Source organism: Pyrgilauda ruficollis, unplaced genomic scaffold (genome assembly GCF_017590135.1).
Source record: "Pyrgilauda ruficollis isolate IOZ18807 unplaced genomic scaffold, ASM1759013v1 scaffold9, whole genome shotgun sequence".
Lineage (NCBI taxonomy): Eukaryota > Metazoa > Chordata > Aves > Passeriformes > Passeridae > Pyrgilauda > Pyrgilauda ruficollis.
Genome location: NW_024531043.1, coordinates 3288971 through 3408277, shown reverse-complemented (window position 1 = coordinate 3408277; position 119307 = coordinate 3288971). Strand labels below are relative to the sequence as shown.

The 119307-nt window shown below is 45.4% G+C and overlaps 8 protein-coding genes across 13 annotated transcripts in view; 4 read left to right on the top strand and 4 right to left on the bottom strand.

Moving 5' to 3' along the window:
* MSI1 (musashi RNA binding protein 1) overlaps window positions 1–238 on the bottom strand; it is a 31846-nt gene extending 31608 nt beyond the window's left edge. For both annotated transcript variants that reach the window (XM_041488795.1, XM_041488796.1), the window contains exon 1: window positions 43–238. In XM_041488795.1, coding sequence (XP_041344729.1) covers window positions 43–101 — 59 coding nt within the window. In that variant the 5' untranslated portion in view covers window positions 102–238. The remainder of the gene's footprint in view (window positions 1–42) is intronic.
* A 44536-nt stretch (window positions 239–44774) lies between these two features.
* On the top strand, window positions 44775–46406 carry LOC121365132 (cytochrome c oxidase subunit 6A1, mitochondrial). Its single transcript, XM_041489105.1, has 3 exons — window positions 44775–44940; window positions 45204–45343; window positions 46142–46406. Exons 1-3 carry the CDS (start codon window positions 44835–44837, stop codon window positions 46220–46222), a joined length of 327 nt encoding a protein of 108 aa, XP_041345039.1. The 5' UTR covers window positions 44775–44834; the 3' UTR covers window positions 46223–46406.
* Window positions 46407–48062: 1656 nt separating this feature from the next.
* On the bottom strand, window positions 48063–49591 carry TRIAP1 (TP53 regulated inhibitor of apoptosis 1). The gene is made up of 2 exons (XM_041489106.1): window positions 49375–49591; window positions 48063–48707 (listed from the first exon to the last, which is right to left on the bottom strand). The coding sequence occupies exons 1-2, from the start codon at window positions 49519–49521 to the stop codon at window positions 48624–48626; spliced, it is 231 nt and encodes a 76-aa protein (XP_041345040.1). The 5' UTR covers window positions 49522–49591; the 3' UTR covers window positions 48063–48623.
* On the top strand, window positions 49585–51506 carry GATC (glutamyl-tRNA amidotransferase subunit C). 3 transcript variants are annotated; one of them, XM_041489099.1, is made up of 4 exons: window positions 49585–49745; window positions 50021–50187; window positions 50576–50679; window positions 51058–51506. In XM_041489099.1, exons 1-4 carry the CDS (start codon window positions 49626–49628, stop codon window positions 51114–51116), a joined length of 450 nt encoding a protein of 149 aa, XP_041345033.1. In that variant the 5' UTR covers window positions 49585–49625; the 3' UTR covers window positions 51117–51506. The 3 variants fall into 3 exon arrangements, with proteins under 3 accessions (XP_041345033.1, XP_041345034.1, XP_041345035.1); XM_041489100.1 differs by having other exon boundaries at window positions 49594–49745; window positions 50024–50187; XM_041489101.1 differs by lacking the exon at window positions 49585–49745 and adding an exon at window positions 49855–49881 and having other exon boundaries at window positions 50024–50187.
* Window positions 51507–54771: 3265 nt separating this feature from the next.
* Window positions 54772–65587, top strand: DYNLL1 (dynein light chain LC8-type 1). 3 transcript variants are annotated; one of them, XM_041489104.1, is made up of 4 exons: window positions 54772–54907; window positions 61999–62003; window positions 63065–63205; window positions 64977–65587. In XM_041489104.1, the coding sequence occupies exons 1-4, from the start codon at window positions 54772–54774 to the stop codon at window positions 65112–65114; spliced, it is 420 nt and encodes a 139-aa protein (XP_041345038.1). In that variant the 3' UTR covers window positions 65115–65587. The 3 variants fall into 3 exon arrangements, with proteins under 3 accessions (XP_041345038.1, XP_041345036.1, XP_041345037.1); XM_041489102.1 differs by lacking the exon at window positions 61999–62003 and having other exon boundaries at window positions 54832–54914; window positions 63068–63205; XM_041489103.1 differs by lacking the exons at window positions 54772–54907; window positions 61999–62003 and adding an exon at window positions 62405–62561 and having other exon boundaries at window positions 63068–63205.
* COQ5 (coenzyme Q5, methyltransferase) lies at window positions 55386–60352 on the bottom strand. The gene is made up of 7 exons (XM_041489098.1): window positions 60163–60352; window positions 59641–59790; window positions 58928–59152; window positions 58120–58226; window positions 56423–56511; window positions 56105–56216; window positions 55386–55988 (listed from the first exon to the last, which is right to left on the bottom strand). The coding sequence occupies exons 1-7, from the start codon at window positions 60308–60310 to the stop codon at window positions 55887–55889; spliced, it is 933 nt and encodes a 310-aa protein (XP_041345032.1). The 5' UTR covers window positions 60311–60352; the 3' UTR covers window positions 55386–55886.
* A 2559-nt stretch (window positions 65588–68146) lies between the features above and the next one.
* Window positions 68147–88992, top strand: RNF10 (ring finger protein 10). The gene is made up of 17 exons (XM_041488364.1): window positions 68147–68723; window positions 74464–74666; window positions 77128–77327; window positions 78331–78421; window positions 79449–79633; window positions 79710–79846; window positions 81306–81466; window positions 81794–81922; window positions 82078–82336; window positions 82570–82703; window positions 83231–83348; window positions 83650–83751; window positions 84238–84372; window positions 85185–85282; window positions 85509–85569; window positions 85721–85879; window positions 86771–88992. Exons 1-17 carry the CDS (start codon window positions 68564–68566, stop codon window positions 86845–86847), a joined length of 2409 nt encoding a protein of 802 aa, XP_041344298.1. The 5' UTR covers window positions 68147–68563; the 3' UTR covers window positions 86848–88992.
* A 326-nt stretch (window positions 88993–89318) lies between these two features.
* POP5 (POP5 homolog, ribonuclease P/MRP subunit) lies at window positions 89319–90855 on the bottom strand. Its single transcript, XM_041488365.1, has 5 exons — window positions 90809–90855; window positions 90597–90739; window positions 90373–90522; window positions 89783–89866; window positions 89319–89604 (listed from the first exon to the last, which is right to left on the bottom strand). Exons 1-5 carry the CDS (start codon window positions 90826–90828, stop codon window positions 89498–89500), a joined length of 504 nt encoding a protein of 167 aa, XP_041344299.1. The 5' UTR covers window positions 90829–90855; the 3' UTR covers window positions 89319–89497.
* Window positions 90856–119307: the final 28452 nt, after the last annotated feature.

Below are 119307 nucleotides of genomic sequence, written 5' to 3'. Positions count from 1 at the left end.
GGGGGCGGTGGGGGTGGCCAGTGGCAGCCGCTGCGGAGGTACCAGGGGTCGTGCGGGGAGTCCGGGGAGGCGAGGCCGGGCTGGCTGCCGTCTGTCTCCATTCGGACCTCTTCTCCCTGCGAGGAGCGGCGCCGCACTCCCGGGGCAGATGAGCGCTGGAAAAGGGGCCGGACGGACAGGCCATGCTGCCCCCTCCCCCGACCCCTCTCCGCCGGGCGGGGAGGGAGCGAGGGAGGAGGGCCCGGCGGGCACAACCTGCCCGGCTCCTCCCACCCCCGCCGGCCCGCCGGCCGCCCTGCGCATAAAACCCGCCGGCGGCACCGGGGCCGAGTGCCGGCAGCCGCGCCCGCACCGCGCTGGGGGAGAGCGCCCGACCCCGGGCTCGGCGGCGGCAGGAGCTGCCCCGGAGCTCGCAGCCGCTTTGTCCCTGGTCGCGCCGCCCGCACCTGCCCCGGGGCAGTGGACAAAGGGCGACGGAGCCAGGCCCGGCCCGGTGCGCTCGGGCTCGCTGCGGCGGACCCCGGAGACGCCGGCCCTGTTCCTCCCGGTGTTTCGCCGCCGTCGAGGGCGCTTCCAGGTCGGGACCAGGACTGCCCTGCTCACCCCGGGATCCCGACCGGGCAGCGGGGAGTCGAGGCGCCTTCTCGGAGCCCTGGTATCTCCGTGTCCCCTGGCAGCCCACGGGGACCCTGCAGGGGTTAGGGGCTTCCCGGCCTCGCCGCTTGCTGCCCCACACGGCAGTGCCCAGGCTGCAGGACCCGGGGCAGAGCTGCTGCTGGGCACCGCGGAGCCCCGTAGAGCCCCGCAGCACCAGGTACGCAGAGCCCAGCCGCTCTTTGCCCGCGGCTCACTGGGAAGGGGGTAGGCTGGTCCCCAAGGCACCGCGCAGTTTCTTACTCGTTCAGGCTGACAGACTCGTGCCGAGCTCCACTGGAGTTCCACTGCCACACAAGTTCATTCACATGCTGCTTCTTGAGCAGGTCTGTGCACTCCGCCTCTGCTCTTGGGCAACCTAGCCCGGGTGGCTGGAGGAGCTCAGCAAGAAACAAATGAAAGACCTGTAAAGTTGGAGTCAAGAGGAGAGCTGAAACTTTGCCTGACTGTACCAAGCAACTCTCTGGGAGAAGGCACTTCTTTGCATCTGTGGCATATCAGAACAGAGCAGTGCTCAAAACCTCTGATCACAGTGCTGTGACCCCTTCTCATGTCAAGAGGGTATCACTAGATTCCAGGCATATGCTACTGTGATGCCAAATACTTCCCACAGGCATCCCTGGCTCTGCTCCCTCCAGCATGGGTTCCCCCCTGTACCCTCTCACTGCCTAAAGCAAGGTATTGACAGCTCAGGTCAGTGCCATCCTCATTTGACCTTTCTTCCCCCTCTCTCATGACTGTTCTTCCACATCCCAATACACATCCTCTCCTTCCTGGAGAGGAACCACTACACCTTTGTTATAGCAATACTTTGCAACATGTCTTTTGTTACATGGGCTGCAACTCTGAGTTAAATTCATCCTCTGCCCACTGGCTCTGCCAAACCACCACTCACCCACCCCATTTCCTGAGCTGGTTCAGGATCCTATCCTGTGTCCTAGCCCTGTGCTTGGGCACAGCAACACACTCAACACCAGAGCTTTAGAAGCTGCCCCTGGGAACTGAGCTATGCAGCATCCTAGCTCCTGCTGCCACTGGTCCAGGCTGAGCTGCTTCTCCAGAATAACCCACTCTTCATTCCACAGGGCTGAAGTCATCACTTTGGGTGGAGGTGCCCTGAGAGGCAGCAGGGCTGGTGCAGCAGGGAAATATAAATAATGACATGCAGAGGTGGTACTGCAGCTGGCAGTGACGGGCAGGAGTGCAGAGCCAGTGGAAGCAGCGGTGCTGGGGCAGCACCCCAGCCATCTCCCCTTGCATGTCCTGAGAAACCTGGACAAAGCTGGGCTACCAGAGCCACCACAGCTTCCTGCCACACTGCCCAAACTCTGTGAGGTTTTGCTTCTTCCCAGCACCTGCTCTCTCCCATTTGGAGGGCAAATACTTTAAAGGGGGGACTAACAATTTCAAGTCACCTGGCACAAGGTTTGTGTTCCATAATTGTAAAACCTAGGCACACTACTAATGCTAATTAAAAACAAGAGTTAAAAAAAAGAAACAAGAGCTCAGTGTTGGACTCACTAAAGGATAACATCTCTTGGTTTGCTATCAATGCATTACTATAATTTTGAATGTGTTATTTTTAAGACAGTACAAGTTGAACACTCTGAAGGACACTGTTAAAATGCTTCATTGTCTTTTTTAAATGTTTATTATTTTATTCACTTTTTCTCCACCAAAATAATATTGGAGAGGGGAGAACAGGATCAATGTAAGTTAACACCTGTGAAGACCACAGGAAAAAAAAAAAAAAGAGCCTTCAGGAAGATTTGGAGGATGTGGTTGGACTTGCATCACTGGTAATGACACAGTAACCTACCATGTAACTTATTCCAAGGTTGTTTCCAAAACATACACATGATATTTTGTATTTCCACCTTAGGACCCCGAAGTGCTTTGAAAGTATCAATTCATTTATCTCTGTAATGCACAGGACAGTGGGTCTTGAAAAATCTACTGATTAGTGACAGTAGGAAGCTTTCTTCATAGAGAAGTAAACATATAAAACATTCCAGACCTTATGATTGGAAAGATGATCTGCCGAATATAAAATAATGCAGCATTGTATTCCTGGGGCTGCAGACAGACAGCTGTAGTGCCTCTGTGGCTGCTGCTGAGAAGTTGCCAAACACCAGCGAGATTAACAAAACTGCTCAGTTTTCTTGCTGCTATTCAGTGTCTCATGTGTGGTAGAGTGACACTATCAAAATCATGTCCACTTCCTGCTGAGGAGGATGATTGGCAAAGCTCTGCCCAGCACCAGTGGCAGACACTGGAGTTATTCATGGTGAGAGGGAGGTTCCAAAAAGTGGAGGTTAGGGGAGGGTCAGGGAGAGCAGCCGCCTCTTTTCCTCCCTCATCATATAAAGCTTAAGGAGAGATTGTCTTGGAGACCTGTCTGTTGCTGGGAGGTTTTGACAGTCAGGGACCATGAAAAGTTTCACTTTTCATTTAGTTTGGACAGTGAATAAACAAATTTGAACTGGAATTGAAATAATTTTTCTAACACTTGCATTACAGTGCTGAAGATGCAAACCTAGAAGGTATTAACTGCGGCTCCATGGGCAGCCTGGGGGCATTGCCTGGCTCTGGCAGTGGCTTCTGGTGGTTCTCACGCCTGCTTTAGGAAGGATGCTGACCCTCTGGAAAGGCTGATGGCAAAACCCTGCTAGCCCATGCATGAGGCAACCAGGGGTGTCTGCCTCTAAGGAACCCACTGCTCCAGCGACTACCTGCCTGGCAGGAGCTGGCTTGGGGCAAGAGTCAGGCACACAGGCAGAGGAGCTATTTAGGGAAATTAAATTATTCAGATTCCACTCAGGTGGGAGGAGGGACAGAGTCAGCAATAGGAAGAGACAAATTACTGCAAATGCACCAAGGACTTCTTTAATTCATATAAGAAACCTCAGGGAGCAAGATTCATGGGGGTTTACATGGTGCAGAGCACTGAAGAACAGGATGGGTGGGAATACAGAAGAGGAATAGGGTGGCATGCAAGAGAAACGTAGGTGTTAATAAAAAGCATGAGAAAGAGGACAGCAAGAGTAAATAGAGACAACTGGGATAACTGGAAAAGGAGTGAGGAAGGAAGGAGATCACCCCAATTACCACAAAGCAGCAAGAGGAACTGGAGCCTCACGGGGAAAAAAAAGGGAAAGAAGTCTGCAGGGGATGAAAAATAAAGCATCAAGAGAACTTGCAGCGTAGTAAATTTGGTGTAGGGATTCAGCATAAAACAGCAAAACCAGAGAGGTCTCTGAAGGACAGTAGGAGATTGCAGGCTTCCACCCGCTGTCCTGGAAATGATGGCTAAGGGAAAAATCAGAGAGCCCTGCCTGCTATTCTCCCTCTCTACAAACTCTAAAAACTACTACGTGGCGTCTAGTCTCCATGATCCTATCTAAATCAGTCCAGCAAATGAGAGAGGAAGCCCTGACTGCTGAGCTCTAACAGGAGCTGTTCCATGCATGGAGTGTGCCCAGCACGGCAGCAGCCAGGTGCCGCCTCTCTGCAGCAGCCTGCAAAGGACCCCCCTCCCCAAGGAACAGATGGAAACATTTTCATTTCCCATTAATTAATTTTTTTTAATACTCCAAAGACTGCATATAAAGTGACAGAAAGCAATAATAGATTTAAAAAATGAGACCCCTCTCCTTGAAAGTGCCCTGAGCTCCACCTTCCCTCTAACCTCTTAGAGTTTGTCCCAGCCTTCCATCAGTCACTGCTTTCTGCTCTGTCCTTTCTCCTACCTAACCCCTCCCCAATCTTCAATTCCTATGGAAAAGGAACCTATCGTAGGGCATCCACTGTTAGGAAGCTCTTCCCCAGCTGAGAAGCAGAGCATTGCCTCCCATTCTTCCCCTCCTCCCATGGAAGCTCAGAGCTTCCCATGGTGGGATACACAGGGACTCATTTCCCCACCATTAGAAAAGAGAGATGAGGATGGATGCAAGCAAAATCCACCAGATGTGCTGGACTCTTTTAAAGAAGATTGATTAAATTGTTTCTAATGATCACTGAAGGTAAGGCAATAGGTTTAGTTGACATAGAAAGAGATAAATGTGTCAGGAGAAACCAGCAACTATAAGGATGGCTAAAGATGGGAGAGGGGAGCCAGGAAGGCCAGGGAATTCCCATTCATGAAAATTTTGAAGAATAAATTAAACAAATGTCAGTTTGGTGATTATATCCTGTTTTGTTCCTGCAGATTACATGCATAGATGGAGCCTACAGAAGAGGAATAACAGAGAAATTTAAGGGCTTTGATCCATGGGTTCATATCAGGGCAAGTGACAGTGCAGCATAGGACCAGGCTGACCAAATACAACCAGACTGAAAAGACATTTGGGAAAGAGCTGGGTGAAGAGGAGTAACAGAAAAAGTTCTGAGTCAGGTTTGAGAGCTGCCAGACACCTTATACAAAAGGAATTTCCTTATTAACATTTTAATGAAGTATTAAAGTTCTGAATTTAAAATAAAATCCTGTATCCCAGTGGAAGAGGTGCAGGGTGAGCCCCAAACACACCACCACAGCCAACACAGCATTTCCAATGTCTCCTTGCAGAGACACTGCTGGTGCCTGGCTGCCCGCTGCGCTCGGCTCAGCACCGGCTCCTCAGGCAGTGATGCTGCACAATCCGTGCACCTGCACATCCTCTGCAGGTCTGACGTGTGTGTGAATTATTAATCTGGGGATGAAGTCAGCACCAAGGCAAGGACCTCTAAAATCTACCTTAAAGAAGGTCGAGTCCAAGAGAAGAGAAGAACAAGGGGAGAACAGGACTCAAGGGAAGGACTGGATTCCCTGCTGAGATGCTTGCAGGAGGCAGAAATCTGGGTCCTGGCACTGTCCCAGAGCAGCACCAGAAGGAAGCACTCAGAGGAGCAAACAGAGAACTTTTGGCTCAACACATGAACAGGAGCTGAGCAAGCAGAAGCTGTTTCTTCATCCCCTCTCTTTCAGGATATAATCGATTTCATACTCTGCTATAGCACTTGCACTGGCTTTTAACTCTCCCATTTCTTCAAGACTTATTTCCTAATCTAAGATGATGGGATCTCTGCTCCACAAATCCCAATGGCACTTCTCAGAGGACAACATTATAGCATTCAGGTACTATGACGGTGTAAAGTAATGGGGACTAAGTAACTGTTAAACTTAACAGCACAACATTCAGAAGGTTTGCAGATTATTTGGAGGAAAGAACAGAAAAAAGTATCTTTAAAATCCAGGGTGCATGCTGGAGCTCCTGAGATGAGAAAGGTTCAGACCAAGGCAAGTATACAGGACAGAAATACACACTGTAAGTCTTCCTAAGCAGCTCAGCCTGTCCTGGTTCCTCAAGGTTTTGCCAAGGTATTTTGTTTGTACTTGTCACATGACTTACATCAGGCATCACATCCTAATCAAGACGGACACCAGTGTCTTCCCAGGCAAAGCTCCCATCCTCAGATTGCAGGAGAGGCTTAGCTGCTCTGTACACGTCACTGCTGCCTGAGCCTCCTCCCTGCTGAAGGGGAAAGGAGGCGAGAGGCTGCCAGGGTCCAGGTGCACCTGCGGTCACTCTCCTCTGGTCATTCTCCTGTTTGCTGCAGAACAGGCTACTTCAGGGCACACACTCACCCAGTGTGTGTTATACTCAGAACTGTTTTTCTACAGCAGTGCACCCAGCACAGATACTCTGGAGCAGGAGTGGTGTCCCCCAGAGAGGAAGGGCTTCCCTCACCACAGGGCACATCTTTACTCAGGCTCCCAATCCTTCCAGGCTAGGGAATGTGAAATGAGATGGCTGTTACCAAATACTCTAGTTTCAGCAACCCTCACCAGCTTTTAAATGTGTTTGGGACTAGAAAAGGTTCAAAATCTGTTCTTTGGTCCCAAGACACAGCGATTCCCCTGCCCACACACCCTGCGAGCTGACCTCTAACTGAAGAGAAGCTCTCATTCTGCACTACTCAAAGTCTAGTGGGAAATACTTTGCTCATGCTGCTACTTGTCCATCCTTGCCCATCTTTTTCTCACTTTTCACAGCCTTAAAGCATTTATCTTTTCACGCCTTTGCCTGCTGTGGATTTCCCTCAAGGCTGATTTTGCTACCTTAGGGTCCTTATGCCATTTTCTTTTATCTGGGGTTTTTTGTTCTGCTTTGGTTTGGTTTTTGTTTTGTTTTGGTGGGGATTTTTTGTGTTTTTTGGGTTTTTGTTTGTTTGTTTGGGGTTTTTTTGTTTTGTTTTGTTATTTTTTTGGGGGGGGGTTGGGTTTTTTGTTTGTTGGGGTTTTTTCAGCTCCAGGCAGAAATTTCCCCACCTACCTCATGCCCATGCAGTTCCATGAGCTGAAGTAAACTGAGTCACTGAGCCTTTTCCCACCAGGAGTAAGTAGTGATTCACAAACTGTATTCCTCAGCTGGCTGGTGGCCAAGGCAGTGCAACAGCTAAGGACCAGCCCCCTCCAAAGTAGCTGGCCAAGGCATTATTTAGCACAAGGCTAAGACAGACAACATGGAGATACTCCTTGAAAAGCAGGGTCACAAAGGAGCAGCACAAAACCTCTCTCACAGAGGAGGTGTGAAATGTGTACTGAAACTATCCCTTTAGTAAAATTATGAATGAAACAGTAACCTCTACAATTGAAAGTTTCTGTCAGATACATTAATTAAAATGGAGATTAGTAACATTAAACATTTAAGTAATATTAGTATAGTAAATTAAAAAATGCTTAAGGCTCAGACAAAAATGTGTTCAAGATTTTAGTTCCATCTCCATGCCATATTCCCAATTATTCAATGAGCAATTCTGCACTCCTTTTTGCAGGAATGATCCGTGCCTTTTTAGAGACATCAGAAGAAAGGACTCTGATGAGTTACACGTGAAATAGAGGGATCATACTCTGGTTTAAGACATCTTGACTCACTGGACTTGTAATCTGATTATACGGGTGTTTTTGGAATCCCTGTGCAGTGTGTCCTGCCCTGCTCTAGCCTTTCCCTTCTGGAGGTAACCACGTGTACTGCTTCACAGACACCCTTGGGGTTTGGAACCTGCCCACTTGTGATGGATGGAAATAGTGAGGTGTCTTCCAAAACTTCCCACTGATTTTAAATGTTTGAAAGAAGCTGGAGAAAAGTAAACATTCCTCTTCCAAAGAAGGCCTGGGAAAGCTCTCAGCACAAAGCATTTTCTGCAAAACAAGCTCATGGTGTCCCATAGTGCACACACAAGGTCTGGGATTGTTAGTGGCACAGGTGACCAGGTCGAAAGCATAAGGCTCTGTAATTTATACCTTCTCTAGGGTTTTAACTGCCATGCATCCTGGCCTCGGTTTACTGGCACTCTGCTGGACACCCAGGAAACCAGTAGGAGTGCTTTGCTCTCTCAAATGCTACAATGTTCCTGTAACAGAAAGTGTTTTTTAATCACATTTTCAAGGGTGAATCTAAAAGGGCCTCTCTGGTGTTTGAAGAAACCTGGGAATAGAACAGACAGCTGCTAGCAGAGCAGCTCTGGAGTAAAACAAGTTTTTGAAGTAGGAAAGCTGCTCTTACACACTCCTGCTGTCAGGCAAAGCATGCTCAAGTGTGTTGGTCATGCTGGAACCTTGAAAGCAATGCAGTGTCTGGCAAGTTCACTCCCAGATGCTGGGAGAACAAGGGATTGTGGGAGACAGTGTAAGATGGGGAGGGATTTACAGAGAAAAAACAAATCACTGGAAGTTTGTTGAGCCTTACTTCCCTTTTGGTTTGTTTTTAGTGAGGCTGCAGTAGGAAAAATTTTAAGATTTTATGTCTGTGTTGCTTTAAAGACAGGAATGCGGGAAACAGAGGTATTTGATACCTTTGCTGCTAATTACAGTGCAAGCTCCCAGTGTCCTGACAATGCCCTTGTCCCTGACCTGGAGGGGCCTCACTGTCTCAGGGTCAGCTGTAATTTAGTTTCAGGTCAGACCTGGGACTCTCCTGCCAAACCAACTGCACTTTGTTTTGAAGTAGAGACCATTTACTAGTAAGTCTGAGACCATCAAACTCATTTCACTAACAAGAAACAGGAACAAAGTGCAGGGCCCCTGAGATGAAGGTCAGTGTTTGACACAGGGAGAGTTCAGCTGCATCATGAAGGAAGGGGCTGTTCTGCCCACTGAGCCTCACAACCATAGGAGCTCAGATCTCCTGCTCTCTTCAATTAAGTGAGTTTATTACAGACAGGCCTAGGCACCAACCAAGCCATGCCAGGCCCTGAGCAGGCAACAGCACTGTCAGGCCCCACCTTAGAGCACTGCTCACTGCTGCAGGGTCGCTCCATTTCACAGGAGGCTCCAGAGGAGCAAGCTCCTCAGTGAAGTCATAAGTTGTTTGTGCTGCTCCTACCTCTTTCTCACAAATTGACCAGGTGATTTGGGCCAAGAAAATTCTCTTTTATTACTTGAAAACCAAGGAGTTTTCTCCCTACCTAAAAAAAAAAGTTTCAAGATCTTCAGAGAGAACATGCTGCAGAAAATAACTCAAAGCTGTAAAGGGAAAAACTTTTTATCTTCCCCAAATAATCAGCCCTCTAGAACTCAAGGGAAAGTAGTATTTTTTCAACAGAAAACCAGCTTTTGATTCTGATCTTCTTCCCCTTCACCATACTGATGGAGAGATTCTACTGTCATGATACCACATGGCATTACCTGTAATTAACTTGTCACTTAATGAACAGTTCTTTACAATTTATGTCTTAGTCTGAGCACCCCAAGCATTTTGCATATTGTCACAGTCCCTGTTCTTTTGCTTTTATGTAGACATAGGGCTGGGTTTGCTAAGGGATAACCCATCCACAGCACATTTTTTTTACTTTTAACTCTGCACATCATTGCAACAAGACACCAACTCAAAGAAAAAAACAAATTGATGAAAAATTGGTGCCAATTTACAAAATAGTAAGAGGTTTTTGACATCAAAGGAAGGTTCTATGTCCAAATCAATAAACACATGAGTGAGACAGACAAGTATAGACCCAAACATACCTTTTGGAAACAGTAAAATATATTCAGCTCTAGCTGATGGCCAGAGTTGGGGTTGTTGGTAACATGTGAGAAACCACAGCTATAGCCAGGAACAGGACTTCTAAGGAGTGTTCAAATCTTTGTTTCATAAAAGTTGACTAGAAGATGGCAACACGCCCTAAGGTGTGTTGACACTTGTTCCCTGCCATGCTGGACAGCTGCAAAGCAGTGTGGCAGGAAGAATTACCAGCACCACAAAGTACAGATGAGTTCAAAATGCAATATTTCTGTTTTCAGATGTCACGGTTCCCTAACTGCCTGTACACCCAAACCATTCCTCTAAGCACTGGTGCCTTTAGAAATATGAAACCAGCTTCTGAGAGCTCATCTCAATTGCCAGAGCTCTTTGTGGGACAGGTCCCAACTACCCAAGAGCTGGCTATGTCCTTCCTGACTCCCTGAGAAAACCACGTGTTTCAGGAGCAATGGAATTGCCATACACCAGAACAAGGCCCTGGAGCAGAGCAGATAGCTTCCTTGGCAGCTGGCCTGCAATGTAGGAGCTCACTCCCAGGAGAGATTAGAGGGAGTAAAAACCTCATTGCAATCACAGCAAAGCGCTCAACCTGCTTCTACCAGACATTTCTCACAAGAGAAAAAAAAATCCAAGAGTATCTCTACAAATAGGAGGCTGCAGGAACAGAGAAAAGATAACCTAGTTAATGTCATGCACACAGCTTTGCTACCAGCTCAGGCAATACTGATCAGTAAAGGACAGGCAGAAGCTCTGAGCAGAGCCTGTTTTACACCTGGAAGATTACCTGGCTAACATCTGGACAGAGAATTACATCCCTACTTAAAGCCACCCAAGCTCCAGATCTGCAGCTACAAAGCTTTCGAGTGAGATTGTTAAATTTGGAAGTTGAATAGCATGAAATGTATTTTATCCCCCAGATGACCTTATCCAAGCTCATTTTCAGGGCACAATAAAGGAGAAAAGTTACCCTCAGGTTCCCAGGTAGTGCAATTTATACCCTGAGGAAGAAGAAAGCACAAACTACTTGGACTCACATAGACTTTGTGTGCTTTTGGACTTCCCTGCTACTTCAGGTGTCACTACATTGGCACGACCCCCACAGTGACAGAAAAAAAGAGAGGGTTTCCACTCATTTCAAGGAAGGCTGAGGTCTGACCATACACAAGGTAATTTTCTGTCTACACACAGAGCACTCTGCACATAGGAGCTGTTTCTCAAGAGCACAGCAAGAGATCCTTTTCAGACAGCTCCCAGGGCAGGAGCTCCTGCAGGGCACCACGTGGGCTCATCCCCAGCCTAGGAGGCTCCTGGGAACAGGGACACAATGAGCATGGACTGCCCAGTTAACCATATGGAGGCCATCTCCCATCCTCTGCTTCACTACCACTGAAGTAGGAGTCTGCAAGGTGAAGCATGAAGCTCTGGGCAGGGCTGTGCGGGTGGCAGCCCAGCCTGGGAACTCAGGAGCAGCAAGGAAGGAGAGGATGCTGGAGTGGAAGTGATTTGAATTAGAACAAACTGGCTGCTGAATAGAAGCTTTTATTCCAGCATGGAGAAGGCTTTGTTAGTCAAGCACATGTGATGCACAAAAGCCTCCACTTGAATTCATTGAGTTTTAATTGGTTCTCAGGTGGGGGAGGAGATGGGTGTTAGGAATTAGGGATTCCTTAAAGAGGCAATATCATTAAATCTTAACGCCTCTTCCCTCTCACCCCCAGCTTCGGCTTAGGAGTCTGGCCTCATTCAATTGTCTCATGTTAGAGAATCAGAAAAACTGAGGGAAAGAAAGGGTGGGAGGGAGAGTCACTAATAAAGCCTAAAGGGAGATCAATGAATGAGGAGGGTGAGGGGCAGGAGGAAGACTGAAAAAAGAAAGAGCCTGGTTGGAAGAGGAGGGAGGTCACACGAAGGCAGGGAAGACAGGAGAACCTCAAAGGGATTCGGGAAAGAGAATGATGCCATTCCAGTCGGTGCTTTCTTTTCTCCCCGCATTCCTTCTTTTATTGAACACTTAAAACTTCCCTTGGAGATCCTCTATCTTGGCTCTGTAAGCCTGTGCTTCAAAATAACAGAGTCAATCACCAGAAAGAAGCAAGCAAATGCTGGGATGGGTATGGGGTGCATGGTGCATGTGCAACGGGAATGACAGCAGTGAGAGAAACCTGCTTGGAAGGACCTCACAAGAGCTGCTGCTTGTTTTGCCAGACATAGCACTTTTCAAACACAAGTTTTGTTACTAAGAGCCTGACACAGACATAGCTGACCCAAGGTCCTTGTGAATAATCAAAAAAGAGAGTAATCAGGAGCTAAGGAGATTGCATAGCCAATGCTGCAGGAAGCTCAGGACTCTGCCTAGTGTACAGAAGGGACCCTGGGTACCTGCAAGACAGACCCTGATGGACAACTGCTATGCTGTGATTTCCATCAGTCCAATACATAATAGGAGAATGAATTAATGTTGATTTAACTACTACACTTGGAATTTAGATAGGTAAGTGAATGTCATATCAAATGCACTGCCAGCAAACACCAACTCAAATGCATTTTCTTTTAGAGTTCCTGACAGAACACTGTTTCTATATTTAAGCCAGACAGTTTATCCTGTAAAAAGCCACACGCAGGAGATATTTTTTGCAGGAAGCACTGCCTACTGTTTTATTATAATACTTCATTACAAAATTAGACTGCACCATCTCTGCTTGTAGACAGCATGGCACTAAAACAGTGGCACTGCAACCAATTACTATACAAACTCAAATAGGAGGTCTCTGACTTCTGTTCGAGAACAGTGTGGGATGCTGAAAACAGCATTCTCATGGTGGCTTCTCTCTGAGAAACTGTCTGATCCAAGTAACTCACTGTGTTGTGAAATCTGAAGGAAACACAAGATCCTCCACTGACATAGCTGTGGTAGAGGGTAGCTCTCATACACTTAGGTTATTCATGTATTTCAGAGCACAGGGAGATTGGTGAATTCCCCCATTGAAAGTGTCAAAGGATTCAATTTTCTAAACCTCCTACCTGAAAGAGGAGCCTAAGTATCATTTAGAAGTGACACAGAAAACAAAGTCTCATTTGGTCCTTAACTCCAACTAAAAGCAGACATGGTCTCCACCTGGCAAAGGCATTTGTGAGCAGTGGGCCGCGACAGTGCCTGGCACCAGCTACAGAGAAAGCATTTAACCACACATGGAGAAGAGCTAACACCACTTGCCTGGATTTTTAGTACTCCAGAGTCTACATGCAGACTCTGCCAAGCTGCCTACTGTCACCACTTGACCAGTGACAACCCACGAGAGCCCTGCCCTTGAGCAGCAGCAGGGCTTTCCTCCAACAAGGAAGTCTCCTTTGGACAGCTCACATAGAAAAATACAAACAAACAAAAAAATCCTATTACAGAGACATTTTTCCTTTTCAATAAATGTTTCCTGTGTGCTTCAGCTTGTCTCTTCTCAGAGTACACCTGCATTACAGGTAACAGATTTATTTCAGTTTTTATCTTAGGGGTTTTAAATACTTCATATAATTACAAATTATGTCTGACTCACTTGAAGCAACCAGCTGCTCCCAATCAACAACAGCAACATGGGTGAGTCCATCTCATTGTGCATAGTTCTAAACACGATCCCTGCCCTGTTGGGAAGCCACATCACTCTACACAGGATGAGCAATTGTACTGTTTTCCTACAACCCTGCAGTCCACACTACAGATAGAACAACTCCTGTTACTATCTTCCCAGCAGCAAAATGTAGGAAAAGGCTGTTGTAGTAAGGATGAGCAAGGTCATGCCTCCAAGACTGTTCCTTATATTTATCCTAGACTTGTTGCTCTGGATGCATTTGCCCTCCTTCCAGCAGTTTGCTAGTAACAGCCTTTCCTGTAATTGTTTTCTCTTTCAGATATGTTCCGTTTATACTTCAGTGCTGGAGTATTAGTTTTCATGATTTCAGCTTGTTTCTAAAGAATCCCCTATTTTGTAGCTCTCAATAGAATCAGACCATTTATGCCTTTGGAAAGAAAAATAACAGGGGAAAAAAAATCTCCCCGTACTCTCAAATATCTCATTGCTCTCCTATGGCTTTCAGAAGATGCCTTTGGTAGTTGGGATCCTCTTGCAACATATTTCCTAGCAAGTACCATTTCCACAACCTCTTGGTATGCGACAGCAGGCACTTCTGAACTGCTTCACTACACAAGCCACAGATTTGTCTGTCACAAACAGTGTCAGTTATCACAGCATCAAATTTGCTGTGTGCAGCAGGTCTCCAAGACTGCCACGAATTGAAAATTGTTTTGCTACCTCTTCTCAATGCCTGATGGGACAGGCATCTCAACAATCAGCAGTGGCTTTGGGGCAAAGTGTGACTGACACATCTGTATCAGCTATCCAGTTAATTTTATTCCTGGCCTGATTCATTACATTAAGCCTCACGATGCCCACCATATTTCCTCCTTTCCAGGCAGGAGAGATAGCAAAACCATCCTTTCAGCTCCAGAAGCAGTTTAGCTACGGCTGCTCCACCGATTAGACTGGCTTCACCTCACAGGTCCTCCTGCAACCAGGAGATTGCCTCTTTCTTTTTGAGTACTAAAACCACAAAATGAAGCCTATCCTAAGCAAAACTTAGCCTTAACAAGGTATCACTGACAATTTCAACAGAACCACAACAGAAATATCCTGTGCCAAGCTACTGGTCAAGTACAAACTTTTACTTTCTGTTATCCTCTGGGGAGGGGCTGATTTCTGTGGCTGCTGTTTCAAGAATATGAAGGCCACCTACAGCACAGGTCTTTACAAAGCTTCTCAGAATTTTCAAACAAAAAGCTTCTCAGCTTTTCAAACAAAAACAAGCCCTGCCATCCTTGGAAATCACTTGTTTCTGCTCCAGTGGACAAGCCCTTGGAAGGACACTGGGAGCACCCATCCTTTGCTCTGTCAAGGGCCACATCAGCATCAGGCGCTGAGCCCAAGGATTTCCTGCAGACTGCAGCTTCTCATGCTGCTTCATTTGAAGCTCCAGCCCCCAGGCAGGCTCCATAGGAAGGCTCCTGCTCCAGCCCATGCCAGGGCTGTAGTACCTGCAGGACGAACCACCAGAGCACTCACAGCTTCTCTGGGCCCTCAGACCACATCCAAGTTTGTGCAGGAGGAAGCCAGAGCTGCACTGGAGCCAGGCACTGTGTTACAGACAGAATGAGGCTAGGATGACTAATGAGAGAAGCCAGCACTGCAGAAGCTTTCCAGTCCAGTGCCCTCACAGGTTTCTGTATGAGATGATAGCATTTGCACATTTATCAGTGTAACAGTGCACACTTACTCTTCTTCAAATTTGAACAAACCTGCACCCTGCACTTCCATTGCTCAGCTGGTCAGCAGACCTTGCTTGGAAAGAGCTTTACAAATGCACATCACTACTGGTAACAACACATAAGTTTCCACTGGGAACTTCAGGGAAGAGCTCTGCACTTCGGTACATTCACTCATTGTATCTAAGCATGTTATTCCTCTGAATGATAGCAGTGCTCTGTCTCCTGTGTTTTGACAGGCAGGTAGATGAGGGGCACTGTGACTTTAAGAAGGTCATTTCCACTGTCCTGCCGCTGTAATTAGCCTGCTAAAGAAAGGGCAGAGGCTGGAAATTGGATTGAGCAAACCAGGCTTTAGCCGCAGGATGAAGGCAGAGCTCCGGGATTGTTATGTTAATCACCTGAGCTCAGCAGTCCCTGCCCTTCAAACAAGCACAAACCCGGTGCAAACCCAGGACCTCTCTGCAAAGCAAACCCAGCCTGGCTCAGGCTTCAGCTGCCCCAGGACATCTCCCTCCAACTCCTGGGATGCAGGGGCCACCCCTGTGGACAGGCCTGGTGGCACCTGCCTGGCGACAGCCTCAGCCCGTGGTCATACAGCTCCTCTGATCCAGAGCACCGGGACATTACTGCCAGCGGTGGGACCATTAAATGGGAGTCACAGGTGATGCTGTGAGCTGATGGGCCAGGGCTGCTTTACACCATCGGAGGAACCAACCCCAGCCGTGCTGAGTCAAAAGCATGTCTGAAAACACAGATTGCTTACTGCTACTTCACCGATGAAAAATGGCTTTAAGAACAATAGGCCAGATTCGTATTCGGCATAATAATGGCTGTAGGCAGCAGGACTGCAGGTGGATGTTAGCCCCTCTGCAACAACAGCTCAAGCCCCTCAGGTCCCTGGGCCACTGGTTAGGTGCTCCAGTCCAGTGTCTTCAGCACCAGAACTATCCCAGGTTAATCCCTGGAACAATTCCTGGGAGTACAGCCCCCAGCCTGCCCCTCTCTCCAGGAATGCAGCCACTGTGTGCCAGAGCTGTCACCTGCACCAGACAGTGGTGTCACCTCAACAAGAGGTGCTGCACAAGCCAGCAGCAGTGGCAAGCTTGGCCCAAGGTGCCCCGTGTGCTGTAAGGACATGTTTGTGGCACAGCCAGTGAGAGTTGGCCATGAATGGCTCCCAGCCGGCTGCCTGCTGCCTCCTGTTTTGTCCCTTCCACCTCTCCCCTCCACGGGGAGGGTTTACCTCACTGCACTTTACTAGCTTGTATCCCTGGGAAACGTACCATTTTGTCTCCTCTCTGCTCAGAAACTTTGGGCTAACAGCCCTCACCACCACCACCCACCTTCTTTTTGAGGCAGCAGCCCAGGCTGGCCATTGTCCCCTCCTTTTGCCCCTATTTTCTTAGGGCAAGCTTGTGCTTCTCCCCCGCATCGGGACAGCTGGGGCTCCGCGTTACCTCCCTTGTTCTTTGGCACATTTTCTCACTGCACCCCTGCGCTGCTGGGGAGGGGGGAGGGAGGGAGGAGGATGGGAGGGCAGTGTCTGGCTCCGCATCCAGCTCGCCGGATGGCACGGTTTTGGAGAGGCCTGGCTTAGTGAAGTTATTCAAGCCAACGGCAGCCTGGCAACCGGGCGGCCACAATGGGAGTGCAGGAGGAGGAATGTTTCCACATGCCTGATCAATGGGAGCAAGGGAGACAGCAAAGCAAACAGAAGCTGGGAAAGAGACACAAAGAGAAAGCAGCCTTTTCTCTGCTCAGTTCCTTTCATTTGTCACAGCTCTTTGTGCGGCTGATGACAACGGAGGCCCTACGGAGGCTAGTTTTAGGGAGTTTGGTTTTTCTAATTAAATAAAATGCCGTGTCCTTCTTATTCACTTGTCACCTTCCCACTCGCCAAAAATCCCCCAAGAGCAGCCCCATCAGCACCTCAGCCTCCAGCTCCATGCACCTCCCAGGAGCCCCAGGCACCACTTTCTCCCTGGGAAGGTAGAAAGGCACAACCACCCCCTCACCCACTCGAGAGCAGCTCCGTGCTGGACACGCTGCCCTGCCCAAGGGCTGCAGCACAGGCCACCCGTGACCCCCTGCCTGCTCATTACTGGAATAAAGAGTCCAGAGAAGGACAACTTCTCTGGAGGCGGCGTGCTCCTGCAGCAGCTGCTGACGAGACTAACGGGCAACTTTCTGTGGGAACGAGGCAGCTCAAAACAGGGTGAGGGGACAGTTGCCTTGGAAACTGGGGCCATTTCTGCTGCAGAGCTACAATTTCCCTCAAAATGTCCCAGACAGGATTTACCTGGGAGCTGACTGTGGGACAGAAACTCCTGCAATCTGCAAAGCAGATGCTGAGAGAACAGATAGAAGTAAATGAAGGGTGTCAGAAAAGAGGCACCAGCGTGTTGGTGCTGGGTTGTGTGGTGACAAACAATCCAGTCCTGTTGCATAACCAGTGGTGAGAGCCCAAAGTTGTTTCCTCTAATTACTATGCAAGAGTTCACAGCAACAGGCCTCCTCTTGTGCAGGAGTTTACAGGAAAGGTCCTCCCTGGCTCGAAGGCATCACGAAGCAAACTAACAGGAGAGAGAGTTTGGGGGTAAGCTTTCCTCCACTGAGGCGAGAGGAGAGGTTATTAGGTTCCTTCTTTAAAAAGAAGTCTAGCTGAATGTATGTAGCCCTGAAGAACAGAGAAACCTCCTGGTTGCTGAGGAACAGGAGGCAGAACATCTGCCTCCTCCACACCCCCACAAAAAAATATGCTTCCCCCTCCCGTAAACAACTCCATCCCCAAGCAGACAGGGCTGTAGCAGTTCAGCTCCAGCCCCCTGAGCATCATGAGTGCAGGAAAAGGACTAGTGTCTTAGGAAAAGTCTTAGGAGGAGGGAACTTTAATGATCATGGCAACATTTGGGATCTCACCAGGCTTTTGCTCAGAGTTAGCGTCAAGCTGCAACCAGACCATGAAAATGAGTTCCAGCAGTATAAGTCAGTGAATGACAGCATGAGCTCAAGGAAATAGAATGAGCCTTGGTCCTAATCATGGATGTAGCCTTAGTTCAACAGCACAAGAAAATTCCTGCCCATTTTCAACATCCAAAGACACAAATAGCTAAATACAGTCATGAGGCTTCTCAGTCCTCACGGGCAGATGCTCCAGACTGTCCAGGAGGACAGCACGTTCTTCTGTCAACACCTCTTTCTATTCCCAGGATTTACATTGAGCTCAGGACCTCTTGGATCTTTAGTAGTCTTGTGTCTCAGTCAATCAGTGAGACCAATATTGCACCAGTCATTTTGGCAGTCAGGATCTGAAGTGAGAAAGATAGGATGTGTAACCTTATCTGCTTCCATCATCACACCACCTGAATTGCACCTCACACCCTGCTTCTCTACCCAGACCTCTCCTTTGGGGGTTCAGGCACATCTGTGTAGGCAGGTTAAAGAGAATCCCATAAACAATTTTTCACAAAAGCTGAATTTCAGCAGTGCTGGGGTTTCTTCTGCCTCATTCTGGAGGTATCAAGGGGGTGTTACGTCTCAGTTTCACTGTTTTCCCCACCTTCCCACAGCATCACATGTAATGCCTCAATGGCTAATAATGTTCATGGGTTCATTTAACAATGTAATTGCCTCTAAATAATAATAATTACAATTACTTTAAAAGAGGATTCTACCCTACCCCTTAACACCAAGTTATTTGCTGCCATATAATCAGCAAACTTGCTTTTGGGAAGCGTCTCAATTTCCATAGCGACTACATCATTGTTGTCCCTGTCCCCCCTGGCTCTTCCACTGTCCCAAACATGTGCTAAGTGCCAATCTGCAGATGAATGAATGGGAGCCTCCCCTCCACAACTTCAGGGAGAAAACTAACTCCACAGACATCACCTACCCCTTCAAACTTATTCTGGTGTTCCTTGAGCATTTTTGTAAGGACGGAGAAATCCACCTTCACTTCTGCTCAATGGATTGCTTTCATTAAGGCCTCTGTAGATTTGCAATGGCAACTATTTGACCTGCTTCAAAAATATTCATGAGACTCACATGCATTCAGTAAGAGCAGACAAGCAAAATCCTCAGCTCATGTTCTCCTGTGGTCTCAGGGTGCTGATGGCAATATGCATCCTAATTACAATATATAATATATTGAGAATGAGACCTTGTCAGCTCTGGTGAGGCTTTCTTCAAGTCAAAGAATCTGGAAGTGATTGTGATTATTTCTCAGTAGATCAGAAAAAAGTCTAACCACATGCAAATATTTTAAGTAATTACCCTTTTCCCTGGCCTCAGTGAGACTCTTTCAAGACAGACCACAGGTAATATTTGAACTGTACAAGAAAACTTAGACAAGTCATAACTGGGGTTGTGCAGAACAGCAAACTGGGCTGCTACTATGCAGAAAAAAAAAAAAAAAAGAAACCCTCAGGTATGCCAAGACAGTCAATTATAGCATTCATTAAGCTCTGAAACAGAGATTGCTCTTCTTTACACACAGTGCATGGTGTAGTGTGTATGGACAAAACAAGAAGGAAAAGCAGCATTCCCCACAGAATTCCAAGCAGTTACTGCAGACTTCCAGAAATATTGCAAAGCAGTGCAAAACACAATGCAAGTGATCCCTTGTGTGGAAGAAAAGCAAAGTGTACTCCCTCTTAACACAATCACTGCAACGCAGAGCAGGTCTCGCAGAGCTGGTGCTGCTCTTTCACTCCTGCACCTGCTGTGAAGACACCATCCCAATAAGTAGCAGCACTCTACAGCTCCCTGCTCTGCCTCTCTCAACAAGATCCTTCTGTGCTGCCTATGGATTCATCTCAAGATAACATTCTTTGATAGAAGGACAACCTGCTGATGGACACATGCAATTAGTAGCCTGCTGACAGGAGCCCTTTCAACCTGTCTGTCGCCCATTTCACTCAGGTAAAGCTGGCACAGTGATCCAGCCACTCATCCTTTGTTACAGCTCTATAAAGCAGAGGAAATAATTCAAAAAGTCTTAAAGGGAATCTCAGGGTGGAAAGAGAAAACCTGACAGGTGTTCTATAACTGAGGGAGAGGCACCATTTTATCACTGTTGACACAGCTCCCACTACTGAATCAATAAGTGTTGGAGCTTTTATGATCCTCCTTAGCTCAGGTAATACCACAACAAGGCAAGAGCTACCTCCTGCAACCACATAAACTAGCAAATCTCAGAGGGGAGAAGGAGTGGGACGGACAGAGACCATTTCCCTCACAAAATACTGTGATCATCCCAACTGAAAGGGGAATACTTCCTCTAATAGTCCTTCTTTCAGTTTTGTGACAATGTGACCCTGATGCAGACAGTGCACAGGTGATGGAGAGAGTGCACACAGGACACCTGGGATGATGGGACAGCCCCACCAACCTGCTGGCCTCCTGCAAGTTACAGAGTACACACCATACCCAGAGACCAGATCTCCCAGCAGTCTAATTACACAGCCTTGCCACAGGGGCAACCCCCAGGAAAGGAAATTCCTTCGGGCATATCGCATCAGATCTTCTTGAGATCCTTCCCACTTATTTAAGTCTCAGTCCCACTGGCACACATGTGCCACAGCCTTGCATAGTTGTTTTCTGAACAAAACTGGAAGCAAAATTATTCCAACTCATTTTGGTGTGGAGCAAGAAAAACAACTTCACGTGGCTACAGGACAAACTGCAAATGTTTACTATAACACCCTCTTCCACCCACAGCCCCACATCCTGCTGAAAATCAGAGAAACCCATGCCTTGGGTACAGCCTGTTCTTGGCCACAGCACATGTGGGTGCCAGAGACAAAGCACAGGGCAGATCCAGCCCTGTTTACTTCACCACTTGAGACCCTGACCTTGATCATTCACTTGGCAGAGAATGTATGTGGTGTTCAGAGGTTGCTCTTTGCAGTGTTCAGGCTTTTCTCTTTGCTCACAAATATGTTACACAAAACACAGCCTAAAGTTACCACAGATTTTCATAGTTGTGAAAACCAAACATCCTCTCTATGAAAATTCACCAGTTTCCCTTTAGCCTACCACAGCCCGCTCAGACATTCCTACAAATCCAAGGTAAGTGGCTTTTAACCTGTTCTCATCTGCAGACCCTTACAGGATTTTCACTAGAAATCTGGACCTATAGACAGTGACTTCCAGCCTGCTGCAAATACACCACACTTCTGTTGTCAAACATGTAGCAAGAATCCTTACAAGCCGGAGAAGCAGATATTAAGCTGGGTCAGCCAGGACAACAGGAAAATATTACAATTCATCGTCTTTACCTAGGGAAGAAGTGCTCCTTAGTTCCAGTAAAAAAAGCTGAGAGTTGCAGAGAGTTTAGGCACACTGACTTATGTAGCCCATTCCTCATTTTGCAGTGATCAGCCAGGCTGTGCAGTGCAAGAGAGGAATCTCTTCCAGAGATGGTTTGCTCTCTGTCTCAGAACAGGGGACCAAAGAGCAGACATGTGAGTGCTATCCATAAACACTGAACTGAAAAAGCCATTCATACAAAGTCCTCAGTACCCTCCTATACCCTGCTAAGGTCTATGACCAGGCACAGAAGTGCCTTCCTAATGGCTCTGCAAATTCCCTTTCAGAAAGGCTCTGACAGCTGGTCTCTGTTACAGCACTTAGCACCTGATGAGCAGCAACCCGGAAGGGGATGCTTACAGGGCCACCCTGATGTGTGATATGTGATGTGCATCTCAATACTGGGGCCCTGCCAGAGGAAAAGTTCTGCCCAGATCTGGGGGGAACTGGATTTCATCACTCCAAAACTGTGTCAGTGCAGCAGGTCAGCCTTCTTCTGCATTGTCACTCTGTCCAGCTGCTTACAGACAGTTGGCTTGAACTCCAGGAGCAGAAAAGCCACTGTCTCATTTCCTCTGTCATCTGTATTATCTTAGCTCTAAAAGCCATGTGAACCCACAGAGACAAATCCACCCACCTCTGCAATTCCAGAACTGTTTGCATCCTTCTATCATACTAAAACTGCCACACTAATGGTGCCTAGCAGCAATTCCCCATCCTGCCTCTTGGCCAATGTGAAAATAACTCTGTCATGCTAGAGGAGTTTGTCAGCTTGTCTCACACCCAGTTCTGGGGATGCTGGTGTATGGAAAAGGCATCTCTCAACAGCCCATCATAAAAACAACCACAGGCCTGAGTACCGAAACTGGCCATGGGACGTCTGCCCACAGCTTCAAGGAGCTAATTTGAACCAGGCCGAGCTGTATGGACTCAATAATTAAGAAAGAATGTACATGAAGTCAGTATATTAAGGGGTGAGAATGCATTTCAGGTCTAGAGAATTAAACCATTGTAATCAGAGAAGAAAAAAATATGAAGTCAAATCCTTGCATAGACCTTGACTATTCCCTCGGCAGGACAAACCTGATGACTAGTTGTTGTTTACAACGATAAGGTCAGAGGAAAGGCCATTTCCTCTCAACAATTGTCAGAAAGGATTAAAACCTGCATTCAGGCTCGCTTTGAACTAGCAGGTACTCCATTCCCCGATGGTATCAGGATCCATTCAGCGAGGTCTCCGGCAGCCTCCGGGGCATGTCTCCATAATGCCCCCATTGTGGAAGTATGCGCAGCACCGCTTCCTGCAGTCACTCCATCTTTATGAAGCTTCGCCCTTGTGGTCTGATACCCAGGGCAGGAAGCAATCCTGCAATCATTGTTTAATTAGTCATTTCCCAAGTCTGCCTCAGTTGAGAGTTGCTGCTGCTTGTCAGCTTCTGGAGAGGGAGGCGGGGAGACAGAAACATCACTACCAGATTGTGAAAGAAGGGTTGCTCGTAGAGTTTGAGGCACATTATCCTGCAGCTCGACAGGCCACATTCTCCATTTCCACTATTTTTTTTTCCAAGTCGAAGGATTTGAGCAGATGAAGGGGCCATTGCACCTTCTGCAAGTCAAGACAAAAACTGATTTATAACAAAAGTGGCTTTATTTTTGTTGATTTGTTATGGGCTGGGCTTTGGTTGGCTTGGGTTTTGTTTTGGTTTATTTTTTCCTTGAGAAATAGCGTCTTTGATACAAAGCACATACTACAAGAGAGGTCTGTTCCAGGAATTCCAGTTGCATACTTTCCTTTGTGGAAGTCAGTACTGACCTGAGAGGTTGGATACACGAAGCCTCGGCTTTTCCAAGTGAGATCACTAGAAGAGGAACTTCTCAGCACACAGTCACCAATTTTAAAAGAATGAGAGTTACATAGTATTAAAATATTTGTCTAGATAATGAGTGTTTGTGTGTGGATGAACGCTAAAGGAAAAAATATGTTTGTTGACGCTCAACTGTTTTGAAAAAAACTTTATGATTTCTCTGTTTAACAAAATTAATGTGGTATTTAAATAATGTCAAAAAGGCCTATTTTGGCATTTTTGATGTACTGCACATAGTTGAGAAAAGCTTTCCAAAACAACAACAACAACAAAAAATTATATAAAAAGCTAGATGAAGTTATATAAAATAAGGATTTTTTTTTCAGTTTAAAGACACTGAAATCAGAGGAACTGCTGTGACTAAAAGAAGACGACATTTTCAGAGCTTAATTTTGTAAGAAAGCTTGATCTAAAATGTGATACACTCTGGAATGGTTTTGAAATCTCAAAATTTCCCAATAAAATGAGAACTTCTCTGTCTCTAGTCCCAGTTTCCTTTACTGCAAAGAAATAAGTGGAAAAGTTGTGTATGCAAAAAACTTCCTTATGAGAGTAGGACAATCCTACTTTTGACAAGTGTGTTGTGAAGCAGGAAAAAGAAAATCAGAAGAAGAAAAACCCCAGATCAGTAATCCCACTGAAAAATTTACATAAATTTCAAGAAACTGGAATTCTCAGAAGACACTGGAAACTGACTCCAGTGGGGAGTAGAACTGGTGAGGGAATTATGAATTTTTGTTGTTATCATATGAAAAGTTCCCACTCTCTGCACAGATCTAGCATGTAACTTCTTATAACCTTGTTCAAATCGCATCCTGTAATATGCTGGATCAGTCTCTGTACAGGGCTAATGCACACAGCTTCCAGTAGCTCAGAGTGCAGGCAGAAAAAAAACTTATTTGCTACAAAGAAATGGTGCAAGTATGTCCTCAGAAGGGGTTCCCCCCCCTTCTTTTTCCCACTAAGGCTATACTAACCTTGGCAACAAAACTGAGAAGATATGGGGATGAGACAATTTCACATGAGCATCCTCTCTCCTTAGCCACTCAAGGAGACAAGTGGCATCTTCTCCATGCTCCTTTGCTCTGATTCCATGAGAGTTTCCCTTTCTGCAGTGATGTTTCATGCTCCTCTGTAATGTGATCTCCCTCTTAAGCTGAGGTTTCTTGCAAAGCACCAAAGCACAATAAGAAAAATTATTGTTAAGACTGACATGGATGAGAGAAGGGTGCACAAAAGAGCTGTGAGAGAGCCCAGGAACACCTGTGAGGTTGTGGGCTCCATCCCCTCACCTGGGGGAACAAAGGCTCAGCACCCAGCATTGCTGTAGCACCAGCAGCCATCGATAAATTGCTCTTCTAAGAAAAGAACAGATGTGGCAAAGATTGTTCCACGGTCTCTTGCAGACCACAGCCAAAGCAGAAGAGGGCTGGGCTGGGATGGCAAGGGAAGTCACAACTGGGTTCAATCTAGGGGGAATTATTCTTACACTCAATTCATCAATTTATGGGCAAGCAATTCCACAGGCAACGTTGACTTGATTAAACAGAGCCATAATGACAGTGAGTGTAGGGAAGCATCCAGCCAAGTATGCAAACTAGCCTTCTCAACCTAGAATAAAAGCTTTCCAACCAATAATTTCATGCTTTTATCTATACGATCATTAATACAGATACCAAACAATGCCAGCTCAACGCGGTGTCAAAGGCTCTGACAACCTCTAATTGATAATAAATAATTCAATTTCTGTCCCAGTCCAAAACTGCTGAATCTTGGGACATGTTCCAAATAAATGATTAAAAAGAACTTTGAATGTAATTATATCTAACACAATTGGGGATATTGCCCAGATGAAATTTACAGCAACTATTCAGAGCTACAAAATTTCAATGACACTGACAACTCCTCATGCCCACTAGAAAATGAAATGTTCTTTACCCAGGCAATGGTACAGAGTGCATTTTTTATCAACAGCTTTATGCCAGCAATTCACCAGGCCAACAGTGCTTCCCACAGCAGTGCAGTCTTTCCCAAAAACACCAGAGAAAATTTGGGAACAGGATTTTGACACAGCCAAATCTTCATTATTCTGTACAAGCAGAACTGGATCTTCTTTCTGATACAGCTGAGTTTACCCCTCTCCCCAGACTGCTTACGTTACAATTAGCAGAAGTTTCTTAAGAAATTAACACTCTTAGTTCTTGGGGAAACTAGGGCGAGGTGTTTCAGCAAGAACAGTGACCATCAGCACAGTCCTGAAGGGATGAATGCGGTATCTCAGAGGCACACTGATTGTTCTCAGTAATTCCCAAACTCCAAAGCCAGAAGGATCTCTGAACACTTACTGAAAACACAGGACACATATTTACAGAAACATCCTCATATAACATTTGACTCCTAAATTTCTCTCATATGTATAAATCCCTGCTGAAATTTTACTTTCTGAATCTGTAAACAAGGGATGATATTCACTTTGAGTTATTTGAATGCAATTTTTTTTAATGCCAATTTTTAATTTTCTTAGAAGGGAGTATGTAACTGACGTGAAGAAGTAATGACTCCTAAGAACTTTGTAGGTTCATCATAGATTATAAGTTATATAAATTATATAAAAGTGTATATATATACATATATATATACACACACACACATACAGGTAAGATACAAAAAGGAGTGACTAACAGAATATTTAAGTATCAGAAAAAACAAGGATACTTTTCTTATGCAATCTCAGTTGTACACACAAACTAGACAAAGATCTCATGTGTCTTCAGAGCCTGGGTGAGATGGTTGTTATTTTCTAAGATAATGGAACAGTGGAACCCAAAAACAAAATACTGTAATGTCAGAAATCACTCTGGAAATTGCTGAGAGAACTGGATTGAGCTCTGTGACCCTGTAACATTTTCACTGCAAGGTCACAGGTACAGAATGTTTGTTCACAAAGTAACTTTTAATACTTTGTGGTTAAGCCATATATCTATAGGAAAAGTGTTCCTAGCACTTTGTTATGCAAAGTTCATTAAAAGGGAGTTTGCAGCAGTTCATTCACAAATTCCACATGGTCAAGTCCTTTTTGAAAGCCCAGAAACCAGTGGCAATAACAGAGGATTCAAATTAATATTCTGATTTCTCATTGCACACCTGCAGTTGGAAAGGGCATGGGATAATACAACAGCTGTGTGCTTCCCCTCTAGCGAACCAGGCAACACATCCCTGCTGGCAGCTTTTCTGCAGAACAGAAGGGACAGCACAGGAAGACTCGATCTAACATCTCTAATGTTAACAGAATTTCTCTACTAAAATGCCCATAAAAACAAAACAAGAAGGAAAAGCATTTCAGAGCTCCAAAAGGGGCCAGAAATGGGATAAGAGAGAAATAGAAATACAGATGATGTATTAAAAAGATGTCATCACCTCTTTAATGTGTTTTGTCTTGTCAGCTGTTAACATCCTTAGCTGCTCCATTTGTAGTGGTACAGAAGATGGGGAAAGGCAGAGCTTGGAGCAGCAGCTGTACTCTGAGGGCTAGGTAACTGGATTCAGCCTTCTCAAGCAGACACAGGACGAGGAGTGCTGCTGAGGTGAACTCAGTTTAATAGGTTGCTACTTACAGGCTTAGACCGATTTACAGGTGTTTGCTCTGAAATATGACCATCCATGTCACCACTGCTAATCCTCTCCCCTTCTGAAATACTCCCACTTCAACAGGTAGCTATTTTGGGGGAAGAAAACCCACATACATACCAAAAAGCAGCAGTGCTCTCTAAATCTCCTCCCACAGGCAGAGCAGCCTGACTATCACACATGGGACAAGTTGTCTTTGGTGTACAGCACAACACCAAACCCTTGGTTGTCTCTTTCATGGTGGGTGTCAGCCACCTGCAAGTGACAGTAATAACAGGGATGTCACAGGGAGAGCACACACAGAACCTCACATCCTCCTCCTTGGCAGCCTGGTAGAAAACCTCCTGTTGGCAATGCAAAGCCTGGGAAGCATAGCTGGCTGCTCCCACTGTGTCCAGGGGAACAGTGTTTTCATCTTTCTCTGCTGAACCCTTCCCGTTTGCCTGCTCTGTCAGGCTTCTGACCTCTTTTCTGCAACTGAGTTTCCATCCAGCCTGCAGCCCATCCAAGAGTTTTGGATCCTGACACACTGCTGGAGACATACTCTGAGAGATTCAATGGCCAGGGCGCTGTGATGCTCTAGACCTGGTGAATCAGTTCCTATTCCCTGCACACACTGCTCCAGCACTGTGGTAATGATTTGCAGACATACATGAGGACAGGGTTCACAGTCTAAGTATACCAAACAAAAAATTATCTTGGGAGTGAATGTAAATTTACATAAGTAGATAACCTTTTTTTCCCAAAGTAATATATCATATAGGTACTGACTGTGTTGCATACATCTGTCTCTTAGCTAAGCTTAGAGACTGCTGGGTACAGTTTCTAGGAATCTACCACTCACAGCAAAATGCAGCTTCTAGGAGTTCAAGGCCATGCCAAGTCTCACATACTGAGCATAAGATCTGGTATCCTTGCTGCTGTTCTCAGCTCCATATCCACAGAACCTGCATTTTAGCTATTTCGAAGCATAGCAACCCTCCCTCTCTGTCACTTTGGGATTTTTATATGGCAGATATTTTTGTATTGCAGGGCATGCTGTGGGAGAGGTGCCCCACAGGCATCACAGGTGAACCACAACCAAAACTGCTCCTGGAAGGAAAAGCCTGGTGTTGAGGACCCCCTTGCTCATCATGTGCCCCAACACAACTGCCAAATGGGAGATACAGAAACCTGTCTCAGAGCCCAAACAATGCCAGTCAGGATCTCAGTCAACTCAGTGTATTCCACAACTTAAAGAATCAGATGCATAGGCACAGGAGCCCAACTTTTTGCCCTGAAAACATCGTCCAGAAAGCCGCTACAAATGTCGTGGACTTTCTCAGCAGAAACCAAGCAGGAAGCCAAAATATACAAGTTAGATACAGGGATAAAGCTGGATGAAAGTGCACAGTGATTGTGAGTTTTATATCCAAACCAGCAGGGAAAATGGATCTCTGTGCTGCTTTAAAACAGTCACATCGGAGCTCCCAGCACAGCATGAACAATTCTGTCTGGGATTCCCCACTTCTGGGATTCCCCACTTCTTTCCAGTACTACCAAACAAATACCTTCAGCAAAAGCTGATGGTGGCTGTTAAGTGTTGAGGGGGTAGGGATCCCATTCCCTGCAACAGGGACTCCTCACATGCTTCACCTCCATCTCTCCTATTCTTGGTCCTAAAAGTACCATAATATCTAAGTATATCTAAGTGTGTGCCAAGAGACTGACATTGCCCTTCAATTTCTGTGGATGCCACAGCTCTCCAAAAGTTTTCCTTAAGGTAGACAATTGCATATGTGCATTTCTGCCCTTTAGTTTTCCCAATGGCTTCCTCTTTCCATTCCAATACAGCTTTTCCCAATGCATCCTGCTTCTGTTGTTCCTCTGCTATGTAAGCAGTTCTCTGTCTATTCTTGCTTTTTTTTCCCCCTAGCTCTGCACAGCAGCTACTTGCTAGTTACTCAGAATCTCAATAATTTAGGTCAAAAAGCTCAGTGAATCTGATGTGGTTTGTTTCACATAAAAAGAGTGAAATTGAAAACCACCTTATTCTTCTCAACTGAAATGCTGCATCCCTATTAATTCAGGTGTATAAATAACACTCTCTAATGCTGCATCAAGGGCTCTGCTGTGTGATTAAACCTGCCTCCCTGACCTGTAATTAGAAACTTTGGTTTTGAAAGGCAGTTTGCAGAGAGAAAAGGAGAAAGAAAAAGAGAAAGGAACCAGCTCTCAGACCCAACAATTTTGTTCTTAATAAATTATTCAGAGTTTTTGAAAGTTGAGCTGGATTTCCATCTGCTAGCATTAAAGACCCAAAGGGAAGAAGAACTGAAGGATTCTCTCTCACAGCAGAACACAACAGCACAGAGCATGGGGCTGGAAACCAAAACCCAGTGGAGAAGTTCACTGTGTCCTCTGCCTGTCCCTGCTGCCTGTGCACACCTGGACTTCCAGCAGGTCTCAGAGTAATGCAGAGTGATCCTCCACCAGAGTCCCTCTGAGCTAGCCATGTACAGTTTGGGACACAACATTAGAAGAAAACCCCCACATTTCATTAATGTTTTACAAATGTCAGTGCAATCAGGCAACAAACAAGTAAAATAATGATGGGGATGAGTACAGAAACAACACAGACACCAGATTGCACGGTCATACAGCAGTAATATATAGCCTTTTCAAGACAAGTAATTTAAAGATGAATTATAAATGATTGAACTGATTTTTTGCTCCAGGGGCAGTCAGACAGTACAGACCATTGTACTATTAGAGATGCTAATCACTGTTAGTTGCAACTCCAAGGTACATCTGCTGTTATAAGGTGAACTTCTCACTTGGAAGTGGGGAGACAGTAAATAATTTTTTCTCCCGGAGTCATAGTAAAAAAATTACTGTTCCTTCAGCCAAATGTTGACTCATTTTAACATTAAAAAAAAAAAACAAAACCCAACAGACCAACAAACCAAAAACAAAATGAAAAAACCCACCAAACACAACCCACAAAATAAAACATTTCAATTTTTGCAAAGGATGTCAGTAAGCTTTCCTCCTTCCACAAACTGGGGATAGAACAGGCTTTTGAGCCCCGGATAATACAGGTGATGAACTGTCCCTGGGATGAGAGGTCTCTGGCCTTAGGTATTTGGCAGCTGTTTCCAGAGCTCTGCTTGACTTCAGAGAGATTTTGTGATGAATTCCTCCTCTGGTTACACCTATAATCTTTGTGTTGAGGGTGTGACTGCCATCAGTTTCAGTCTTTTATGTTTTCAGGCCCAAGTTTGCAAGGCCTCACACCAGGGGAATCAAGAGTTCGCTAATTTTCTGCATAACTGTTTTTCCCTAGGAACTTTACCAGGTTGATCCAAAGTTTCAGGGCAGCTTTATGAATTGAGACATCAGGTTTAAGGAGACTTTAAGTGAGAGAGGGAAAACCTGAGTTTCACATCTCAAGGACCCTTTGGGTCAAAATACCCAACCTCACTGTATTCTCCAATACTTTATATTTCCTACTGTGTTTTTAAAATGCATAACTTTAACAAAAAGAACAGGCTAAATCTACCAAAATAATAAACTGCCACTTGTGGAAATGTCTTCATTCCAGTTTGCCTAAGCTCGTAAATGTATAAGGTACAGAGCCATTGGGAACCACAGGCTTGGTATGAGGGTGTGGATCCATGAAACAAAAGAGTCCTTCAAATTCAATAACAACAAGTTTAAGTAATCTTTTGTGTTTGCAGTGTGGTAGAGTCCAAGTTTATCACAGAGCTGCCAGAACATAAATCTGATACAAACTACTTTGGATTAGATAGCACAGCAGAAAGAGCTTTACTAGGGTACTGTGGCAAGTTTTACGAACTTTTTAAAGAAACAGGACTTGGAAATACTCACTGTTGTTATGTTATTGTCTTGAAGGCTTGAATACTCAGCACTAAGAAGGGAAGAAGAAAAAAGCTAAAAAATTCAGAAAAAAAGAGCAGTACTTGAAACTCATATTAAGACACATTTGTTTTTCAACTGGAATTTTATGTCAGTTGTATTTAAAGCTGAGTCCTGTAAATTCAGCATGCCCTGCCTTCCTTGGATGCAACTATGGGGTCTCCTCCCCCCGTTTTTACAAATCCTCAGTGAGTACTGTATCACTTCTCTACCTTTGCCTTTGAGGGTCTCTCTCATCTTTGAACATTGGTATGCAAGTACACAAGCCAAAAGAGGTAAAGAATTAGGAATACATCAACTTCCAGGGGCTACCTCTCTCTGCACAGTACCCTCAGGCACAGGGAGTGCCCAGTAGCCCCTGAGATGCACCAGCACAGAGGGGAGCAGTCCCGGCTCTCTGCAGGGACCGTGACTGACGTGTGGCTCTCCTCGGAGCTCTGTCCAGCCCTGGCCTCCATGTTGGCCTGCTTGAGTTACTGACCAGTTTCTCTGGTTTCCAGCAAGTCATACACGGCCAGAACCAGCCCACATGGCTTGAAACCTCTTTCCCATCCGCTGCCATGGTCCTCCTCACTCTCCACAGCCATCAGCAGATTTGCTCAGGGTGAGGTGGCTGCCTGCCCTCTATTTCTCATTTCTTGTGGGCAGTTTATTATGTACAGCCATTCCTTTGAAGATTTTGCTCTCCCATACAGGGATTTATTCCATAAGCCTCACACCCTCCTGTACATGTGCCTCCAATGCCACCTTCCCAAGCTTCTCAGCTCCCCTGGCAGTGTCCGGGCCACGTGCTTGCCCTCAAGCAGGCTGTGTATGTGTTGCTGTGATAGCAGCATTTTCCTCTTCAGGAATCCCTTATTCTTTCTTACAATAGCATTTTAATGCCCCATCTACCTCCACTCCCTGAGTAAATGGGTTCTCTAAACGTCAGTGTCAGTGTTTCTGTGCATGCCTACATTACTCCTCTAGTAGAGCACCCTTAACTCCCTCATATCAGGGATTCTTTTTTCCTTCGAACTTCGGGTACAAGGCCTGTATTTATCTGGTGACAGATCTTTCTGTGTGCTCACATAACTTTTCTACAACAATAGACAGAGATAAGATAAAGGTATTGGTATGCAAGAGCTATCACCCAGTTGCTTCACACCTTCAAGTGCAGTGGTACTTAAATCACTGCCCCTTCACAATTCTCCCTTTTTGATTTCCTAGTATTTCCACAAATGAGTGGTGTTCTCTCTCACAGTAATGACAGTCACTAAAATTTTTGTAACTGATCAGATGAAGCATTTAGAAGTCATCCTACACCATGAAGTCAGAGAGAAGCAATGACCAGATGAGCATACAGCCTCACAAGTTTAGCCTTAGACATAACGAAAATCAAAGGCAAACTTTCATCATTCAAACACTGAGCTGAATCACAGTGCAATAATGTTCAGTTGGTCTTGGGAAAAAGAAGGTTTATGTGAGGTTTTCTTGGTGACATCCCAAGTGATTTCCAAATCTCAAAATAAAAGGAAAGATGGATCCATGGTTTGTATTATTCCCAACCTCCAGGCTGAAATATGGTACTACACAGAAAAAAAAAAAAAAAAAAAAGAAAAAGAAAAAAGGAGGAATTGTTCAGCATCTATTAAACTCCAGTGACTCTGAAGAACACCTTCACCTTCCCTGTTCCTTAGTACAAATGTTTTTCTAGCTTTCAGAATTCAGAGAGGGTTCTAAAAATCAAGCTGGGTTTCTGAGCATCAACAGAGGTGCCATTTCTACACTGCAGCTTTGAAAATATGATTAAAGCCTGAAGCACAATGCTGTGCTCCATGGGACATATCTGACCCACACGCTGCCTTTTCAACTCTCTGCGTTTTCTAAATCATGTACATTATGAGTGAATAGGAAGAAAACGTGTAAACAAGAACAGAAAAGGTCACTGCGAGTTCATTAATTCTGATCACTTAATAAGCTGTAAATTGAAGTGCATGAATTCCATTCTTTTGAACACCAGGATAAATTTGAAGAATCTCTATTGACTTAATTTACGCTGATATGCATTAGAATAGTTTCTGGCACATTCAGAATCAAAATAATTATTACAGCAACATTCAGGACCAGAAGGCACCCAGCTCCCATTTAGTAACTAAATGAGGGGCAGACTTACAAAAGCAAAGAATTCACCAACTTAAAAACCAAAAAATCTTAATTACTTTTAAAGGTGGTGCAGAGGCACGACCACGGGGGTTGTGAAATTTAGGGCTGCAGAACTGGCCCTAAGAAGCAGAGTGACACTTTGCACCTAACTAACGAGAACACTGTATTGTGCAAAAGAGCTACTACTGTCCTCTGTATCCCCTTCTCACAGAAGACAAAGGTGAACTGTATACAAGGAGGCAGAAATGCTTGAATAACTTTGTCAAGCCAATAATCAGAGTGGTACTGATACATTTCAGAGCTTTTTGCTTGCAGATCCTCAGAGGTCATGAGGACTCCAGGAGGATATCTTCCTATGCTAAGACAAACATTGTTTTTGAATTCTTTACTCCGTGGTTAGGATGCAGTCCAAGAAATCTTACACTAGCTTTCTTGGAAAATAAAACACTTGGCTGCTTCTAGGGACTAAAAGGCATCCTCAGTATCTTCCTGAACACCTTAAATATCTAAAATAATGACAGGTAAAAGCATGATGGTGGGAGAAACAAGCTGAGAAAAGTCTAAAACACGTTTAACATAAATCACTGGGGCTGCTCCGCTGCAATACCACGAAGTTTCCTCTGCCTTCTGCTGTTGGTGGTTTGGCTGCAAGAAAGTCCCACGAAGGCAGATCTAAAGCGATGCCCTTGAAACATGCGTCTGTGACTGCCTGGGAGCGATCCAGCGGCGCGTCCAGCGAGCTCCTCCTGCCGGCTGCTCTCCCGGCATCCGGCCTCGTGCTGACAGACCTGAATTTCGCTTTGGCTTTTCAGGTAGCTGAAGGGAGGCAAAGCTAATGCCACATCTTCCTTATTGTCATAGCAATAATGTCTCTCATATCACTGCCCATCCCCTCCAGGAATCTCAGACACACAGAGGTGCTGTGGACCGTGGCAGGGGCCGGGCAGAGCAGCAGCTGCAGAGGAGCCTGGGGAGCCTGAGGAGCAAAGGTGAGCAGGGCTGGCAGCGAGGACAGCAGGGACCTCGGGTAAAGGGGCACACAGACACAGTGACCAAGCAAGAGCAGAGCAGGTCTGCTGCCAGTGACCACATATAGCCAGGAGATCAGTGAGCCCACAGGGATGTGTCAGGTCTGAAGAGAAGCCAGGAAGTCAAGTCAGGATCAGCCACAGCCAGGTCCACAGTCAGGCAAAAACAGCCTTATAGCCCACCCCAAATGAGGACTGAGGACAAGGGCAGCTCTGTGCCATGGCTCCCAACGGAACTGGGAGGCCCCAGCTGGCTTCTTCCAGCTCTTTGGCAGACAACTCTTCTCACAGCACTCTGATCCCAGATTACATTCTACTATACCATGACAGACCTCAAATCCAAGCAGCCAAACCTGTAGGACAGGGGTAGGAAGTTGCAGAATCAGCTGGTGCACTCAGGGCCCTGTCAGCACACTGCCCAGCACAGCCAGGGGAGTACATAAAAATTATTCTAGGTGCAGACAAAGGAACCTGGGTACAAATATGTCACAGAGGTTAGCAGTGTGCAAGACAGACAATCTGTATTTCAACTGTTTCAGGGTCTGGTAAGGAATTGCTTTGCAGGGCACTGTACGTGTGCTTGTGTTTTGCCAGTCTGTTGGAAAACCTTTCTTTCTAGGCCAAAATAAAGAAAACTGCCACTGAGATGTACTGACAAAGCCCTTCCACATTTTTAGCTTATAACTTAAACCAGAAGAAATGCAAATGTAAACTAATCCTGGCTTCCCATTAAAAAAAGCCAGTCACACCATATATTTCTCTGTGAAATTTCAGTTTTTCAGCTCTTTGGTGAAACTGTGTCCCAAAAGAAGAACACAGACAAGACATACTGGTACCCCATTTCCTGTCTCCTCACAGGTGACATCTGCCATGGCCCTGTACTGGCAGGTCTTGTAGGTATCTGCATCAGTCCAAACTCCCAACCCTGCCTGCATGGAGATGAAACTTCCTGAGGCAACAAAACCCAAGTGGCAGATAACAAAGTCTTGTTCAGTCTTGAAAAAGGCAACTTCTTGAATCAATAAGGGAAGACTAATCCTTTGGAAAAGGGTGTCCATGATTATCTTATTGAGTTACACTGGGAAAAATCAAAGACAGAGAGGCGAAGGGAAAAAATGTGAGGTGAGCATCCCAAAAGTGTTCCCAGCTGCCCTGACACTGATACACTGCTCAGATAAAGGCAGTCTGCCCCGTAAAGTTTACGTGGATACAGCAGAGAGCAATGATCTACTGAAAAAAGAACATTTTTTATCAATATTGATTAAAAAAACCTTCCAAATGATGTAAAATATTTGGGGAAAAAGCCACATTTATGAAGAGAAAACCATAATTTTGCTGAGGTGGCCACAGATATATTATGTCTCCTTCCATACAGAGCACTGAAAGTATACAGGACTGTTACTAAATGTGGCTTCTCTGCCAAGTAATTGTATTCTCGTACTTTTTATTTCCAGTGTGAAAACTCTAATGAAATATTTTAAACCAAAGCCGTTTCCTTGGAGCTGCCTTTGACCTTCTTTTCCTTCTCTCTCAGCCAAATCTCCCTGCCAGGATGAATTCAGACCTAATGTCTGCTCCTCCCACCAGGCTTTTGGATATGTGACAATATCCTAGTCACTGGGAGCTGTGCCTGCTGGTGTCCATTGTCTTGTGTCCAGTTTGGGAGAGGGCTTTTAAGGAAAAGCCCAGAATTAAATTTATGAAGAGTCCAATGATTTGCAGGAATGACCAACCCTGTACCTATTTACTGCACACATCTACCAAAAAACTTGTGAATCCTTACTAACTCACAAGGCACCAGCATAGGAATGGTTCAGGGTCCAATAAAAAGCTTTTGAAAGTTTAAAAAACAAAACAAATAAACAACACCAGATTTGAAATGAGAGTCCAATCTAAAAATACTACAAGCCTGTGCATCAGCTAGAGGTGTGGTAGTGGGACTGCTTACCAAGCTGCTGTGCAGAGCCTGTTACATTCCTGACAGGCACCAGAAAGGGGTTACACACAGCCTAGACAGAGCTGCTGGCTGTGCTCTGTGGAATGCATCTGTCCCAGCAGTTTCGTGACAGGCACAGCACAGACATGCAGCCTGATCACAGCCACTGCTGAGTACAGCCAAGGCACTACATGATGATACTGAGGTCCCAGGGCAGTGACAGGACATAGTGAAGGGTCCAAGAAAGGCGTTGCTCAGAATGGAAATGCCAGGTGCATTGCCCAGGTAAAAGAGGAGTGGCTGTGTGGCACAGGGGACACAGACCAGCAGCCAGGTGTAGCAAAGGGCAGCTGATGCAAGGCCCTGATAATTCACCAGTGCTGTTGATGGCACGGTCGGACACTAGCAGAAGGAAACCACGTTACATGCCATCTTTACAATCAGTCCAAATCTGTACAAACATTATATGTATCATCTGTGCCTCACTTTGTGTGCTGTCATCTATACTGACAGCCCTATATAGTTTTGGTACATGAACAAATCCATACCTTGGGAGAAAGTAAAACTGCTTTTTCTGTTAAATCTCCTGTAATCACACCAATAACCACAAAACCTTTGATATCTATCCAATTTCCACATTAAGTCAGTATGTTACTTGACAAACATTTTCTTTTAAAGACCAAGTACCTGCTAGGAATTCACAAGTAGGCTTGAGCCCTTTGTCTACGAACTCTTAACTTTTCTTCTTCAGCCCCCTGTTCCCCTTTCCATCTCTGTTCTGCAATTTGCCAGCCTCCTTTATGGCTGAGTTATGTCTGCACAATGTGAGGCAGGCAGACCCATGTGCCCACAAACAGAAAAGCTCCTCCAGCTCACAATAACTCAGCAGGCTTCTGCGATTTTCAGAGCCTGCACTACTGTGTGCCCATATCTGCTGTAAAATTACTGCCTGGACACAGGCTCCACAGCTAGCCTCAGCCTTACCCCAAACATGAAATTGTCTCTGAGACCTCAGGAACATTCATCTTGTCCTGCAGCTCTTCCTACATAAAGTGGTGTAAACCTGGCTGATGCTTCTAGGAAATAAAGAACAAGCTTAGCCCTCCAAAGATGTGTTATGATTTTATGGTCCCTTTCTGCAACCTGCTGAGAGAGGATGTGCTCCGTATCATACATTTAAAACACATCAATACAGATTTGAAGGGTGTACAGTTCTTCTGAGGTTTCTAAAGGAAAATAGAGACAAAAGCCATAAAAAACAATGCTTCACGCACAGCAGAGGTTGAGAAGTAAAATTTAAACATAAGTTCATGTTCCCCTTTATTGTAAGTTCTGGCAGTCCCAAGACTGTTCTAACTTCTGGCTGCTTGTCATGGCTGTAACATGACAGCAGTGAGGGAAAACCCTGAGTACATTGACTCCAACCTTAGCTGCCTTCCCTTAAAACACTCATCTTGCCCTGCTCTATTTGAAGCTGTGAAAAGACAATGATAATAATAGGAAGCTGCTCCTAGAGCTCCTACAAAGGAGACAGTTATTTTCATGTCTTGCCTCACTGCAAATACCTGTACATAGGAAAGATGGCATGCACAGATCACACACAAACCTGTAATCGAGGCAAGTCAGGATGTTATTGACTGTAATTGCTGTTGTCTGTCTCGACCTTCTCCTCGAGGTGTCTCCACCTGACATTACAATGTCACAGCTAAAAGAGTTCCCTGGTGGTCTGCAAAGAAGCAAAACAGCAAATGGCAAGAGGGAATTGACATAGTTTATATAACATTAAAATTAATTCTAAATCAACAATTTAGAGAAAGTAACGCTGCATAAAAGTAGACTAAAAGAGATTTCACTGACAGACAGCGCTAACAGGGATATTTTGTATATATAAAGCATCCTGTACCCCAAATCCTCATGATCTTGCAAAAAAAAAAAAAAAAAAAAAAAAACCCCAAAAAAAAAAACCCAACAAACCAAAACACTACCTTTCTTCAGTGTTTTGCAGAAAAAGTGAGGCATAGGCATTCATAGGGCTTTGCAGAGTAACTGAAAATTCACAACCAGAATGAAGAACAGAACCCAGGCTTTTTAATCCATTAGTCAGTTATGTGCATTATTTTAAAGCAGCTCTTGGATTTACTCATTTTAGTGTAGGTTGGGTAAAAAGGAGCACTAAAGCAGAAATATACATGTGTTCTACATCTTAAACCAAGACTTTCCTCTTGGAAAGGCAATAAGGATACCCTGCAGCCCAAGGTTTTCTATGCAGCCATAAAACCTTCATCCTCTTGAGTGTGCTGGTAGCCAGGATAACCCCCAATCCATGTTCTATACCCAGTGCATGCTGCAGGAGGGAAAGATAACAAAGGCTGTTTAATAGAGACAGAACTCCATCAGGGAAGTCCTTTTGGGTAGGTCATAAAAGGAACAGCCTGGACCCACATGCTGGGCTCTGCTAAGGCTGCTCCAGGCTGCAGCTCTTCATTTGCAAAAGAAATGACCCATTCATTTCCCTCTGACCTCTGCAGATACTTCAGACTGCTGACCTCATTCTACCAATGGCTCCCACCACTATGAGCCAGCATCTTCAAACAGGTGCTCCCAGACAAACCCCTCCACCTTCCCAGGCAAGCTGAACTAAGACAGCTCCAAGAATCCTGACTCAAGGCTCCAGGAGGCTATTTGTGCATGGGCTGGGAATGTTCAGCCCTCAATGCATTTATTGCCTGTTCAGAAAATCAGAGGCCATATATGAAAAGGAGGTACAGATGAGAAGGTGTAAATTTTGACAAGTGAAGTTAAAACATGTAAGTGCACACTCACTTGCTTGTATGAGTATGCACTTGACAACACAGATTTCTTCCCTGCAACTGTTGACAGCTACACTTTCTGTTAGTATGTGGTGGCCCAAGCAGGTCCTGAAGTTCCTCTAGACAACTCAGTTTCTTGTGACTGGGAGTTCTCACCTCTGCAATAGATTTCCAGACTCAGTTTTATGACCAGAGATGAAAGGTGACAAATCTACTTCAGCAGAGGAATCCCTGTGCTTGTATTGCATCCCAGAAAAAAGACACATCTCATCTCTTCAGACACACCCATTTACCTTGGCAATCACAGTCTTATTACCAAGATTATCACAATACATATTGACTTTTGTTCTTAGCCCCATTCCAAAGAGATTACTCCACTCCACAGCTAAGGATACAAAGGCATTCGGTGGCTTAACTGGGAATTCAGTGCTGGTTTCAAGTTCAAATTCAGAGTCCTGCTCACTGGACTAATCTGGACAGCATTTTTCTACTTCGCAGAGAACTGTGAGTTTTCAGGTCTGGAAGAATACTGAAGATGGAGTCACAGATACATGTATCACAGACTAATATCTTTGTCAATAAAAGCAGCATAAAAACAAAGCAAGCTAGGTCAGCTCTTCGGTTGGTCTCCAAAGGGCACCCAATTATTAGAGTGAGCATAACCATCTTTAATAAGTAAGCTGTTTTGGAAGCTGAAGTGTTTGTTCCGAGTGCCACATAGACAGCTCTTGCTACTGGCAGAAGAGGCCTGTGAATCAGAGCCCGAAGTCTGATGCAAGAGAAATTTGGGCATCTCAAGCTGATTTCCCCAGCAGAGAACAACCCTATTAGTTTGAGAAAGTCCCCTGCCTGCTTTCTCTCTGAGTAATTAAGAGTGAAATCCTCCTCTCAGTGACCCCAATGCTCTCAGCCTAGGCTGATTTACACATGAAAGGAACCCTCTGAGGGGCTTTCTCTCTTTCACATTCACAACCAGGCAGGACCTATAAATAAAACCTTTCTGAAAACAGGAGCTTTCAAAAAGGTCTGTGTATGTGCACAAACGTGTATGAGAGAAAGGGAATGGCTGTGTGCACTCGAGGATGTGTGTTTGCATGCGTATGTGAGGCGTGGGTGAGAAGAATGTGCATTCACACACCAGCCCTCATGCAAACAAGTGTACTCAGAAAAGCATCTGCATGGATGCGGGAGCGTGCACAGGTGCTGGGGGCGCTTACAGGAGCCAGAGGGCATGTCCAGGCTGGCTTCCAGCTAGCACAATTCCAGGGGCTCACCCCAGCCAGCTGAGTCACGCTAGAGTTACACACGCAAAACGAGAGCAGATTCAGACCCAGTTGTGCGTATGAGCTTGTGGAGCACAAAGCAGTAAAGTACTTGCTGGACAAACACCAGTGGTTTACACTGCTTTGGCTTTCACATGGGAGGTAACACAGGATCAGGGCTCAGGGCTGGTGTTCCTACGGTTTTGACAGAAGATAAGATTTTTAAGTGGTCACATCTTCTCAGCTGTCCGGGAGAGAGTGAGTAATGTTCCATTTTCCAGGGCTGTCATTGTTCAAAAGTAAATTTTAGTTTTCTGGAGCATTAAATCCTTCAAAGTTTGAAAAATAAATGACAAGACAGATGACCTGAAAATGAAGGTCAGCAAATCAAAAGGACTATGACTACCTTTACAGTAGTTATAAAAACAAAAATGCCTAGATATGCATCTGAATTGTCCCTCCCCCACTCTCCTGTTCATCCATGTGTCTACGAAGTCAGGCCAGGATATCTCCCCTTCCATGAGGCCTACGGAGGACCCTACATAACTTCCAGGAAACTTGGCAGTTAGTGTGACCCTGCCCTAATACAAAACAGGTGACACGGAGCTCGGAGCCAAGCCAGGACAGCCCACAGGGTTTCACAAAGCAGCTTCTGCTCTGTGGGTCTTTGGCCCCGTAAGAGAAGACCTGGCTACAACGCAATAATTTCAGAACTGCAAATTATTCTACTCCACTACTCCTGACCAGCTGAATCATTTGCTTTACTGAATCTGTGCCTGTGCCATATGCTAATGCCAGTAATCGGGATGTAGATGTCTTAGAACCACTGCAGCTGCTCCACTGCTTGGTGAGAGAGTCCAGGGTGTGAGAGGGAGGCAGGAGAGGTGCTGCACCCTTCTGACTCCATCACTGCTAATCGCAGCTCTTCGATCTCTCCCCCCACCCTCCGCCCCCAATTCTTATGCAAACATTTAGAAGAAATAGGCATAAAAAAGGCACAAAACAGGAGACATAAAGAGCGCAAAGCCTCACAGGAGCGCACAAAGCACAAAATGTCTCTTCTGCTCGTTCAAAAGACTCTTCCCAGCTCCTTGAACGAGGCAGGAGTATGTGAGCAGAGATTCAGAGCTCCCCTCCCACTGAGCTCGCAGCTAAAGCCCTCCCCCAGTTCCCAGGGTCTTCAAATGAAGATTTGCATAGTAGTTCCAGATCATTCCCGAGAGAAGGGACAATGGCTCTCTCAACGCCCTTTTCCCCCCATCCCTCCCTCCCAAAGCTGATAAAGCCCTGCTGAAAAGGGGAACAAAGGATTTACAGATGTCAGAATATTGATTTCTGCCGTTCTAGGACTACAGGGACAAGATGAAGAAAACTTTTGCCCCCAGAAACTCTGTGGAGTTTGAGACACAGACGCTATCTCTGCAGGACGAACTCCGCGTTTGTTAAAACAGTATCTGATGAGGTAATATTGCTATTCGAGAGGGACGAGCAGGGCCCTGAAAACGCGAAAATGCACGGGGATGAGATTACAGCCTGCAGTCCCAGAGAGCGCATTTGTTGTTGCCAGAGCTGATGAACGGAGGCACTTCAGCGAAAGCAGTTTGCCCCCCGGCGGGCCGGGCCGGCATTGCTGCGGGCGCCGGCGGCAGCTCCCTCCCCGCTCATCGGGACTCCGCCGGCATCCTGCCCTCTCTGGCACCCAGCGCTGCGGCTGGGAAAGTAACAGAGAGGAAGGTGAAAGTCTTTGAGTCTTTGGCAAGTGGCCTTTGATTCGGAATCAGAGTGGAATGGATTTCCACTAAACTCACTAAATTTAGGGGCTGTTACCCGAAAGCCAAAGCCTTCTGCTCCCACAACATTTCTGTGCGCAGTCCATGTAAACCCAATGTTGCTTTTGCACTACAAACATTCCTTTTCACTGTAGTGCACCAGCTCTACTGAACTCCACCTCCACCAGCTCGCTGCAATCGTTCAAACTGTGCCAGACACCAAAGTGTCACATGTCAGTGCTGCACGCCCAGCAGCAGACTGGTGCTGGGCAGCCCAGTGAGCTTACAGGAGTTCTGGCCTGACCTCCCCCTGTCCCACCACTACTCTGAAACAGCTTTCTCTCTGGGGCTGGCTACTACCACTTTACAGACATACATACATACAGCTAACTCTGTAGCATTTCTGCACTCAAAAAGTTATTGGGATGCTGGATCTTTTGTAAAAATGTACCTGAAGAAAATTTATCTAAATGTTGGATTTAGGACTGGATTTTTAAAGTGATTAGCTATTTTCTAAATCAAGCTCTAGGCTCTCAGATAGGTCACCTGGGGGAAAACCCCACCTGAAACCCTTTCTGAAAGGCACAGTAGTGAGTACAAAAGGGTTTCCCATGCCATGGGTCAATAATTCAGGCAGAGCTGCAGAGCCAGAGCTGACTGTTCCCTCATTTTCCACACAGCTTTTTAAACATGCTATCAGAACTGAATCATCACAGTGATAATAACCATCACATATTGGAGAGTTAAACACATTTCATACAACTACATCAAAACATTGTTCACAATACTCTTAAAATATCTAGGTTTCTTTCAATACCTGCCTGTCTTCCCTCAGCTAAAGAAATTGTTCTTATGGAATCTTTTGTGTCTCCCAGCAGCCACTGCTAATTTACATTTAAAGATGTAATCAGACCCACTAGACTCCTGATACACCTCATACAGATATTAATCACAGCTGCTGGGATGATGAAAACTAAGACAGACCCATTTTAAATCAGTGTAAGTCAGACTGTAATGAACCTGCTCGCACACTCGGGTTCAGGACAGACTTAAACCCCATTTCCAGTTGCTCTCCACAAGCCCCTTAGAGCTACATGGGTGAGCTCCTGGGGCAGCTGTGCTGAGAGGTGCCACTACTGCCTTCTCCAAAGAGCATTTTCCTGACTGTCAGAGGAGTAAAGGTGTCAGGGAGAACCTGGGACAAGCAAACCTTGGCTGCTCTCACCTCCTGCTTAACACTTGCGTGTTGTGTTTTGAGGCTGCTGCAGCAGCACATCTCACAAACCTGTTTTATTTTAGAATTTTTCCTCATCCTAGACAGATGTTTGCTTATTTTGCTGATTCTTTGTTTTCTCTTGTTCATAAACATTAGTGTCTGTTGCTTACTTAAAGTTGTTTGGTTTTTTTTTTTCTACAAACAAGAGTAGTTTTGTCTATATAGCTCTTGCTACAAATTTGCTTTAGGATACAGAACTTAGTCTTAGTTTCATCACCAAAATATTGTACCAAATAATTCTCAGATCTTCTGTTTCCCCCAAAAATCCCCATGCAAATTCCTTTTAAATTAAAAGTGTGATATGTTAGATGTTTCATAAGCCTGAATCCAAAGGATGAAGGTGTGGAAAGGCAAAATCTACCTCCAGTGTGGATTTAGGAGAGCAGGTGTGTGTGCACGTGGCAAGCCCCAGTGCTTTGAGGGCTGTTTTGTACAAAATGCATCATGTCCATGATGACAGAGCACTTGTGCAGGCACACACGTACCTGGGAATAGCTTCTTTCAGTATGGAAACAAAGCTGTCTTTAAACTATTTATTAAATAAAATCATACAAAAGCAAAGTACTGGAAGAGGTAATTGTAATTTGAAAAAATAAGAGAAGAACAAAGAAATCAAAGCACTTTTAACAGTTCACGGTGCCCAGATAAAGTAAATAACTGAGCAATATTTTTATGCCAAGGTGTGTTTCACAACAGCCTTCCAAGGCTCTGGCCATCTTACCATTCCTTTATACTACACAGTTGGACACAAGCCCTGCTCCGAGTGAAAATGGGTAAAGAAATCCTGTTCCCCAGCAGCAAACACATCTCCCCACCACCTTACAGCCATGCCAGGCTGCATTCCTTGGTCTTGGCAACAGAGAAGTGACCAATTCCCTGGGACCAAGGTGTGCACATGACCGACCAACCTCCTCCTTCCAACAGCAACCTTGTTTGGAGTAAAATTCATGTCATTCCTCTCAGACCAGCCCCCACCGTCATCCTTCCCAAAAGCTCAGTTTCTTTACTTTTCTACTGTTACAGTTTCTACATGCACCATGGGAATCCTCTCATTTTGCTGTGGGGTTTTAAATGCTGAAAAATGCACTGTCCACCTATACCAAAAGTCAAACAGCCAACCACCAGGCCCCAATAAAGAACTAAAAGAGAACCTAGATATTTGTATTTCTTTTTTCTGGAAATCTTGTGTTCATTCAAGTGATGTTATTATTTCAGTAGAATCATCCCAGGAATCCATGTAATTAAAAACACATTGATGGTAACAGAACTGCACCATTTGAAGACCCCTTTGATCCCCTCATGCCTGGGTCATCCCCAGCACTCTCCCTGACCCCACAGCCCGAGGACTTTTCACTCTCTGAACTACTCATCACTCTCTACCTGACGGGAGGATGTGGGCAGGTGAGGATCGACCTCTTCTCCCAGGCAATAGCAACAGGACAGGAGAAAACGGCCTCCAGCTGCACCAGGGGAGGTTAAGGTTGGACGTCAGGAGTAATTTCTCCACAGAAAGTGTGATCACACATTGGAATGGGCTGCTCAGGGAGGTGGTGCAGTCACCGTCCCTGGAGGTGTTTAAGGAAAGACTGGGCATGGCACTGAGTGCCACGGTCTGGCTGACACGGTAACGTTCGGTCACAGGACGGACACGACGCTCTCCGAGGTCACCTCCAAGCTAAGCGAGTCCGAGTCTCCGTCATCGCCCCCAGCCCTGCCCGGGCCCGCTCCGCCCTCAGCACCAAGATGGCGCCGGCCCGCCCTCAGCCCACACCGCGCTGACGTCACTGCCCCGCCCCTCGCGCGGGGCGGCGCGTGCGCGGCCCCTCTCAAGGTCAGCGCGGCCGCTGCCGCCGTCGGTTCCGCCCGGCGCGGTTCCGGTTCCGGTTCCGGCGTGCGGACAGGAGGACATGGCGGCGCTCGGACGGGTGTCCCGCCTGCTGCTCGGCGCGGCCGCCCCGCGCTCCCTGCCGGCGCGCGGCATGGCGGCGGCCGCGGCACACGAGGAGGGCGGAGGTAACGGGGCTCTGCGGGGCGAGGGCGGAGCCGGGGCTCGCGGCCGGCGCGGCGCTGCCCTTGACCGCCGGTGCCCTTCGCTGCGGGAGCGGGGCACGGCAGGCGCTCGCGGGAGCCCCGATCCCTGTTACACACCGGGAGGGCAGCCGCGCTGGAGCGTGGGACGCAGGGTTCATTAGTGCCTCGTTAAGGCGCTAATTAACGCGCGTGTCGCCCATGGGCGCCGCGGTGGTTCTGATCGCTGTCCCGCCGCCCCCGCGCAGCCCGCATGTGGAAGACCTTGACGTTCGTGGTGGCGCTGCCCGGCGTGGCCGTGTGCATGCTGAACTGCTACCTGAAGGCCCAGCACGAGCACGAGCGGCCCGAGTTCGTGCCCTACGCCCACCTCCGCATCCGGACCAAGGTACTTGTGCCCGCGGGCGTGCAGCCCCCTCCTCCTGCAGGGCTGCACGCCTTCCCCTGAGGCTGCCACAGCGCCTTTTCCTTTCTCGGCTGCTGCATGAGGTGGCTGTGGTACCAGCTCGTGGCTGGTTCTGAGGCAGTTTGTCACAGCTCTGATGAAGTACCCGTGGTATTCACAGGCCCCACCCCAAAGTGATCCTCCTAATGTCTTGCTGAAAAATGTTTCAGTCCTAGAGCTGCTGTACTTAAACTAAGGAGTGGAGATCCCAACTACTCAAAATTGGGGTCCTCATAATACAGCACAGTGTTTAAATAAGAGCAAAGAGTGTGCTGTTTAGAGACTCTGGCTCCCAGCTAAGGGAGAGAGTTTTCCAGCTCTTGCTTCCTACATCCTGGGAGCCAGCTTGCCTAATTCATCAGCTTGTCAAACTGTGATCATAGAATCATTTAGGTTAGAAAAGTCTTCTGAGATGGAGTCCAACCTTTGACTCATCTCCACCCTGGCAACCAGATCATGGCACTAAAGTGCTACATGCAGTCTGTACCTGAACACCTCCAGGGATGGTGACCCCAGCAGCATGGGCAATTTATCCCAATGTTTAGTAACCCTTTTTGTCAAGAAATTCCTCCTGATGTCCAGCCTGAACCTTCCGTGGCACAGCTTGAGGCTGTTTCCTCTTGTCCTGTCACTAATTGCCTGGGAGAATTGATGTTTGAGTCTGTACTGTTCTTGGTTTCAGGTGCTGGCAGGGATTGTTCAGGAGCTGCCACTGGCTTATTTTCTTTCTTCTTTCAACAGCGTTTCCCCTGGGGTGATGGGAATAAAACTCTGTTTCACAACCCCCACGTTAACCCTCTCCCAACTGGTTATGAAGATTAAAACCAAGATCCTGACAACAGCCAGAACTTTGGCTCTCCCCATCTTGAACCAGAATGTTGAGTGGGAGCCGTTTCTGGGGTCACAGTTTCAGAAACTCTGTTTCCTCTGCGATGAAGCTGAGTGGTGTTGTGGCCCCCGTGTGTACCTGTGATGGGGTCCTTTAAATAAACAGTTCTGAACGTGAGTTTGGGATTTGACTGTTTACCTGAATCCTTAGGAGCTTTTTAGTTCGGTGTTGGCATGCAGCATGAAGGTTTCCCCCAGGACAGAGGGCAGGAGCAAAGGGGTTTGACTGCCTGAATGGTAACACATGTTCCTTTGTCGGGTAACACAAACAACAGGAGTGCATTTGGCATAGGACATGAAGCAATTTCATATTCTTCATGTCTGCTTTAACTGATGACTCTAAACTCACAGCCAGAATAACAGATCCATAGATTAAAATTCAATTTATACACGTTCTCCATTATCACCTTTTGCAGTGTTTATTAACAGTCATGAAGGAGATTTTCTCTTGGTCCCTTCTGGCACAGGGAGTGGCAGCAAAACTGCCTTCACACTGTTCACCTTCAGCTCTCAAATTTTCAGGTACATCAGCACAGATCTTGCTCACCACTCTGCTTTCCATAAAGCTGCATTTCTGTACAAAGTCTCTCACGCAGGTTTTGCAGAAGAAAACACAATTTTGGTTCTACTGCTTATGTCTGTGTAGTGTGTACTGTGTCATGCAGAAGCTGCCTGAAGCAGAAGGGGTTACTGAGCCAACAGCCTGAGCTTGTACAACTTTCATTTTCAAGTTTTCACTCATTACAAGTCAACCATTTTCTAGTTTTTATTCTAACTTCTATATTTTTTGCACAATGTCAGCTCTGTCCCAGCTGTCATTAATGTGGTTCTTCCCAGAAGGTAGAACACAGCAGCTGCTTTGGCATCTTGCTGTTGAAAGGAGTGATGGATGGCAAGAGAGAATCTCAAAGTGGCACTGCAGGATGCCCTTCCCCACGTTTCCATGTGATTATTTTTTTGTCTGCTTACCAGTAAAAGATTGTTAAGACAAGTTTTCCTGTGTTGAAAGTACAAGGCACTGATGGGCACAGTTGTTTTAAAGCTGACAAAGTCAAATTATGTTTAGCCCTACATGAAGATCACAGAAAAGTAAACTGGTTTTGTGTGTTATTCCTTAAAAAAGAAAAGCTACAGAGTCAACTGTCTCCAAAATGCTATTTATAGATCCTTCCCTTAGACCTGCTGCACTTGGCCAACAGCCTGTTTTTTCAGTGCTATATTTGAGCCCTGTGCTGACACTGTAGGAGCCCTCTGCACCTGAGAGCAGGACGTGGCTCACCTGGCTCTGGGACCAGCACAGGCACAACAGCCTCAGGCTGCAGAGTTCCTGATCCTCTGCACAAGGCCCACAGGTCGCACTGTCTGGGGGCTGTGGTGCAGACAGGCCAGCTAAAATGTTGGAGAATGGCACCTTTTTATTTTCTTTTTTAATAGAACCTTTAAATAATTAGCAGTAATTAAAAACAGAGAGCAAAGCTTTCTTTTTTTCCTCACTGTAATTCTAGAATTATGAAGTTATCTTTTGTCCCCAGGCCATAATATCTTTTTTACCTGTGTTGGTGTAAGGAGAGGGGCAAGCTTTGCCCCCTGCCTGTGTGAGGATCAAACCACAGCAATGTGTAATGCTAAAGGAGAGAGAATTAAAGTTCATGGATGTGTCAGTACCTCAGAAAAGGATGAAGTAGCCTCTGTATTAAAAGTGTTCTCTTCAGCTGCTGAGCAGGCCACTTCCATCCCTCCTGGGGGCACAATCAGACTCCACTGCACAGTTACCTACTTGAACAAAATATAACCTGGTTATATTTATTTGAGCCAAGCTGTTGCAGGTCCACTAGTGCTCTTAAACCATCTCTGCAGCTGACACAAAACAGTGCTTAGCCCATCAGGATTCAGCATTACGTTAAACTAATTTCTTCACCAAAATTCAGCAGCATAAGAGATGACAGGAAATACATGAACCCCCTTCATATTCTTTTTAAACACTTTCAAGTGTTATATAAATAAGCAAGAGAAATCAGTCACAAAGAACCCATCCCAGCCCACTCCAGCCAGCATTCCCCACGGCAGAGTACATCCAGCAGGAAGTTAGTTCACATGGATTTGTAAGCCTTTAGATGCTGAACCACCACCAAGTTTCACTGGCAAGGAGGCAGCAGTTACCACATGATCCAGCCTCTGTTTTTTCTTTTAGCTGTTTGTTTTCACAAGCAGAGAACATTTGTCACTTCCTAGAAAGCAGTTAACAAAGGTCTTCTCCAGGTGGCACCTGGGGCACACCTGGTGATAGTGCTCAGTCCAAAGGCTCCTGTTAGTGACTCCACCCATGCAGCCAACATCAAGAGGAGTTCTCAGTTTTTCCTTTACTCGGGCCCATGAACTCCAGGCCCTCAATGGGTATGTCCTTTTCCTTGATTGCTTTCTGAAAAGAAGAAAACCAAATAATTAAACTCGGCACTTCTTTTTAGTGCTACACGAGGTTATTCTTTGGTACAATACACAGAACCACAGAATCAGTCAGGCTGTAAAACACCTCTGAGATCATCCCGTCCAACCTATGAGTAATAGCACCGTGCCAACCAGACCATGGCCATGCCCAGGCTCTCCTTAAACACTGACTACACCTGCCTGGGCAGCCCATTCCAACGTCTGATCATCCTTTCTGTGAAAAAACTCCTCCTCATGTCCAACCTAAACCTCCCTGGGGCAGCTTAAGTCTCTAATCTCTTGTCCAATTCACTTGTTGCCTGAATAGAAATCATTTAAAAACACAACTGACCTAGAAAAAATAGGCCTAAAGGCTGGTTTGAATAAAGCTTCAACGTTAGAGTTGCTGAAGGATGTTCTGAGAACTCACTGAGCTACAGTCGGTGTAACAAACGTGCTGCAGCCTCAACACATCAGCCTTAAGAAGTCGTGTACAATAAAAATAGGAAACGCCTATAAAATATTCATGTCGTAACGGACAGACACAGGGCGAGATAAACCCAGCGCTGCGTGTCGGGGTCTGGTGAGGCCCGAGGCTGCCCGGGCACGGGGCCGCGGGGGCCGGCGGGGGCAGGGAGCGAAGGGGCCCGGGGCGGACGCACCTGCACGCAGAGCTGGTAGCGCTTGAAGAGCTGCCCGCAGGGGTCGCCGGCGCTGTCGCCCTTGAGGAACTTCTCGGCGAACCAGCGGTTGAAGCACTGGTCGTACTCGCGCTTCAGCTCGGTGCACGCCTCGCCCACGCTGTTCATCGCGGCGGCCGCGCCGGGACGGACGGGACGGGCCGGGCGCGCCGCCCAGTGACGCACATCCGGCGCGGCGCTGGCGTCACGCGCGGCTGTGAGGCGGGGGCGCGATGCGCGCGCTGCTCCTCGGGCGGTGGCTCCGCGCCGGGCGCGGCCCCTCACGGGGCTGCCCGCGCACGGCCGGCCGGCACGGCGGGAACAGCGAGCACAGCGGGCAGGGACCGCCCCGGGTAACACCGCAGGGACCGCCGCTCCGCCCCTCACGGGGCGGGCAGCGGGCGCGGGATAAAACACCGGCTGATTTCCCAAGAAAGGGACGGCAATCAGCGGGTCCCTACGCGTGGCTTGGGTTTGATGACCTTAGAGGTCTGTTCCAGCCTTAACGATTTTAGGATTCTTTGTAAACTCCGTTTCTGACGTGTAACAAGTTTCTAATTAAAAGAAAGTAGCAATATTAAACTTGTTAGTTTTTGACTTTTTTGTCCGTATTGATGCCTTTGTACAGCAGAAAGTGTCGGTGGAAGTGCTGGACCACTTGGAGCACCTGGCCCTGGTGGATTTCCGGGACTCGGAGGGCGTGGAGCGGCTGCAGAAAGCGATCCAGTTTGCTGATCAGCTTCACCAAGTGAACACCGACGGCGTGGAACCCATGGATTCAGTGCTGGAGGACAGGTGGAGAACCACAGCAGCCTCCTTTTATCTGTTCATGCATCAAACTGTTTGCTTCTGTGACCTTTTTTTCCCTGGGAATCACCATGCATGCAGCCCCTTTGCTCAAAACGTCTTCCTGTGGCTCTGTGTGGGAGAAAGTTGTCATTGGCATGTGTAATATTTATGTGTGAGCAAAGCAAAGGTGACCTTCAGTTCTTTAATGTGCCTCAATTGTCACACTGCTCCCCAAATGCCTGCCAGTGCCATTCTTGGGTGCTTCAAAATGTTCCAGTACTTGTCTCAGTGTTTATTTAAGAGACCAACACCAGATTTAGAGAGAAGCCACCCTTCCTACTTACTTCCTATTCACAGAACAGCTTGAAGACAACCAGTAATCTTTGTCCTTCAGGTGTCTGTATCTCAGAGAAGATGATGTGACAGAAGGCAACTGCACCAAAGAGCTGCTGGAAAATGCCAGAGAGAAAGTAGAGGAGTATTTTGTGGCTCCACCAGGTATTGACTTGCTTACAAAAATCTCTTAATCTCGCCTGAATTCACCTGAAGAAAATAACCTGCCATAGCTGCATTTACTTTCAGAAATACTAGTCAATAATAGGGAGTACTGAAAGAAATGACTGTAGCCATCTGTGTAAAACAGTGTGCAATTTATTGGTCCAGAAGCAGCACAGAGGCTGACCTGACTCTGCAGTTACTGCACATGTTGAGAAATTCCTTACAGGAGGTCAGGCAGGACGTACTTCCTGACTTTCTCAGGATATTTAGGCAGTCTGTACATTGAGTAAACTGCAGAAACACTTCCATGCCAAAGTGTTCTGCCCACAAGGTAACTTACAGCTGGTCTCACACAACTTGTTTTATGTTTTCTCTCAGGTAACATCCCTTTACCAAAGCTGGAGGAACGAGAGACTTTTCTGCAGGGCTCTCAGTGACAGCCCAGAGCCCAAATGCCCTTTCAGTATTTTATCTGGGGAAAATGGAAGTTTTGTGCAGTCACACCCTGGCATGTATTTTGGTCAGAAGAAGAGCATTTGCAAGACAGAAGAAAGAAAGTGTAAATGTTTAGTAGTGCTGCTGAAATAATCAATGTCTCTGAAGCTGGGCAGCAGCATGGCAGATAACCTTGGTGCTTTTATTTGGCAAAGTGAATTTGCTGTCTGGAGGTGAGAGCAAACCCTTGTCCCACTCTTAATTGTGCAATTACCTCATTATTTGTTTAAGCATCCGTAATATACTCACCTAGATGCATAAAACAGGTAATTACTGTGACACTTGAATTTTTTCAAGGGTATTGAAATAAAGCCTGTATTTAACACCACTAATCCAATCCTCTGCAAAGCTGTAACACTGTATTATTGCTTTAGTCTCAGACTTGTCAAGATCCAGACCCTGCAAATGCTGAAGTTCTGCAAATATACAAGCTCATCCTGTAAGTAATTTAAGATGTGTATAGAAATCATAACAAGGAAAGACTTCAAATATCTATCAATCAATATGATTAATACCACAATCATAATATCAGGTAATTCCCACTTTGAGACTTCCCCCTGATCTGTCCATTTTGGCCTCTTGCTTTTACCATCAGACAGAATGGGGACAATATTATTTACACAGAAAAACGAAGAGGAATTTGAGAGGGAACTGCATGGCTGCAGGAGCTTTAAACCCAAAATAGCATCAAGTAACTATTTAAAGGCAACAACTAAACCAACAATTTGGACAAGATGATCCCACATTCCCAATGCAGCACAGGCTAAACTTAAAACTGCCAGTTCAGTGCTGCTCCCACACACTCCTGGGAGAGAACAGACTGCCTGATGCTTGTTCCCTGCAGCCCAAACTGCATTTAAAGTGGAAAACACACATCTCCCTAATGAAGGGGTTTGGTGCAACTTCACCACAAATAAGGGAATTATAGCCTTGACTCAGACACCTGCAACCACCAAAAAGAAAAGCTCACAGAGGGCAGATGAGCTGCCTGTGGGGCAGGGCATGTCAGTGCCTCAGTGGGTCTAACAGGGTGGTGCTGAGCCCCAGGGGATGGGGCTGAGCCCCACTGGGCCCTGGCTGCACTTCGAGAGAGGGAGAGACATTCCTTGTGCTGGTTCCCCTCATTCACTGCAGCACTCAGTAAATGGATCCAGTTTCTCTGGAGACCATGGGGATAACCTCGCTTAGAGCTGCTGACATTTTTCCACCACCACAAAACTGTAGATATAAAATTGGATTGGAAGTCCTCGCACATAAATCCCAGGTTTACAAAGAAAATGTCAATGTGGAGATTTCTTCACCTTTGTGAAAAGAAAAAGAAGATGGAAGTTGTTTTATTGGTAATAATGATTATTTTATGTTTTGATGTTAACTAGGAGGCCCAGGAAAAAGCTGTGTTAATACAGTGATAGGTTGTGCAACACAGAGTGAAAAACCACCTCATGAAAAGTGCTTACAGCCTAAATGGGAGAGCAATCTCATGAGATACCTTATCCATTACCCAGTTTTCTTCAGCACCTCCTCTGCCCCAGCTATCATCTCCTGTGTTTATTTGTTCTGCCTTTCCCTGCAGCTCTGTCCTGAGGGAAACTGTACTTTTATACTCTTGATTAACAAGTAGGACTCTGATGTATCCCAGCTTTAATGTTTCTCATTAACAACGTGTATCTCACCCACACTGACATTTCCTGCAGTCGTCATCACAGTTGTTCCTTCAGCAAACCATTTAATAAACGCAGAGAAATTTGCCTGCAGCTACCAAACACAACCACCTCCTCAGAGGTTCATGGGTGTTTCTGAAGTTCAGTGGAAGCACTTGGAGGATTGTTAAATGGTTCCATTCTGTCAGCACAAAACTGTCCAGTACTCAAAGAACTGCTGCAACTGCTGAGATACTGAACACAGTTCTGGAAATGAATTACTTACTGTGGCCCCAAGACCACTCAGAACTTCTTCATGTTTCTAGCACACAAGCAAAGTTGTGAACTGTATCTCTAACTGGAATGCTAAAACCTGTGAGTCAGAAGTTATTCCTGAGGTATTCTAGAGTGACAAAAGTAAACATTTCGCAGTTTCAGTATTTCTGGGGGCAGTGTATTCTTCTGAGGTTGCCTTAGAGTTTGCAGAAGCAAAGAGTTGCTTGCAGTTATGCTGCTTTTGCTCTGAGTGACACTGAGCAGGTAACTACACTGTATGAATATGCAAAATATTTACATTGCAAGTGAGGTGAATGACTGCTCTTCGGGTGGGTTTTTTTAAGATTTCTACAAGGAAATGGGAGTCCTACCAACCAGTATTTAAAAACCTCTTTAAATCATCCTGTGCTGTTTGCTGTAGCCATGGTTCAGAGTCCTGTAATTAACAGATCACCAGCTGTGGAGGACTCAACAGCAATGTTCTATCTGCTGACAAGAGTGTAAGCAGAAAGTGCCCCAGGGAGAGTGAAACTAAGAAAACAGAGCACTGAGGTTCTACCAAAACATCTTGCTTCATTTCAACAAAAAAACCCCAAAACAAAACCAACCCAACCAACCAACCAAAATAACCCCCAAATCAAACAGAAACAAATAAAAAAAGGCAAGAGCTGCAGAAATAGTGAGGTCTGCAACAGATGGTGTAAAAGTCTGATAGATTTGGTTCACTGAAGGAACAAAGTTTGCAGATGATTGATCATACCCAGTAAACATGGGTCTGGGGTTTCTATCAGAGGTCACTTAGTGTGACCTGAAAAGAGACAACTGAAAACAGACCAGAGAACAGGACAGGTGGTCAAGTGCCATTCACAAGCTATGGAACTCCTTCCTTTGACATGGGTGGGCTTCACTCCCAGTGAAGGGTATGTTACTGAAACAGCTGCCCCAGGTAATATCCCAGTATTCCTGCAGAAATCACGTACTAGTGAAAGGGATATTCGCAACAGGAGCTTGTTCCAAAGAGAAACAAAGTCTGCTATTGTTTAAACTCAGCATCTCTGTGATCCCGGCTGGGGCGAGTAATAAAATGGCTTTTGGGGCCCACATATCAACTATGGAAAGGTGTGTTACAGAAGCTGGTGGACACATTACAATGCCTTGGAGACTGGGCATACTTTAAGGAACAAGTTTTTTATCCAGGATCACCTGATGATGCCACACAGAATCACAGAATTAGATTAGAAAAGACCTCTGAGATCATCGAGTCCAATCGGTGACCGAACACCACCATGCCAACCAGACCACGGCACTCAGTGCCATGTCCAGTCTTTCCTTAAACACCTCCAGGGACAGTGACGCCACCACCTCCCTTGGGCAGCCCCTTCCGTTGTCTAATCACCAGTTCTGCGAAGAAATTCCTCCCCATATCCATCCTAAACCTCCTCTGGCACAGCAGACCAGTAGCACAGGAGTCAGGACTGGAAGCTTTCCATACAGAGCCCAAATGTACGTGACCATCCCGAAACATGCGCCCTGTTCTCCCGTTACCGCCCCGCAGCCCGCCGGTCGCCATGGGAACGGACGCGGCGCGGGGCATCCCGGGCCGCAAGACAACGCTGCAGTAAAACCCGGCCGGGCGCCGCGCCGCAGCCAATGGGCGTTCGGGGACCGGCAGCGCTGGCCAATGGGCGCCCGGGAGGCGGTGCCTTTGACCAATGGGGGCGGCCGGCGCGCAGGGGGCGGGGCAGAGGCGCTGCGAGGCGCGCACGGACCAGAGCGCAGCGCTGTCCGTTCTGCAGCGCGCCGGTCTCGCAGCGCTGGTGCACGGTGAGGGACGGGGCACGGGCGGCTCCGGAGACTCAGCATCCCGGTACCGGAGACCCGCGTGTCCCGGCGGCGCCCCTTTCAAGTCTGGTTAGAACCATGGACTGTTACTGAAACTTGCACCTGGGGACAGGACTGCACACTGATTCCCACCTTCAGCCTTCCTGGGGAAACACATCTTGATCTTCAGGTCTTGTATTGTGTTGTTAATGGTCAGGGATTTTGCTCTAGCGGCTGGTATTTTCGTTGTGGCTATATAGAAAAGCAGAAATGTCTTCCTTGTATTTATTTTCTTTCAAAAGATGGCTTCTTTGCTAATAAAACCGTTGGAACAAGTTTATCCCTTTGCCCTCTTGAATTACCCTCTTTATTGCCATGTGAATGAAGGATGAACATCCCCACCTTGATTCCCACACCCCAAATCCATCCTTTCTTAGGAAACTTTCTTACAAGACTGATTTAAGTGGAAAAAAGTTGATGCAGAGCCCTTTTATTTCATAAGCCTTCCATTTGCCTTTGAAAGAAGGAGTCATGGGAAAAAATCCTTAAACTCCACATGACAAAGATAATAACAGCTTCATATAAGTCCATCACTACTTCATAAATCCAAGTTACTTCTCACAAGTATAATATCCTCCTTTAAAGCTTAGTAAAAAAAAGAAAGGCATCTTATTTGGAGACTAATCAGTCTATTTCTTTATCCACACCCACTGCCAACTTGCTTTGCTTGTCAGCATTGCTCAGTTTTGGCCACATCCTTTACACTGCACTTGGAGGAAATGCAAGTGTAAGAAACACCACTGGAGTCACTCCACAGGTTTCTTGGTGGGGGGAGGTAACTTGTGTTCTTCTGAGCCCAGCTGCTGAGAAAGTATCTGCTGCACAACTTCTCAGAACTCCTTTTGATACTGTTCAAATTCCACAGCTCTCATATCCCTCATGAAAATTATACTTTGGGTGTTCTGCTACCCAGACTCACAGTTTGAAACCTGAGTGAATGGCAACAATGCCAAAGTTCAAATTCTCATAATCCACTTTGAAAAAGCCTGCATCTTCTATCATGGCCTTCAGCTCCTCCTGAAAAATAAGTGCCATAAGTATTAACAACCTGAAGGCCAGTAAGCCAGCTGGCCACAAGATGATGCTGGAATTGTGTTTTGTGTGTTAGTGAATTTGGGGAAATCCTGCCTTACCTGAGGGGGGAACTGTCGGATGCTCTCCACAAGATACTGGTAAGACCTCCAGTCACCAGCAATAACCTCACCCAGGACAGGGATAACCTGGAAACTGTAGAGATCATAGAGCCTGCACAGAGAGATGGTAAATACAGATTAACAGAAACAAATTTAAACCCCCTCCAACACGAGCTGGTCTCTATGCCACTAGGCTATGCAGTCTGTAGCTGACTTTAAAAGTGCACCAAGATGTGGTCTCAAAGTGTCTCCACCTCTTATTCTGAGTACAAACAGGAGAGCCTTGTGACATGGCATAAAGCATCACCATGTTCCTACCTGGAAAGAAGAGGGTTGCTGACATGACTAAATTCAAGGCAGAGAAATCTTCCTCCTGGTTTCAGCACACGATAGGCCTCTTGAAGTGCCTGGGACAAAGCAGATGTGATGTTTGCTTCTGTAGAACAGCACCTGCCTATTATCATGCCATGTGATGTTATCATGCAACTGTGATGAACTGAGGGGAATGAAGAGGAACTGACTGGCAATCTGCAATATTTACTGCAGAGAAGCATCCCAAGACAAGTATATAAAAAAAACCCCAAATGTGCCACAAACCCAAAGCACAAATACTCTTGCTGTTACATAAATAGATTTTTACAAGGCTTTGTGTCAAAACTGTGATGTCGGGTTTGCAATTTTCTTTTCTTTCCCTACTCGCGGTTGATGAAAGTTTGTTGGCAGAGCTCTTATAATTACAGACCAAACACAAAAGGAAGAATGTGACTCAGCTACAAGAAACTGAAAATCAAAAACAGGCATGATAATTTTTTTTTCAATCAAAAGATTTTACTGTGAGGCACACCCAAAGGTTCAAAGAAGGAATGATACTGGGTTTCGGATGAGCAATGTGTAAGAACAGGAAGAAAAGAGGAAGAAGAAGATCTTTGGCTACTTAAAAAATTCCATCCTGCATCAAAATAGAATACCTAACAAGAATCTAGACAAAATCCTGTTTAAAACTGTATGTTCTTTCATACAAGAGCAGAGTTGTATTCCAGAACTTCTGAAGGTTGTACATCTGCTTGACTTCAACTGTCCTGTTCCTATGGGATAAAATATCAACACTACACAGGAGCTCTGCAAAAGAGTTGGCAGCTTGGGTGTGTTTTGTATCAGGTCTCCAGGGAGCTCTGCTACCAGACTGCTCTATGCATGAAGGCAAAGAGCCTGTGCTTTGGAGGGGTGCAGACAAAGCACCAGGAAAAGCCACATGCACATTAAGTTCAAAGGCATACAGCTCAAGGTGGTTTGGATCCAAATGCTTCACCTTCCACAGGAGCTCTGCCAAGGTTGTAACACACTCCTCCAAAACAGACAACGAGTGCCTCCAGACAGGGGTCACCCCCACAACAGCCAGTCCTTCTCAAAGGACAGAGATAGTTCAGAACAAAGAGTACTATTTATCCTAATTAAAATCATACTTGTTCTTTATAGGGAGCTCAGCCTCCAGCCAGTGTAAAGACACTCAGCAGAAGTGGGCTGAACAGGCTGGTTCAACAGCAGTGGGGGCAGCAGCCTCCTTCCCACTCTGCTCTGGCAGTTCTGCTGACTCAGGCAGGGAAACAAAAGGGGACAGGAAGCATTGGACCCACTGCTGGTGGGATATAGTCAGGTGCTGCAGGAAGATTGAGATATGCAGACTGACTGCCCTGTGCATGTGTAGATCCATCCATGCCATAGGTCAGGAGAAGGTGGGGAATGGCTGCAGCATGCAGCCCTTTGCCTTAGGAACCTGAGATTGTGTGGCTTGTCAACAGGAAGGATTGGGTGCAACTGGTGTAAATCTATCTTTTTATGACAAAGGTGGGGCACTTAATTGCATTTTCTATTCACACAAGTTGCATACTACATGTCACTTATTTTAAATGCTTCAGGAGTAGATCTTCCTTTTTCCAAAGAAGCTCCTACTTTGCTTCCTTTGTAGAATAAAAAATCATAAGGACCCCATGTCAGGATACAGTGTAGTAACTTACCAAATCAATACGAGTTACATTTCGGATTCCAAAGGCAATTGTGTAAACATCAAACTTATCATCATCAAAGGGCAACTCTTCAGCATTCCCAAGTACCCAGGACAAGCCTGTAGTGAAAGACAAGTCATAGAACTGAGCTCAGACTGCTCCAGAAAGGCTAGAACTTAGCCATTCTAGAAGGAATTGATTATTTTTAAAGTTATACTGAAAACAAATGTTTCCATCTTGCAGTTTTGTTAGAAGAAAGACACCTTGGCCTCTACTCATGAATCTTTCAAGACAGAGTAACTCATTTTGTAGATCAGCCAAAACACCATTCTGCACATACACACAGTGTGTAAATGCCACAAAGATTTTACCCAAAACTTGCATCATAGTGGAAAGCACTGTTGGCTGCCATTTTTTGTGGCAAAGTTGTAAAAAGAGAATCTCTGCTCAAAGTGTAGCTATGGACAATTACTAACATCTTGCCATGCAATAATGGCCAGAACACTACCACATTTTGCTAGAAAGCTCCCACAGGCTGAGGAACATGAAAAGTCACACTCCTTCCATCAGGACTATCAGTATGTGATGCACTTGCAGCTGTGTTGCTTCCTAGTCCCCAAAGGATCAAGACAATGTCTGTCTGTGGGTTACTGGCAAGCAGACAAAATGCACAATCAGTGACTGTGCAACTCGTGTTCCTTTTCCCCATGCACAGCTCCCACTCTTCCTGAATGTACACAGGGAAACAGCAAAAAACCTCTGTCCCTTACAATTTCTTGCTATCAGGAACGTTACTGCCGCAGTACAATGCATTATTTACCTTCAGAGTAGCCAAGATGCTGTGCTTTCTGCTTCCCAACTTTTAACATTTCTCTGTTGATGTCACAGACCACCACTTGGGAATCCCCTAGTGAGTTAATTTTGTCCTTCTGGTAACTCTCAAAAATTTCCTGCCATGACAAATTCTGATGGTGTTTGAGCTTCCTCTGGAGCTGGCGTTGTCGTACAGAGCGAACATAATTAATGAATCGAAAGGCAATGTCACCTGCAGTTGTATCAAAGGAAAGATACACATTGTGGAACATTTTCTGACTCCAGGAAGTTGAAACATAAGGCTTTCAACATCCAACTGACTTACTATTTCTTTTTAGTCCTATATATTTATAAAAACACCCCCTCAAACATACTGTAATAGACACAGAAAGAGTGTGTGTGTACATGTATATAGATAAAAAGGGAACTTACTAAAATCAAAGAGTCCTTGAATTTACCTTCTACAAATTTACACAGTTTCCCATAACATATCATGGCAGGACTGTAACACTTTCAGACCCTTAAAGCAAGATATTACAAAACACAAAGATATCAGTTCTCAACCCTTCTCTGGGCAAGTCAAGTAGATGCTTCACTAGTTTTAAAGACAGGGAGCTAAGGGTGAGAAAAAAACCCCAGCAGGAAATGTAACTCTGAGCAGACTCAAACAGCTGAAAAACAGTGTGGCATTGTCATGTGGAACTCACCAAAATTATTTACCTGTTCCCCCAGCAACATCAAGGAGGAGTGTTCCTGGGCAAGGGTTCATTTTATGCATGAGGATATCCTTCCACACCCGATGAATTCCTAGAGTCATTGAATCATTCATTACATCGTATTTCTTGGCCACAGTTTCAAAGACCTGATAAACTGCAAAGAAAGGACATGGGAATGAGATGCAATTTACTTAAAAATGCTTATGTCTAAGTAAAACGAGTCCTTTATTGCCCTGTGGAGGTCTGTCCACTATGTGGAGCTGAAAAATACCACAGGAAAACTCATTAAAAAAAATAAAACTGAATCTGCTGAGCCTGTTGCCTGACAAGGGTCTCTGCAGAAACACAGCCTTCCCGAGCCGAGGGAAGCAGCAGGGATATTATTCACCGAGACTCCCGCTAGCGCCTCAAACAAGGGCCCAGTCCCAAACGCGCTCCCAGCACTCTGGAGAACGATCACCGGCTGCCCGGGAGCGCAGCTCGGCTCCGGGCCCGGCCCGCCCGCTCCCGCCGCCGCCGCCCTCACTTTTCTCCCTCCTCTCCTCCTCCGTCACGGTCTGGAAGCCGAAGTGCATCTCCGGCCCCGCGGCCAGGCCGCGCCGCGCCCGCAGAGCTCCGGCGGGCCGGGACAGCAGCGCCCGGCAGCGGCCCCGCCACAGCCGCACCGCCGCCATCTTCGGCAGCGCCGGGGCGGGGCCGCCTCCGCCCGGTGCCCGCTCCACCGGCACGGGCCCGGGAGCCGCGCTCCGCCCGGTGCCCGCTCCACCGGCACGGGCCCGGGGGCCGCGCTCCAACCGGTGCTCGCTCCACCGGGACAGACCCGGGGGCCGCCTCCGCCCGGTGCCCGCTCTACCGGGACAGACCCGGGAGCCGCGCTCCGCCCGGTGCCCGCTCCACCCGGAGCGCAAGCCCAAGGGGCGCCGCTTCTGCCGGACGCGGTCACCGAAGCCCCGCGCCCCCCGGTGCCACCGCTGCTCCGCGGCGCGACGGAACCTGTGCTGCGAGGACAAACGTGACGGGGAAAAAAACCCCAAAAATCCAAACCAAACACAACCCTCACGGTGGACTTGAGTATTTTTGCAAATAGTTTTCTTCAACTTTATTTTATTTAGTTTTCTCTAGATTTCTAATTTTGCAATTTCCATCACTTAAGTGAAGCCTCGTGGGGAATGGGAGGGAGGGTTTGTGGTTCTGATGAATTACAAGAAGGAGTGAAAGATGCTTTGATTCTGGTTAGGAGCATTACAACACTTAGAAACCTTTCTCTTTTTTTTTCTTTCTTTCTTTTTTTTTTTTTTTTTTTTTTTCTTCCCCAAAACCCATCCTCCTTATCATGTTACTTGAATCATGCAGGAGTTCTGCCAGCTTTGTAGATACAAATAATTTACTTAACCCATTCTCAGGAGAGATGACATCATGCTATTAAAATCAGAGTCTGCATTCCCAGGGCATGAGCTGGGCTCCCTCCCAGGACCTTCCTGCCATATTGGGACTTTTAGCACCATCATCAGACCACAGCACCATTTTCTCCTATTTTCCTCATATAATATTTTTTAAACTCTATGCTCTTTGCAGTAGGATGCCCTCCAAAGCATCATATTTGGTTTTGTTGGGTATTTTTCTCAGCCTGAGCTATAGTGACAGATGATCTTTGCCCACCACAGCAGTGACTGGGAGAGTCCCTCAGTAGGGACAGACACCGCATGGACACCAGTGACCAGCTGCACTCACGGAGTCGCTGAACGGGTCAAGCTGGAAGGGACCACTGTGGGTCATAGGGTCCAACCTTCCTGCTCCTGCAGGGTCATCCCAGAGCACACGGCACAGGATTGTGTCCAAATGGTTCTGGAATATCTCCACTGAGGGAGACTCCACAACCTCTCTGGGCAACCTGTTCCAGTGCACAGTCACCTGCACAGTGAAGAAATTTTTCTTCTCACTCAGGTGGAACTTCCTGCGCATCAGTTTCTGCCTGTTGTCTGCCTCTTGTGCTATTTCTCAGCACCACTGAGAAGACCCTGGTCCATCCTCTGACACTCATCCTTTATATAATTATACACATTAACGAGATTCCCTGTCAGCTGTCTTTTCTTGAGGCTGAACAGGCCCAGCTTCCTCAGCCTTCCCTCATAGGAGAGATACTCTGGTCCCTTAATCATCCGTGCTGCCCTCCCCCGGACCCGCTGCAGGAGCTCCGTGTCTCGTCCTGAGCAGCCCCGAGCCGGACACAGCCCTCCAGATGTGCCTCACCAGGGCTGAGCAGAGGGGCAGGATCGCCTCCCTGACCTGCTGGCAATGCTCTTCCTAATGCTCCCCAGGACTCCGTTGGCTTTCTTGGCCCCAAGGCACACTGCTGGCTCAGGGACAGTTTGTTGTCTGCGAGGACCCCAAGTTCCATCTCCACAGAGCCTCTTTTCAGCCGGTCAGCGCCCAACCTGTACCGGCGCTCGGGGTTATTCCTTCCCCTTCTTCCTTCCTGCGTTCAAGCAGCTCAGCCGTGAAGAAAAAACTAAAGCGACGGGGACGGGCTGCTCACGGCGTGAGAGGCACCAGTCCTGCCTGTGCCGGCTGGGCCGGCGGGCCCGGGGCCGCCCCAGGGCCGTGCCCGCCGCGCATCACCGCGGCCGCCGGTCGCCATGGGAACGGCCGCAAGGCATGCCGGGCTGAAAGAAATTGCTGCGGCAAAACCCTGCAAGAGCACCGGATCGGGGCCAATAAGATCTCGGGGTGATGGTAGCGGTGACCAATGGCTGACGGCCCGTGCTGAGGGGGCGGGGCTGGGGGCGCTCGGAGGCGCCGGCGGCGCGCGCGGGTCGGTTAAACAGCCGCGGCGGCGGAGCCGAGTGCGTGCATCGCTCCGCGCCGTCCCGCACCGTCACCGGCTCTGCATCCGCACCGCGCCGATATCGCGGCGCCCGCTCGACGGTGAGGGCAAGGCCTTGCCGGCCTTGAGCATTGGTCAGGGGCAGCTGCCCAGAGGGGCTGAGTCCGGGTCCGGCTCGGGAAGTCTGGGACTGGGCAGCCCCCGTGCCGGGGCTCTTCCCCGGCCGCCGCCTCCGGTCTTCCTCCATCCCCGGCAGCTGCCGGCGGCACCCTGCAGCCGCGCGGGGCTCCGAGCCCTGGGCCGTGCGTGCCGGGCTTTCTCCGCCTCGCTCGGGGGAGGGAAGGGCCGTCGGGCCGGGCGATGGAGCGGCCGCGCTCTCTCGCGGAGCTGCCGGGCTGGAGCGGGGCTGGGGAGGGCCGGGAGGGCGGCGGGGCTTGTGTGGCCGCGGCCGGGGAGCGGCTGCCGAGCGTGAGCCGGCGTTGGAGCCGCCGCTGCTCGGGCCGAGCCCGGGGCCGTGCCCGGCGATGCCTGTGCGGCTGCTGGGCAGCAGGTGGTTCTGGCAGGTGCTCGTGCAACTTTGAATTTCCTTCTTCTTTCCTCCAAGCAGGCAATCATGAGTGATCGAAAGGCAGTGATCAAAAATGCGGACATGTCAGAAGAGATGCAGCAAGATGCTGTGGAATGTGCAACTCAAGCATTAGAGAAGTACAACATCGAGAAGGACATCGCTGCTCACATAAAGAAGGTAAATGTTGGCTTGTAATGTTCTCGTGATTTCTCTGTGCACATGAAAAATCAATTGGGGAGAATGCTGTTAGGCAAGTAGTGCTAGAAAAACAAGTTCTAGAGATGCTAGGTAATCAGGTTGGACTTTCTCTTTAGGCTGATGTCCGTGTGTTCCTTTACCCACCCTTTACGGGCCCTTTCTGGGTGCTGCTTTTTTCTTGCAGTGCTTTCTGATTAGGGCCTTTTTTGCCACTGTCTGTTGTCCACGTGAGGATAGAGTGGCACCTGACTGTCCCTGTGACTGATGAGCTGGTACAAAACACAGGGACTCCATTGAGCTCTCCTATGGTTTGCCTCTGAGAGGTAGCTTGTTCTTCTTGGTTTCCTTTGTATTTAACTTAATCTTAAGGATCTCTTTACAATTCTTGCCAGCTGGATCAAAAATAGCAGGGGAAAAGTAGTTTTCTGCAATTCTCTGTAAACACACCTCTCATTACATAGTGATATAAGCAAAAAAGAAAAAAAATCTTGGTGGCACTGGTTATCTGTTGTTTGCAATATCTGTGTCATCCTTTATGTAGGATTAACAATACATGAGAAAGATCTAGTTCAGATTATATTTCCTGCTTCGTCAGCTCAGGAGAACGGAGAAATCAAAGTGCGTCAGTAGAAGTTAAAGCGATCTGAGTGGAAGAGCTGTTGAAATGTTGAGGCCGATTGGACTGAAACTGTCTGGAGTTAACTGCTTGGCATGAGGGGCTAAGTTTGATAAGGGTTTAGGCCACAAGCTGTGAATTTTCACATAGATATGTTAACTTTTTCCTGACACTCTGAAAAGGGGCCTCAAGAGCTGTTTCAAGCTGGAAAATAAGGAAGTTATAACTGTCAGCAGAAATCATAACATGAGATAAAAAAGACTGTCCAGAGACAATGAAAAAAAAACAATAAAAAACAAGAAGTCCCCAGACCCTAATGTTATTATTAGTCAGAACTGTGAAGGGTGGGAAACTGAGACTGGGAGGGTGTAATTGCCTGGCAGTTTCTTTGTCCGGGGTCCTTCTGAAGGCACCCAGCTGGAGCTGTTCTGCTGCTGTACCACTCAAAGCCTGGGGCTCTGCTCCAGGATACCTGGCGTGGAGGTGACTTTAAAATTTGGGATACTTGGGGTGGAGGAGCTTCTCTAACATGAGAAGTAATTCATCCATGCAGAATGATTGCTTCTGCTAAATAAATACTTGTTTGCTATGACCAGAATACTGAAAGGTTTTTTTTTTTCTAGAAAATTACCTATGAAAGTTGAAAAGAGGTTTAGTACTTTTCAGATGTCCTTTGTTGCAACTACTGGGAATTTATAGAGGATGTGTTTGAAAATATGTAAAGCACATCTGCTTAGATTTATTGATCATACTGTTGTTACAGAGCATGTGGCAGAGAATTTTCTGTTTAGTAACTTTGCTGCTGATAAACAATGAAATCTAAATTATGGCTTTGTCCCTGTGGGTACAAAACTAATTATCTTTTATGTGAGAATTGTGGATTCAATCATGGTATAAATTATGGGGGAATAGAAGATTACTTTCCTTCAACAAAAGTAAAGTTTTAAACTTACTGCTGCTCAGTTAGGAAGCACTGTGGGGTTTTTGTGTGTCTGACCAAGCAGCAGGTAAACAATAAGATGTAAATAAAATAATCCTAGTACTTAAAGAGCATCTGTTCTTCCTCTGATTGCCTTACTCAGAAGGTGAATACCTATTAGATGAGTTCTTAATTTGTAGTGATCTGTTTTGCAGGAGTTTGACAAGAAATACAATCCCACTTGGCACTGCATCGTGGGAAGGAATTTTGGCAGCTACGTGACTCATGAGACCAAGCACTTCATCTACTTCTACCTCGGCCAAGTTGCTATTCTTCTTTTCAAGTCTGGTTAGAACCATGGACTGTTACTGAAACTTGCATCCAGTTACAGGACTCTCTGACTAGTTACTGCAGCCTTCCTGAGGACACAGGCCTTGATCTTCAAGGGCAATGGCAGGGATTATGTTGTAACAGATGACATTACATCGTGGATATAAAAAGGAAAAGTACCAAAAAAGTCTTCCTTGTATTTATTTTTTTCCAGAAGGCTCCTCCTTTGCTACTAGAGCTGTTGGAGCAGTTTTGCTTTTTGCAAGTTTTATAGCCATCTACTGTATTTCCTGATTACTGCTAGTGCTATGCAAGTACTGACAGTGTGTTTAGCTCTTTATGTTCCAGACTTCTCTTATTATTTTCATTTTACTTTTATAAAATAATTTCCCCCCCTCTATTTTTGCTGGATGTGCTGTCCCAAAACCTGAGTTGTTTCTTTTTTCTGCTGTCTCTGGTGAAGTGTACTGGAGAATAAAAGCCAAGTTCTACCCCAGCCAGGTTGTTATTTCTGGCTGATTTGTATGTTGTGGTGGTGGTGGATGGCTGGGACCGTGGGGGAGTGCAGCCTGAGGGGTGTGGGGGGCTCTGTGTGGGGCCTGCAGTGCTCCCACTGCAGCGCACAGGCCTGGCCTCCATCCGGATGTGGGAGACTCGGTACCGGGCATGGAGCGGAGCCACCCCTGCGGGCCTGGCAACAAAGGACAGCGGCTGCGCTCGGGGAGCGGGAGCCGGGGCGGTGCTTGTGTGGCCCGTGGGTGGCGGGGCTGAACTGAGCCCGTGTGTGAGCAGCTGCAGGTTGGCCCTGCCCGGCACACCCTGCACACCCTGCCGATGGTGGCACTGAGGGCACGCTGGCAGTGACAATACCTGAGGGGCTGCTTGGAAGATGGGCCTGCCAGGGGCTTGCTCCTGCAAATAAACCCTCTTCAGTGGTTGATACAAACAACCACGTATGATCAGGCAGCTGTGGTAGAGGATACACACGTGCTAAAGAAATGGAGCAGCAACTTCTGCAGGGCCCGATTGGGCTGTGGAGAAATGGGAAGTTGAAAGAAAAATCACAGTCATTACAAAGAGGATAAATGATTGATTGCAATAGCCTTTCATGGAACACTATCCACACCAGACATGAAGGGGGAACAGTTGGAAAAATGAAATACTGTGATCATGTGATACTTTGGCCTTTTCCTGGGGCCTGGTGTCACCTCAAAGAAATCTCCAAAATCCAGAATACTTGAATGCTGAGCTAAATACATAAGTCACCAAGGAGCACTGTGGTTAGCCAGGCCTGTGCTCTGTCAGGGACAAATAGCTACCGTAGCCCTTGGCCTGGGTCGAAGGCCATCTGTCTGTCCCATGTCCCACTCCTGGTGACGTGTTGCAGGGAAGGAAAATATGTGGAGCCTTGAAGATAAGCCCAGTGTCCTCTGTGTTTTTCCAGTAACCCCAGGCTCTGCTGATAGCTGCTATCGTACTGAGAAAAAACTCAGAAACTCTTCCCAGTGCGGGCTCAAAGCTCCTTGACCAACTAGAGGTAATGGCCAGCCAGACCAATAGAACGACCCAGGCTCTTGTTCAGCAAACGGTGCTTTCAGGAGCAGCGGGAGGGTTTTAGTCGATCCCCTCCCTGCTCATTAGAGCGTCCACAGCATTACAATTGTTTCAGGCAGAGAGAAGCCGCAGCCGCTCTCCCTAGTGCCCCCGGTTTACCGGGGCCGCAGCGGCGTTCCCGTCGCCATGGGAATGGGAGGGGGCGCGCGGCACGCCGGGCTGGCGAACGCCCCGCCCATCGCCCCGCGCCTGACCAATGAGATCTTGGGGAGCTCCTAGCGGTGACCAATGGCCGACGGCCGGTGCGCAGGGGGCGTGGCCGGGGCGCTCCCGAGCGATGGCGGCGGAGGCGGAGCCGCGGGCGGGGCTGGCGGAGCCGTGAGGGGAGCGGCGGGGCCTTCCCCGGCCCCGCCTTCCCCGGCCCGGCACACCCGGCCAGCGCTGCCCGGACACGGCGGAGGCGCCGAGCGGCGCCCCAGAGCGCGCTGGCAGTGACAGTACCTATGGGGCTGCTTGGCGGGTGGTTCTGGCAGGGAGCTGCTCCTGCGACTTGGAATGCTTTTTTATTATAGGTGACCTGTTTATTTTGTGAACTGTTTGAACTACATGGTTGTTTTTATTTGGGGGAAGACTTCCTCGTATTTATTTTCTTCCCACAGCAAGCTAATTTGCTAATAAAAAGTTTTGTGTCTCTCTACTCTTTCTGGTACTGCATGTGCTGTTTCTTGCTTCTTTTCAAATGCGGAGGAACAACTTTCTTAAAGTTGAGGGTTTTCACCCCCCTCAAATCCAAAAGATCTAAACACTGTGGTAACTACACTCCCAGTTTGATCAGTAATTCTAAGAATAATAGACCTAAATAGGGAACAATCAGGTGTTAAAATAAGACCTTTATGAGGCTTTTCTTAAAATAATATTTATAGTGGATTTGTTTGAAACATGTAAAACACAAATTCGTGGATTTGTTGATGATACTGGTGTGACAGAGCATGTGGTCTGTGCGCACAAAACTAGTAGTGAAGCTTTTACTTGCGGGGCTGTCCATTCAGACCGTGGTATGAATTACGGGGTAAAGGTGCCCTTACGTGCTCCACCTGGACTTTTTTTTAAGGAGCTGGGAATTGCTCTCCCACAGAACTTGAAGCTCTCATCCCTAAAATAATAGAAAAGGCACCAGGAGATGCATTTAAGAATGCATTTTAAAGGTTAAAAGAAATGTCTTTCGGATCCGAGTTGCTTTGTGGGTTTTTTCCCCCTTTTACTTTGAGGGAAAAGTTAAAAAATATCACTTCAAGTAGGCCTGATAAGATTTTTTTTTTTAACTTTTACGGTTATTTGCTACAAAGCGATAGCAATGATTTTATACCAAATGCTTTTCTGTCCTGCAGAGGTGGGGGCGATCCCGTCGGTGCCGCTGGGGCCGAGGGGCGGGCTCCGGGCTCGGCGCTGGGCCCGCCCGCGGCTCCCGGCGCGCCCCGCGCGGCCCAGGACTACAAGTCCCGTCATGCCCGCGGGCCCGCCCGGACCGGCTGCATCCGGGTCCGGCCACTGCTGCGGGCGACTCGTCGCCATTACGGGGCAGCGGCGGCCGAGCCGGGGCCGGTGCGGCGCCGAGCAGCCGGTGGGTGCCGGGGTGGTGCCGACCCCTCGGGCGGCAGCAGCGCCGGGCCCCGCGGGGCTCCGTGAGCAGCTCTTCTTTCCCCCGCGCCCGGAGCCCCGCAGGCCCGGCCCGGCCTCCCGCGGCCTTCCCCGGTTCGAGCGGAGCAGCGAGAAGATGTCGCCATGAAGGAGGCCGAGTCCGCGCTGCGCCGCCCCCGCCGGTCACCCCCGCGGGCCATGAGCCTGGGCCCCCGCCGGCTCCGCCAGCGCCCGTCGTGCCCCCCCGCCCAGGGCCGCCGCTCGCCCGGGGCGCCCGTTGATGCTGCAGAGCCCGCCCGGCGCGACCCCCGCAGCCCCCGCCATGGACAAGAGCAGCCCCTGCGGCTCCGGTGCGCCCGGATCCTCGGCCGGCAGCAAAGGGCAGCAGCCGCGGTCCGCCTCGGCCGGGCCCGCCGCGGGGGAGTCTAAGCCCAAAGGCGGTGAGCGCTGTGAGGGGGCGAGCGGGGAGGGGGCGAGCGGGGGACAGACGGCCTTGTGCCCCCCTTGGGTTTGCGGTGAAGCTCAACTTCGCCTCGTCGGGTTGTTTGTGTCTCAGCTGCGTTTAATAGGCGGCGTTTCAGGTCACTGCCTGTTTTTGGTTTCTTTTTCCTTCCTCTTCCGGCTTTGCTCGCTGTTTGGCGAGCTGGGATTCCTATTCTCCTTTTCCTTTAAGGATTAATGCTTTATCTCCATTAGTATTGGAATAAGCAGCTTGAGCGCTAAAGCCCTGGTGCTATAGTAAGACCATACATTCCCCAGCGCCTGTGAATAGAGCCCTTAACTTTGTCTTGTCCCTGTGTTGTTACACCTCCCCGAGGGGGTCTGGTGTCGCACACAGCGTTCCCCTCGCCCCGGTGTTTCAGTGACCTGCTTTGGGGGAGCTCGGGGCTAGCTGGCTCCTGTCTGCTCCTCTGGCATTCAACCCAAAGTGTCTCACCTGGGATTGCAAACAGCTGGTTCTGCTGACAGAGCAGTTTGTCAGAAGCCAGTGTGGTTCCTGTCGTCATTTCAAGGTAATACTTAAGCCCACATAGCTCTCTGAACTTGGTTAGGAAGTTAGGAAGAGAGTGAATGTGTGAGGAAAATTGGTGATTTTAGTCCTGGAAGTATGTGAGAGAGTGTCAACAGGTTGCTACACCACCATTGCTGTACTAATTTCCTTCCTCCTCAGTGGTTTGTTTCAGCTGTATTACTTGAGGCCTCTGAGAGAGTAGGAGTGCACTCCAGAGAGTTAAGAAAATAAGTATCTTGGAGGTGTTTGTTGACTCCTTTTTGGACCTTCTAAGCATGGTCATGTCCTGGGTAACCAGGTATTACCTGCTCTTCACCTGTATTAATTGGCGTTCTCCAGGATTGACAGAAGTGGGACATGGGAGGTGGCTCACCCACAGCTCCCCAGGTTGTGGTGTAACTGCTATTACAGTGAGATTTTAACTTCGAATTCAAACACTTGGAAGTCTTTTTAAGAACTTTTTCTGTCCTTGTCTTGCCAAGAGACACCTCCTCACTCCAGCTTCTTTTATAGCGGTGTGTGGTGCTCTGTGGAGTTTTGTTCGCAGAACGCAAACGTCCTTCAGGAAGGGGTTAAGATGATTTGTGCTGTGGCTGGTATCCCTTCATGTAGAAGACACAGTATCTGGAGGATATCTGAGGAAGGATGTAAAAGGCCTGTTGTTCCAGCCCAGAATAAAATTATTAAGTGATTTTTGTGGAGTACCACCCTTGACAGGTTTGAAATAATGGCACTGGTAGCACAGGAGCAGTGGGGAGACGAAGCCTGATGACTGTTCTTCTCTACTCCAAACTTATAATTAAATAATCACTAAAAGTTTTTAAGACTTTTTTTTTTTTTTTTTTTTTGTTAAAAAAACAGTGGAAAATTTTGTCATAGCATAATTCCACTTTAGTGATACTTGTTTCCAAACTACAGTGGAGGGAGAGGGATGAGTTGCTTCCATTACAGGGCATCAGAGAGAGATGGACAAATTAGAATCTCTTTTCATAGTAGTAGATGTTTATTTAGGAATATCTTAACTGGAGGCTACTGAAAACTAAAACAAAAAGATTCTCTTGATGAAATTAGGGCAAACAACTACACAGGATGCAGCTGGGCAAAACTGTGGCTATGTTTTCATAGCTGTTGGGTGTAGGACACTGGCATGTCACCATATGGAATCTTTTTCTGGAGTTCCTTACCACTGTCCTTGTAGCTGATGTGGTGCACCCCTTTAAGGACAGGTATAGGACGTGTTCTGGAAATCTTGCATCTCCTCTGCAATGGAAGGTAATCCTGTGGACCACAGACCTTCCTCAGCTGGTCACTGGGTTAAATCCAGTCAAGCTCTTGCTGTTTGATGCTTTCCAAAGTTACCTGCTGCAACTGTCCAGCTGAGGAAATGAAGAAATGCATATTCCTGAACCCTTATGGTAGCTTCCCTTTCTCTTGCAGTGCAGCTGGAAATTGGCTGAGTACTGTATTCCCTTGTATTTGTGGAAGCTTGATTCCTCCTATCTTTCAAATTTGGCCTCAGAGACTAAATGAAACTGAAAGTTTTAACAGAAAAGTTTCTTTATGTTGTATTAGTGTGCCAACAGGAATCACATCCAATTAGAGTGGAATAAAGTAGCTAAGGCAAAACAGGCTTGTTGGGGTTCTCTGCAGTGCTGTGGAGCTGATGGACAGTGTGAGCTGTCACAAACCTTCCTGGGCCTTATCACAGCCACAGTGAGCCTGCTTGGCTGGGCTGGGAGCTGGGTCACCTCCTGCTCTCTGGGATGTTTGCCTTGGCAGCAGCAGTGGCCTCAGCGTGCTTTCATGAAACCACCCTGTGGCTTTAGTGTGATCTAGACCCCTTATGCAATGCTGCTGGCTTCAGCACAGCTCAGCAGAAAAGAGGGGGAAAAAGGTGGAAGGAAACAGTAGTTCTCACCCCAGCAAGCCAGTAGTGCAGCTCCAGTGCCCAAGGGGGCACCTACAGCTGCTTCTAATGCTCTGAGCTTCATCTCCCCTCTCTGGATCTTTGGAGATACAGGTCCTCTAGCAGCAGGAGAAACCACAAATCTCAGGGCTTGCTCCAAAATGCCAGAAGAGTTTTATTGTTAGTGTTTTTAAATTATACAGGCAATACAGGTCCTCTAGCAGCAGGAGAAACCACAAATCTCAGGGCTTTCTCCAAAATGCCAGAAGAGTTTTAGTGTTTTTAAATTATACAGGCAGTATTTTTATAAGTATTTTGGAGTGTGAATGGGTAGATAAATCCACATAACTTCTATGTAGATATATATGTGTATAGTTAGATAGATTAGATGCCATGAAAACAGCAAAAGGGCTAGCTGAGGACCTGGGTGAAGAGTAAGTGCCTCACCAGCACTCTGGCTGTTGCTAACTTCTCATTTGCCAAAAAGAAACAACCAAATCCAAACTTACCCTGCTTAAAACTGGGATTTCACAAGAGGGGATGGCAGTGAGAATCTTCTGCTTTTCTCTGTGCCAGAGTGCAGCCTGTTCTACCCTGTCCTTTGTGGGAGTGCTGGGATGGATGATAGAAAGCAGAGCTCCCTGACGTGTGGCATGCTGGAAAGGTTGGAAGAGACAGCATTGCTTAGATTCAGGGTAGGGAAAAGCTGTTCCAATTTACAGCTGCCTTCCAAGCTCCTGGTTGTCTGCTGACCAACTTCATTGCTTCTCTGATGGACCAGGCTTCAGCTGAGGTCAGTTATTCTTGTGGTGGGGGGTGGAACTGCCCATCTGAAGCATTATTAGACTCTTGTAGTGTCCTTTTAAAAAAGGCACAAGTGGAGAGTTCTTTCCTATAACATGTGAGCGTCACTGAAGTGACTCCCAAAGGCTCTAGGAGGTGCCTTAAAAGGACCTACAGTATGACAGGAATGTGTGTAAACCATCTGACTGACAAAGTTGGTGGTGAGTAACTCGATTAGAACTTTAAGTGGTAGGAGATTCTTCTGTCAGCTCCAGGGGTGAGCTGTTCCTTGTTCAGGGACTTGTAAACACCCACTTTAGACTGACTTTTTTTGAGTTGTTTCTTTTCCCCATTTGAAAATGGCAGAGAAACTGCAAAGTGGTACAGGCACAACGGGCATGTGCCCCTCTAGTGCATTTGCTGAAATTACAGATTTGAGAGAGTGGCTGAGCTGAAAAGTTCTGCTCATGAGTAACTTAAGAAGTAGTCTAAACTGCTTCAAATTTACTTAATTTTTTACCAGAGACTGAGAGGTGTTGGTTATTCCTTCTTCCCTATAAGTATTCTCAAAAAAGGTCTGTCTAATCATTCAGCCAGACCTGGTCACACCCTCAGTGCTTGGCAGCTTCTGGTGTGTTTTTTCCTGATAATGCTCAAGCCATGTCCTTTTAGCCTGATGTGCATTAAAGCACTGCCAGCTCTGCAGGCATGTGTTTGAGTTACACAGCTGTGGTTCTGACAGAGTTGGTTTAATTCTGAATTAAAGGATCAGCCTTTTGAATAGCAGAGTAAATTACCAATTCTGATGATGAAGTTTGTCTGCAATATGGGCCTGTCACATCGTGTGAAAGTAATGATAGTGTTCTGTTTTAGCTGTAGTTGCACCCAGAGAAGTCTGACAAGTGCAAGAAACAGCAGACCAGCACAGAACCTGGTTCAGCCACTTTTATTGCTTAATTTATTATTTTGAAGTTGGATCCTCAGTAATATACAATAACACATCCTGTTCTCAGCTCACCTTTTCTGGGGAATGCAGGTGGAAGAAAAAACTTAAAATAACAACAAAAGATACTTTATGTGGATGATGCCATTCCAGCTGTTTTAAATGCTTGGGTAGATAGGAAGGGGTGCTGGGAAAGGGAAAAACTGGGAACACTGGCAATGAAACTGCCCATGTGAGAAACGTGATCCTGAATCACAGTGATGTGTTTGCCTGCCACGTGAGATTTATGCCAAGGGCTGGGGAGGAAGACTGCAAAGTGGGAAAAGGGAAGCTAATAGGCTTTTATGAAGTGCAACTAGATATTGTGTGAGGTCTTGCTGTTTGTGTAATGTTTACTGAGTATCCAGAGAGACTTTGGGGCTGGCCGGTGTGGGTAGATGTCTTGTGGAGCCTGAGGAGTTTTGTTTCTGAGCTTATCACTGTACCTCTGCTACAAATAAAACTTGGGGCAGGTGGTGGAGGTGCTGGGTTAAGCACCCAGCCTGCAGCCTGTCGTGTCCTTGGGCAGCTCTGATCTTGTGTTAAGGCTGCTAGAAATACTTTCATAGTATTAACTCTGTTCTAGCAGTTTGATTTAGCAGCTGTTGAGGTACAGAACACCCCTCTAAAGAGCTGGATTGATTTTTCTGCTCTTTATTCCTGCAGTTTTTTGCTCTGTGCTTCACCACTGCTCTAAAGAGCTGGATTGATTTTTCTGCTCTTTATTCCTGCAGTTTTTTTGCTTTGTGCTTCATCACTGTCCTGTGTTAGGGTCAGTGGTGTGCTAAGTACAGCTTTTGGCAGATAGTTGTTGCATAGGTTGGTGGACTTAGTACTTAGATCTTAGGTATGTGCCCTGCAAGGCCACAAAGTGTTTGGTTTGTGCTTCAAGATCAATTAGCGTTTTTTGGCCTGATGACATAAAAATATTTTTAAAATAGAATTAGATCTGCTGGGATTTTTTAAGCAAAAAGTGCAGAAGTGATTGAAAACAGGCAGTGGAAGCCTTTAAGAAAAATGCAGGCAGTGGTGTATTTGTGCAGTGTATTTTATGTGTGAATAAATAGGATAAATTGTGTGGTTTAGGCAAATTAAATGAAAAAAAGAACTAGTTGTTGTCAGTTCTTATAACGGGGTATGAAGATGTGGTATGTGATGTTAATATTTATAACTTAATGTACCAGGTAACACACTGATATCTGGTGGTGGCAATTCCAAATCTGGAAAAAAGAAATTCAACTTTTTTTTAATAAAAGGTGAATCACAGCAAATATATTCTTTAAAACTCTTTGACCAGATCTTTGGACAATGATGGGAATGAAGTTGTTTGGGTTGTTGGGGGATTTAATGTCCTGATATGTTCACTATAATGTCCACTTAAGATGGTGGCTGAGGTGAGCTCATCTCTGAGCTGAGGTGCTGAATTTAGCTGAGGTGCAGTACTTGAGGCCAGCTCTGAAGCTGCTGATCTGATTTTTCTTTTTATTTTCTTTTCAGATGGAAAGAATGCCAGTGGATCCAAACAGCGTTATAATCGTAAAAGAGAAACTTCATATTCAAAAAATGAGAACTTTTCCAGTCAGTCCCGTCGCTCCAATTCACAGAAAAGCAAAGCTTTTAACAAGATGCCTCCTCAAAGGGGAGGCAGCGGTGGGAGCGGCAAAACTTTTAGCTCTTCTAATGGTGGACGACGAGATGAGGTGAGAAGTGTAATGCCATGACTCCAAGGCCTCCTGTCTTGGGATGAGAGGATCACCCTGACCTGCCTAGCTAGGTCTGCTGTGCTCGGGTTGGGAAGGGAGAGAGTAATAAGGGGTGCTAAGATTGCTGGGATGCCAGAGGGAGTGTGAGCAGAGCAACTTGGCAACTGCAGAAGAGGAGTGCTCTTAGCTGTGCTCCAAGCAGATAGCAAAATGCTGTCTGAGGAATATGTGCCAAGATGTGTACACATGACACAGGTTTTTTGTGGAAATATATAGTGACACAATTTCACTGCCCTGTCCCTGCTGGCCACGCTATTTTTACTACAGCCCAGGTGCCACTGGCTGCCTTGCCCACCTGGGCACACCTGGTTCATGTTCAGCTGCAGTTTACCAACACCCCCAGGTCTTTTTCTGATGGTCTTTTCCAGCTGCTCTTTCCCAGGCCTGGAGCATTCCAAGGGGCTGTTGTGACCCAAGTGTAGAACCTGGCACTTGGTGTTGTTGAACCTCGCATCAGTGGTGTTGACCAGTCAGTCCAGCTGTCCAGATCCCTGTGCAGAGCCTTCCTGTCCTCCAGCCGATCTACATTCCCACCCAGCTTGGTGTCATATGTGGACTTGCATAGAGTGCCCTCAGTCCCCTTGTCCAGATCATTGATAAAGACATCAAACAGGACTGGCCCTAATACTGAGCTCTGGAGAACCCCACTCGTGGGGGCCCAGCTGGATGTCACCCTCTGTCCCTCTGCTCCCTGGGCCCAGCCATCCAGACAGGTTTTTTACTTGGAGTAGTGTGCTTATCCAAGGCATGGGCAGCCACTTTCTTCAGGAGAATGCTGTGAGAAGCTGTGCCAAAGGCTTTTCTAAGCTCCATGCCGACAACATCCGCAGCTTTTCCCTCATGCACTGTGTCACCTTGTCATAGGAGGAGATCAGGTTAGTCAGGCAGAGCCTGCCTTTCATAAACCCATGTTGGCTGGGCCTGATCCCCTGGATGTGCTGTACACTCTGTGTGATGGCTTGAGGGATAATCTCCTCCATAACCTTGCCCATCACAGAGGTCAGATTGACAGGCCTGTAATTGCCCACATCCTCCTTCCAGCCCTTCTTTTAGGTGTGTGTCATATTTGCTGACTTCTAGTCAGCTGGGACCTCCCATTGGTTGGTAAATGATGATCATTGCTGGCAGCTCCCTCAGTCCCCGTGGGTGGATCCCATCCAGCCCCATGGGGTGTCTGAGTGGCACAGCAGGGCACTGACTGTTTCTCTGGAGTATGGGGCTTCATTCTGCTCCTTGTCCCAGTCTTCCATCCCAGGGGACTGGGTACCCTGAGGTCAACTGGCCTTTCTATTAAAGGCTGAGGGAAAGAAAGCATTAAGTACCTCAGCCTTTTCCTCACCCTTTGCTACTGGGTTTCTTTCTGCATCCAATAAAGCATGGGGATTTTCTTTAGCTCATTTTTTGTAGCTGATGTATTTATGGAAACATCTTTTTGTCTTTTACAGCAGTGGCCAGATTAGGTTCTAGTCAGGCTATGGCCCTTCACTTCTTTCCCTGCACAACCTCATGACATCCTTGTAGTCCTTTTGAGCTCCCATCCCTTCTTTCTCAGGTCATAAATTCCTTTTTTTCCTGAGTTCCATTTAAAACTCTCTGTTGAGCCAGGCTGCTCTTCACTCATTTTTTGGCACAAGGGGACAGCGTGTTCCTGTGCCTTTAAGATTTCTTGAAGTATGTCCAGTCTTTTGGACTCTTTTGCCCTTCAGCACTGCCTTCCAAGGGACTTTGCCAACCAGTCTTCTAAACAGGCCAAAGTTTGCCCTGTGAAGATTGATTGTGTCCACCCAGTTCAGGGGCACAAATTTACAGGTGATAGTGGTATTGCAGAAGTAATTGTATTGGCCTTGCTGATATCAGGGTAGAACCAGGTTGAGGCTTTTGTGCTGATGTGGATCTAAATACTGTAGAGTGTTTGTGGGCTTTAACTGATACTCTGGTTTTTCAGTGTTGATGGATGAGCAGCACTTCTCACCTAGATCACTTGCTGAAAATTCATGTGCTGCTTCTGCTGAATTTTGATTTGTTACTTCATTACATGAAAATTAACCAAAACAAGTACAGCCTGTGCAAACAGTAATCAGGCTTGTATTACTATCTAAAAGAGTATTGTCAGGATTTGAACAATTTCTTATTGACTATGTTTTGCCAGCTTTTACATGTCTTTGTGGTTGTTTCAACTCTCTCCTCCTTTTGCTCAGTGTGGGGTTAGAGCACTGAGTTCTCACTTTCAGATTCTCAGGCATTTCTAACTGCACTACTTGATTTGCAGAACAGGGATGGGAGAAGGTGAGTGAGTAGATGCTGCATGTGCTGTCACTGATGGGGCCTGGATGTCCACCTGTATTGATGCCTTTGCTGTAAACTCCAGCAATTTCTAACAAATGCTGTTCTCTCTTAGGTAGCAGAGGCTCAACGGGCAGAGTTCAGCCCTGCCCAGTTCTCTGGTCCCAAGAAGATTAATCTGAACCACTTACTGAACTTCACCTTTGAACCCCGTGGCCAAGCAGGACATTTTGATGGGAATGGACATGGCAACTGGGGGAAAAGGAACAAGTGGGGGCATAAACCCTTCAACAAGGAGCTCTTCCTGCAGGCCAAGTGAGTGGGAGATCCATGGGGCTCTTAGACTTCTGCAGAGACATGGAGCTGTAAGGGGTGACAAGCCAGGGAGTTCTCTTTGGGCTTGACTAATTGTCTTGTCTTTTCCAGGATGAAATTACCTTTCTGTAGTGTTTTTAGTGGTAATGTCTATATTTTAAAGGGGTGTTGTCTTCACCTATTTGCAAGATATCTGTTGGAGTGAGTCCTTTAGATACAAACAAAAATCCTCTGCTCAAATTCTCAAGCATGGCTTTGGGACATGACACTCCTATTTGGGAATATCTGTACAGTTCCTTATAGAAGATGGTTGTTTTTTTTCCAAAAGTTGGTTTGTTGTGATAGAAGTGATAACATTTGCTAGATGAAAGTTAATCTGAATTTTTAAGTCCCAAAGGCAATTACTTATATGGGTCTTAGTTCTTAAAATGCTGATTATTTTGTGGGTCCCAAAGTACGTAGTATAACCCAAATGATGATCAGTATGGTACCTAGCAGCTGAATTCCTTTTTGACTGAAAATTTCCCCAGAATTTGAAGTGTGTTCAGGACATCCTATCCCTGATAATATTAAAGATAAAAAGTATTTTCAGCACTGATGCTTCTGATTTCTCCATAAGGTTTTGTGGCTTATTGTAGTGAAGTCTATTTGCAGGAACCCCATTAGTTGTAGTTCTTGTGACAAGATTTTTCCCCTTGTGGATTCCCTGTTTTTTAATAGATCCCCATTGCAGCTGACTGTTTCCTACACGTTTCTGGAAAACCAGTCTGCCTGGCTCATTCTGTACTTACTGTGTGATGTTGTGTCTAACTGAAATTAGACACACCTGTGTCCTGAAAATCTGGTTGTGAACTGAACTCTTGATTTCTTGTTGATAGAAGTTACTGACTGCATCCAGCAGTTTTCTGCTGGACAAAGAAGAAGCTGAGAGAGTCCTATAGGATAGTTCTCAAAGTTTTTAGAAACAACTGAGTGGATCATCTGTCTCTTTGCCTTTCCCCAGCTGCCAGTTTGTTGTGTCTGAAGAACAGGACTACACAGTCCACTTTGCTGATCCAGATACCTTGGTCAACTGGGACTTTGTGGAGCAAGTGGTCAGTTGTGATGGGCTAGATTTTTTTTTTTTTTTCCTTCGTAAGAACCTCAACCTGTCTTTAACTACCTCTGTGATGTTACATAAAACTCATCTGTTTTTGAGTTGAGGCCTTTTCTGTCACTCCCACAATACTGGGAAAGATCTGTCATGGAATACATTATGAAATACTTTCATGACAGGAAAAGAGAAGTGCTAAAATCTATTAGGAAAATTAGCAGCTTCTTCTTGCTTTCGCAGATGGGAGCTCATCAAAAATAGTATCTGACATTCTGTAGACTGAGTCCTTGTGATTGAGATATTAACAGAAAACTTGGGCATGAGTCCACAGAAGAGGACTAGAGTGTAGAATTTTGAAGAATTATTCTGTGCATAGGTGGCCTATCTTGCCTAGCAACAAAATGGAAAATCTCTTGAGAATTGTGGTCAGAAGTTTTGGGTTGCCTCAAGCAGCAATTTATATCTGCCAAGACAGTCTGGTGCATGGTGTAGGTGGGGAGGAGGTAGGCTTACTGTCACCTGCCACTACAAGAGAGCTGAAAACTCTAGGTGCTTGCTTGGCAGTTATGTCTCTGCCACACAGAGAAGCTACCAAAGTGTCTGACTAGACGTAGCATTTTCTTGGAAGTGGGTAAGTTCAGTCTCACAGTTACACAGGGCTGCACAAGTCTGCTTGTGGGAGAGGCCACAGAGCTCGCTTGCCTTCTCACTGTCTGAATTCACATAATAAGGATAATGCTAACTCTTAGAGACGATGAATACCTGAGGGGAAGTGTGAGAAGACTCACTTTTTAATGTCATTTGAGCAGAAATAAGCAATAAAAAACAAGATGGGTTGCCTAGAAGGTTATTCCGTGTGGAGTCTGAAGGTGTTAGTTGACAGTGTGCTAATTTCTTGATAAATAAACAGAGCCTAAAAAGCTGGAAGATAATATATTAGAGTAGATCTTACAGGTGGCTTATTCTGGATCCCAGGAACTGATTTCTTAGTCTAAAACTTGTGCTGTTCTTCTCATGTGCCATTTCAGCGAATCTGTAGCCATGAAGTGCCCTCTTGCCCCATATGTCTGTACCCACCAACTGCTGCCAAGATCACCCGCTGTGGGCACATCTTCTGCTGGGCATGTATCCTTCACTATCTCTCCTTGAGTGAGAAGACCTGGAGTAAGTGTCCTATTTGTTATGGCTCTGTTCATAAGAAGGATCTCAAGAGGTGAGACGATATTAATTAAATCATGCATCTTTTTGCAATGTTATTTTTACACTGCTAACGCCTCCGTGCATTGCAGTGTTGTCGCTATGGAAACACGTCAGTATGCAATTGGTGATACCATTACAATGCAACTTATGAGAAGAGAGAAAGGTGTTCTGGTAGCACTGCCCAAATCCCAGTGGATGAATGTGGTTCAGCCTGTTTACATCAGAGGTGAGTGTAACTCAGCCCTGTTGGTTGGAATCCTGTTCCTGACTGTGACCAGGATTTGTGTTGAGGCGATTTACCCTGGCTGCAGAACATGGGGCTTAGCAGCAGAAAAGCTTAATGACCACACGTTAACAGTAAACTTTCTACTCACTCTGTTTTTCTGTCAAGGCTTTAACTTGTGTGCTGTGTCCCTTCAAGTGACTGAACTGCAGACTCCTGCCTTCACAGTCACTGCTTATAGTTTGATGTGTCCTTTGTATCCTGCAGTCATTGGTGTGACTCTTACTGCTTTTATTGGCTCTTCGGTGTCCTTAACTTTTTTCCTCCTGACTCATTATACAGCTTCACAAAAATAACTGTCTCTGTGTCTAAACTATTTCAAGGCTGTAATCTTCAACAAGGTTTTCATCATCTTCACTTATCAACTGAAGTCAGTGAATGCTGTGGGGAAATAATCAAAATTATTGCAAACCTTATTCCAAACATCTGTTGCCTGACATCTTCAGTTTTCTCCAGTCAAGAGTGTGACTAACTCATCATCATCTTATCTGTTAGTATCGCAAAAATTTTGTGACTAAAGAAATAATTTCACTGAACATTGCTGCTTTGTGGGCTGTCTTGGCTCACTTAGTTTTGCAGTCACATTTAGGAAAGGCTGCATGTATTTAAACTCTCTGGAAAAAGTCGAGTCTTCTAACGTGTGATGATATCCAGCATGCAGGCTGTGGTCTTACAGGATTCTCAGTATTTGAAACTAGGGGACTTTAAGTCTTTTCATAAAACAAACAGAAGAACAAATACAGGATTTGAGAACACTCTGAAGCCAGGAAATTCACCATTAACTTGGTGTCTGTAGGCAAGGTTAGACCCTTGGAGAGCAGTGAATATAGGAATTGTGTTAATATGGGAGGCTGTGGTTGCTGTAAAGTAACAGCAGTGGTCACCTTTTGCTAAAGTGCAATTCTTTAGTTTACTATTTCTGCTGTGCTTCTTGTAAAAACCTCGTAATAATGTTGTGTATGGATTTTTAATACATATGGGCTTATGAACTAGTTTGAGCCAAGCCAGGGTGGCTTTGCAGAAATTTCCAGCAGCAGTATTTTTGAGAAGAGAGGAAGAAGCTGCAGACTGCAGTGTTTCAGGAAGCTTTGATGCCCTCAAGGCTTCTCAAAGGTGATGCTCCTACAGTGTGGAAGTTTAGGCTTCATTTTTACTGATGTGTAGCAACTCAGTGGTGAAGTGGCAGATGAACTGCTGTGTGGGGGAGGTGTCAGCAGCTATGTGACACCAGCTTGTGATACAATGGTAATTTGTGGAGTCTCTATCTAACTTTTGCTGAGTGTTGTCTGCCCTGAGGGATGAACTCACAAAAGTGAGCAGTAACAAAACTTCAGAAGAAGCAGCACTCCAAATTAGGGGCTCTACATGCAGATATTAATGATTTGGTGCTCCTTCTGTGCAGATGACCAGCACAGTCAGTATTCAAAGCTGCTTCTGGCATCCAGGGAGCAGGTCTTGCAGCTGGTGATCCTGGAGGAGAAAGCAGCATTACTGAAACAGTATGAGGAAGAAAAACACACCCCAGAAGCCTGTTTCATTGAGGCAGCTATCCAGGAGCTGAAGGTAACAACCTCTTGGGAGCCTTTTAGTAGCTTTATTTTTAAGAGTGTCTGGGCATCCTTGTTCTGCTGTGTGGATAGTGGTGTGTGATTATTCTGGTCTCTGGCAAGTTGCTGGTGTTTGCTGCTGGAGTAGCATTATACACCTTGGAGGAGACTGTAGCCTTTGGGCCCAGGCATCTGATGTGGTGTTCAGGATAACACAGCAGAATGGTTTTTAAGGGATGGTATTCCAGTAAAGGAATGCCAGGGCAAGCCTAAAAATAACTATGGAGGTGGTCTTCTTGCTTAAATGGCAAACTGAAACTTGATCCCTTTGGATGATCTCCAGGAGCGAGAAACAGCACTATCTGCTGACCAGGATAAAAACAATGGCATTGCTGGAATCAGTGCAGCTGTGGAAGAATTGGTCCTAGAAAGCTCCAAAGCTGTGGAGCCTGCTGTTTCCCAAGAGAAAAAGGTGGGTGACAAATCTGCTCTGGCAGATCCTGTTAACACTTAATTCTGCCACCTCACACTGCAGTGTGTGGTGAGCTCGTGCCAAAGATTTTTGCAGAGATGATAATCTTTGATGTAGGTGGCGTGGTGCTAACTCTATCCTCTCTGCTGTGGTAGTGTGATGTGGAATATCTCTCTGCATTTGATGAGGAGCTTGTGGAGCCTTCCTCTGACCTGGCAAGTTCCTTTTCACCTCCTGTGGAAGTAGAAGAGGCAGTGCTGGATGAGGAGGAAGTACCTGAGGTGGACACTGTAGAAGAACCTGTTATGAATACTGCAGAGGAACCAAATGTAGCTGAAACAAGCTGCCAGGAATCTAAAGATACAGTTAGCAGTGGACATCTTGGCAACTCTCCTTTTTACTATTTCTATCAAGGTCAGTGCAATGAAATCCTGGAATCATAGAGGCAGAGATGCCTCCTTTGAGACACCCCTTGAGGAATGAGTTTGTCAGTTCATTAGATGCAGCTAACCCCTGTGAAATAAAAGTCCTACAAGAACTCAGAAAGGAGCTTTAATTCTGTTAGTGGAGGATGTCCTGAGGTGGGGAGAAGGGTACTGAAAATGAACAGGTAAGGAAGGAATGATGATGATGGTGTTGCCTTTCAGCTGAGGATGGGCAGTGCATGTACCTTCACCCTGTGAACGTTCGATGCCTTGTGCGTGAATATGGCAGCTTGGAGAAGAGTCCAGAGAAGATAACTGCAGCTGTAGTGGAGATAACTGGCTACTCCATGACAGAGGTAGTTATTTTATCTTCTTATTAGTTAAGGGCTTTGTTTTAGCCGGTTGGTCATTGTACAGGAGATTTTATTCACTTCAGTAGTAAGAAATAATAAGGATGAATGAGTAGGGATGCTAATCTGTGAAGGGCATCTCTGGAAGGTGCTGGGCCTTATGTTGCTTTTTATAAGTAGGCTGCAGTATAGATTTTTTTTTTTTTCCTAGAAGGTCCAGTACAAAAATAATTGCATTCCAAGTCTGGTATTGCAGAATTTTCTTCCAGTGATGTGAGTGAGAAGGGAGGAAGAACATGAAAATCAGTAAGCAAGCTGGAGTAACTGCATCCAAGTCTGATTATGATGTGGCTGGTGGAGATCTTGGAACATTTGATTCTGACTCAGGGCATCCATCATGTGTTTGTAGTTTTTAAAGTAACTATTGTGTCACTGGTGCTATTTTTTTCCATTTGATTTGATGAATATTGTGCATGTTCATCACCATGGCTGCCTCTAGTCCTTGTGGTGCTATATCACTCTCTCTTTATCAGGATATAAGACAGCGTCATCGCTACCTCTGCCACTTGCCCCTCACCTGTGAGTTCAGCATTTGTGAACTGGCTCTGAAGCCACCTGTCATCTCCAAGGAGACTTTAGAGTTGTTCTCAGGTTTGTAGTTGTTCTTATCCCTTTAATGGTAGAAAAGAGCTTTATAATAAAAATACTTTAGAGCTTTACTCCTCTTGCCCCAAGTGTCTGGTGACTGCCAGACAGAACAGCCCCAGCTGACTGTTTCATAGACAGCAGTTACAAAAAGAATAAAAAAATCCCAACTGCTTAGAAGAGCATATGTTGTTTGTAAGCATATTTTGTTACTAATGTGTTATAAGGTTGTTCTCAGAGCTGGAGGAAACCTTGCCAGAGTATTGGTGTGGGTTTTTTGATATCCAGTATTCTACATTGCTCCTAGATGACCTTGAGAAGAGGAAACGTCTGCGGCAGAAGAAAGCTCGCGATGAACGGCGGCGAGAACGCAGGATTGAGATGGAAGAGAACAAGAAACAGGGCAAATGTAAGTGGTGATGGCACATAACTGGTGGATTTCCAGTCATATTTGGTTGCTGAGCTGATTTCTTGAGCTATAGGATGAACTCTGAGGCCTGTAGTTTGTAGCGCATACTTGGAACAAGATTACAAAGTATTAGGAACAATGTCTGTGTAATGAGAAACATAAGCTGTTTTAGTCAGGATGTTAAGTGATGTTATGCAATTGCTGCATACTTGTGCATTTTGGGAGAGATGGAGGGCATTCAAGGGCACAGCTATCTCCATGGTGTACATAGCTCTCTGTTTTTATAGTAATCACGATGTAAAGTGAAAAATGAAGAAAGCAAAAAAAGGCCTAGAAACTGCTTCCATCCAGCAGCAGGGCTTGTACTGGTCTCCAAATAGAGGGTGGAAAGAAATGAGTTGGCACCTCCTAGGCTTCTAAAATGACTTGCATATTGACAGTCCTCCCCCACGTTGTGTAGTGCTTTAATTTAAAATCTCTTTCTAGATCCAGAGGTCCATATTGCTCTAGAGAATCTGCAGCAGTTCCCTGCTTTTACCTCTTGCCCTGGAGAAACTACCAGTGTTGATCATCAGGGCTTCTGTCAGTCTCCTCTTGGCAGAAGCCCTGTGTTTCAGACAGGTGAGCATCTGGAAATACACATCACATCTAGCTCTTGATCTTTCTTTTGGGATCTATTGCTCAGGTCATCATGCTGAACTTCTCAATATTGATCAAAGACAGCTTCTTTACAGAGAAGCTCAGCTGCTCCATCCCTGAAAGTGTTCAAGGTGAAGTTGGATGGGGCTTGGAGCAACCTGGTGTAGTGAAAGGTGTGCCTGCCCCTGGCAGTGGATTGCAATGGTCTTCAAGTCCTTTCCAGCCCAACCATTCTGTGATTCTATGATTCTTTCCTAGGCTGCCTATGAGATAATACACAAAAGGCAGACATGGTTAAGAAACATTCTGTTCCTTTGTCTGCTTTTTATTACCTCTACCTTGACAATATGAGATCTGCACTGTAGTTACCTTCTCTTTTGCATGAGGCAAAAGAAAGGAAACAATTGCCCCAAAAAGGGAAGAAAATTTTGTTTGCCAGGAAAACACTACTGGCATTTTTTCTTTCTATCATCTCTATCTTCTCCAACACATTATTCTAAAATAAACCCACAAAAAGCACCCCCCCCAGCTTTCCTAAATAAGTAGACAAAACTGCTCAAGCAAACAGAAAAAACCCAAAAGAAAACCAAAAGCAAACTTAAATTTTCCTTAAATAAAAAGATGGAGGAAATTTGAGAGATCCCACTGTGTGACTGATAGATAGAACTAATGAGATCAAAATGAGTAATTATGTAGGATAATAAAACTTTATTTCTGTTACATCCTGATAAGCAGCATAATGACTGCATTGGCCAAATGCAACTGGCTTTAATTCTCAGTTCCTTTCTCTGTAGAGTCTATTCCAACTCCACTGTCACCTGCTGCTAGCCAGGTCAGCCCATTGCTCTGTGGAAGCTTGGAAGAAGAGTCTCCCTTCCCTTCCTTTGCCCAGGTAAACCTTGTAGCAGAGTGAATCTTGTCAGAATTACCTGTCTAAGTTGGGGATTAGGCTGAGACTATAATTGCTTCCCCTACAAAAACAATGTGGGATAAATCTTAGGGAGATATCGTAAGGTTTGAGTGCTTGAGGGGGTTTCTAGATTTTCTTGCCACTTAGGGGTTCTGCAGGATTGTTCAAGTATGTGGAGCTTAATCATGTCTTACAACTATTTTGATAGATGTTGAGAGTTGGAAAGGCAAAACCAGAAACGTGGCCTAAACCTGCTCCAAGGACAAGAGGTAAGAAAACTTGATAGTAATACTTCAGGTTCTTTACCATGCACCTGAATGTGAGAAACCTTGTAACTTCAAAAGAAGGATCTGGAGTGTGGAGGGGCATTTGTGTGGTGAAAGTTTTGTACAGCCTTCTGCATCTCCTTCCCTCTGTCAGATGAGAACACTCTGGCACTCCCTGTGCCTGGAGAGAGTGATGGAGAAAGTGACAGCTCTGACCGGATACCTGTGCCCAGCTTCCAGAATTCCTTCAGCCAAGCTATTGAGGCAGCCCTCCTGAAACTGGACAAACCGTCCACAGCTGATCATTTATCAGGTAAAGGGCAGGGGGAAGGACAGGAAAACTTCCTGAGGTGAAAAAACTTAGTATTTCCCCTTCTTCCTCTCGGAGAAGTGAAAGCAGCAATTTTTGGGGACCAAAAATTGGCCAGAGAACAGTTCTGAAAATTGTCAGGTAGTGGTTTCTGAACAGCTTGACTAGGGCTTCTGTCAGCTTAAAGCAGCCTCTTAGTGGGAGCTGAGATCTCCAACTAGCAAAGAATCCTGTTAGGACAAAGATGGCTTTTGACAATCGTGTTGGCCATGTCTCTACTGGAACTTAAAGCTTTATCCTAAGGAAGTTCAGGTTATACATTTCTAAACTGAAAATACCTGCGCTGCTGAACTACCACTTCAGTTTGACCAAAATGTCGAGGTAACTGCTAGCTGAAATTTCAAATTAGGGAATGTGAAACAAATTGAGGTGAACTTAACCCTGGTGCTGGCTGGTGAAACTTACTTTTAATGCTCAGTTCTCATGTTTAGCTTTGGCTTCTGTTTGGAGACTGCACTGGATGATGGAGAGAATTGGATGGGAGGGCCTGGGAGTTTCAGTGGAGTGTCTGCTCCAGTTGTGGTTTTTTTGGACACGTATCAAAGTGATACTTGTTGGAAAGGCAAACTGCTGGACACTGCAGTCCAAGGATCTGCTGTTGAACAGCAACTTTACAATCATTTAGGCATGTTTGTAATTGTGTTTCAGTGTGATGGAGTCTCCCTTAGTTCATCTGCAGTAATTTTTTTGTTAAACTACCCTGATGTTCAGTGAATTGATAGTAAATGTTGTGGATCTGTAAAAGCCACTTAAGCCAGGGAAGACCATTTATCATTTCTGTGTGATGTTCCTGTTGCATTATAAGAATGACAGTATCATTTTAATTCTTCACAGAGGAAAAGGGAGGCAAGAAAAGAAAGAAACAGAAGCAGAAGCTATTGTTCAGCACCTCTGTTGTTCACACCAAGTGATTCTGCTATTCAAGAGAAGTTTCCTCTCCTGGTTTTCTTTTAATTTTGCTTTGTTTTGCTGCTATAGTTTAAGTATTTAAATTTGAACAGCCTAAACTTGTTTTTCCAGGACTTCTAGGGGCTTCAGGAGGAAACCATGACAGTATATGTTGAAGTAACATGTTTTGATTCCAACTGCTTAATGAATTTATACTGAAACAGAGTTTTGGAAGTAACGACCCAGAGACAAATCTGCCAAGGCTTCTGTTTGCTGAGTCAGTCCTCTGGGCATCATTAGCAGTGTGAAAGTCCTTACAGGTGTGTGGCACTGCCAAAGTACTGCAATATTACCCAAGAGAAAAGGCAGAGAGCCTTTATTTTCATGGGCAGAAGTCCAGCTGACTGACAGTAGTGCTGTTGCAGTAAAGCTGTCAAACTGCTCTCTTGAGAAACTGGTTTTGGCTGCATTGGATACAGGCAAAACAGCTTATTGGCTTTAGAGTGTTAGCTGCTATATCTGTTCTTTTTCTAAAGAGCAAGAATTCCTCCTGTTCTCCTGGCTTGGAAAGATAAAAAGCTGAGGTGAGTGTAAAGCAGAACTTGGCTACTTGGTTTTAAAGTGGCTTGATGATTTTTGTATTTCAAAATGGCACTAGTAGTAGAAGGAACTTCCTGACTTCTCTCAGTTATTCAGGTCTGTTTTAATGTGGGTGAGTGAGGCTGCTACTTTTTGTTTGTTTTTTGCCAACCACGGGCTACTCATTCTTTTTAACCTGATCATCTAGAATAAACACTCCCCTCTAGGGCTTCTGGTAACCTTCTGAATGATGGTTTGACACTGGCTGCTCTTGAGTTGGAACAACAACTGGTAGCTGAAGTCTGTAGATAACTTTTACACCCCAGCAAGAAACTGGGGTTCTCTTGTACTGGGATAAGGGCCAGTACGTGCTTGGTTCTGGGATTTAAGTTGATCTGTGCTATGAACGTGTCTCCTCTGGACCCCTCCCTGCTCTTTCTTTGGGTGGTCACATTCTGCACTGCTTGTGGTTTGATTTGAGCTACTGAGTTAAGTGGTGTGGATTTTGTTGAATAAATGAATTTTAGGTGTAACGTACCAGTCAAGGCCAACAGTTGCAATAAATCACACGCGCACACAGAGTGCTGGAGCTGAACTGTCACAGCAGTGTGGAGCCCTAGAACATTGCAGAGACTCACATTTTACCTTCCTGCTGGCAGAATTAATTGCAGGGCACTGGTAAAAAGTACCACTGAACATAGGGAGGGAGACTGACAGTGTCTTCTGTTTCTTCAGCCCCAGTGGCACAGGCTGCAGTGTGCTCTGTCCCTCTGACACTGGTCTGAACAGGAAGTGTGTGTTTGAGGCACCTGAGTCAGGTATTCCAACACCACTGGCACTCAGTGCTTGTGTCCCTGTTTAAAAAGCTGATGTCAGTACATGGGTGCTTCATTTCAGAGCAACAGGCTCTACATGTGTGCCTCATGGGAAGCTGGTACCAGAGTCCATCACATGTGGCTGTAATCCAGAAAGAACAGGAGAGGGGGGAGGTAAAGAATACTTCCAACTGCTACAGGAGGACAGAGGAAACACCTGCAAGACATTCTTTGAAAGCAGCTTGACTTCACGCTTGGTCACAACTAACCCCACTCAATGAAAGACAGTACAGCTTGTCAGGGGACTGCAAAGAAACTAAGACAAGATACCTGACAGTGGTAACATGTCTTGCTGTCAATATTTTAAATGCATATGGGAAAACAATTGGTGAGGGCAGAGAAAGCAACTAAGAGAGATTCAAATATGCAGTGAAGCATGTTTACAGCAAGTCATTTTAAGCTAAGGAACAGGAGTAAGTACTTAAGTGTCTAACCAGTATCTGTTGTGTTCTGTTATCTCTGCACATTTATAGTCAACTTTTCTTTGCATTGGGAAGAGAGAATAGCTGGAGCTGGTGTACTCACCTCCACATGTCACAGGCACTAGGATAAGGGAAGTGATATGGGCAAGGCAGGCTGTCCCTGCTGCAGGGGCTGTCCCCACAGGGACAGCATCTTCAATTGTATCTTGTTTTCCTATGGATTCGAGATAATACCAGCAATGCTACTTTCCTGTAACTGATTGGTGTAAACTTAATAAATATCTAAGCAGTACTTGTACCTATGAGTTTTATAATGGTGGGGGGGATGGAGTTGAGCCTTGCAGCTCTGCCATACATTCCATGCACTCCCTGCTCCTGTGTACACAACTGGTGCTTCTCTCACTCAAAACAGTGATAGCCCTGTGGCTAAGAGTGCACCTAAAGTAAAAAGCAGATGTTAATGCTTTTTGTATGCTGAAGGAGAATAACTCCATTCCTTGTCTGTGCCAACTGCCTAAAGCACCCTTCTACCTCAGCACGAAGAACACAATGAGCTGCTACACTCCTCAGGAGGGCAAGTGGTTTTGACTCCTGGAGTGAAATAGGCAAGTAGCCTACTTAAGTGAAATCATGTTTTATTTTAAAAAAAAAATTGTTTAAAAACATTTGGAATGGGAAATGAAGTCTAAATATGAACAGATGCTTTTCCAGTCCCCTGCACTGCTTAACACTGAAGATAACCAGTCACATCTTGATTAAACAAGTACAGAATAGAGGTGAACAGTAACAAGTGCCATTCAGTCTGTCTCTGTGCCATCATCATCCTCCTCCTCATCTCCACTTTGAGACTGCTCTTCTGTAATGGAACAGCTCAGCAAGGACTTCTGTATACACTGTCTTTCCTCTGCAGTAAAGAAAGCAACAGAGGGTTATTACTTGATCTCTTCACATACACTGGACTGTCCTCCACTTCGAAAGACAGAAACATTTCTCAGGCCAAGAATTCAGAAGTAGCCCCGCATATCCTACAAAAACCCCAGGAATTGAGGCTACATTTTAGGAAAGTGGCTAGAGAAACTCACCTTCATTTTTACAGTTTTGCAACAACCTCAGCAGCTGTGTTCTGTTATACTGAATCAGGAATTTCTGACACGTTCTTATGGTACCTGTGGAAGTCACAAGAATAGCATGTAACAATCTACACAACCAAATGTTTCAGAGCTGTTTGTGTATTTCCAGAAGAGCATTGTATCAAGTGACAAATGCCCCATGAAACAAGGTTGTTAATGTGAATGCTACAAAGGGGCTGTAGACTTCATTTCTCACTGCTGAGGTTAAGTGGTGGAGTAATAATTCTAACATGCAGTGCCTGTTAGTTCCCCTGGGGCTTAATTTTCACAATACAGAAGATACCATGCTTTGAAAATATATTTTAAAATAATGTAACATTGTATTTGCTGCTCTGGTTTTGTGATAAATGTAATGAAGCTTCAAACAAAATTAACGAAGCTTTCAAAAAAGAACTGCTGGTGCCTGTTTCTTATTTAGATGTGCTGAAAGCAGTTGCTGTTAGTAGCACACGAGGACTGTCTGTCGCAGCCAGAGCAGCATCGCGGCGTCGTGGCAGGTATGGTTAAAGCTCCGTGCGCCCCCAGCCCCGGGGGCTCCTGACCTCCGACGTGCAGGGTGTTGAGGAAGCAGGGGTAGCGCTGCCCGCGGCTCTCCAGGTACCGCACGAAGGGCAGCGCGGAGCACAGCAGCCGGTACGAGTCCTTGCGGCACCGCAGCAGCACCGTCCCGGTGTAGGCGTTCAGGTACTTCACTGCGGGACACACGCGCACGGGTGAGCGGACCGGAGGGACCCCGCACCCCCGGGCCCGCCCGTCCGGCCCGCACCTGTGAAGGAGATGGAGCAGCACGCCAGGCCGTAGTCCCCGTGCACCCGTGTGATGGCGTCTCTGACGGCGAGGCCCAGCGCGCGGTCCTCGATGCACTGCCGGCACCGCGGGTCCTCCGAGACCACCTCGCAGAGCACGTACCTGCGGGAAGCGCGGCGTGAGCGGCGCGGCACCGGCCCGGACCCGCGGCGCGCCTCCCGCCCGCCTCACCTGTTCTTGAAGCGCACCATGGCGGCGGCGGCGGCGCGCGGCACGGACGGACGGCGCGCCCGGCCAATAGGGAGGGGCCTCTGCGCGCTGTAGCCAATGGACGGCGTGCAGGGGCGGGGACAAGGGGAGGACGGCGCGGCCGCCGCCGGCGGGCCAGCCCCGCCTCCCTCCATGGGCCGCGCGTGCGCGGTGCTGCCGCGAGCTGCCCGCGGGTCGCGGAGCCAGAATCGCTGAGGGTGGAAAAGACCTGAGGCCATCGTGCCCGTGCTGTGACCAGGCGCCACCATGTTAGCAGGCCATGTCTGGTCTTTCCTTAAACACCTCCATCACCCTGGGTAGCCCTTTCCAATGTCTGATCACCCTTTCTATGAAGAAGTTCCTCCTCGTGACCAACCTAAAATTCCCTTGTCGCAGTTTAACGCTGTGTCCTCTTGTCCTGTCGCTTGTTGCCTGGGGGAAAAGCCCGATCCCCACCTGACTCCGGTTCCCTTTCAGGTACTTGCAGAGCGATAAGGTCCCTCCTGAGCCTCTGCCAGGCTAAACACCCCAAACTCCCACAGCCGCTCTTCACAAACACGTACGCTCCAGACCCTTTCCCAGCTCCGCAGCCCTCCTCTGGACCCACTGCGCTGTTAGCGGAGGAAATCCTGGCACGTTGTGGCTGGGGTATATTATCCTTCCTGAACTGAGGGGCCCAGAACTGGGCCCAGCACTGGAGGCGCGGTGTCAGCAGTGCCGAGTCCGGGGATCGATGTCCCCCTGGTCCCGCTGCCCGCACCATTCCGGGCACACGCCGCTTCCCGCTCTCCCTCTCGCCGCGCGCTCCGCTCCGGCTCCCGCCCTCCGCCAGGGGGCGCCCGCGGCGCGCGGGCCGGCGTGAGGGGGCGGCTGAGGGGCGGCGGGGGCGCGGGGTCTGCCAAAGGTCAGATGCTTCCCTTTAGCCCCTTTCGCTGCGTTGCGCCGACCCGCCCCGGCTAAGCCCCCCTTGTCTTGTGCCTAAAAAGTCTAAAATGAGGGAGACGGGACGCCTCTGTGTGATGGGAGCTGCGGGAGGTCCGGAGGAGGCGGGAGAGTACCGGCCCCTCGAAGGCTTCAGCAGAGCGTCCAGAGCCTCCCCGGTGCTCCTGGAAGGGCTCTGTCTTTGCTACCTCAGAAAACTGCTCCAGTATTTGTAGCTTCTCAGACTCCAGGTATTGGGGGTTTGGGGATATGTGCTAAGTAATGACAACAGCTAAGAAAATTGTGGAACAGAACTACTTCCTATAATTATTGCTGTAGTGGTGTCCCAAACTGTGATGTGTGACACTGTCAAGGAAGCAGGGAGGGCTCTTTGAAAAGATCTGGTAGGAGAATTAACTGAGGAGAAGGGAATGAGGGGAATAAGGGAAAAGATGTGAGGCAGAGATCTGAATGTGAGATGGGAGAGTTTTGCCGAGGTTGTTGGAGCCAAGTCACATAGGAGTGCTGAGACAGTATAGATTAAGTGGGAACTCATTGCTAATTCAGAGTGGAAACATCTTTAATGACCTTCATTCTAGACACAGAAAACAATGATAAACCCAGTGGAAATCCTGTCCTGGGTGATAAACTTCTGCCCTCTGAAACAGATGCTTGTTCTTCTGCTCTCTCCCCTTGTCTATTAACTCCTCTCCTTCACCTGTGATCACGTTTTTCGGTCGTGTTTTTTTCTAAGAACTGCAAAATGTGAGTTGCCTGAGGAGAAAAAAGCACAAAGCCCAGCATGGACTTCTAAGAGACCTTTTCTCTTGGGCCATGATCAAAGGGACTGGGGGCAGTTTTGAAGATAACGCAGATAGAAGCATTTTCTCGATGAGAGGACTGCATTGCATTGCTCTTTGCCATATTGCTGTGTGTTTTATTATCCAAATGGGGATCTAACTGAAATCTGTTCCACTTGTCAATACAATGAGTTCCTAGGTGATAAGCTAGTCTCACATTTTTGAACAATATTAAAGTCCATGAAGATTCCCATTGATTTTCTTTGTGGAGTGAGATTCCAGTTAAGGCTTACAGTGTGCCTACCATGTATGTTTCCCTGCTGCCCCTGTGTTTGTGGTGGCATCCCCCATCCTGCCTTCTGACAGGGCTCGGGTTGCCCTGTGCTGCTCAGGTTGCTTTTATCCATCCCCTCCTTTATTTCCTTCTTGCAGAGACACGCTGGGCTCTGACAAGCAGAGCATGTGAGTGCACTCTCCCCTGTAATCCAATAGGACATGTGCACTGTGCATGCTACAGGCTGGGCCCTGCGTACAGCACAGGCCTCTGCTTTCGGTCCAGAAGGCTGATGAGGAGAGACATGGTGCAGAGAGCAGTGTTGTGAGATAGCCCCGTGCTGCTTCGTTTCACGGAGGGTATTGCCTTAGTTCCCTGTTTTTGGTTTGGAGGCTGAACAGAGCAGACCTGAGTCACCACAGCTCCTTGCACAGTCACTGTCTGTGTTAGTACAAGGTGTGCAAGTCCAGTCAGGCATCCTGGTGTGCTGAGCTGACAGCACAGGACTAAAAGGTTACAACATCTTCACGTTTGTTTTCCCATCTCCACACTCTCATCCTCTGCCAGCTCTGCTCTATGGATTCCAGTGTCAGGGATTCAAGAAACTTGCAAGTGATGGTGAGTTATACACTCAAGGTGGGAAAGAACTGTCTCCTAAGAAAAGATCTGAGAGAAAAAAAAAAAAAAAAAAGCTATTTAAATTGAAGAATGAGTCAAGAGACCTGCCAAGAGAGAGGCTGGATGTCTCTCCTGCAGACTGGGAGAGAAAATGGCCTTGGGATATCTTATCAAATAGAGGTTATGGAGGACAGAGCAGGCAAGGACAGGGGAAAATAACATTCACTGTCTATACGTGTTAGAGACCATTTGTAAAGCAGTTTAAGAACCTTTTATAGAAGATTCTCCATCAGTGTAAATGTTCATCAGTGATTGTCCAATAAAGTGGTGATGCTAGGGAGGTGCAGGAGGGATACTGAGGTCTCCTTTTCCCAACTGTTGTTTCTTATTTGTGGTAGTGTGCCTGAAGAGGAGCTAGTACCAATCATTCTGGTTTGGTTTTATGACCATTTTAGTTCATTATTTGACATTTTGCTACAGACTTGAAGATCTAGACCCTCACTTTGGTTTTACACACTATCTGTATCTCCAGGTTGCAGGTCAGAATACATTTGTATGGCATTAATTGTGCTAATAATCTGCAATAGACTGTGATAAATGCATGTTTTCTTGTGTGCAGCCAGTTCCTAGAGTTTGTATGTAATTTGCTGTAATTAAAATGACTAGTAAATTTATTCAATAACACACACACACAAACACACACTCATATTTTAGTGAATCCTTGCACTCTTTTTAGGTGGAATGGATCCATTTTATAGATGAGGAAGCTAAGGTACAGGGGGAATAAACAGGTTCTTCATTGTAAATAGCTGTCAGTCTGGAGATACAGATCAAGACATAAAGTGAATAGAAAGAACTGGCATATCAGCACATAGGGTGTTGGAGTATAGGCCTGGTATGTTGCTTGTGCATGAAGTAGCTGAGTAATTACATTCTGGAGTAAAATTAGGATGCATTGTGATACTCTCTCCTTGTGATACCACAATTACATCTTCCCTGTGTAGCCAAAATAATGGTTTTTCCTTCTCCCTGGAAGCACAGAACTGAATTTGCCATCAGGTGTGGTAGCAGAGTTGGGGGAGACAACTACAATTTGTTCCACTGTGTGCACATTGCATCCCCAGATAACCTCAGCACTGAAAATACAAAACAATCTGGCTAAAATTAAAACTGCTTCTTAAATCCTGTCTGATGTTGCCTGAAGCTTTTTGTTCAGTTTATCTTCACAAGGTCACTGAGACAGAAGAGTGCATTCTCTGAGCATGCTGGCCTGGAGCTTTTCATGCAGATGCTTTAATTTAACATTTGGGACATTCTCCCTCTCCCTTAGGTCTCTTCCTTTGTACTCTCCCTCATTTTCTATGTCTCTCTACTCCTCTGAGTTCAGGTTCCCTCAGATCAATACACATAAGCTATCCCTTTTTTTATCACCCTAACATGTAATCATTAATCATAAGCTGTCTGTACACCCAGGCTGTCATGGGTCAGAGACTGCTGGTCTGTCAGAGCTGCCACATGAGCTGCCCTGTGTGCTGCCTGCAGCACTGCCCTCATCTTTGCTGTCATCCTGCCATGTGGAGTAATTGGCTTGCAAAACCATGTGCTTGAAGCAAATTCTGTTGCAGCCTCTTTCAGTGCTGGTAATGCTATCTTGGACTACTTGCTTAAGTTCAAAATAGTAAATTCACATTTCTTTGATTTTTTTTTAATAGTCAAGAACAGAATGTGCTCTGAGAGACATTCCATGTGTTTATAAGGTGAGCTTCCATTAAGATATTGGAAATTGGAAGCCACATTGGAAAATTGAAGCCAAATACTAAGATCTGATAAAGGGCATTAAGTGTCTGTGAGTTTGGCATGTGCTGTCTAGCATGAACACAGAATGAGGAGTCTCCCTGTGCAGCAAAAACCAGTGTGAGAGAAGAACAGTACAAAAAGGTGATGTGCCAAGTGAGAAGCTGGACCTAGAATTCCGGGTTTCATTTTCTCCAGCTCTGCACTGGGGATAATTGAAAGTACCTTATTCAAAGATATACGTTAAAAATTGGTAAGCTGTCCACTTGAATGTTACTATTTATCAAATATGGTAAAACTGCTGCTCTATAGGAGAGATCTGTAGGCAGCACACTTCATTTGCAACAAGCTGCTGCAAGAAGCTAACAGCTGCTTCCAAACTAGTTAATTAAATCAATCAAGAACTAGAATATTAGTTCAGATAGTTCAGGATAGTTCTCTTCTTTTCCTTTCCATATTAGGGAACACAGACTCAACTGTAAACCAGAGAACTTACTATGTAATCTGTTGTGTAAAACCCCCATATTTAATACCCTCTTAATGGAGATGTTAAGATGGATTAATTATTCTTTGTTCTGGTCTCTGAAGATAAAGGGTAATTACTATTAATTATGTGTAATTGAAAAATTGCTCCTTCACAAAGAATCCAGTAGCATTAGCAGGATTTGAACTCACTGCTGCCTATAGGGAGTCTTACAACATTCCATAATGTTATGGCAAAGACTGCCATAAACTTAGGAACGGTCTCAGCGAGTCTTATTCACTTTCCAGCCCACACCTGAAACCAGGATTTTCAGACATAGCAGATCTCAGAGCAGCCTGCAAGACAGGACTCGTGTTTTGTTCTGTGCTGAATGCACTGAAACAAGAGGTGCAATTTGAAGGGGTGGTTGTTATTAAGGATGCTGTAAGAGTTTTCCTCTGTAAATTTCCATAAATCTGTGGAATAACTACCAAAGGAAAAGTATTATAAAACAACAAACAATGCTAACAAAGTGAGAGATTGCTTATCTGGGAAGGAAGCTTATGAAAAAAAGAAAAAAAAACCACCCATGACTCTTTAGTAACCAGTCTATTTTAGACAGCAGAGGTGTCTGACAGAGTAGAGACTGTGTTGAGTTATTTGAATTTAGCTGAAAAAGAAGAAAAAAATTAGAATTTTTACAAGATCAGATCACTTTCAATTACATAAAATTAGTGGATAGGTTTGCCTGCAACCTGAAATTCCTAACAGCCCCACTGATTTCTGTTGTCAAAATATGCAGGTATATAACTTCCTTTAATTACAGCAGGAGCCGGGCACCTTCCTATGCATAAAAATCTGGCCTTTAAGCTCTCCAGGCCTGAGTTTCACACTGGCAAAATGAGAATAATGACATTTATCTACTTCAAGGAGTGCTACAAATAAATTATTGAGTTATTACGCACTTAGTCAATATAATAAATGAGATAACAGAAACTCGTATGGCATAAACATAGCCTACCCTGAGGAACCTTGGTGTAGGGGCCACTGTGAAACAAAAACCATGTACCTGGTGCTGCTGTTGTCTTGCAGATCTTTGCTCTCTGCTTCTCCTTTCCTCTGAATTCCCATGAGCAGATTAAGCCAAGGCCCTATTTTACAGTAAGATGTATCTGCTTATGTTGCTGCATATTGACTAATCCTTTCTTTACGTGGCTTTATGTTTAACTCCAGCAGCCTAGGAGCAGCATAGGATCAGAGTCTTCTGCAGAGCACTGGTCTCCCTGGTGAGGGAGGCAATGAAAAACATTTTCCAGTGTATTCATCACTCAGTGCTGAGGCGACAGGACAGGCATCCTGGAGCAACCTTATATAATGCGTGCCTGCTGCCTGGCTCTGGCTGGGCAGCAGCAGCATGTGCAGGGGAGAAGGGGGGCTGTGCTGGAGCTGCTTACTGGGGTACAGCCAGGGCACCCCTTGGCAGCTGCAGGGTCTCAGCTTGTGCTGGTGTCAGCTTGGTGCAAGGACCATGTCAGTCACTGCCTAGCTGGGGCACACGGGTCTCAACTCTTTGCCTGACCCACTCTGACAGAGACGTCCCCACCCATTTGTTCTTGCCTAGATCCAATTTTAGCTGCAGCGTCCCACAGCCCAGCACAGCAGGTGAAAGCCCCTCAAAATCAGAGTAGGGTGTAGTGTGTGGTGTGATTTGGGTGGGGAGAATCAAGAGCGACTTTGTTTCTGCTGTGCTGACTGGGGGTGCTCACACAGACCGCTAAATGCAAACAGATTTCCAGAGGCAATGGCTGTTACAGATCAGAGAAGACAAAAAGCACTGGGAGCATCTGGTCTATTTTGGGAAGCTTGCTAGGACTTTTAAAAATTTTTTAAATGTTTTTTTTTCTAAAGATCTCCTTGCATCTGAGTCAGAGTGTCAACATTTGCCACTTTTTTAGCTATATGCACCATGAAGACCGAAGCAAACAAAAAAAATCTTGCTGGATTTTCAAAACTGTTGCCACCAGTTGCCTTGAGGGCACAGGGGTCTGAGCTACATTTGAGATGCCTTCTGCCTGCTGCTGGTGGGTTCCAAGCTAGAGCTCCTGGTGATGCACATAAGAACCTTTTCGCAGTGCTTGATAGCATCTGCCACAGTGAGATGACTGGGGGGAATTGACCCAGGGTACATCCCTCAAGCCTCCTCAGTAAAATTCCACGGTGTTCGTGCTGGAACTCAAGGAGTTGTTTCTATGTGACCTTTTGTGTTCCTGTTTCATACCTGTGATGCATAAAAGATCATGTTTATCCCCCTGTAACATTAGTGACTTAACTAGAGCTGAATTTGGTCCTACTGTCTCTGAACATGAGCAGCTTCCATCAAGTCATCTAAAGGATCATATCTGGTTTCTTCTCTCTCTTAGTATTGGTGGCATCTGGTTTCATTTTCCATCTTTCCTAAGGGAGCTCACTTTCCCCCACATTTCAGCATATGCTTGCTGTATGTCAGCACCCTGGGCTGCCCACATGTCCATGCCACGCCAAGTACCACTCTTTCAGCCAGCAAGGCACAAGATGGTGTAGAGACAGAATGTGAGACACATCAGGAATTGTTGTGGACTGTGTGTAGCTTAAAACCAGAACCTGCTTACAGGTCGAGAAACTAAGCTGGAACCAGTTAAGTGTGGGGGTTTTTTTCCCTCTGTGTAGATGTGATAGAAGTAGCAAGACTTTTATTCTGTAGAAGCCAGTGGTTTTGCAGTGTGGCTTCTCTTTGCCAAGACCAAACCTGGCGCTATAGGGACACCATTTTCAGGGTAAGTCCCAGAGAGGGACCCTGCTGGTGGAAAAGCACCACACTTGCAGCATTGCAATTTAATATCCAGCCCTGTTTGCAGGACATCCCCGTTTATTTATGAAGATGATGGCGTGGGAAATTTTCTAGATGTGACAGTTTGTCTCCAGAAGATGCATTGGTTCTTTTAACTCGTTCTATCTCTTCCGTGTTACCACTCCAACCACTTGGCCAAACCAAAAATTTTCTTAGCTTTGTGGCACACAGAGAGACAGCTATTAAATCAATAAGTACTAAGTTCTTGTTTTATAAGATGCAGGATTTTAATAAAGCATACAATGATGATTTTGAGTATTTATTAGATTCCAATAAAATATACGTTCAACTTCAGCTCTCAACATTTTTATGTATTTTGCTACATTGATAAACCTGGAAAAAGAGTATATACTCTCTGTTGTTTCTCTATTATTATAATGTTACCCAGAATTGTAAGATCAGCACCTGTGAGTCAGATCACAGACAGTAACAAAATCATTTTAGAATGATTTTATTTAATTAATTTACTTAAATTATACATACTAAGCTCTTTTATTTTTGGGACTCGCAGGGTGCAGGTCTTTCTCTGTAAGTGTGGGGGCAAGCAACTTCATTAGTCTTTTAATAGTCTCTTAGTATCAGAGACGGATGGTGTCATCTTATATTGAAGCTCGTTTTTAAATAAAATTGCAGCAATTTATAACATGGATACAGAGCTCCTGCTCCTGTTAATGTTCCCTCCTACTCCACTCCATATTCTCCAACAGAAATCTACCACAGTGACAAAGACAGGAAATTGAAGGACAGGTACTAAATCTTGAGTTCAGTTCTTTCGTGCCTTTCACACGTTGTAGCTTTATAGAGGAGGTGATGTTTTGAGGACAGGGTAACAGTAACTTTAGATTAAGTAATGGACTTAAGAAGTCAATATGCAAGCAGACTGTCTTTGTGGCTGCCAGTGCCAAGTAACCGTGTCACTGATGCAGTCTGCTGTTCTCTGTATCATTATTCATAAGCTCCCATGCCGAACAGCAATCAAACTCCTCAGGCTGTGCTGAGGGGATTATCACACTCACAGGGCGGTTAAAGTCACTTTGCCTCGAGTCTTCTGCCTTTGAAAAGTGCCCAAGGCTAATCACTGTGAAATGTGACGCCTGTCATGTCTTCTTGTTCAAGTATGTGCAGCAGGCCTGTCATTCACTGAAAGCCTTAACATCTGTTATTACATGGTAATCCTCATGCATCAGGCTTCCGAATAAGAAACTGGTGGAGTCCAACAAGGTATGGCTGAGCCTTGCTTTGCATAATTCCCAGAATGCAAGGCAACTTGCTCTGCCTTCTGAAGTCATTAATAAGCAATAAGAATATTATATAAGCTGGCATCTTTTTTTAAACCATGATAATTTCAAATGCTATTATAATTAGGATGAAGATGAGAGTTTGAGCTGGGGGAGGGAACAGAGAAAGGATTAAGCTGATCTCCACCATGACGTTAGAAGGTAGCTTTGTCTGCTGTATCCTAGTTTTGACAATAATGGATATGCTTTAGAAACATGAAGAGGCAAATAGACAATTTATTTAAAAGTATTAATCCTTTTCATCCTGAAATGCTATCTCTTACCATAAATAGGATCACAGCTCTCCAGTCCACTTACATTCTCACTAATTGACCCTGTAGAAAAGCCTGAAAAGCAATATGTTTGTGTTGTACCCTGGTGACTATCGGCTCCATAGTGGGTCTCAAAGTGTACAGAAATATTCCATGGCCAAGAATATCTTTGCTTAAGCCAGAGTGATTACTTGGTGATTGAGACTGCAGTGCTATCACATCACAAGATGTGGCTTCTTGGGTGGCAGGTCCCAAGTCTGACCAGATGTGATATTTTAATTTAAAAAATGTAGTGTCTTAATCAAGGAGGTGGGACTTGCTGGAGAAGGAAAACCAGATGCAAATATGGTTCATAGATGTAACTAATAGGGCCGCTTCCTTTGGAATAGGGAAGATTTAAATAGACACTTGTCAAAATCATTTCTCTCTAATGCTGCAGCAGCCCTTGGATCTGAGCATGTTCCTGATGTTCCCCCTCACTCACATGCACGAACACGGGGAGGCAGGCAGGAGGAGGCAGCTGCACTGACACACTATGGGGTTTGCAAGAACACGATGGCAATTTAGAAGAGCGATTAAAAGATTGCAAACATTTATTAATAGCTTTGCTGCTGCAGCAGCTCTGCCAGAGAAGCCTTGCTTCCTCTGGGATGCTCTTACCTCCTGCCTGTTCCTTTCCAGAGCTTTAGAAATTGAAAAGTCAGGTTTGGACTGGGTTTCAATTTAAAGCCATCACACTGCAGACCAGATTAACCCACTACCCAGGTGAGGGAACAAGGGGGACTTGAGTGTGGGAAAGAAACAAGAGAAGGTACACAGAGCAAAAAGAAAGATTCTTTTTTTGTTTTCCCCTAACTATTTCTTGGTCTTTCTTTTCTTCCCTGTGCTGCTTTCTCTTTCTCATGTTGTTCCTCTTTACCCATTCCTTCTCTTCTCCCTTGGGACAGAGTGACTTTTTGTTCAGTGCATTGACACTAGATTCAGATGGGGGCCTACAGTGCCCTTTTGATACTGTATAACAAAATCAATGAAAGATGGGCATAAAAGCAGTATTGGAGAGCATCTGCTGAAAATTCTGCAGAGCAATCTAATTTCCTAACCCAAGCATAATCAGTTCCTTTGTGAATCCCATGACTCTGTTGATGTCTCTTCAGAGTTTTAACATTGGGGATAGGGAGGAGGTGAACATTCAATTATTTAAAGGAAAGGAAAGGGCAATTGGCAAAAGAGCAAGAAATCACCTTAATCTTCATGCTGATCCTGCTGAACAGCAGTAAGCACTGTAAATTAGATGGGCATTTCTGATGTTTGAGTGCACAGTGTCTGAGGCATTTTTATCCCACAGAGCAGCTGATGGTGACTGACTGATACAAGTTTGCAATAGGAGGATATTTATCCTACACATATGGTGACCTCCTCCATATTCCTACCCACAGTAGAATAACCAGTTTCTTCCGCTTTTTTATTTTTCTGTTCTAAACTGCATTCTAAGGGAATCCGAAATGTCCAGACAGGCTAGAAGGAATATACTTTTCTGTTAAACAATGACAGCAAATATAAATGCTATGTCCTGGTCATTATTTGAAGTCCTGCTATGGCTGAGTTGGATGACAGTGCACTTCAGCTGTGGCATTTCCTGTACACTATGGCCAAGCAATTGGATGTACATTGGGCATCAGCACCTTTCTACCTGTACTTAACTTTTTAGTTCCACCAGGAGCATTTTTCTTCTGTTCATACACCCATTTTAATCATTCCACCTTGCAATTTAAGAAAAATCTTGTTGCATAATTACTACATCTCTGCTCAGTGCAATAGAATAGACAGAGGGGAAAGCAAAGTGGATTCAGTGGATCAGAAAGGAGAAAAAATTATGATGGTGAAAGAATGCAGGAATGAAATTAGAGTTGAATTATGGGTCCTGAATTACTGTTACCTGAACCTGCTATGGGCTGAGTTAGAAATTTTTAACTGCTTCCTCCTTAAAATTTTCAGTTTAAATATTTTCTTGGTCAGTTTTCAAGTGTAGTGTTCAATTTGGAACTTCATGAGCATGAATTTTTGCCTATTGTAAGGGAGCATTGCTTATGAAAAACTCCTGGTTATCTCTATTCATCTTGTACACCATGCTCTTTGTGGGAAACTGCACAAGTTGAGACATAACAGAAAACATCCTCCCATGGGACATTTAGGAAAGTCTGTATAAATTTCTGGAGGGATTGGCAGTCAGCTTCTAGGACGTAAAAAGACTTGCTGTTCTAGGAAATAGGTGTAAAACTTTGAACAAACCTAGTCTAAAAGACAGAGAACCTACTGATAGGTGATAGATTTGAACTAATTGCTTGTTCACTTTTTGTCTTTAGGAGCTGGAATTCCCTTTGCTCAGAGTAGCCAAAGAATGACATGAGGATGAAACAGACCTGGAGATTAGAGAGGTACCTGGTCTCAGGTAAGAAAGAATATAGATAGGATCCTGCAAGCACCAGTTCAACTGAAGGAACATTGTTTCCTGTCTGATGGTTGCAAGTGGCAGCCCCTTGCAGGCAGTAGCAGCTGTATTGCTCAGCTGCTCTGTCAAAATTCTCATCCTTCTCTAGCAGTAGCCATTTAATTCCTGTTGGTTTCAGTACCTGTAATTTCTAAGTTTGCTGTGTGTGACAAGAGGATGGCTCACAGTGCTGTGGCAATTAGGACACATGTTGGTGGAAATGTTTTGCTGGGTTTTTTTTCATGTCCTACGGGGTATTTTGGGATGTGTTGGCCTTTACAAATATTTAAAGCAAGAAACTGTATCTCATTAGCATTTCCCTCTTCCATCAGGATCTTGGCCCTTACTAAGGCTCTTGCCTCCCATATTCCTAGTTTTCTTTTTATTAATTGTTTTCTTGCTCATTAATAAAACTATATATTGTGCTTCTTAAGTATCAGAATTATCATTCTCTTAGCCATAGAACTGTCACTCTAGCCTTTGCCATTGGCATTCCCAGGTATTGTTAGGACAGATGCTCCCTCCGGGTACACTGGTCATACCTCTGGAAGTAATTGGAATTGTACTTTGCAAATGAGCAAAATGTATTGAGATATGTCCTGTATCTTGTACTGGCTGCTATCTCTGCATCCAAGTGGCAAGTATCAGGACTACAGCTATGGATAAAACACCTTGCTCTGAGATTCAAATAAAGGACCAAGACATTAAGTTTCTGAAAGTAGGGAAGTGAGGTTCTAGTATTATTGCTCACTGATATGGGAACATTGCAAGAGAAAACAGGTATCATTCTCTCTATCCTTGTTAGGAGACATGGAAAAGGTAATAATGAGGAAAGGAAAGACAGGTTAGAGGTAGTAGAAGAAAGGAGAATTGTCCTTTTATGAGAGCCAGGTACCAGTAAATAATTTTTAAGTGCTAAGAAGGCAGTAGAAGGCAGGACTAGAAACTTTTCAAGGTTTAGATTCTTCTGTGGAGTAAATCACTTCTGTTTAGGAAAAAATCATGGAAGATAAAATATTCCCTGACATGAGTATAAAAATGATGGAGCTGCACATGAAGAACCGATAAAATTCCAGAGTAGGTCAGTTTTAAAACTCTATCAGGACAAAGTCATTAACTTTTAATGGAATGTACCTTGTTTCTTTGATGATGAATTATAAACTGGAGGGAAAATGAAGAGGCAGCTCATGTAAAGCTGCATCATCCTCTGCCTCTGTTCAGACAACACCGTGTAACTCAGCTGGTAGCAAAAAGTCTGCCAAGCTCTGTCATTGTTTGCATCACAGCATGACCTGAAAGCAGACACACAGTGCAGTGCTGGGCACCACTGGCAGGGGCCACAGGGCTGGGGAATATTGCTCTTGACAGGACCACTGAACGCTGGCAAATGGAGAGAACTGAAACACATTGCTCTGTGTATTCTGTTTGTGTGGATTTTCATCACCCTTACTTGTTTTCAGTTCAAATAACAGCTATTTGTGAATTTTATTTTTCAAGATTCTGCTTGCAAAGGTTTGACTTTAACTGAACTGTTCAATTATGTTGATTGTGTGTGCTGTTGTTCAGAGCTTGCTTTCTCACACAATGCTTGAGTGAGCAACAGGATACAGCCATTAAACTTAGTTTATTGAAAGCATACAAGAATCATTTTGATCACATTGTCTTAAACTCTCCACGTGAACAAAATGTATCAGATTTCCTCATGTTCTGTCTCCAAATCTTGCTTTCTGGTGGTTCTGTTTTTGGTTTTTTTTTGTTTTTTTTTCCTAAGGACGTTAATACTGGCTTCAGTACCCTGTTTGTGTTCTTTCCCTGATATACTTTTCCTTCCTTTTAACCCAGTATTTGTTTAATACCCAGTATTTCCCCCACTGTTAAGTATTCATGCCCAACCCCTTCAGTCCCTGATAAGCACAGTAAATTAGTGTGATTTTCTTGGCTAGGATTGTGCTTTACTTACTTACATAGGTGTTTATCCTAAAATTCATGAAACATCTATCTTTATTGTCTTAGGTTTGAGAAAGGATGTGTTTCAGGAGAGCTTCATTTGTCTCTGCATTAAGTCAACATGAACAACAAATAATCATTAGAACTTCTTTACTCTGGGCACCTGGTGTTGTATGCAAGGTCAGGAAATCACACCAATCACACTCTGTTTTCCTGCAACAGAACTAAAAGAGATACAGCTGTCTGTCAGCTGGGTTAATTTCTCTCACAATGGAATAAGCAAATCTGACTTTTCTTGTTAAAATTCTCGTGTTATTTTATCATAGGGAATACTGAGATGCACCTAGTAGCACACCTCACCTAGAGGTGAGGGTTTGTCAGCTCACTTGCTTGTTGCTGAGCCCAATTGCTGAGCAATGTCACCAAATCTTGGTCAGAAAAAAGTTCTTTGTAAGCAGAATGAGAGGTTCACACTCAGAGGTCCGCTCAATTATTTCCATAACAAACCAATTAATGGGTTAGAATCTCCAGTTGAAAACCAGAGTGATGTGGATAATGATGTGGACAAAGGGGGTTGAAGTGCCAGTGAACATTTCTAAGCCCTCTTGATGGATGTTATACTATTCACAAAGTGACTGGCTTTTGGGTGCTTATGAGTAATGAGTAGATCTGGATTGTTTAGTGTCCCTGTCCCCCAAGGCCACTGCCCTTTGAGAGAGAACAGTGTGTGCCACTGTGTTTGGCAGCCACGCTCCCAACCTGACGCAGTCATTTTGGGGGGGCCACGGAGCTGGCAGAGATGACTCATTCCGCCTCAGTGGCTCATTGAGGAGCTGCAGGGAAAAGTTATTTATAACCAGACCTTTCAGGTTCAGTGCAGCAGCATCTTCAGCAGGAAGGGGACAAGAATGTGGATGGCACATAAAACTTTTCAGATACAGATCAACTCTCACCCCAATATTGTCCCTAGAGCCACACAGCCACTAGCTGACTTCAGCCAGCATCTTTTCCAAGTCTTTTGCTTGGCTGTCTGGGTGCTGTGGTCCTGTTGCAAGATTCTGGTGAAAACTCATCAGCTTCTCAAAGAGCAGGGAGACAGCTGTGAATATCATCAGTGTGAACAAAACACAAACTCTACTGCAGCTTTTTTCTACTGCAGCTTCGAAGCTGACACTTGCTGATTCTTTCTGACTCATGGCCATAGCATTATCACCTCTATCTCTTCTTTGTCCATGTTTCTCCCTGGCTCACCATTAAGATGAACTCTGGTCATGGGTGTTTTCAAACAGGCTTTATGCTGCCAGCAAATCTCATTTAAACCTCCTGAGGCTTCTCTTCTATACAAGCTAATGCTATAAAACTGAAGTTGGTTTCCTGATCTTGCTATGGACCCACTTCATCTTTAGGTGCTTCCACGACTCCACATGTGAAACAGAGATAATGATACCTCCTGGGTTAAGCACAGTGGGATCTATAGTGATGAAACACCACCTGAGTAGTAGTGTTATTATCAGTCACACTACAATAGGAAAGCATTTTACACAACAGCAGAGGACAGCATGTGTTAAAGAAAATATTTGCTACAAACACTATGTCTTTGTATCTAGGTAACTGTGGACTTTATCTTGCAGCATATTACCACACATAAAAATTTTATGTCAAATTAAACCTCTTTGAGTTGTCTGTTCTCTTAAATGGCTTTTGAATTCAAAGCCACAAAGCACCAGGGATCCTGTTGTATAAATGCCTACCTTGTTCTTTTTCTACCTCTGTCCTATTCTTAAACCAATTTGCATGCGTGTCTGGAACTGGGCTGGGGTTAGATGGCTCTTTATCTCCAGTCTGTTGGTTCTTCCCATTGCTTAAATCCTACATATCTGGCCCTTCATCTTCTCTTTTTATTCCTCTTTATTTCTTTCTTCCTCTCTGTTCTTCATTCAGTAGACAATTGGCTCAGCAGTGTGCAGCTGTTGCACAGTTTGATCAGTGTAAACACTCTGTGTTAAGGCCATTTGGTAGAGCCATATGGGTTTCCTTGGTGGTCTCTCTTTTGTCTGCCCAACATCCCTGTGCTATGGACCCAATGCTATAGTAGCCTTTTTGCAGTGGGTTGTGTTGATTATCTTCATACAGAAGCTTTGCTATAAATAGTTGCTGCCTTCAGCTTTGGCAACGAGCGAAAGGGGAAGTCTACCTTGCATAAACCAAAGAGTGCTGCAATGATAATTATTTCTCAAAGTCCAGCTATAAGAATGCAGAAATATGTGAATGTGACATGCACCTCATGACCTGGACTGGAGATTGCCTCTGCACAGTGGTCCAAACTCTTCCTAGCTGCCACATTATTTTCTGGAATATCTGTTTCGTTTTGAGAAAAGGAGACATTTGGCTTTTATGATTGCAAATAAACCTCTGAAACATCAAGAAAATGTAACTGGTGGAGAGATATTTGTATCAGTCTTGAGAAAAAGAGACCATATTTCAGTGACATGAGGTGCAGTGGTTTTTGAGGTTTTTTTTGAGGGGTAAACTAAGGTGCTTGTAACTCGTAAGTGATTATAATTAGAATGTCAACTTTCCTCCTTGTCTTCAGCAAATTTTACACGGTAGATAAAATGGGTCTTAGAGCCGTTGGTTTACCCTTTTAGCAGCTGCCCTGTCTTCCCTTTGGCACTTTGGGTAGCCATGAGTACATGAGTATGAAAGTGCAGCTGGCTCCCCTGGGTGTCTTATTGCTCCACTTGGCCTGAGGCTTGCAACATTCTTGAGCAAACCCCTGGAAGGGGGTCCCAAGGATGGTCAATTTGACCAGAGAGTGCACAAGGAAATGTGTCCAGGTTTGATTTCATCAACCCAGAACCAAGAGGGCTGGGAGAGGAAACCAAGAGTGTTCATACATGTCAGAGCCTGAAAGGATTTACTTCCCCGCATTTCCAATTGCTTGTTTTCTATCTGGGGAAAATCCCTTTTGACAGCCCAGGCGGTGAGCTTCTAATTCCTGTCTCCGGCTCATTTTTCACTTCAATCCCTCAGCGAACGGATTTTAATGCTTGATGGATTCAAACAAAATTATTTCCGTTCCTGTGGCTTTGCAAAAGCCTCTAGGGTGTGTGTATGTGCGCACAGGGGAGGAGGGATGGGGCTTGTTTTCGTTACACTCCAGTAAGCCTCCTCTCCAAGGGAGACCTATTTCATTTCTTCATTAAGGGCTTTCTTGCTGACGATTCCTCCCATGCTGTCCTCCTGGCTCTTGGGTCACAGGAGGACCTGTAAAACATTTGCTGTTCCAAGGGGTACAGGATGCAATGTTCCAGATCAGCGTTTCTGCAGCAAGTGGGGATTCAGATAATATGACCATACTGTGCTTCCAGGAGTAGCACTGGACTGGGGGGAATAGCTGTGGGAAAACTTTCATCCTCCCCCGCTCTCACTGGGAGTGAGACAACACCACAGGCTGAGGGATGGGGTTAGTGACTGAAGCGTTATCTGGGTAATCAGTAGTGTTTAGCATTGACATCTTGTTTGAACATGTGTACAATTCACCCTACTGCCATTGTAGTGGACAAGTGTTGCTTTTTATGACTTTTAAATTTTTCTTCATTTTATTTAATTAATATTAATTTTATTTAATTTTATTAATTTTTAATTAATTTCGAGGCTCTCTTGCCAGCAGAAATCACTGCAGGGAGCTGTGCAGGGGCTCTGCTTGCATAACGTTCAGTAATCAGTCAGAATTTCAGCTGCTCAATGACCATGTGTTTCTGCTGGGCTTCTTCCACAGAGTTCCTGTGTCTGGGAGGCTAAACTATTTAAATGCTCAGTATCTCACCCTTCTATTCAAACCAGATCATTGTCATCAAAATTTATAAAACAATCACTCTATGATGCACATCTCTAATAGGGATTTATAACTAATAAAAGCTAAATATCCTCATTATTCTCTGAAGAATTTAGAGTGTGGCATAAAGTTGATGATGTCTGCCAATGTATAAAACTACTGTTGTTAGGATGTGCTAAGCCCACTTGGTGATACCATATCTAGATTAAGTTGTTTCAACTTATTATAACTGCTCCCAAGCTGTCACATTGTCAGTCAAGGCAAAAATCTTGTTCCTGGAGTTGGAAATGTATTCTGTGTTTCTCTACAGCATATGCCTATCTTCTAGGGCTACCCTCCTCTGTTCACAGCCTCCTGTATTTGTTTAGAGTTACTGATCACCATAAGTTATGATTCCTATTGTGTCATGTTTGTAAAGCTGGTGGATCTGGGTACTACAAGATGTAACTTGTGACTTTGTTCCTTTTTATCTATCTCTTTATATTATTTCAAACCCCCAGTTCCTCTTCTAACTTCAGTTTTTTTCAGTATGTGTTCTCATTTTTAATTTTGTTAAATACATTGTCTACAGGTGAGAAGCCCTGTTTTATTAGTGTAGTTTTCTAAGATGTTGCATCAGAGATGATTATTTCGTATTATAAATACTCAAAATTATACACAGAGTATGTGTTCAAGTTTTAGTTGTAAATACAGTAATAGTATTTCAAGAATTATTTATCTAGTTAATATAGTCTTGCCTGTAATTGTATTTTTATTTCAACTTTGTCGATAATCCTCAAGATTTCAAGCCAGGCATAATTTATTGAAGTGGTAATGAACGTTGGAACTTCATTAATAAAATGATGCAAAGTCTGTTAGATGGAGAGCACACTAATTTATGAACCAATAGATACTACTGGCCTGAATGCTTCAGCTAATTGTTACAGCAAGGGTACTGGCAATCTTTAGATTGCAAAAAAGAAATAAATCTAATTGACAGTTTTCTAAGGATCAATTAGAATTTGAATTCATTGTGAGTAATTTGGATTTACTTGCTTCACATCAAATTATCTGATATTAGATATGTATTAGCATCTGACTGCAACAGTTTTATCAACAGGATTTGCCAATAAATTATAATTTATTTTAATACTTATTTCCACCACATTGTTGAAGTGAGGATAATGGAGACTGGAAGTTATCCACAGTGACAGAATACAGCGTCAGTACCACTGAGAAAGCAGCATGTTGGGTTTTCTCTGTCACTTGTCTTTTTTACTTAGTTAGTGACTGAGACCAATAAACCTTTCCATCATTGGAAAGTCTGAGAGATATGACTAGAGTCTTTCAGCTGGAAAATCAGTGTCAAGCTTTTCTTTGCATTCCATGTTGTACCAACTTTCCTACCTGTGCTGCCATTGGCTCAAGTCTAGGGCTTGCTGTGCCTCTAGCACACTAAACAATACTCTTGCACTACCCTCAAATGTTTTTCAGTCTTCTATTTACTCATATATCTAGTCTCAATAACTCTTTAATAGTGGCAGGTTTATCAGTGTAATCTCTGAATTTTACCTGGATATTCCTTGCTGTATTTGTTAATTGCATGTAAGTCTGCATCTAGCATGGTACTCGTGTGCCACTGCCCAATGTAATACATGTTTTATTTCCTTTAAAGCTGATAGCATATTATTTTCCCACTGCAACACTGAGCTTTTTCCTATGAACATTTCACTGGAGGTGGCACTGCAGAGGTCTTGTCCGTGTTGTGCAAGCTCTGCTGCTGCTGGCAAGATGTGCAAAGCTGATCCATGACATTTCTGGCTTCTTCTTGTGCATGCCAAATATAGTCTCAGTTCATCCTGGTTATCATAGACCATGTCTGGTTCTCCATTATTTGATCTTTGAACTTACATCTCTCAGATCTCTTGTATGGCATATTTTGTGTTTTCACAGAGTTCAGATCTGACTTGCACTCAGTTCTGGACTGGACGACTGCCAGAGGCTGATTCTTTGACCTTCTATCAGTTTTGAAAATTTTGAGGGTGAATAAATTCCCTATGAAGAGGACAGACCTTAATTTGGATTTTCTGAAAAATTCTTGGGAGAGACACCCCTTAGTAATCTTTGAAAATGTAAGAATCAACCAGGCACATGCATTTCTTCAGCTTCACTTTTTTTTTTTTTTTTTTTTTAATTTGCCTAAAGAAAATAAATCTTAACATTTCATTTTTACATGAAGTGCACTATCTCATCATGTATATGGATTTGTAAGGAGTCACTGCCAGAATTGACTGGAACCTCTTAAACATTTCAAATGCATAAAAATTGAGTATTAAGAATAATAAAGCTTCTGATTGTCTTCCTTTTTACTGGCATACATGGCTTTTAAGTAAACATGGATTCATAGCACATACACATGCAATTTATGTTTTCCCAGTTGCCTTCTGTATTTCCAGACTTTCAGCTCTTCTGAACATCTCGGTAGCTTCTTCTTTTCTGTTGAAGTTACACTGCTTGGCATCTTTTTATTCCTGATACCATATGGCATTCCTTAATCCCTCTGCACCCAAACTGCTTTCAAAGTTATTCCTTATTAGTGACGCATTTCCAGCTGTCTCTGCTTAACCCAATGAAGGCTTTTGCCATGTCCCTGCTCCTGAGCCTGGGCAATGGAACCATTTACAGTCACAGTGGCCAAGGCTATGCCTTGGGAGAGGACATGCTACAGGCAGTCCCTGCAGAAGTCATGGTGTGGGAATGACACACTGGCAGAGGGGGTCAGTCTTCAGGTTCTTTCAAGAGGAGAACACCCCCTGAAAGTAAGAAATATATTCAAAATGCAGCCAATACTATTTGCCTGATTACAGTGTATTACACCTGATATTTCAGTAGAACACAATGAAACTATCAGAGCAATTGTTCCCATGAGATTCACGGGGAAATGGCACAGGCTCTCAAAATAAATACCCTTTAGGGCACTTGCTTGAGATATTGCTTTTGGAAAATATTATCAATCTCCAGAAAATAAGTCTAATAAACCTCAGTTTGTTTATGTAGCATTGAGCCCCGTAAACATCCATGTTCATTCTCTTGGCTGCTGCTCTGGGTGAGGAGCTGACATTGCACTGAGTGACAAAAGTACCGAGTGGGAATTCGGTTCTCACATGCTCTTCCCTGGACAGCCAGTACAGCCTCAGGGGTGTAAATGAGCAGTTACCATCTGTCAGAGGGCACATTGCTGAGCAAGTCTCTAGGCTCCACTCCTAAGTTTTGTCTTTTTTCTTCTGCGTAAGTAGCTGCTGCTGCTGCTGTTATTATTAACCATCAGTATTGTTATCTGATGCTGCAGCTCTATTCCCCTTCTTCTAAGATGTTGTTTCTGCCATAGCCTTTTCTGCCTTTGATCACAACCAAGAAAATGGCTTTGACATTGTATGTATTCCCCTAGCCCACGGCAAAGTCCTAATCCTTCTAATAGCTGGAGGTTTTCAGTTTAAGTCTTTTATTAATATTCAATCTTAATTGTAAAGCACTTCAGTGATATCCAAAAGCCTGTCTTACATAACAGTCTTATCCACGTTTGAGTTCTTCAGAGCTGGAGTGTCAGGAAAAACCTCTGTTTGATCTGCCTCGTCTGTCATTAGTCCTCACACCTTTAATGCACAAACCCATTAACAATACGTTTCAACTGTCTAAGCTCAGATAATGTATATTTTTAAATATTTGATATTATTAGAAAGAGTATGACTTGCTGTCATGTACATATTTAAGTGGTGTCGTGAGCAGAGTCTTTATAAAGTCTTCTGGGAGCCTTGTTTGCAGCTTTAAATCATCTGGAAAGTGAAAGAAGCTATAGGCAATTGAGGTAATTAAGATATTTCATAAAGTGCCAGTGATGATAAGATCCTACTATGCCTTAGGTTTTCCTCAGCTGGGTAAACAGGCAAGGGTACCTGGAAACTGGGAAATGCTTCCTTCCTGACAGTGGAGATCCCAGAAAGTCACTGAAAAGTAATAAAAGAGAGACCTTTTTGCTAATCAATAACACATTTTTGAATTACAGTTTTTAATATATTAATTCATTGTAAATGATCATTCATTTTACTCTTACAGTGATTCAGCTATTTTAGGAAATTGCCAGCTCTTCCCAATGTTTATTTATTTTAGTAAAGACTAGGAGTGAGCCTTCACACTAAAACTGGCATATTTACAATATGAACCCTTCATGTTTACTTAAGGAGATGGTTTTCAGATGATTGATTCAGCTCAGACATATATTGTTCAGATTGAAGAAAGCTCAAAGTGTAAAGATAGCCTGAAGTGAGAACCCTTCCAGTAAACTAATGCAGGAAACAGTTTTAAAACAGTTTGATGTTATTAATAAAGCAGGTAAAAGAGAGATGTGAACTTGAGCTTCAGACAAAGCAAACATTGACATCTTCTTAAAATCCTCCTAAAAAGACAAAGGACATAACAGCACATATCCACAGTTTGCATTTAGAAGTCCCAAAGGCAGATTTGTGTTTCCTCCAGCTTCTGTACATGCTGTGTTGAAAGATTTTTAGAAGCCTGCAACACTTTCGCCTTTGCATCTGAACAGAGGATCTTAAATCCAAAAGCCTGAGAATCCCTTTGGAAAGCAGATGTTACTTCCTGTTCTTCACATGGAAAGGAACTAAGCCATAGTGCAGTAAAGCTGAAATCCCTGTAGGAACTCTTCACTGGGGGGAAGTACCAGAATTTATCATTTGTGATTCAAGCAAAATTATGGGCAGTAAGGGTGGTCATGAACTTGTCTTTGGACAGCAGTTCCCTGCACTGGTGTATGTTGACTGCCTGAAAACTGCAAAGCTGATTTTTGCCACTGCACAGATAAAACTACTTATTCTGTATGAGTTAATTCGATCATTTAATAATTATTAAGAGTAATAGAAATGCTTCTCTAGATGTTTAAAAGAATTGTTGGAAATTACTAAAATCCTACATTATTCAATACGACTTGATAATTGTACTGATGAGATGTTAGATCCACTACCAAAACATAGCAGCCCTCTGAAATGAGGAATACAAAGCATTTTGCAACAAACTTACTTGTACAGTTGACAAAATACTTTATCTGAAACTGAAAGGTAATTTAGGCAGGGTGATACTACCTAAGCTGTAATTTTATTCACGTCATCGGGTCTTCTATTTAATGATTGAAAAAAAAATTAGATCCTTAAAGATAAGGAATTCTCAGTGCCTTTGTCTAGTTTCCTGTGCCAGTGACACTGGTAGCAGCATCTTGTCCCTCTCCCTCCACGAGCCTGCTGGCTCAGCAGGGAGGTAGGCATGTGTGCACAGGAGCTGTTTCAGCTGATGCTCAAACAAGGTGTCCTTCCTCACTGGCATCCTAGGGCTATGTGTCATCTGAAAGGCGCTGCTGGCTGCTAACAAACCTGACCACATTTTGTAACTCAGCTTCCTTTGTAAGAGCTTTTCTTTCTGGTTATAAACCAGATGTGCCAAACCCTGTCTCTCCCTGGAGCTATATTCTACTTATAACTGTGCTGGTTATGTACCAGTATTAATGTTCATTAAATAAAAAATTTGAGAGAGAGCAGCTCTATGGAGAGAGAACAGCTGCCCTGGAGATAATGAATGATTCACTCCAGTTGATCCCAAATGAATTTCAACTCACTGTAGTTATTTCATACTCTTGTCTGTTTGTTGTATAACTGAGTTTACATTGTATAATGGAGTTGTTCCATGACACATTTAGTTGTTCAGCTCATATTTTAGTTGTTGGTGTTGAAAGAGTCAAAGGATGAAAGCAGTGCCTACTTTTATTCTGATTTCCCAGGTGCATCAAAAGTGGCAGAATAAAATATGAGGGCCGATGTATGATAATCTTGATACACCTTAGTACTCTTCCCACTGGAAAATATCCCTCTCCCAAAATAAATACAAGAGGTCTCCTTTGCCAGGAGACTGGCCTGAGATCTGGCTGCTAGACAATGAGCAAGCAATAGTAATTTATTCAGCTTTGTCCCTAAACTACTTCCAACCCAAAGTGCAAGTATCTGCCCTTCAGTGCTGCTCTCTTTCCACTCCCTGAACTAATTCTTTAGGCAGTTGATAAATAATTTTTTCTTTTTCTTTTATTTTTTTTAACTGACAAAGATTAAATGGTCCGAGTTGGGGAAAAAAAAAAAAAAAAAAAAACCACAACAAAAAAAACCAGGCTTTTTACCTGATAATCAGGAATCCTTTTAAATGCAGCTGAAGAGTCCACCTGTCTCTCTGAAAAGCAGCCATAATCCTGAAGTCCAGATCACATTTCAGAAAGAGATGAGTCCATCACATATGTAGTTCATTGTGCCTGTAAAACATCTGCATGAGCTTGTGAAAAGCTTTGCTCTTACCAAAGACCTTTGCTCAGGTCTTCTGAAAAGTGGAAAATTATGAAGTGATTTAATTTTCTCCCTCCTAAGTTAATGGTTGCTCTCAGTGTAAACCAAAGACAAGCTGACCAATTGAGCATCCCTTTGTTATTTACTATTTGTCACATTATCCATTTATGCCTCCATACTGTGTCAAATGGAGAGAGAGACCACTGCCACAGTTAAAACCACATCAGTTTTACTTCAGTGATTTTTGTAGATTTGGGGTTTTTTTCTCCTGGAATGTGCTTCCTGCCTGCCTTGTGGTTCAACTCCACGTGCACAGCAGTGCTTTCTACAGAGATGTGACTGTGAAGTTGAGTGTAGTTTGGCAACAGAGATGTCTGATATGAAAGAGATGACATTTGCCAGCCGTGGGCTCTACAACTGCAAAGCTGAGCCAGCTGTATCAGCTTAATTAATTGCATTCCTAGCTGATTGAACTGAGACTCAAAAAGGGTGTGTAGGAAGGAGGTAGGGTGAGGAGTAATTCCAGGAAAATTATTTACTCTTGTTACATTCCTGGAGTAGGGAAGGCTGGATCCCTTCATAGGAATCTGGCTAGAGTTAGGCCACACGTGACAGCTCAGAGAGCCCTGTTGTATCTGTTCCATTGAAAAGCAGAATTTCTGTTACATCTTCTTTCATGTTATTTGTTTTTACAAGCTAAGAAAGGGTTGGGGCATCATCTCTGTGTGAAATGTGGTCTCCTCTGACTGGCTTCTCATGTGCCAACAACATGAAGCTGTAGAGGTAAGCCCAGATCTGTGCCCACACAAAGCATCACAGTGAAAAGGTTTGTTGCTTCTCTTTGGAAACAATTCCCCTGTTCCACACTCATGATTGCACTTACCTGTTTTTCCCACTGAAAGCTTTGTGGGCACAACCTGGCCCTCTGGCCAGTCTTGTATATTTACATTATAATGTATAGGGAGCTTCACCTTTGTCCCTACACACTTCTTCTGCCCCTTATCTCTCTGTCTACTGGCTTTTCTACAATTGTGTTTTTCCTGTCATTCATCCATTTCTCTTATGGACTGTTATTTTTGTTCGATTGCCCTTCATCCTTCTTTCCCATTCCTTTAGGCTTATTACAGGATCACACTGCAGCCTTTCCACCTTCAATGCTATTTGACCATAGAAAACAGTGACATCCAATCTATCTGCCACTGTCCTGACAAATACAAAGGGAAGTTCTCTCTTTCCAATCAGGATGCAAGTAACCTGAAGAATGGATTTGAGCACAGGGATTACAGCAGGAACAATAATGCCTTTGTAATACTGTCAGGATTATTCCTCTCCTGTGGAGAAAAACTTGAAGAGCAAAACCAAGTCTTCAAGCAAACAGAATCTCCAGCTGTCAGTGCTTTTGCTTCCTCTGGAGGAGACACATGCCTGTCTAAATACAATATGCCTGAAGACCAACACTTGGCATCTATATGACTATTGAAATATGATGTGTTTCTAAAATCTTCTGAAAGCAATGGAGGGGAAAGGGAAAGGCCTTAAATGGGGGCTAGGCAGTTCATCTTCTGTTACAGGACAGATTCCTGATTAGTATCCTGATTCTCAGTCCAGGCTGACTTAGACTTTAGTTTGCTTTAGCAAATTGTTTGTATGATATCATACTTACCCTAGATGATTATGTTCTTGGAAATGCAGGTGGGAGAAATAATAAAGACTAAAAAAACATCACAGGCATTTTGTGCCTTCCCATCAACAGCTTGCTGGAGACTTTTTTTAATGAGCAGTGGTCACACATTTTACTCTTAAACTCCTTTTCTAGGCCTTTAACTGAAATGGAATTCAGGGCAGGCAATGCAGCCCTTGTTTGTTTTAACAGTATTCCCATTTTTGTCAAAAATCTTCTCTATGCACAAGTGAAGCCAAAAAGAATTGACCAAACCCTTCCCCCAAAATGCTCATGCATTTGCTCATGGGCTTGCTTTTTGATAAGCAGTCTTACAGAAAGCCACGATTTTACACTTGCAGGCAGTGCTGTTTGTCATTGCACGCCGGAATTGGATCTACCTTCCCCCGCCAGCCTCAGGCTACTCACTTGCTCCAGAATCCCCCTGGTTCGGGAGGGAAGCACAGCTCCTCTCTGGCTTGGCCTTGGACTGAATCACACGGATAGTTTAACTTAGCTCTGTCTCGGGAAGCAGCGAGCGTGCATGTTACATAATATAATCTTCATGTCTTGAGGATTCAGGCCTGTCCTCTTTTGTGCTGCCAGATGGAAGAGGAGCCACGCTCTCTCTGGAGAGATGTCCCTGCACATCTCACTGCTCAGCTGTGCTGGAATTAATGTGCTTCTCTCTGCAGTGGGGCACTGTTGTTCCTTGGCATTTGGCTCCAGAATAACTAGCTCTTTAGTATGCAGTGGATGCTATGCAGCCACTGGGATCCCAAGATTAATTTGTCTAGAAAAAGAGATACATGAAGAACCTCCAAAAGGAATTTGTGGGAGGATGTACTCCAGATTCTCTCAACAGCTATGGTTTGTTCCCAGCTGAAACCCAGATACAGGTGTTGTGGACAGCCAGGTTTCTGCTTCTGTGCTCTCACTCTGTCCCATTACAGTTTTTTCAGCTGCTGCTGCTGTTTTGTTACTCACTTCTGTAACATGGCCCCTGTCTGCATTGTTATTGCCTCTGTTAGTCAGGCCGTTTCATGCCCTGATCCCCTGACGTGCTCTCCAAAGTGATGAATCACACCTGCACTAGTGAGTCCGTCTTCCTAATGAGACATATGCTCCAAATTCTGCAATGCTCAGTTGATTGAGGCAAGGAGCTACAACCCACCTGTAGACAGAAATGGCACTACAGTTCTCAGTAATAGCTCAAAAGACCCCAAGGAGGGTGAGGGCAGTGTTAGTCAAACTAGAGAGGAATCTCATTTGTGGGACTTCCTCACAACAATGCCTCATCAGCACCAGCTGTAACTTCAGAAACAGCAGCTTCTCTAGAAGCAGTGTTACATCCTGAAGGAATTAACTCCTCAAGACATGGAGCTATTCAGAAATATTCCTTTCAGCCTCCTGCTACCTCTGAGATTTCTGGCAGAAGGACCCCTGTAGCAGCCATAGCTCCAGCAATGCAGGTGCAGTAGGGAAAGCCAGGAGTCATGCTCATCCAGCCATGAGTAGTGATTCTGCATTGCTGAAAACAAACAGGAGCGGCCTCTTCTGAAATAAAAACCAGCCCACAACAAAACCCCAAAAGGTACCTTGGCTATAATTAGGAGCTGAAATGATGCTGCAGGTTTGAGTGGAAAGTTGGTGCTTGACAAACATTCCTGCCACGAACCCCTTCAACAGCCCATTTAGCCACCACAACGGCTGCTGCCAAGTGTCTTAAGCAGGAAAGGGGCAGAGGGGCCAGCCTCTTCTGCTCTCTGCCATCCATAGGATGGATGGAGGGCACCTTGGGCAGGAATTGCACATGGATGCTGAGCACCTGGTGCTGATAGCACAGCTGACGAGATGAAGCAACGCTGAGCCAGGGCTGCAGCATCTTCCTCTTTCCATAGCAGCTTTGCCTTGACCAGGCATATATCTGTAGTGATGGGGGCACAGCAGCACAGGCTGCAGTGGGACCCCAGGCTGCAAAGAAGTTGCACTTGTATTGTTGCAGAGAAGACTGTCATCACATAGTAACTGCTGTGCATGTGCCAGCAAGAGCAGAGTGAGCATGAGTAAGCTTATTATGCGATAATCACACCTTCATCTTTCTGGATAGATAAACTGCTGAGGTATCCAAGTCTGGCAGTGAGGCACAATCACTGTCTGAGGATGAGCAAGAAGCAACTGGGACCTTTCCCCATTGGAAACATGTCTGATTTGATGCCATTATCTCTTTCTGTTTTTAAACAGAACATCATTATTGAACCACCTGTTGCCACTTAATTACCCGTGTTTGATTACAAAGATGTTAAGTAATCGGCTTTTTAGGTACAAACTCCTTCATTTTTATATTCTTGCATGATGTCCCCTAGCAAAGCTTTTATGTCCATTTCAAAAGCTGCTTTAAAACTTCTCCTGTGAGCTATGTCAGGGACACAGCGGCCCAGCCTCCTCTCCTGAACTTTGTGAAATCTGGATCAAGACTTTGAATCCTTTCCGTTATAGTGATCAGACCTATAGGTGCCGACTTATGGGGCAGTGTACACCGCGGCCCCGTGTCGGTAGGCTGAGCACACAGGTGGTGCACTCAGGTGGGCCACGACCCCCAAACCGTGCTGTGTCCTGGTTGTGGTGCAAAGGAACTGTCCGAGGGGCACACGTGTGGGCAGGTGGGTCACCTCGCCGGGCAGGGGTGCTCACCATCCCGGGTCTGCTCTCGGAGGCACTGAGCTCCTTCGCTGGGAGCTGAGGAAGCCTCGGGCGTCAGGCCTCCCCCACCGTCGCCCCCGGGACGCCGCCAGCCTCGCCGTCCGCGCTGCCGGGGGCGATGGTCCCACGACTCCCGCCCGCCGCCGCGCCGAGGGGCTGCGGCCCGGC

What these genes read in the sequence shown, in the direction of transcription:
- TRIAP1 (XM_041489106.1), bottom strand. Translation starts at nt 49,521, where the DNA reads ATGAACAGCGTGGGCGAGGCGTGCACCGAGCTGAAGCGCGAGTACGAC. An exon ending in GCTACCAGCTCTGCGTGCAG is followed by an intron (nt 48,708 to 49,374) that starts GTGCGTCCGCCC and finishes TCTTCTTTTCAG; the next exon opens with AAAGCAATCAAGGAAAAGGA.
- POP5 (XM_041488365.1), bottom strand. Translation starts at nt 90,828, where the DNA reads ATGGTGCGCTTCAAGAACAG. An exon ending in CTGCTCCATCTCCTTCACAG is followed by an intron (nt 90,523 to 90,596) that starts GTGCGGGCCGGA and finishes TGTGTCCCGCAG; the next exon opens with TGAAGTACCTGAACGCCTAC. An exon ending in CAACACCCTGCACGTCGGAG is followed by an intron (nt 89,867 to 90,372) that starts GTCAGGAGCCCC and finishes TGACTTCCACAG; the next exon opens with GTACCATAAGAACGTGTCAG.
- GATC (XM_041489099.1), top strand. Translation starts at nt 49,626, where the DNA reads ATGCGCGCGCTGCTCCTCGGGCGGTGGCTCCGCGCCGGGCGCGGCCCC. An exon ending in GATTCAGTGCTGGAGGACAG is followed by an intron (nt 50,188 to 50,575) that starts GTGGAGAACCAC and finishes TTTGTCCTTCAG; the next exon opens with GTGTCTGTATCTCAGAGAAG. An exon ending in GTATTTTGTGGCTCCACCAG is followed by an intron (nt 50,680 to 51,057) that starts GTATTGACTTGC and finishes GTTTTCTCTCAG; the next exon opens with GTAACATCCCTTTACCAAAG.
- DYNLL1 (XM_041489104.1), top strand. Translation starts at nt 54,772, where the DNA reads ATGGGCGCCCGGGAGGCGGTGCCTTTGACCAATGGGGGCGGCCGGCGC. An exon ending in TCGCTGCTCACATAAAGAAG is followed by an intron (nt 63,206 to 64,976) that starts GTAAATGTTGGC and finishes TCTGTTTTGCAG; the next exon opens with GAGTTTGACAAGAAATACAA.
- LOC121365132 (XM_041489105.1), top strand. Translation starts at nt 44,835, where the DNA reads ATGGCGGCGCTCGGACGGGTGTCCCGCCTGCTGCTCGGCGCGGCCGCC. An exon ending in GGCACACGAGGAGGGCGGAG is followed by an intron (nt 44,941 to 45,203) that starts GTAACGGGGCTC and finishes GCCCCCGCGCAG; the next exon opens with CCCGCATGTGGAAGACCTTG. An exon ending in ACCTCCGCATCCGGACCAAG is followed by an intron (nt 45,344 to 46,141) that starts GTACTTGTGCCC and finishes TTCTTTCAACAG; the next exon opens with CGTTTCCCCTGGGGTGATGG.
- COQ5 (XM_041489098.1), bottom strand. Translation starts at nt 60,310, where the DNA reads ATGGCGGCGGTGCGGCTGTGGCGGGGCCGCTGCCGGGCGCTGCTGTCC. An exon ending in TGATGTTGCTGGGGGAACAG is followed by an intron (nt 59,153 to 59,640) that starts GTAAATAATTTT and finishes ATACAACTGCAG; the next exon opens with GTGACATTGCCTTTCGATTC. An exon ending in AGCAACCCTCTTCTTTCCAG is followed by an intron (nt 56,217 to 56,422) that starts GTAGGAACATGG and finishes CTCTCTGTGCAG; the next exon opens with GCTCTATGATCTCTACAGTT.
- RNF10 (XM_041488364.1), top strand. Translation starts at nt 68,564, where the DNA reads ATGCTGCAGAGCCCGCCCGGCGCGACCCCCGCAGCCCCCGCCATGGAC. An exon ending in GACTTTAGAGTTGTTCTCAG is followed by an intron (nt 83,349 to 83,649) that starts GTTTGTAGTTGT and finishes CATTGCTCCTAG; the next exon opens with ATGACCTTGAGAAGAGGAAA. An exon ending in CACAGCTGATCATTTATCAG is followed by an intron (nt 85,880 to 86,770) that starts GTAAAGGGCAGG and finishes AATTCTTCACAG; the next exon opens with AGGAAAAGGGAGGCAAGAAA.